The sequence below is a fragment of the Lutra lutra genome, chromosome 15, assembly GCF_902655055.1.
Source record: "Lutra lutra chromosome 15, mLutLut1.2, whole genome shotgun sequence".
In the NCBI taxonomy this organism is placed as follows: Eukaryota; Metazoa; Chordata; class Mammalia; order Carnivora; family Mustelidae; genus Lutra; species Lutra lutra.
Window position 1 is genome coordinate 3,234,874 of NC_062292.1, and position 107,945 is coordinate 3,342,818.

The 107,945-nt window shown below is 44.3% G+C and overlaps 3 protein-coding genes, 1 non-coding gene and 1 pseudogene across 8 annotated transcripts; 3 read left to right on the plus strand and 2 right to left on the minus strand.

The window, feature by feature from the left end:
- Nucleotides 1–5,254: 5,254 nt before the first annotated feature.
- On the plus strand, nt 5,255–34,669 carry FMO1 (flavin containing dimethylaniline monoxygenase 1). Its single transcript, XM_047704358.1, has 10 exons — nt 5,255–5,375; nt 5,459–5,614; nt 11,927–12,064; nt 21,373–21,561; nt 24,237–24,399; nt 26,744–26,886; nt 29,373–29,572; nt 31,596–31,951; nt 32,481–32,553; nt 34,325–34,669. The coding sequence occupies exons 3-10, from the start codon at nt 11,933–11,935 to the stop codon at nt 34,665–34,667; spliced, it is 1,599 nt and encodes a 532-aa protein (XP_047560314.1). The 5' UTR covers nt 5,255–5,375; nt 5,459–5,614; nt 11,927–11,932; the 3' UTR covers nt 34,668–34,669.
- Nucleotides 34,670–40,450: 5,781 nt separating this feature from the next.
- On the plus strand, nt 40,451–40,887 carry LOC125085726 (60S ribosomal protein L37a-like). Its single transcript, XM_047704383.1, has one exon. It carries the CDS (start codon nt 40,489–40,491, stop codon nt 40,753–40,755), a length of 267 nt encoding a protein of 88 aa, XP_047560339.1. The 5' UTR covers nt 40,451–40,488; the 3' UTR covers nt 40,756–40,887.
- A 1,796-nt stretch (nt 40,888–42,683) lies between these two features.
- Nucleotides 42,684–68,220, plus strand: FMO4 (flavin containing dimethylaniline monoxygenase 4). 5 transcript variants are annotated; one of them, XM_047704355.1, is made up of 10 exons: nt 42,684–42,949; nt 44,334–44,528; nt 45,820–45,960; nt 47,671–47,859; nt 48,737–48,899; nt 57,097–57,239; nt 58,368–58,567; nt 60,085–60,437; nt 62,298–62,367; nt 67,035–68,220. In XM_047704355.1, exons 3-10 carry the CDS (start codon nt 45,829–45,831, stop codon nt 67,051–67,053), a joined length of 1,269 nt encoding a protein of 422 aa, XP_047560311.1. In that variant the 5' UTR covers nt 42,684–42,949; nt 44,334–44,528; nt 45,820–45,828; the 3' UTR covers nt 67,054–68,220. The 5 variants fall into 5 exon arrangements, with proteins under 5 accessions (XP_047560311.1, XP_047560310.1, XP_047560309.1 ...); XM_047704353.1 differs by having other exon boundaries at nt 42,685–42,949; nt 44,334–44,543; nt 45,823–45,960; nt 64,554–68,220; XM_047704350.1 differs by having other exon boundaries at nt 42,685–42,949; nt 64,554–68,220.
- Nucleotides 68,221–107,283: 39,063 nt separating this feature from the next.
- On the minus strand, nt 107,284–107,786 carry LOC125086254 (60S ribosomal protein L10-like; annotated as a pseudogene).
- Nucleotides 107,663–107,795, minus strand: LOC125086471 (small nucleolar RNA SNORA70). Its single transcript, XR_007123209.1, has one exon. It is a non-coding gene; the product is annotated as a small nucleolar RNA SNORA70 (small nucleolar RNA).
- Between the last annotated feature and the right edge of the window lie 150 nt (nt 107,796–107,945).

The window sequence follows — 107,945 nt, forward strand, 5'->3', positions numbered from 1 at the left end:
ACTCACCCGGATTTATTCTTCTGCCTCTATACAGCCTGAAACAGGAAACTCTCCCGGACAAACCACCTAAGATAGTTTGCTGTTCCAAACTATGACCCACAGACTAACTGCATCAAAACATCTCAGGGAGCTTATAGAAGTGCAGATTTTTTAAATACAAATGCAGTAATAATTCAGACCTGCTGAATGACAGTCTCCGCTAGAATGCCCAGTCTTGTCAAGTTCCCTAGAACATTCCTGCGCACATTCAGTTTAAAAACCATCAGTTTGTGGTATCTCCAAAACAGCTGCTTTTGGAGATCAGTCTTTCCCCCACCTCGGGGCCAAATTCCCCTTCAGTTCAGCCCCGGTGCTTCTGCCCTTCACAATGTTCTCCTACAGAGGATGTTAACCAGTTATCACCCTCCCCCCAAGTCTCTCCCTGTGATGATCCCTTTACTAACCCGTCCTTTTAACCACCCTTCTCTCTGTGATAACTGCTCCATTTTTCTTATCAAAAGCCAAATATGTCCCATCTGCTCTTTCCAGAAAAATTAAGATATTTCAAAAAATAAAACTCTTGGGGCGCCTGGGTGGCTCAGTGGGTTAAGCCACTGCCTTGGGCTCAGGTCATGATCTCAGGGTCCTGGGTTCAAGTCCCTCATCAGGCTCTCCACTCAGCAGGGAGCTTGCTTCCCTCTCTCTCTCTGCCTGCCTCTCTGTCTACTTGTGATCTCTCTCTGTCAAATAAATAAACAAAATCTTTAAAAAAAAAAAAAAAAGAAAAAGTCTTAAAAAAATATAATAAAACTCTTGGACTGTGACATGTAACAAAATTTCTAATAATGAAGATTTCAAAAGCGTAACACAGAAAGAACCCAGTGTTCATACTACAGTAAGGATGGCAAAGGAAGATTTTCCCTTGTAACCGGTCCTTCACCCTGGAAGATGCTGCTGCTGGCATGCAGCCCCCAGTGCAGAGCTGTTGGCCATTTCCTGGAGGCAGAAGCGTTTACACAGAACGTAACTCACTTTCTTGTCCCGTCTGCCTTATGACAAGATTATAGATCAGTGAGGCTTAAAAGAAAAAAAAAAATCTCCTGGGATTAGATTCTTGTAATCCAGGACAGATGCCAAAATGAGATTGAACATGGAAAACTTTATTAAGGAAAATGCCTGTGTGAGAAGAAAATAGGGAAAGTGCAGGAAAAGGCTGGAAGAGTCATCAGAGAACAAGGCAAGTCTGCCTCTGAGTGAGGGAGAGACAAAACAGGGTTGGGGTGGAAATGTCCTTGACTGCTGTGCCGTCCAAGGAAGATACAGCAGAGCCATGGGGAATTCACAAGCCATCAAAGAAAATTAAAATTAGCTACTCAGGAAATGCCAGGTGTTGGCGAGGATGTAGAGAAAGGGGAACCCTCCTACACTGTTGGTGGGAATGCAAGCTGGTGCAGCCACCCTGGAAAACAGCATGGAGGTTCCTCAAAGAGTTGAAAATAGAGCTACCCTAAGATCCAGCAATTGCACTACTGGGTATTTACCCTAAAGATACAAACGCAGTAATCCAAAAAGGCACGTGCACCCGAATGTTTATAGCAGCAATGTCCACAATAGCCAAACTATGGAAAGAACCTAGATGTTCATCCACAGACGAATGGATAAAGAAGATGTGGTATATATATACAATGGAATACTATGCAGCCTCCAAAAGAAATGAAATCTTGCCATTTGCAAGGGCATAGATGGAACTAGAGGGTATTATGCTAAGTGAAGGAAGTCAATCAGAGAAAGACAATTATCATATGATCTCACTCATATGTGTAATTTAAGAAACAAAACAGAGGATCATAGGGGAAGAGAGAAAAAAATAAAACAAGATGAAATTAGAGAGGGAGACGAACCTTAAGAGACTCTTAATCATAGGAAACAAACTGAGGGTGAAGGGATGGGATAACTGGGTGATGGTCAATAAGGAGGACATATGATGTAATGAGCCCTGGGTTTTATATAAGACCGATTAATCACTGACCTCTACCTCTGAAACTCATAATACACTATATGTCAACTGAATTCAAATAAAAATTCAAAAAATAAAAAAAATAAATAAAGTAGCTTGTAGGCTCGTAGTCCAACTATAATTCCACTCCCATCAATATACATTATTTTAATCTTACTAATAAGAATATGTTTTATATAGTTTAAACTTTTTTGTGTGTTTTTAAATATTCCACAAAAATTTTACCAATATACTATTGATAAAATCACTATAATTTTTCATAAAACAAAGCCATTAACTAAAAAAATCTACTACTGGGGTACCTGGGTGGCTAGGTGGGTTAAAGCCTCTGCCTTCAGCTCAGGTCATGATCCCAGGGTCCTGGGATTGAGCCCCACATCGGGCCCTCTGCTCAGTAGGGACCTGCTTCCTCCTCTCTCTCTCTGCCTGCTTCTCTGACTACTTCTGATCTCTCTCTCTATCAAATAAATAAATAAAATCTTTTTTTAAAAAAATCTACTATTGCTTCCTTAAAAATATACTTCTGAAATAAGGAAAATTGGTTTTAGTCAAAATTTGTAAGTGACTGGCCCTTAAATTGAAACAAACATGAGTTTCTGCCCTTTCTCAAAAAAAAAAAAAAAGGAACATTAATCAATCAATCAGTCTATCACCACTGAAAAAGACACCTGTGGAGAAGCCTTGTCTAGGTAGGGAGCCTCTTGATACCTTTTTTTAGCAGGTGGGGGGTGATGGGTAGGGACTTGTGGTTGTTTTCACTTTTTTAGAGAGAGAAAGAAAAAAATTGCACTAGGTAGGTCTAATTTCAACTGGGACTAAAACTAAATAAATTTTCACTTTCCCCTCTCAGATTCTCTAGCTCTAGCTCTGCATCAGAGCAGGGTAGGGGAAGGGAGAGAGGAGAGACTTCAGAAGATGATTTAGAAATACAATGAAGGAGCCAGAAAGACCCGTCTAGTGCACCCATCGATAGAAGCGAGGTAAGGCACACTAACCACCAACCCCCAAATCTCAAAACCTTGCAATAAGACAAAGATTCTTTCTTTCTCATGTTATAGACCCACTGGGGGCCAGGCTTAGCTCACCAGAGTCACTCAGGCGTCCGGGCTAATGAAGCAGCCCTGCTGAAGGCAGCTGTGACACAATGAGGACAAACAAAATGCTCTGGGGTCTCCTTCTGTCCATTAACCACTCTGAACCCAGAAAGGACGCAGATTACCTTCGCTCACAGTTCACGGACCACATTCCCAGCCAAACACTCACAGACAAGAAGTTCAATCCTACCACGCTCCTAGAAGCCAGAAAGTCCAAAATCGTTCCTAAAGACCGTTACTGTCTACCGATCTGACTTCCGAGGGTGTAGGTCCACTTCAAAAAGGGGCCTGGATAGCTTTCCCCATCCCATGGCCTCAAGGACAGCTGATTTCCAGTAAGCACTAAAAATGGCAGAAAAAGGTGCCACTGAAATAATTACTACAAGTCTCTTGCTAATTATGGAAAATGAGACAATCTGATAAATAATCGTGTTTATGCTCAACCAGTATTTTAAGTCCTTTGTTTCTACTGATGGGAGCAACTTGCCTGATCAGGCCCTGTGACCTGAAATGCATGTACCAAAGATGTGCACCAAAAATGCATGTACGTATCAAGGTCAGTGCCTGAGTACTGAGGTTCCAGACACTGATTGTGGCCCCACTCTCACAGGGTCCCCAACTCAATGTAATAGATATTTTGGTTTTTTAAAAACATGCTTAAACTAATAATACTTTTGAAGGCTTACTTTCTGGGTAAAAAGTAAGCTTTGAAACCATCCAAATATCATCATCTTCATAGCTGCAGGAAGGCACCTGAACTCAGCACAGCAAACTATGCTGTCCCCACACCATCTTTAATTAGCCAGAAATAAGGTAAAGCGTATGCCTCATGAGCAAGCCACAGACTCAGAAGTACACAAGGCCTTCTGGATACAGACTTAAGGGTTATACTATAATGAAATCAGGAAAAAGATGTTTATTCTTCCAGAACCTTCCCCTGCTTCAGTCTGACCAATCTATCCCAGAGTTCCCTCTCTGTGCCTGTGGAAGTTATTTCAATATTATGATTCAATGATCAAGACACCTCATCTGGCCTGGCAATGAGGTCATCGTTGCCACCATCACAGCCACTCACAGTGTGCTTGTACAAGACTCTGCGTGGCTTCTCTCCTCTAATCCCCACCACAGCTGTCTGAGTGGGGTATTACCATATTTATTTTAATTGAGGAAACTGAAACTTCAAAAAGTTATATAATTTTCCCAAGATTTCTCCAGTAACAACTGCTAAAGACAATACGCCAGCCCAGGACTTGTGACACCGAACGTCATGACCTGCCCACGTATTTGTTACATTTCCTAAATGTCTGAGCAATCATCTGCACTTTAAAAAAGGCTTTTACAGATGAATTGGACAATGTGGGTGATGTACAGTTTAAAAACAACAATTGTCTCTAAATGTGAAATGGACGAAACCCTCAAAAAGTGAGTCTTCAGTGCAGCAGCTGCTGACATGACTGTCTCACTGTATTTGCTCGCGTTGCAGACTGAAACTGACGAACAATGAAGATGCTGCTGTGGCTCCTTGAACTCAAGGGGGATGTGTGGGTCTGGAGGTCATGTCATGCGATGTGAAATGTTAGAGTCCAGGAGTGAACAGTGAAGAAAGAATTCTTGCAACATCTGTTCAGAAAGTGGTTTTATTACAGCATGGGGACAGAGCCCATGGGCAGAAAGAGGATGATTGCTAACATATATCTGGGGGAGTAGAAAGAAAGGAAGTTTCCAAAGGGATTTTTTTTTTTTTTTAGTAGACTCCATACCCAGCGCAGAGCCCAACGTGGGGCTTGAATTCATGACCTAAACTGAGATTGACAGGACATTTAACAGACTGAGCCACCCAGGGCCCCCAGAGGGATTTTTTTATACGTTAAAGAAGACTTATAGGATCCATTCTAATGTCAAGCTAAGGTGCCTTTTGCCTCCAGCAAATATTAAGGTGAAGCAGTTGAGTGCCTGGAGGAAGGTCACTCTGCCCGTCTCAAACACTTGTCAGTGGGCTATAAGTTGCAAGGAAATTTAATTTTCTTACATTTACCTTTGTTCTCCACATCATCACCCACCAGGCAACATTTCTCTTAGTATTTCACTATTACCATTAATAAGGTTAAAATGTAAACGATGACTAACCTTAGGTCCCAAATTCTGCATAACATTCCTTATCTCTTAGACCCAGCGCATCTGGCGTGCTGGGGACTCCCAGGCCGATGCGGGCTCATCCACTTCAATCTCCACAAGCTCCAGAGTCCGACTTGTGACGGCAGCTGTCAGAATTCCAAGCACATAAAGTAAGTGACCAGATGCAAGCTCTGATTTCTGTGAGTCAGGGAGGTGGGGCCCACACTCTTCCTGTTTTGTTATTGTGCTTCAGGACAGAAGCACCCCAGCAGAAAGGCCCCCGCTCAGTCTGTGACCCGGGAGGAACTATAAAACCATTCCCTGCTCCCAAGTACAGAGAGTGTTAGGAGCCGGAGAATTTGCAAAGGGACCGTACAGTCAGATATCATCAAGTCTTCTGCACACATTGGTAAGTACACTGCCGGTAGATTAGTAAGTGTGAATCAAAAGGGAAAACTTGGATTGCTAATACAAAGAAAAATCCGTAATTTTTCCTAAGTGCTTCCATTGATATAATCCCTCCTAACACAGTGTCAGACATGGCTTGGGGAGTTGTCTTTGGTAAAGTTGGGAGAGAGAGGTAACCCGCCTTTAGAATCTAATTTATATCGGTGTGCTGTCCTTCTTCCTATGGTTAAAAATGCTCCACTCTGGGGCACCTGGGTGGCTCAGTGGGTTAAAGCCTCTGCCTTCGGCTCAGGTCATGATCCCAGGGTCATGGGATCGAGCCCCACATCGGGCTCCCTGCTCAGCGGGGAGCCTGCTTCCCTTCCTCTCTCTCTGCCTGCCTCTCTGCCTACTTGTGATCTCTGTCAAATAAATAAAATAAAAATCTTTAAATTAAAAAAAAAAATTCTCCAACCTATGCACTATGACAAAGCTTCTTGAATATCTATTGTCAGATCTCTTGTGTTAACCCTACTCCCGGCTGAATTCAGTACACATTTCAACTATTAACTACCTCTGCTTTTGCTCCTCACTTAAAAAACATGGGCTTTGGGACACCTGGCTGGCTCAGATGGTTAAACGTCTGCCTTTGGCTCAGGTCATGATCTCCAGGTCCTGGGATCAAGTCCCACCTCTGGCTCCCAGCTCAGTGGGGAGTCTGCTTCTCCCTCTCCCTCTGCTTGTGCTTTGTCTCTCTCAAATAAATAAATCATTTTTTAAAATGTGCTTTTCTTGCTATTTTAAAATAATTTGGAGAACCTCTGCACACCATTTGGGGAATGGCAGCTAGCCTCATAGGCTGACCCCCACATTGTCCTAGGAAACCCAACTGGACACTCCATCTGACCTCGGTACCTCACATATTTGCATTTCACTTTTTTGAAGTAGAGGAAGCAGTATAGATAATGCCCAGGAAGAAAACAAGTTTCTAACCCCTGAGGTTAAAAATTGGGAACTTTGGGGACACCTGGGTGGCTCAGTTGGTTGGGTGGCTGCCTTCGGCTCAGGTCATGATCCCGGCGTCCTGGGATTGAGTCCCTCATCAGGCTCCTTGCTTGGCAGCGAGCCTGCTTCTCCCTCTGCCTCTGCCTGCCACTCTGTCTGCCTGTGCTTGCTCTCACTTCTCTCTCTATGACAAATAAACAAATAAAATCTTAAAAAAAAAAAAAATTGGGAACTTTGATGCACAGGCAGGGATTCCCAACTCACTTAGCAATTTCTTGTTGCTTAGTTTATTTTACTTGTTATTTACTTGTTGAACTTACTTCATAAAAAATAAATTCTCTTTCCACCAGTGACTAGACCTACCTTATCAATTCAGTTATATATTTTTTTCTTTTTTAAAGATTTTACTTATTTATTTGACAGACAGAGATCACAAGTAGGCAGAGAGACAGGCAGAGAGGCAGGCAGAGAGAAGGTGGGGGGAGCAGGTTCCCTGCTGAGCAGAGAGCCCAATGTGGGGCTCAATCCCAGGACCCTGGGATCATGACCTGAGCCGAAGGCAGAGGCTTTAACTCACTGAGCCACCCAGGTGCCCCCAGTTAGATTTTCTTAATTTTGATTGCTTATTTACTTTAGATTCAGTCAGCTTTGAGGGGGCTTTCTTCATTAAAATAATGTTTCTTTAGAACCCTCCACAAAGGAATGGCCCAGTTTTTTACCAAATATTCACATAAGGAGCAACAACGTTTTAAATGTTATTTTTGCATTAGCATGTGAAACCAACCCCCAGTAATCAGTGGCCTGAGTGTCCTTTCCACCCTAGTAAAACTGCCTACAGTGTCATTGATCACTCTGTCTGGAATAAAAGAGGGCAATTATTTTTTATTTTTTTAAAGATGTTATTTATTTCTTTGATAGAAAGAGAGAGAGCACAAGTGGGGGGGGAGAGGGAGAAGCAGACTCCCTGCTGAGCAGGAAGCCCCACGTGGGGCTCAGTCCCAGGACCCCGAGATCCTGAGCTGAGCCAAAGGCACACACTTAACCCACTGAGCCATGCAGACGCCCCTACTTAAATTGTTTTGATCACACTTTGGTTTCATGTAATCACCCATAACTGCACCAAGAGGCGGGAAGCCCTCCCTGTTCCCAACACGGAAAGGAAGCAACTACCTTGTGCACTGCTGTGTTCACGTAGTCTTGCAAGTTTGCCTTCACAAACACGGGAACAACTCCACTGACACCCTGGGAAGACAGCAAGCAGACGTGAATCAGACTAACACTGCAAGAAAGGAGAAGGGGGACGCCTGGGTGGCTCAGTTGGTTGAGCAACTAGCTGCCTTCAGCTCAGGTCATGATCCCAGCGTCCTGGGATCAAGTCCCGCATCAGGCTCCTTGCTTGGCAGGGAGCCTGCTTCTCCCTCTGCCTCTGCCTCCCACTCTGTCTGCCTGTGCTCGCTCTGACAAATAAATAAATAAAATCTTTAAAAAAAAAAAAAAAAAAAAAAAAGGAGAAGGTGATGGGCGCCTGAGTGGCTCAGCTGGTTAAGCCTCTGCCTTCAGCTCAGGTCATGATCCCAGGGTCCTGGGATCGAGCCCCACATCCAGCTCCCTGCTCAGCTGGGAGCCTGCTTCTCCCTCTGCCTCTTTCTCTCTCTGTCTCTCATGAAAAAATAAAATCTTAAGAAAGAAAAAAAAAGAAAGGAAGGAAAGAAGATGGTGACCTGAAGCCCATTTTGTGCTCTTCTTTTTCTCTTTCTCTATTTCCTTACTCATTTCCTTCTCTTGCTTCAGATACACATTTCTATTTTATGCTAACAGCTCTGATTCCAAATATTCTGCAACTTTGTCTCTGTCAATAAACCCCAAATTGTCAGGGTAGATATCTACAAAAGTGTCAGTTTAAGGAGAAATCTCCTAGAGCTGTAAAAATAGCATAGTAAGGGGCACCTGGGTGGCTCAGAGGGTTAAGCCTCTGCCTTCGGCTCAGGTCATGATCTCAGGGTCCTGGGATGGAGCCCCGCATTGGGCTCTCTGCTCAGTGGGGAGCCTGCTTCCTCCTCTCTCTCTGCCTGCCTCTCTGCCTACTTGTGATCTCTGTCAAATAAATAAATAAAATCTTTAAAAAAAAATAATAACATAGTAACATCCATGTCCTACATGCTCAGCTAAGTGCTGTTAATACGTTAGCAGATACATTCTTAGAACAGGTTCTACCTCTAGCTTCACTGTAGAGAAAAGGAAACTGAGATACTGGAACAGATTAGTTGCCTAAACTCATATGCTGGTAATTGACCAGCACTGAACTTCACACCCAGGTCTGACTCCCAGCTCCTGGGTGGTCCTGTGAGGAGATTCACTGCTCGGAGAAGGCTGGCTGCCTCTGGCCTGCGCTGAGTTACAGTGATGGCCAGAGAGAGGATTTCTATTTATTGTGCATTTGCTAGAAAGTCCTTTGGAAAAAGGAAGCTCTGACCCATGATATTAGCTCCCAGTAAATATTTTCTCAATTCTTTTTTTTTTTTTCATTGCAAAGTGTACACGGTGATGAATTCATTCATTTACCCATCAGGGAATCAACTCATTGCCAAGAATTTATGAAACTATGAGTACAGTCCAAGTGTGCTCTATAGAAAATATGAAAAGGGGAAAATAGGAGATGAGTCAAAGAAAATGTCCTGTTTTGGGGAAATGTATAGCCTTAAGCAGAGAGAGTAACTGATATGGTGTAGTGAACCGACACCATCGTAGTCTTCTCTTGTGGGAAACATGCTACCTCGTGTAGGTATCAAGAGGATGTCAAGCTCATTGTGGACCTGAGTGGTGACAGATGCTTCTATCGACCATCTCTAGCCCCTATTCCTACTGCTGTCCCTGGAGCTCGTATCCCCATCTTCTCCCCACTGGTGTTCTTTTCACGCTTAAAACCCTGAAGCAACTAGAATTCCTCAGTATTGCTTTCCCACCATCCCAAACTCACAATATAAGCCTCTTCCCTTCATGCTTTTATTGCAATGTGTACGCAATACACGTCTCTGTCTTAGCACAGGACACAGAATATTGTAATGATTTATCTGTCTGTCTGACTTCTCCACTAGAGTGATAGCGACTCTAAAGAAAGCATCACACTTCATTCATCTTTTGCAGCTCTAATACCTTGCCTAGGACTTAGGATCACAGAAGCACCTCACTGAGTGTCTGATAGCTGAACTAATTAGAATGAATCATGGAATCGGAGTTGAGAGAACCCTATACAGCACTTGATTCCACTCCACCTAATCTCCTATTTAGAATAATTCCCCCCAAAATCATCCTACATTCTCTGTCTGAACAAATATCAGAGCCTGAGATACTAGAAAGTACTTATATTAAGCTAAAATTTGCCTTCATCTAATGTCTTCAGTTGCACCACTGGCCTTAAATCTAATCCTACTGTTTGCAATGATGCTTCAAATGTTTATGGGTAAATGTCTACAGAACTGTGTCAGGCCCCTGGAATAAGAGCTCTCACAGTAGCCTCTTCTGCAGAGTGAACCTAGTACAGTTGATTTGCTTGCCCAAGGCCTCCACGGTTAGTTCACAGGGAGCCAGGTCCCTGGCTAGCCCTCCTTCTGACTCAGCTAACTGTTGGAATGGATGCATTTCTCCTCCTCTTTCTTTCCTCTCCCTCTCTCTAAATTAATTCCTGAAGTGTCATTGACATACTATGTTACGGGTGTCTTTCTTCCTATAGAATCAGCTTGGTGCTTTCATTCCGAGTATGTCCCTAAAGCTATAACACCCTAGTCAATGAAATGCAGCACACTGGTTCTTGCTTGGGATTTGAAACAGATGTGTTTGGTCCCAACACCCACGTTCACTCCTTTACATCAGCTGCCTCTCTAAATGTGGGGGTCACTTTACTTCTCTAGGACCCCAGGAGGAGACAATCGTATAAGGTGGTGATTCTAGGGTGTGCATCAGCACCTAGAGCATGACTTCCCCTATAGGGAATCTACAGGCTCTTCCCCAGGCAATCAGAGCGAGTTGCTACTGGGAAGCAACCAGCCCTGCAAACCTTTTATTTAACACCTGGAGGAAAAGGGTCTTACCGTTTCATTCAAGAGCTATTTCTCGAGCACTTGTTGTATTACATTCCTGGTGCTTCCCTGGCCACATGAACCTAGCACAGAGCAAGCAGGTGACCTCCCGAGAGTTGAGCTACCCCACTCAGGTTCCCAGTCCTAAAAAGCAAAAATATATCTCCAGTTCCATGGCAAGAGCTCATCTGCAGAACAAGAATATAGCATCTACTGGGTGACCCACATGCTTTCAACACTCACTCATTTGAGGAGATAAAACTGTCCCAAAAACACACTAGAGCAACATCTAAAACCACGTGGTTTAGTGCTACACGTGCATGTACTGACCAGAATGTATGGGAATTAAAAGCACAGAGGCCCACCGATGCCAGAGGCAGCAGAGGACACTGGTTTTTGAAAATGTTTTCACAGCAGCCACACAACAGCTCACAGTTACTGGGCACCTGCGGTGTGCCAGGTAAGGCTCTATGCCAACTGAAACATGTCCACGCGCTCTATTCTCACCAAACACCACAAGGAAACTACCACCGTTTTGTCCATTTTTATGGTCCGTGGAGGGGTTAACTAACTTGCCCAAGATCACATGGCAGAGCTGGGGAAGCTGGGCTTGAGCCCGGGCAACCTGCCAGAGCCTGGTTGCTTAAGCAATGTACCATGTTGCCTCTCGGCATTCTGTCATGTCCTGGGGACAGAAGATGCACCACCTGGGCCAGGAGGGGACAGGGCCACCTTCCCTGGGGTGGATCCACATCTGACAGGGAGGGAAGGGAGGAGTGTCGCACACCGCCTCGCTGGCCCTGGCCTCTCTTCCGTGGGTGGCTATCCACCAGCCGCAGGCGAGAGGAAGGTGGCAGCAGGGCTGGGGCCCCGGGGTACGCCGGGGCTGGCTCTCACCCCAGGGAAGCATTTGCTGGAGCAACACCTGCTGTGGCCACTGGGGCTTGGCTGCTAGTCCCAGGTCCTCTCTGCCACGGCCGTGGGGCCCTGTGTCTTGTCACCACACCAACCTGAGCTCTGCTTTCGAGTTTATTTAAAAAAGGTGTTTGACAAGGTGATCCCTTCCGGCCCTCGACTCTGCGGCAGCTCCGGAGCTCGCCCAGCGCAGGGTTAAAGCAGTGGCCCGCGGTCCCCACGCGCACACCAGGGACAGCTCCGGCCAACTGAGGGGAGCCAACCTGGCTGTAGCAGCCAAGGTCGGGGCAGGGCTTTCGCTTGGGACTGAGCAGCCGAGCTGTGCTTTCCCCACACAGGGCACCATGGCCAAGCGCGTTGCGATCGTGGGAGCTGGGGTCAGCGGCCTGGCCTCCATCAGGTGCTGCCTGCAGGAAGGGCTGGAGCCCACCTGCTTCGAGAGGAGTGACGACCTCGGGGGGCTGTGGAGATTCACCGTAAGTAGGGGCCCTGCGGCTCTGCCAAGTGTCTACTGGAAAAGGCTCCATGGGTGGGAAAAGAGGTTGAGTTTCTCTCGTAGCGCTGCCTGCCCCCCCCAGGGGAAAGGGTTACAAGCACCCGCGGACCAGGAGCCAGGAGGGCTAAAGACATTGATAAGAGGAGGGAGCTGCGCATAGCCTGAGCTGGGGATGGGGCGGGTACGAGCCACCTGACAAACTTTATGTGGGGCCCAGAGCAAGAGAGGTGGCCCCAAAGGGTGACACCAAAGGGTGACAGAGAATGGAGTGGCTGGGACAGGCCAAGCAAGCCCAGAACAAGGGAGCAGGAGCAGACCCAGGGGGTCTGAAGCAAGGCCAGGCACCACGGGGTCCGAGGCAAAGGCAGGAACCCAGCAGCGCAGGAAGTGGGCCTCCGTCTGGGACTGAGCTCCTGCCCACGTCCTGCCCCGTCTGAGGTGAAACAGCATCAGGCCCGCGCGGGACGAGTTCGAACCCCATCCTAAATCCAAGCGATCCCGACGTCGGCCAAGAACAATCCAAGTGAAGAATGTGAGTTTGGAGCCTTTTTTTTCCCTGAGCAGAAGAAAGCAGCATCCCCTCGGTCGGACTACAGTCCAACCGGGAGAGGAGAATGGGCGGGAGAAGAGGGGACGAGAAAGCCCAGGCTTCACCAGCCTGCGCTGAAGGGGGTCACAGGGGCGCTGCTGGGGCCACTGAAACCCTAAGTTCCAGGCTGCCCAGGGAAGCTTTCACATCAGAGCTCCCAAGCCCCTCCTTGCCCTCCTTCTCAAGAAAGCAAGAACACTTTCCATGAGACACGTGAGGAAAAGAAAGCTGGCAGGAATAGGGAAAAGGAGCAAGGCAGACATCCAGGCCTCAGAGCCCACAGGGGCTTAGAGAAAGACACGGTGGAAGTTGCAACTGAATAAAATAGTTTCTAACTCAGTGAGCAAAGCTCTAGGAAGCGACTAACTAACTAGATAGGTACGGTTGTCCCAGCATAGGCCAGCGTGGCTCACAGAAAGATCTGTGTATTTTGAAATGTGTCTAACCACCAAATGTGACCATAAATACGCAGAAACCTCCCCAAGGGCACTGGGTGAGAGGGCACATCTGTTCCCATGTTTCAAAGAACATACATTCCATTGGGACAGCAGAAACCGAACACCCATGCTGTCGCTCTCCCCGTCGGTGACCACTGAAGATGCTGCGCACCCGGCACGATACACCTGCCCTGAGGAGCCTCAGAGTCCCTCTTAACCCGTACTTAAGACAAATAGAACTAATCTGCCAGAGTTGGGATTTGGCTTGCAAGATGAAACTTCCCAGTTAGCAGGGTAATTAGCAGACTTATTTGGCTGAACAGTCAAAGCAAAAGGGAGTCCAGCAACCTGGGGATACTGGACAAAAATGCACCTGCTACAGGTCACGGACACGCAGTTATTAACATGTAAAATCACTGATCTAAGAAGCAAGAGGAACGTGGTCCAGATCCAGCTGTGCCCGCCTCAGGCAGGTCAAATGCCTATGCACAAGCGCCTTGGGGGGCACGAGAAAGAGAGGGAGGCATCCTACGCTTTCTAGAGACATCCCATCCTCCTGCTCCTACCACACACACACACACACACACACACACACACACACACAGGCTCGGTTAGCATTATCTCTGTACTCAAAGCAGATGGCCAAGCTCAAAACCACAGATTCAAGCGTCTGCTCTAGCAAGGGCTGTACTCACCAGAAAGCTCACGGGTGGGTCCACAGTGCCTGTTCTGGGCAGGAGGGGCCATCATGCAAAACCAGACAAGCGATCTGCAGAAACCCAAGAAAACACATATGGAGACCACTTCCGTTTCCAAACAGGAAGGCGCCCCAAAGATTACAGAGATTATAAACCACCACACTCAGTTCAGCTCTGTCTCTTGCAGCTGCCACAGCCTGAAGCAAAAAGGAAACGGACAAAGGTTGCAAAAAAAAAAAAAAAAAAAAAAAAAAAAAAAAAGGCCATCATTCATGGGGGTGGGAGGGGGCGACAATCTTTAAAAGGAAAAGGGGTATGTTGGTAAAGACCCGACTTCTGTCCACTAACTCAAGTGGGGGCTGGAGGTATGTACGGAAAGTCTAGTTTACAACCGACTTTCTTAGGCTCTTGAAGAGTAACCTTAGTGTCATCACACACTGATTACCTCAATTATAAAATAATATTGAAGAAATAAAATGTGAGGAATTGCCCCATCACTCAAAATAAATAATACTCTTGAGATTCTTAGTATAGGAAGGGATCTTGGGGGATGATTTTCCTGTAGAACCCCACTGAGGTCATCTAGAGGGAATTATATGCCACTGGTAGGAACACATTCAGCGTCTCCTCACAACCTTGAAACATAGTCTAGGACCTGATCACCCTCCTTGGAATGACGTTCCTCCTTGATGTGCATCTAGGTCTTTTCCTCTGCATATGCATCCTTTCATTTATTCAACAAACATATATTGAGCCCCAACTGTGTGCCTTATGTACCACATATTTTTTTTAAAGATTTTATTTATTTATTTGACAGAGAGAAATCACAAGTAAGCAGAGAGGCAGGCAGAGAGAGAGGAGGAAGCAGGCTCCCTGCTGAGCAGAAAGCCCGATGTGGGGCTCGAACCCAGGAACTGGGATCATGACCTGAGCCGAAGGCAGCGGCTTTAACCCACTGAGCCACCCAGGCGCCCCTGTACCACATATTTTTACATTCAATGAGGGTAACGAAGGTGTGTAAACTTCACCCCTTAAATCACTGAAGAAGTGTCTCGGTTAATTCTTCTTTAGGCTTAGTAAACCTAATTCTTCCAGTCTTTCTTTAAAAGGCTATTTCTAAGACCTCAATTGTCTTGGTAGGCCTCCTTTCATTCATATATTCAAGAAACATTTATTGAACGGCTATTATGTTTCAAGGGGGGTGCACCTGAGAGGCCCCCATCCTCTTGGGGGTTCCTCACATCACCTCTGAGTATCCACAGCTCGCATGGGCTGTAGATCCAAGAACGGGGCACTGTCCTCCAGCGAGACTCTCTCTGCCTCTCACTGGGGGGAGAAGGAGACAAAGAAAATGGATTCTGGCTGCTCAAAGGAGGGGAAAAGAAGGAAATAATTGTTCTTGGAGAACAAGAGGTGGGAACATCTTGTATGGAGAGAATGTCTCTATTTAGGAGTGACTTTTATTATCATTTTACATTTATCAGTAAATGAGGACGGGGACGGGCACCTGTCGAAGTTGGTTAAACGTCTGACTCTTGATCTCAGTTCAGGTCGGGTCCTGAGATCGAGTTCCACATCAGGCTCTGAGCTGAGCGTGGGGCCAGCTTGAGATTCTTTGTCTCTCTGCCTCTGCCCCTCCCCTCATTCATGCTCTCTTTCTATCTCAGGGAAAAAAAAAAAAACAATTAATTAATTAGTTAATAAATTAATAATTTTTTAAATGAGGAATGGGAGACCTCCGACCTGACAAAGCTTTCTTCCCATCGCCTAGAATCCTCTCTGAAGGACCCAAAGCTTGAGAAAGTGAATCTCCGTAATAATCGTGGAAGAATGATACGAATGACCATTAAGACTTACTGAGAGTCTACCAGACACTGCTGAAAACACGTCACAGCTACCGTTTCAGTTTCTCCTATGGGATATTATTATTCCTATTTATACCTGAAGAAACTGAGACACAGATAGATTAAGAAAATCCCCAAGTTTACCCAACTACAAATGGAGAGCTTGAAGATGAATCCAGGCAGTCTGAATCTGGGCTGTGTTCTCTCAAGAACTATAGGCATTTCCAGAGTCTGGCTCAATGAGGGCAGGCAAGTTCTAGACTGTTCATGGAATCCCACCAGGTGTCCTAGTGAATGATGGTAACCTTCCCAGTATATTCCAGGACCAAAATGGACCAGGCAGCCAGAACCCCTCTGTTCATGCTCTTAGCCTCGCCCTCTGCCCACAGACCATCCCTCCTCCACTCCCACTTTGTTTTCCCCCAGTGGCCCCATCAATTCAGGAGGCATGTGTTTGCATCCTTGGAGTACCAGGGCAATTGTCAGACCCACACAGGGACGATGCAGCCAGAGATCCCAGCAAGGCCTGAGAATCACTGGGGCCACAGGCACACACAGGAGGGGAGGGCCCAGGAGCTGCAAACCATTCAGAAGGGGCACGGACCCATACCCTCTGTATATAAACTGAACACTCCAGACCATGTATTTTTCCAGGAGGAAGAATCGGTGGGAAGAAAGAGAGACGAGAGCAAAGAGGTGGTCTTGGACTCCAGCCCCAGGGCCAAGTTTCCACTCTGCACTATGGTTCTTCCTCAGCTAACATCTGTGATACATTATTCCAAGATAGGCTTCAGTTTTGCCTGGAAGGTTTTCCTTCCTCTTGCCTTTACATCTCCCAGTTTTACAAAACAGAGTTGTTATTGGGTTGTGGGTTTTTTTTTCCCTTTCTATTTATGTTTCTTTGTTCATCTGTTTTAAGTTCCCATAAATACATGGTTACTGGCCTATCCAACCCCACAAGCCCCATTACTCTTTGCTATTTAAACATGCCATTACAACATACTTGAAAGTTTTTGACCCATTTTTATGGAAATCTTTACAATATGTATTATGCACATCTCTACTCCTCTTAGTCTATATTCCAAATTTAGACTTTTATTATCGTTAACTAGACACTGATTGTATTAACTGAGCATGAGTCACTACGTCATGCTCCCAGATGCCAGAGAACAGTAAGGGAGCTGTGGCCTAACTGGCCCAGAATGTTCATGGCTGTTGTTTCTCCTTTAGACTATAGGTTCTTCCCCTCCTGCTTCCTCTTGATTCTCCATTTTACAGCTGTTTCTCTCTCTCTTTTAAAATATTTTATTTATTTATTTGACACAGAGAGAGGGAACACAAGCAGGGGCAGTGGGAGAGGCAGAAGCAGGTTTCCCTCTGAGCAAGGAGCTGGATGTGGGGCTCGATCCTAGGACTCTGGGATCATGACCTGAGCCGAAGGCAGAGGCTTAATGACCAGGCACCCAGGCACCCTTTTACAGCTGTTTCTATTCCCTTTCTTCCTATAACCCAGAAGGAACTTCACTTTCAACTAAATCAAACCAACCACGAAATTGAGTTCTAATACCCAGCTTCAAGTTTAAAGCTCTGCTATTCACTAAGGCAGCCACTGGCCACATGGAACTATGGAATTGGTTGACATGGCTAAAAATTGAATTTTTTATTTCATTTGATTTTAATTTAATTTTTTTAAGATTTTATTTACTTGACAGAGAGAAACACAGCAAGAGAGGGAACACAAGCAGAGGGAATGGGAGAAGGAGAAGCAGGCCTCCCGCCAAGCAGGCAGCCTGATTCGGGGCTTGAACCCAGGACCCTGGGATCATGACCTGAGCCAAAGGCAGATGCTTAACAACTGAGCCACCCAGGCACCCCAATTAATTTTAATTTTAAAACCAATCCTCAGTTCAGTTACTAGAGCGCTTTTAAGTATATTCGTTGACAATTTGGGTATATGAATACCCTTTTTCAATTCACATTTAACATTTGAATTGAGAAGTAAAATATATACACTGGTATTTGAAAAACTTGCTATGCATAAAAGAATAAAATGTACTTCATTAGTAAATGTTTATAGTGATTACATGTTGAAAGTATAAAATTTAGATAGAGTGAATTAAACACAGTATAGGGTTAAAATTAATTTCACCTGGTTCTTTTTTTAATTTTTTAAATTTAAATTTAATTTTTAAATATGACTACCAGAAAATTTTAAAGTGTGTATGTTCCACCACATTCCTGTTGGTAGGACTGTTCTAAAGCCTTGTTACTCAGAGTATGGCCCCCGGCCCAACAGCATCTGCAGGGGAATTTGTTAGAAACACAGAATCTCAGTGCTGTGAATTGTGTAAGCCCTAAGAATCCCAAACCTGTACCCCTGAAACAAATAATACATTATATGTTAATAATAAAAATTATTTTTAAAAATATAAAATATTAATATATATAATATTTTTTAAATATAAAATTAAAAAAAAAAAAAAAGAAATACAGCATCTCAGACCTGGGGCACCTGGGTGGCTCAGTCCCGGTTGAACATCCAACTTCTGGTTTCAGCTCAAGTAAAGATCTCAGAGTGAGGGGTCCGTGCTCAGCACGGAGTCTGCTTCTCCCTCTCCCTCCTCCTCCCACTCTGCACCACCCTCCTCCTGCTCTCACCAGTACACTTGTGCTCTCCCTCTCGCTCTCGCTCTCTCTCTAATAAATAAATCTTAAGGGAAAAAATCTTAAGCCCTCAGGCTCACACAGACCTACTAAATCAGCATCTACATGTTAATAAGATTCCCCAGGTGATTCTTAACAAGGTTAAGGAGCACTAATTAGAGAGCTGTGCTTCTCAAACTGTGGAGAAGAATCAAGTTCATGTTTTGTTTAATTTCCAATCAAGTATATACAATTACATTTGTAAGAAAAGTAAAAAGGAACTATGAAAACAGTGAAAATGAAATGAAGAAAAAGGTCAAAATGTAAATTCAAAAGTCGTATAGAGTCAAGAGACATAAAATAAAATTCAGCAAATGTCATTAAATGTACAAATTTTTAAAAATTCCAAAAGGTGGGCCCATTTTTCTTTGGAAGTGTATATGTATGCAATTAATATAGAAAGTCACTATTACACGTGAGGCTTGTAGCCAAATAAAACATTGTGTGTGGAGTAATCTCCATATGAAACACCTGGAGGCACACTCTCACTATGCGTTGGACATATTAACATTTGAAGTTTTTTTTAATTATTTTTATTAATGTATAAGATATCATTAGCCCCAGGGTACAGGTCTGTGACTCATCAGGCTTACACATTTCACAGCGCTCACCATAGCAGAGACCCTCCAATATTTAAAGTCTTTAATGTGACCATTAAACTAGCTTCTTGTGTCTAACCTGGACTGGAGGCCAAACCATGCTCTTCTCAAGGGCTACTGTGTGTCTAAACTGTTTCTAAGTTTTGCCTAAGAGCACACATAAGGAGAGAAACACAGTTCACAAAGGTACATTGATTGGAAAGGAAGAAGAAACTTTAAAGCAATCTCAGGACTTTTTTTTTTTTTTTTTTTTTTTTTTTTTTGGAGAGAGAGAGAGAGAGAGAGAGAGGGCGAGCACGGGCTAGGCGAGGGGCAGAGGCAGAGAGAATCTCAAGCCTCCACACTGAGCCCAGACCCCGACACGGGGCTCAATCCCACGACCCTGAGATCATGACCTGAGCTGAAATCAAGAGTCAGCCGCTTAACCGACCGAGCCCCCCAGGTGCCCCCAGGACCTTCTTGTAACTGCCATCCAAAACGAAGCAAGTAGGGCTGTATTTTCAAAAATTATCCTCAACCTTTTATCAGTGGCCAGTTTATTCTCTAAGGTTATAACTAAACAGCAGTTGTCTTTCTTTTTTTTTAAGATTTTATTTGAGACAGAGTGCACACGTGGGAAACAGGCAGAGGCAGGGGGACAAGCAGACCCCCTGTTGAGCAGCGAGCCCACCCTTGGTCTGGATCCCGGAACCCTGAGATCATGACCTGAGCCCCAGTCAGACACTTAACTGGCGGAGCCACCCAGACGCTCCAATATCAGTTATCCTCCGAAGAAAGAAAATGACAAGTTGTATGGGTTTTTGGATAACAGTTTTCAAACTAACCTTAAAACTTCACTAATATAGTCCCACTGCCCCTGACTAGGACACAACTCGACCATCAGAGCCCTCCTCACAGGGCTCAGACAAAACTGAGACTGACCTGAGTCTCATTCAACACATAGGAGTCCACATGCTTGGATACTGAACAGTGGCGAATTATCGCAGTGGAAGTTTCCAGATGCTTACTGTCAATTTCTGTCCTTCTCTTGAAACAGAGTGCTAATGAACAAGTCAGCTCTGTCTTGCGGGGCCAACTACGTCCTTGAGTCACACTGCTTTAGATCTTCCGGCAGAGTAACTGAGCAGGATTTAAATACTCGCCCTGCCCAGAAGCCTTTAGATTCCAGTTTTCTAGATTTATTCTGGACAAAGAGACTGTCAGAGGGGGAGCCCCAGACAAGCAAGATACAGTGAGCTCCTTACTGATGAGCTGACGAGATCGGCAACATTAACCAAAACCACAACGATGTAAAACAAACAAACAAAAAAAAAAACCCACAACAATGTGTTTACAATTTTATGGTAATCTGTAACCACTGTAATCACCACACATTTCATGCAGATCTAGATTCACATCCTTTGAGAGAACAAGGTGAGCCCTCCTCCACGTGTGATGTTTGTTTGCCTTAGGAAAAAAAAACAACTATTTGCAACCAAAATGGTAAATAATATTAAAATACTGAGGACCGCCTCATCATTAAACTCAGAATACCCTTCATAATACATCCCAAAGACAGAGGCCATGTATATTAGCGACCGCATGTACCAAAACTGCTTATTATTCAACCTGGTGCGAGTTCTCTAAGATCCTGATATTTGCCATTTATTCAGGTCGAAACTGGGGGAGGGAAATTAGTCTTTCACCACCTACACAGTAGCCAGTCTGGACAACTTTGACCTGCTTCTTCTCCCAAGACCTGAATCCAAACAGCTCCCCCATCCTGTGCCTTCTGTCTTTCTGCTGCCTCAGTTTCCACTTCCCTGTTTCAACACCACTGCCTCTGCTTAGGCTGACTTCAGCCGTGGCTCGAGTGGGTTTCTGGCTTAGGCTCTTCACCACCCTCCTTCCTTCCTTTCCAGACTTCTGTCATTCATCTTTTGTAGAACAGGAATTATCTTTTCAAAATATAACAGGAATCACTTCCTCATTAAAAATTCAGAAGACTGCCATCACCTTCCAATAAAATCCAAATTCCTTAACTTTAGATGTAAACTCCTTCATGATCTGAACCCCCTTCTGCATAGTCCTTTCAACAACGCCCATGGAAACCAAACTACCTAGCAACTGTCCATCATGCAGACACAACTTTCTGGCCTATTTCCATATTTTCCGGTATTTTGCAGTAATGCTGTGTGAATCTGGACAGGTGAGTTCCTCCTGGGTTTGTTAACATGTAACGAATGAAATTACAACTCTCGTCATAAAATTCAGTGTTCCGTGTTCACCCTACCTCAAGGGCAGGACAACAAATCCCATTAGAAAGGGTAACCTTAATCTCTGTCAATGTTTAAAATGCCTAAAAATTAACATCCACTTCACATGTGTGCACACATGCACAAATCCATACACACTCATGTGTGTACACTGTCTTTGCAGGAACATGTTGAAGAAGGCAGAGCCAGCCTCTATAAGTCTGTGGTTTCCAACAGCTGCAAGGAGATGTCTTGTTACTCAGACTTTCCATTCCCAGAAGATTATCCAAACTATGTGCCAAATTCTCTATTCCTGGAATACCTCAAAATGTATGCAAACCAGTTCAACCTCCTGGAACGCATTCAGTTCAAGGTAAGACACGAAACATCAGTCAGTAGTCAGAAAGTATTGCCTACCTGTTTCCTGTTTCTCTCAATTGCCTCGCCCTTGGCTCTGTAGATGAGATCATGAACTGGCAAGATTGAGGACATGGGGCTGGATTCCTCCCCTTGTACTCACACCCACCCTAAGTAAATCAGAGAATGGAGGTGGGCACTCTCTGTAAGAATTCACATGTATACATTTTTAGTTTGTATTACTTTCATCCGAGAACCCAAAGGGACCTGAAAATATCAAACCACATTCGCTGCTTGGGACAAAAGCACATAGGGACATTGATGACTTCTACCAGTCCCTAGGTCCTCTCTTCTTGAGTATCCCTTTATAGGAAAAAAAACATGTGCAGTGGCCCATACACAGAAGAACCTCACTGTCTGAAGGAAACCTTCTCTAGACATCCTGGGGAATAGAAAAATCTTTGAATATGGCGCTTTTCACAGGACTTACCCACCTCCCTCCCCATTTCCAAGAACAGAAACAGGAAGAAGACAGGACAGAGGCAAATTAGTGTACTCTCTTTTTTCCCCATTCTTTCCTCCCCAAGAAACAGGACAATCCATGTGCTTTCCTTCTCCCATCTTCCCCTCTCCCTGCTACAGATGGGGATGCTAAGGAATTTCTAGGGAATTGAAAGCAACATGAATGACCAAAATTAGTAGTAAGACTCGTATTCACAACCTTAAAGGTACTGACCAACACGTAACCAGTACCTTGAAGAGATGCCTGCAACCGCATGTTCACTGCAGTATTATTTATAATAGTCAAGACAGGGAAACAGCCCTAGTGTCCATCGATGGGTACATGGATAAAGAAAATGTCCCCCACACATACACACACACTGGAATGTTGTTTAGTCATAAAAGAAGGAGGAAATCCTGCCATTTGCAACAACATGGATGGGGCCTTTAGAGTATTGTACTAAGTGAAATGTCAGAAAAAATTTTTAAAAAATCACCAAACTCATAGAAACAGAGCAGATTGGTGGTTGCCAGAGGTGAAGAGTGGGGGTTGGGGGACATGGGCCAAGATGGTCAAAAGGTTCTGACTCCCAGTTATGAGATAAATCAGTTCTGGGGATGTAATGTACAGCACGCTCAATACAGTTCATGGTATTATATAATTGAAAGTTGCTAAGAGAGTAAATCTTAAAAGTTCTTTTCACAAGAAAAGGAATTATAACTATGCAAAGTGATGGGTGTGAAATAGACTTATTATTTGTTGCAATTATTTTGCAGTTTATATATTATACATTTATACATTACACATACTATACATTTATCAGATCATTACATCATATACTTTAAACTTACACATGTTGTATGCCAACTATATTTCAATCAAATTGGGTAAAATGAAAGTATTCCAGTTTTCCAAAGAGTATTTTACTCCACTTCCTTATTTTGCAAGGGATACAGTAAAAATGAAACACTACCATAGTGAATGGATATGATCCTCAGAAATATTTTTAATGCATCAGAGTTCCTGAATCTGATGAATTTCCTTTACTACATGCTGCCCCAAGTCTATTTTAAAATAACTGGAAAAGAAAGGATTAAAACTAGATGTTCACCAAAGTTTTAAGAGGATATACACATAAGGGATTTCTTTCCTGTGCATTCCAAATATTTAATTACAAATAGTTATTTTTTTAAAAGATTTTATTTATTTATTTGACAGACAGAGACCACAAGTAGGCAGAAAGGCAGGAAGAGAGAGAGGAGGAAGCAGGCTCCCCGCTGAGCAGAGAGCCCGAGGCGGGGCTTGATCCCAGGACCCTGGAATCATCACCTGAGCCCAAGGCAGAGGCTTAGCCCACTGAGCCACCCAGGCGCCCCTAGTTCTTATTTTTAAGACAAAAGTAAACTCTATTTTGAAATCAATTAATTTTTAATTAACTGAAAACTTAAATTTTAAAAAGGAAGAGTTCCTAATACAAATGTTGGAGTCCAACAAGTGCTTCAAATATTATAAACCAAACAGTGACCCCATTAGGAAAGACGTGAGATGCCTGTCTTCTCTGAAAACTGAAAAAAGACAGGCAGCAAAGTCTCTCGGTCAGTAGAGTATATATGCTCTTAGATCGGACTTGTACGTTTATTTTACATATTTTCTGAATCAGAACCCCGCACCCATAAACATATATATATACTCGAGTAAAACAACAAAAAAAATAGACTGACATTTGGACTCCTGCAGAACATTCAGGCCATAAAGTTAGCATTTTCCAATCATTCTCTGGATCTGGGAAAACTTCAGCAACATATTCTATAGGACCTTTCATAAGGTCCAAATTTATGCTTTCAATTTATATTACCCACATCTCTATTAAAGCACAGCTCTGGAGAGATATACGTAACAGAAAGAAGACCACAGATCTTGGTTCTATCATTTACTGTGAGAATTTGAGCAAAATCATTCAAACTTTTTGGATCTCATCACTTCTCTTAAATACCCCATCACAACTCTAAGCTTAGAATACTTTCATCCAGAAAACTATGGTTAGTCTGATAACTCGATTCAATTTCTAAGTTTATGCTTATTAATTATGGTTAGTCTGTGCTCTAGAACATTTCAAATGTCAACTGTGGCCAGCAAGCCCTTACCAGAAACTTGACAACAATTAATTGTGACTATGATTCTTTTTTCAGACTAAAGTCTGCAAAGTAACAAAATGCCCAGATTTTATTGTCACTGGCCAATGGGAGGTGGTCACTCAGCATGAAGGAAAACAGCAGTCTGCCATCTTCGATGCTGTCATGGTCTGCACTGGTTTCCTTACTAACCCGTATTTGCCACTGGACTCTTTTCCAGGTACAGCATTTTCTGAAACTGACCCTAATTTGTCTCTTGGGAGCCATCCTGATACTGGCTTAATCTGGGAACACATTTCTATGCTTCCTCCCTTAAACAGTTAAAGTTGTGAGGTAATAAGGATTTTTTCCTAACCAGCACTTTCTGGCCAGCTTTTGGCTTTCATTTGCTCCAAACAACCAATATGTGCCCCAAAAAGAGAATAAATAACTAGCCAGCAGTTTTGTGCCTCACTGAGGTTCAGCGTCTCTCTGTAAGTGATGCGCAACACTCAGAAAGTCTCGTAAGACATGGGATGCCCACACAGATGGTCACAGCCTCAGCAGCAGCAAATAGCCAAAGCTGAGTTAGAGGCCTGGACCACCTCACCCAACAGCATACCTCACGGATGAAGCAAACAGAGCTCTACTGGACTGGCAGACCTTCCAACACTGGTCTTTTATTTTTATATTTTTTTTAGATTTTACTTACTTATTTGAGAGAGAGAGCATACGACTGGGGGCGTGGGAGGAGCTGCAGGCAGAGGGAGAAGCAGACTCCTCACAGAGTAGGGAGCCCAGTGTAGGACTCAATCCCCGGACCCTGGGATCATGACCTGAGCCAAAGGCAGACGCTTCACCGACTGAGCACCCAGGCGCTCTCTCAATACCAATCTTACCAGCCATTACCAACTGGTCGTTTGAAATCCCTGGCGAGTTCATCGTTAAGGAGCCTTTGAGCTCTAAAGTTCTGTGACTTTAGATTTGAAAAGGAGTCCTCCAGATCTCACCACCTTCCTCTCTGCCTCACAACAGACTTGCGTAGTACAGAGTACATACACCCTAGGGTCATTGTTGACTGTTAACGAAAATTCAGGTTCATTGAAGACTTTCAAAAACTTGTGTCTGGAAGCACGTTGATCTGGAGGAAATTCCAGAGATGTTCCAAAAAGTCTTAGTAAAAATAACAGATATCATAGAATAAATGAACAACTTCCCAAGATAACCACTTAATTCGTTCAGATATATACGTTCTAGTGTGTTCACTAACACAAACACGTTCACCTAATAAAATGCTTATGCTGCCTTACTGTGACAAAAGAGGGAAAAATGTTGGTCTGATAGGAGACTCAGCCACAGGGTCTCATTTTTGCTTATTTGTGATCCAAAGGATCTTGGTCTAGAGAGAATCTAAGATAATTTAACATCCCGGGGTAGAATTATTATCTATGGATATTATGGAAAATAATAAGGATAATAATTCTAGATTCTCCTCAAACTTGTCTAGCTCTCCCTCCTCAGCCATTCCCAGGTCCGTAATGGGTCCTGTCTGAGTTAATATTTGAATTCAGTTGCATCATTGCTAAATTCTAACGGTTCCGGATTATGGTGAGTTTTAACTGAGACTCATGTAGGATTTCTAATGATTCAAGGTGAGCTAAAGAGTGACCAGATCTTAATGAGGCTACTTGCCACAAGCATCCATATTTATCCCCTGATGTCTTATCACTTTTTCTGGAAAAAATAGGTTCTTTGTATAGAATGTATTACTTTTGATTGATTGTGTTAATGCAACCTTGAGAGTGTTTTCCAAAACTATGCATTCACATTTAATGTTTCAGTGAGAAATTTGGCCTCAGCTGCCTGAGATACCCTTTCTTTCTTTTTTTTTTTTTTAAGATTTTATTTATTTATTTGTCATAGAGAGAGAAGCGAGAGTGAGCACAGGCAGACAGAGTGGCAGGCAGAGGCAGAGGGAGAAGCAGGCTCCCTGCCAAGCAAGGAGCCCGATGTGGGACTCGATCCCAGGACGCTGGGATCATGACCTGAGCCGAAGGCAGCTGCTTAACCAACTGAGCCACCCAGGCGTCCCCTGAGATACCCTTTCTAGTTAGAACAGTAGATCTGACCCCAGTATAACGAACACAATCCCTTTTTCTAAGAGCTAGCTCTTGCTGACTCAGCACACTCAGCCTGAGTTCCAGTCAGTCGCCAAGGTAAACTATCTGTGAACCTCCCCAACCCACAGGGACCTTTTCAAATAAGAACCACATTTTAGGGGCACCTGGGTGGCTCAGTTGGTTAAGTGACTGCCTTTGGCTCAGGTCATGATCCCAGGGTCCTGGGATCGAGCCTAGCATCAGGCTCCCTGCTCAGTGGAGAGCCTGCTTCTCCCTCCCTACTCCCCCTGCTTGTGTTCCCTCTCTCACTCTGTCTCTCTCTGTCAAATAAATAAAGTATTTTAAAAAAATAAATAAATAATAAAAATAACCAAAATAATCCATTAAGAAGATATTAATGGAACAACATTTATGTTTCATTCGCTGATCCTATAAAATTATTTATTTGACTTTCTTTTTCTATAGGTATAAATACCTTTAAAGGCCAGTACTTTCATAGCCGACAGTATAAACATCCAGATATATTTAAGGACAAGAGGGTCCTTGTGATTGGAATGGGGAATTCAGGCACAGACATTGCTGTGGAGGCCAGCCACCTGGCTAAAAAGGTACCTTTCTTCATGTGACTTAATGAATTTTATCTTAAGATGCATGCCTCGGGATGCATGAATGTGAAAAATGATGAAAGAAATAAATATGCCTAAAGCACACACACATTTAAAAAAAACAGATTTTTTTTCTTTTTTTCTTTTAAGATTTTATTTATTTATTTATCAGAGAGAGAGAGAGAGGGAGCACAAGCAGGGGAAGCAGCAGGCAGAGGGAGAAGCAGCTCCCTGCTGAGCAGGGAGCCCCATGCAGGACTCGGTCCCAGGACCCCAGGATCATGACCTGAGCTGAAGGCAGATGTTTAACTGACTGAACCACCCAGCCATCCCCAAAAAACAGATTTTTAAACCATTTTTTCTTATGTGTTTATAAATATTTTACTGCAAATTCCAAGAGTCACTTTTCCTCCAAGACCAACTTCTCTGACTTCCTGTTTTAATCATTTTCCCAGTCATCCAACAAGAGCTACAGGAGACATCTGGGTCTTACCTAGTCCCATCGGTGAGAAAATCCTGTCCTTTTTCCTTTGAAGATTTCCCACCACTGTTTTCTTCCTTTCTTTGTTAACCTCCACTACCCTCAACAGGTCCATACCATAAGGTCTGTACAATGAGTCCATACAATAATCCTCCTAATAATAATTGTAGAAGTGACTCATATTTATTGGGGCTTCCTCTGTGCCAAGCACTTCACAATTTAGTGACCTCAACCAGTTGAGGTTGAGGTCACTAAATAAAGGTCATACCTTACTGTATGACCTCAACCAGTCATCAAAAGAAGCCATGGGAGTGGGTCCCGTCAGTACGCTTGACTGTAGGTGAAGAAATTGAGGCTTACAGAAGCTGAGGAGGCTGCCTGACATTGTACCACTAGCAGATGGCTGGGCCAGCCTTCAAGTTCAAGTCCCTCCGACCCAACGCACCTGTTCCTAATTCTCCCCATATCCCTGCATACCCACTCCCTCCCCCCACATGCAGCGATCCATCCTTACAGACACCCTAACACCCACAAACAAATCCTCTGAAAAGCCAGCTCTCATTATGACACTCTCATGTTTAAAAACTTCTAATAACTCGCTAAAAAAGAAATGTCAATTATACTCAAGTAAAAACAAAAAAGTGGGAAAGAGAAGCAGAGCAGACAGATCTGAGAAAGCATGGGCCACTTTTTGATCACTTTGCCAAACCAAGGAAGCTAGGAAAGCTCTGCAGGCTCTGTGCTCCTGCCAAAATGTACAGGAAACTCCTACTGAAATAGAACGGAATGGAATGGAATGGATAAAATAAAATAAGCAACACAAAAGAAAATATTAATAAGAAATTGCAGGTGAATTAGCCTTGCATTATAGGGTTCTCCTTAATTCGATTCAAATCTGCAATTTCAGCTTTATCCCCCACTACTCTGAGCCCTTTCTGATTCTGCATCTCTTTTCCCCTTTCCTCGTACCCGACCCCTCTCCTCCTGCAGTGCCTTTTCTCCTTTTTTCACAACCCACAAGAACATGCCCAGCTATCTCACCCCAACACAGTGATCTCTCCCTACTATGAATTTAGGTAATAATTGTGAAGAACATTCCTCAGTTGGCAGGCAGGAACAACAAATAAAGATGAGTTGTTGGCTTCTGATGTGCCAAATGTTGTACCAGGTACTGGGAATCACTGAAGAACACAACAGAAACAAGATTTCTGCCATCATGGAGCACAGGGTCGTGGGGGACACAGATGCCAACGAAATAAGTATAGATAATTAGATCACTGATTGTAAGAGTTACAATAGCCATGAAGTAAAAGGACTGGGAGTGTGTGACTATAATATTCCTTTTGGGGACTTTCAAAAAAGGAACTGATTGATTGATCAACTTGGGGAGACTAACAGTTTGGAGGAGTTATCCTGAAAGAAGAAAAAGGAGGTCCTGAAATCAAAAAGAACACAGTCTCGCCCACTATGACCACCACATGTGGGCAGCATATTATTTTTTCTATTTCTGTAATGATCAGAAATTTCAAATTCAGTCAGCTGGTAAGCTCAAATAGCAACTCTGCAAAGAAAAAAAAGAGAGCGAGAACTCGTCAGAACTAATTGGGTTACTGAACTCTGTCAATTCCAACAATGGTTTCTATTGAAACTCTCTGTAGACAACTTTCAAGTGTTGGCATACCTACAAAATTGTAACCACCTGCTCGTTGTTTTTTCACATGAAACTTTCAGCTCCCCTCGCTTGTCACAGTATCTCACTCACTGCGGTGGCAGGCAGATAGTAAGCTCGTTACATGTTCTAAGGCATTTTAATACTCTAGATGCTCAAACCATGATCTCAAAAGAATAACTTGAAGATGGGAGCTGGAGGAGCCAGAAATATGTGGTTGAGGATGTATTTTGAGGGTGGTATTTCTGGTGCCATTCTAATCGTGAAACTTCCTGAATTTCTGGCAAAGCCAACCCTGTTCCCTGGCTCAGACTGAGTGGTTTCTTTGATTGTTTCTAGGTGTTCCTCAGCACCACGGGAGGGGCCTGGGTGATGAGCCGAGTCTTTGACTCAGGGTACCCGTGGGACATGGTGTTTATGACTCGATTTCAGAACATGCTCAGAAATTCTCTCCCAACTCCAATTGTGACTTGGTTGATGGCAAGAAAGATGAACAGCTGGTTCAATCATGCAAATTACGGCTTAATACCAGAAGACAGGTAAATATAGTGCATCTGCTGAGGGCTGTTGGGCAGAAGGAACCTTGATTCTCCCACTGGCATATCCAAACCAGGTAATTACACACCATGTGACCGAACACAAAAGAAGACATCATACACTTGTACTTCATGAGCCCTAACTGTGTTTTAGTTCTTGGTAAGCGAAACTATAAATTTCAACTTGTCAATAACCTTTTAAAGTATTATTATAGTCTCCTGTTTATCCTGGGTAAACTGAGGCTTCACAAAGTTCAACTACTTGCCCAAGCTCATTTAGTAATAAGCGAACTCTGTGAGCTAGGCAAGTTACATAAGCCTCAGCTACAGCGATCAAAAGAGAGTGACTTGTCTATGACTACTTTGACATAAGCAACACGCTTGCCTTGTTTCACTGTGTGGGAAAAATTAAATGCTCTAGTTGCCCCTTGCCATCTCTCCAACAGCAATGCCTTCTTGCCCTTCTCAAGATGACCTGGATCTCAGTCTGTCCTAAATTCAGTCTATAATTGAGTTACCACCTACGACTTACCTCATTAGCAAGAACTGAAGGCTCTACTTTCTTGTTCATTAGTTTGTACAACGACATTCTATTACCAGGATGGCACCTTAGCCTGGAGATCCTGTCTGATCTTCCTCCAGACTTCACTCTGGGCCAGCATGGATCACAGGGCACCCAAGCCACCACTGATGGCACACAGTCCCCTTGTGTGCAAACACACACTGTTTCCTCTGGCTCTCTTCTTCCTTCTCTCACATATCTTCCTCTCACCCCACTCTCCTCTTGCCTCTACTGTCACCATCTTTTCCTTCTGTATTTCCTACCTACCCTCTTCCATGTCCTACCTTGAAGCCCCTTGGGGGTTTTCACTCTTGGCACCAGAACTTTGTCTACCATAAGCTTTGTTTAACCTGGATGGCAGCTGGGGGACTATAAACCATAAACCTTAAAAGATGTGAAATGAGCCTAAGGAACTATCATCCCTTCACTCTTGGATTTAGTCATTTATCATTTCCAAACTTCTGACTTACATACTATTTCATGCTGCCATGTTATTTGGCTTGCCATATTGTTTGGGATATTGGAAATTTTGAGACCAACCCCAACTTCAATCTATTTCATATGCTCTTCATCCTACCCAATGAACTACGGATGGAAGCATCAGTATCCCTATTTTACAGATGAATAAAACCCAATTGGGACCAAATGACTTCCTCAAGCTCTGTTAAGTATAAACATTAGGTTAAGAAGCCACCCTTCCTCCTTCCTATTCCAGTGCTCTTTCCATTTTATCCCACTGTCTCTTTCTGTGCCTTCACCATAACCTCAAAATGGCTCAGATCATTTAAAATCATCTCACAAAGTATTTGCTTAGTGAGCCCAAAGACATAGCAGAAAAAGATCATTCTGCCCTTGTTCCTTTTTTTTTTTAAAGATTTTTATTTATTTATTTGACAGACAGAGATCAAAGTACGCAGAGGCAGGTAGAGAGAGAGAGGAGGAAGCAGGCTTCCCGTGGAGCAGAGAGCCCGATGTGGGGCTCGATCCCAGGACCCTGGGATCATGACCTGAGCCAAAGGCAGAGGCTTTACCCCACTGAGCCACCCAGGCGCCCCCCTTGTTCCTTTTAAACACATGCCTGCTTTCCTTGTCCCATTGTTCCCGAGGAGGAGAGAGCTCCCAGCAGTTCTCAGCAGATGTAGAAGCTTCCCTTGGAGTCCTTCAGCACTGGGTTATCTCTAAAGACACTGATAACTGAGATCTGAAAGTCAGCAAGGGAAACGGGAGCCAGGGAAAGCTCTGACCCCCTTCTCCATAGGCTCCCAAACACTAGTAAATGGTAAACACATTTCATCACTCTTGGACATTCATGAGTCCTTCCCACAGAAGGGGCTTGTCCCATGGCTGGCACCTCCTGCCTGGCCAAGGGGAGAATCCCAGAATGAAGAAAGGAAGGGAAGGAAGAGGGAGGGCTGGCCACACTGGCCCCTGGCAGATCTCGTCCCTGCCCACGTTTCTGTTTAGGACGCAGCTGAGAGAGCCTGTGCTAAATGACGAGCTTCCGGGCCGGATCATCACTGGGAAAGTGCTCATCAAGCCAAGCATAAAGGAGGTGAAGGAAAACTCTGTCATATTCAACAACACCCCCAAGGAAGAGCCTATTGATATCATCGTCTTTGCCACGGGCTACACCTTTGCTTTCCCTTTCCTGGATGAGACCGTAGTCAAAGTTGAAAATGGCCAGGCATCGTTGTACAAGTACATTTTCCCTGCGCACCTGCCACAGCCAACTCTGGCTGTCATTGGCCTCATCAAACCCTTGGGCTCCATGATACCCACAGGAGAAACGCAAGCGCGATGGGCTGTCCGAGTCCTGAAAGGTATGTTCACGAGAAACTGCAGGGCACATATGGTTTTGGTTTGCCATGTTATTTGGGATATTGGAAATTTTGAGACCATCTCCCACTCCTCAAAACAACACAGTCTTTAAAAGCAGGATCCATTCTATTCTTCATGGAATTACACTATTATAACGAATTTGAGCCATTACCAGCACAAAAGATAAATCAGGGGTCAAAAAATACAAGTTGTATCTACCTATTATTTTTGCAGAATCAACAGGTTCAATTCGAATGGAAAGTTTCAGTCAGTGGAGGGGCAGAACTCAGTTGTGAGGTTTTGTTTTATCAGTTAACTAGGGAGATGACCCAGATGATACAACTTCTCGGCTGGTAACATTATTACCAGGGACATACTTCCAATCCGTGTAGGCTGCTACCATTTTTTTGCCAGAAGAACAGATAAGTTGCTGGGTACTAAGAGTGAAACGTGAGCAGTGGTAAAGCATCTTTACCCACTAGGCAAGCAGGCCTAAAGTTAAATTGCCTTTTTTGTTCGTACATTTCACAGGTATAAATAAGCTACCACCACGAAATGTCATGATAGAGGAAGTTAATGAAAGAAAAGAAAACAAACACAGCGGGTAAGTTAACTAAGTTAAGCACTTATGCATCTTTTTTGAATCATCACTCATATGGGTAAAAACAATGGCAGACAGAGATGAGTTAAAGGAAACAGACTCAGTGGGAAAAAAATCTAGGCTAGCCTGTTTAAGGTGAGGGCAGGAAGGAACTGAGAAGTTGAAGTATCCCCAAATTGTCACTTCAGACGATGGTCACCTAATGCCACCTGGAGTCTGGATTCTTTTTTGTTGTTGTTCTTGTTATGTTACGTTAGTCACCATACAGTATGTCATTAGTTTTTGATGTAGCGTTCCAAGATTCATTGTTTCATATCACACCCAGGGGTGGAGTCTGGATTCTAAACCAAATGTAATTCAGTCTCATCTCCCGGATATGTTATTCATGCCTTATTTATAATCAGGCAGAGCTATGCACATCACTCTGACACCAGAAGAGACTGCTCATTCATTCATTCGACAAATCTTTATCCAGCTCTATTATTTATTCAGACAGTTTCTCTAGAGTAGGACTCTGCTAACTATGGCCTGCAGGCCAAATGGACCGACCACCTGAATTTTTCTTCTATGAATTTTTTCTTAATAATTTTTGAGAGATTTTATTTATTTATTGAAGAGAGAGAGAAAGAATGAACAGGGAGAGAGGCAGAGGAGGAGGGAGAAGCAGACTCCTCACTGAGCAGGGAGCCCGAAGCAGGACTCGATCCCGGGACCCTGGGATCATGACCTGAGCTGAAGGCAGGCCCTTAACTGACAGAGCGACCCAGGTGCCCCTCTTTTACATTTTTAGATGGATGGACAGAAAGAAGAATATTCTGTGATATGTGAAAATTATAGGAAATCTAAATCACAGTGGCCATAAACTTTTATGAGAACATAGCCACACTCATGGTTGCTTTTGAGTTACAATAGCAGAGCTGAGTAGTTGAGACAGAGACCATAATATGGCCATCAAAGCCTAACGCACTTAACATCTGGCCTTTTGCCAGAATAAGTTTGTTGACTCTGTTCCCTGGAGAAGAGGCTTCCTCTTATGCTCTGCTGTCTGGCTGGTACAACATCAAAAACTAATGACATACTGTATGGTGGACTAACATAACATAACCAAAAAAAAAAGTTTTAAAATGATTGCATTTAAGAATTGTTAGCACTTTTCTAATTTATACATGTTTGCAAACTTCATGCTGATCTATCCTAGACAAAGCGTTAAATCCCAAAATAATAAACACATTTTAGATATCTCTTTTTCACCCTCAACCTGGAGTAAAAATTGATCTCCATTATAGAATTCTGCTGCAACACAGATAATTAATTAGAGCTGCACAGTGGAAAGGCTTCTTGTCATAGGTCAATCAGTGATTTCAGGGACTAGACCAGCAGTACAGGGGATTCCACCCTATTGATTTTTGTGGACTTTTCCATTTTACAAATCTAACAATAATTGAGTTTTAGAAAAATTTAGGAATAGTGAAGTTATGTAAAAACCTTTTTTCTAGAAATTACTAATTATTTGACAGAAGAACTAAAGAATACCAGCCGCCTTCCTGAGCATCTGGAGCACCGCGCACATACAGTGTCTTGTCAAGGGGCTCATCTAGCTGTTAAATATATATACATAATGAGACCATTACACAGCTGTGGGCTTGGAGGGAAGGACACACAAACCGTTTCAAATTTTCTGGTGTCGCTGTTTACTTTTGGCACTTTTACTTATTCTGGATTATCATTATTTTACCTTTTTGTCTTATTTATCCCCAATTTTCCTTTCCTAAAGGTTTGGCTTGTGTTACTGCAAAGCTTTACAGTCAGATTATATCACATACATAGATGAACTCCTGACCAGTATCAATGCAAAACCCAACCTATTCTCTCTGCTCCTGACGGACCCACGCCTGGCTTTGACCATCTTCTTTGGCCCATGCACACCGTACCAGTTCCGCCTGACTGGCCCAGGGAAATGGAAAGGAGCCAGAAATGCCATCTTGACCCAATGGGATCGAACATTCAAAGTCACCAAAACTCGAATCGTACAAGAATCCCCATCTCCCTTTGCAAGCTTACTTAAACTCTTAAGCCTTCTGGCTTTGCTTCTGGCCATTTTCCTAATTTTCCTGTAAAACAAAAAATATCACCCAGGTTGTTTGTCAGATGCACCTCGTAGATTTACAGAGCTCTGGTCCTTCCACTACCACGTCATTCTCTTCACCTGAGCCCTGAGCCTTACCGGAGTGGTGATGGCCATGGCCTGTCCTTCCCTGGCTGCCACTGGTACTGCTGGGCTTCTCCTGCTGCCCCGGCTTCCAGTGCTAGAGGAAGATAAGCAGTCATGATGTCTGTGCACTTGAAGGCTGCTGGGAAGTTCCATGCTCCCTTTACGAGAGAGCTGTTTAAGACAGCACTCAGCATTCCTATCTCTCTCTCATATAAACCATTTTCTTAGGCCTCAACTAAGCCCCCTGCTTCACAAAAGATTTGGTTGTACTAAAATGATTCTGTTATGGTATCAGCCTCAGACATAAAAAGAAAGGAAAAAAACTAGAAATTCAATGTTTCAAGTGGTCTTTTATGCTCTTTTTCCAAGTTGGGGAAAAGATGTGGGGAAAGAGAGAAGGGGACGAGGTGTCCACTCCTAAAAGCCATCAAAGAATTGAGGGTTCAATAAATTCCCTGGAACCTGTCTAAAGGAATGTAGGGACCACAGAGAAAGACAAAGACCATATGATTCACTTATACCTAGAACCTAAAAAACAAAATAACAAACAAAACACCAACAAAGAAGCAAAATCCAGAAATAGGCTCATAAATACAGGGAACTAGTGGTTACCAGACAGGGAGGGCGGAAGAATGGGCAAAATGGGAGAAAGGATTACGAGGTTCAGAGTTCTGGCTACAAAATAAGTAGGTCACAGGGACAAAAAGTACAGGGTGGGGAATAGAGTCAATAATTTTATAACTTTGTATGCTGAAAGATGTAACTACGCCTATGGTAAGCATTTTGCTATATATATATATATATATATATATAATCATCATTGAATCACTATATTGAAAAAAATTATCTTAATAAAAATAAAGGGATGATCCTGCCTGGGAGTGCTCATTACCCTAGAATGCAGTCTACAACAAAATGGGGTGCTCCAGCAGGTATAACAACAACCCAAATCAGATCTACCCCACAGAAAATCAACCATCACCACTAGTTCATTGAGCCGGGCTCCACAAGATGAAATTTCCATAAAAACCCAAAAGCAAGGGGTTCAGAAAGCTTCCAGATTGGTGAACACATAGAAGTTCAGGGAGACTCATGCCCCTAGAGAAGACATGGAGGCTCTTCCCCCCCCACCCCCGTTCCCATGTATCTTGCCCTATGCGTGTCTTCCACCTTGTTTTTCCTGGGTTATATCCTTTCGTAATCCTTTCCTGGGTTACATCCAGCAAATAAAATGTTTCTCCAAGTTCTGTGACCCACTCTAGCAAATTAATCAAACCCGAGGAGGGGTCATTGGAATCTCCAATCTATAGCCGGTCCTCGGAAGCACAGATGACAATCTGGGCTGAAGTGAGAGCGGAGGCCATCCTGAAGGACTGAGCCCTTCACCTGTGGAGACTTTATGAGGATTGTAAGAGAATATTATGAACAACTTTATGCCAATAAATTCAACCTGACCAAATAGACACAAAGAACCAAATCTCCCTCCAGAAGAGAGAGAACTTCAGTTGCCCTATATTTGCAGTTAAAATTCTCTTTGAGCACCTCTCTCAAGGAATAACAATTCCATTCATCCACAGTTTTGCTATGAAACACAAAAGAGCTCACCTTGATCCTTTGACATCTCCTCCCCCTCTGTCATCTACCAGTCCTCAATCCATCTGTCCTGTCAGTGTGTCTCTCTTGCAGAGCAGGGATCTGCTGGAACTGTCTGTGAAAGCCCAGGCCCCAGAGTCAGCCTGCCAGGCTTGAATTCCACTTCACGGTTTTTAGTTCGATGAAATCCCACTTGTCTATTTTTGTTTTTGTTGTCTGTGACTTTGGTGTTCTATCCAAGAGATCATGGACAAGACCAAAAATATCTAAAAGTCTCCAGTGAATCTCTCCTTGTGTCTCAAATCCTCACGGCCTGAATTGCATCAGAGGCAATCATTTCCAGGGGGATGGGATTCCCCTTTGACTAAAGACCCACACCTGGAGCAGGGGGGGAACATAGCCTTCCCAGGCTCAGAGCTGCAGGGAGGAATGGAGGAATGAAGGGATCTCTGACCAACATCTCTCCTTTCACCATTATTTTTCTCATAATACTCAGTGATCTCACAATCAAGTATACAATCCTTCCCCATCATGTCCTCTCAGTTCCTTAACCCAGTTACCTCTAACGACCTTACCTTTCAGCCGTCTCAACCACTCACCACTATGTTCACCCTCTAGACCAATGATGTCCAAGAGAACTTCCCACCACCACAGAAATGTTTCATCTTTACTCTCCGACGAGATAGCCACCAACCTCGTGTGGCTACTAAGCACTTGAAATGTGGCTAGTACCAATGGAGAAATGCATTTTTAACTTTATTTAATGTTAACTAATTTAAACCTCAACTTAAATAGCTCCATATGTCTAGTGGCTATTGTATTAGCCAGTGCAGGTCTTGACCTTGTCGCTCTCGGCAAGAGCAGCTCTCCACAGGCTGATTCGCAAACATTCCTTTCTCCACCAACTATGCCATTGTCCTCCAGCTAAGTTCTTCTCATTCAACATTCTAACATTCTCTTCTAACTGCTGGGACTTCCAACCCAAACACTCGGCCATCTTCTACTTCGCACCTCCCCTCAGTTTCTCATTTCCCTCGTTAGCCAGCTTAGACTTCATGATTCGGTAATATCACACTTGCATGGGTGCTCAACTCATTGCCCCCTCTTGTCCATTCATAGTTGCACGGCAGAACTCTGGCTCTGGTCAAAAGCCAACTCTCTACCTACTTCAAACCTCCTTCTGAGCACTTGACTTTGAGCAGAGGAAAAACACTCAGCCCTCTAACTGATCACTCTCCAATTCATGGCAAAACTACTACCCCCAGATTCTGCTAGACTGCCCTAATCCCATCCCTCCCCAGTCTGATCGCCTAGGTGAGACCATTTTGTATCATCGCCTCTTCCCACATCCTCTGCCACTTCCTTCTCAGCTCACTCTCAGATGAGAAATAGTGACAATGAGCAGAGAACATCACCAGGTTCCCACCACTGCACTTCCCAGTCCACCTGGGGCTGTGCCCATATGCCCTTTCCTATTACTAAGGGTGACTACCTATGCTCTGCAGGGCGATTCCTGCTAGCGTTCTGGATTCCAACTCTTCACACTTACCCAAGAACCTCTCTCCTACAATTTGTCCAATTACTCTCCCAAGTTGTTGACCATTCCCTTTCTCCTGGACCATTCCCCACCATTATATGGCATAATATTCCTGTTTTCTGAAAAACCCTCCCTGACCACACATTCCCTTCAGCAAATGCTTTTATGTATCAGAGTAGCATGATCTAATTGATGATTTTAAAAGATCATTCTGGAAAGCAGATTATAGGGGAGCAAATGAAAGTAAGGAAGCTAATTAAAAGGCTATTTCAGAAGAACAGTTCCAGCAGCAGCAAACTAGATAATAAGGACCCATCCTAAACTGGGCCCTTGGAGGCTGGAAGACTGTGACAGCATTAGCCAAACTAAAAAGACTTTGCAGCTAAATGCAATTTGTAAATTTGGATTGGCTACTTAATCAGGAAAAATATAACTATAAAGAGGGGTGTGTGGTTCAAAATATACAAATCAATTAATGACCCACCACATTAACGAAACGAAAGATAAATGTCATATAATCATCTCAATAGATGCAGAAAAAGCATTTGACAAAATTCAACACACTTTCATGATTAAACTCTCAGCAAAGTAAGTACAAAAGCTATTTGTCTTAACATAATGAAGGTCATAGATGACAAGCCTATAGCTGATATCTTACCCAATGGTGAAAAACTGAAAACTTTTCCTTTAAGAATGGGAACAAGGCAAGGATGTTCCCTCTTGCCCCTTACAGTCAACAGTACTAGAAGTCCTAGCCAGAGCAATTAGGCAACAAAAAGAAATAAGAAGCACCCAAACTGAAAAGTAAGAAGTAAAATTACCTGTTCCCAAATGACATGATCTTACAGAGAGAAAACCCTAAAGACTCCAAAAAACAAACAAACAAACAAAAACCTGCTAGAACTAATAAACAAAACCACAGTGATTAAAACAAATAGCACTGGCATTAAGAAAGACGGAGACTGGGGCGCCTGGGTGGCTCAGTGGGTTAAGCCTCTGCGTTCAGCTCAGGTTATGATCTCAGGGTCCTGGGATCGAGCCCCGCATTGGGGCTTGTGACCTCTCTCTTGTGACCTCTCTCTCTAAAAAAAAAAAAAAAAAAAAAAGGAAAAAGAAAGATGTAGACCAACAGAACAGAATTCTGAGCCCAGAAATTAATGTTCAACAAGCCTTCCAAGAACACATAATGAGGAAAGGGCAGTCTCTTCAACAAATGATGCTGGGAAAACTGGATATCCACTTGCAAAAGAATAAATCAGAACCTTATATCACACCACATACATACAAAATCAACTTAAAATGGGTTAAAGACTTAAACATAAGACCAAAAATATAACACTCCTAAAAGATAAACTAGGGGAAAAAAACCTCTTGACAGTGGTCTTGGCAATGATCTCTTGGATATAACACCAAGGGCACAGATAGCAAAACCAAAACAGACAGGTGGGACTTCATCAAACTAAAAACCTTCTTCACAGCAAACAAAACAATTAACAGAATGAAAAGACAGCCTACAGAATGGGAAAAATATTTGAAAACCATACATCCAATAAGGGGTTAATATCTAATATCCAAAATATGTAAGAGACTTCTACAACTTAATAGCCAAAAACAAAAAATACAACCAAAAAAGAACCTGATTAAAAAATGAGCAAAGTTCTTGAACGGATATTTCTCTTAAAAAGACATGCAAATGGCCAACAGTTATATAAAAAGGTGCTCAACATCACTGATCATCAGGGAAATGCAAATCAAGACCATAGTGAAATATGACTGTCAGGATGGCTATTATTAAAAACACAATAAAAGTAGCAAGAAATGCTGAGGATGTGGAGAAATTAGACCACTTGTACACTGTTGGTGGAAATGTAACATGGGGCAGCTGCTAGAGAAAGTGGTATGGAGGTTCCTCAAAAAGTTCAAATTAGAGCTACCCAGGGATCCGGCATGGATCCACCCAGTAGCCCTGAAATCAGGATTTGACAGATAAGGAGATGAAGAGAGCATGCTACACAATACACTATACAATACAACAGAGTATCATTCAGCATTGAAAAGAGAAACAGAAACAGAAACAAAGACAGTCCTGCAATACATGACAACCACTGATGATGCACCTGGAGGCGACATCATGCTCAGTGACATAAGCCAGTCACAAAAAGACAAAGCCTGGGTGGCTTAGTGGGTTAAGTGTCCAACTCTTTACCTCAGCTCAGGTCTTGATCTCAGAATCATGAGTTCAAGCCCAGCTTTGGGCCCCATGCTGGACGTGGAGCCTACTTGGGGGAAAAAAAAAAAAGACAATCTGTACTATTCTTCTCTAAAATAGTTAAACTCAAAGACAAAGAGAGTACAGTGGTGGTTGCTGACTGGAGGCAGAAGGAAATAGACAGTTGTTCAACTTATATGAAGTTTCAGTTCAGGGCACCTAGGTGCCTCAGTTGTTTAAGCATCTGCCTTCGGCCCAGGTCATGATCCCAGTGTCCTGTCCCTCTGCCTCTCTCCCTGCTCATTCTCTATCTCTCAAATAAATATATAATCTTTAAAAATAAATAAAGTTTTGTCCTCTCTGGGCTCAGACCTAGTTTGCGGCAACATGGCTAAACGCACCAAGAAGGTCGGAATCGGGGGCAAATACGGGACCCGTTATGGTGCCTCCCTCAGGAAGATGGTGAAGAAGATTGAGATAAGCCAGCACGCCAAGTACGCTTGCTCCTTCTGTGGCAAAACCAAGATGAAAAGACGAGCTGTGGGGATCTGGCATTGTGGCTCCTGCATGAAAACCGTCGCTCGTGGCGCCTGGACCTACAACACCACTTCTGCCGTCACAGTAGAGTCTGCCATCAGAAGACTGAAGGAGTAGAAAGACCAGTGGAAGCGCCACCGTTTAAAACATTGCTAGCCTATAATAAATGGGTTAATTTATGTAACAAAAATAGATAAATAAATAAATAAATTTTCAGTTATGCAAGATGAGTAAGTTCTGGCAATCTGCTGTCCAACACAGTACATATAGTTAAAACACATATCGTGCACATAAAGATTTGTTAAAAGGGTAGATCTCACCTCAAGTATTCTTACCAAAAACAAACAAAAGGGCATGAGGAAACTTACTGAAGGTGATGGGTATGTTTATTATCTTGATTGTGGTAATGGCTTCACAAGTGTATGGAATGCATTCAAACTCCAAACTCATCAAATTACATTCATTAAATATACACAGGGTTTTTCTGTGTATCAGTTATAGCTCAGAAAAAGAGTCATGTGCCAGTAAACTAGCCATGGGGTGGGGAGGACCCCAGACTTACTGCAGTTGCCAGTTTCCATGGTATGAAGAGTCCCACCCTGACCAATGCCAAGCTACTGTGGTTTCACTGAACTTGGCGGTGGAAGGGACGCACACCTTCTCACGGCACAAGCCAGCTCTGGCATGCCACTGGGTAAGAATGCTTTGGAGACAACTGAAGAAATGTGAAAGTAGCCTGGGTATGTTGGATGATATTATCGAATTTGTATCAGTTTTCTTAGATGTGGTAATAGTAATGTGAATGTGTGGAAGAATGTCCCTGCGGCACCTGGTGTTTAAAGACTACACTCAGGGCGCCTGGGTGGCTCAGTCAGCTAAGCGTCTGCCTTCAGCTCAGGTCAAGACCCCAGGGTCCTGAGATCAAGGTCCTGCGTCAAGCTTCCTGCTCCAGAGGGAGTCTGCTTCTCCCACTGCCCCTCCTCCGTTCCCTCAATTTCTGTCTCTCTCTCTCTCTCAAATAAATAAAATCCTCATAAAAATAAAGACTATACTCAGATGCATGCGTGTATGTGCACACGTGTGTGTGTGTATAAAGAGAAGAAGAAAATGTTCCAAGAGGTTGATGCCTGAAGATATGGGTGAGGGAGACACTGTTGCTCGTTAACAAAACTGTTTTTCTTTCAACTTCTATGTGAGCTTAATATTTTTCAAAAGAAAAAATTAATTTGTTCCAAAAGAGGATTGCATATACAAATCTGTATTTTCATTTTCTTTTGAAGAGTCTAAAATTGCAATTTGGGACTTATGCTCTCAAATAGCACCATTACCTAAAGCTAATAGACTGGAGATGTGCTTTCCAGTCGATCTTAACCTGGCCCTCTCCTCCTTTGAGTTACACTCTTGACTCTCGTGGACATTTGCATTTGTGCTGCTAGTCCAGAAACCATTCAATGAACTTAAGATGGCTAGCTTCCAAGCACTCAATGGAGAAGGGGGAAAAAAAAAAAAAGGAAGGAAGGGAAAAAAAAAAAAAAGATGGTGCCTATTTAGTATTCTATTGTTGCTTCTGGAATTATTCTTTTTTATGGTGCCCTAGGCTAATATTTAAAACTAATTTTATACTTTCTCGATCTCATTTTACCAGTTCCCTCTGCTCACCCTTTCCAAAAGGATGACGCTGCTTAAATCCCTTATAAGCTCTGGATTTTAAAATCCTATTTCTGGGGTTAGAGAGCTCTAGGCATGAAAGAATTGATGAGGTGACAGTCACCTAAATTATGATCTCCTTTGCACCGCTCCTATGATGGCTCAAGGGACTAACCATGCAAAAGAGCTGGGCAGGCAGAACTGCTCTGGACGGACTGGGACGTTGGTGGTGACTCTGGCACCCTCTAAAGGCCACCACGAGAAGAGCAGCCACTTAACAAGCTTTCCGGGAGGTTTGGGCTTTGCCGGAACTGTGACGTTCAGGAGGGTGGGGAAAAGGGGCAAAAGTAGTTTATGTTCTTCGAATCCAAAGCCGGGATTCCGACGCGTCATTTAGCCCTCCCCTGCGATTACGGAAGTATCCCGCTCCTGCCCCACATAACTTTGTGTCTTCAGTGCGGGGGACACCTTCTGCGGTCGCCAGGATGACTGAGAAGGCAAATCATTTTCCACACTGAGACCACTTGATCAAAGTCTGCTTTCCTTTGTTTTCCTCTCAGAACGAAGAGTTTGAGTTTCAAAAAAAAAAATTTTAAGGCAAACACTGTCTTTGTCTATTGCTTTGAGAAGTAATTTGTCAGAGTGGCTGCTCTGTCCCAACAAGGTAAGTGTCCTGGGTTATTCTTCTTTGCTGTTGCCTTTTTTTTTTTTTTTTTTTTTTTTAATGGGGCGATGTTTCCAGAAACTGCTTTTGCAGAGGATAAATATTCTCCTTGGTGAGTGCATTCCTTCAGAATGAATGTGATTCTCTTCTTCAGGAGCCTCTCAATTAGGGTTCAAGTAACAGAATTAAGGAGAAAGTCAGAAGGCAAAGGAGTATCGTAAGGAGACAAAGTTAGGTTGTAGGGAGAACCCATCTGAAAGAAAGGTGTCGGTGGGAATAACAGAATCACAAGACTTTCTCTAATTCTCTTCTCACCTCTGGTTTCCTCTGACAGATGAGATGGTAGTGCCAGGCATTGGGAAACATCAAATTTTCCACAGTTTGGTAATAGGAAATACTATGACAAAATAACTGGGTGCTGATAAGAAGTATCAACAGATGAGATTCCAAATTTAAATAAATCATCATCATAACCATCGCATGATTTGCAAATCACCCAAGTCTCTCCACGTCTCAAGAACAATTCCTACGTTTTCTGGTCTGACAGGAATGGGATGGGGTTTTCATGTCAGTCAAAGTGCAACTCAGTAGTTCAGGGCTCATCTCTATCACAGGACTCGTCATAAGCAAGCTTTGAGCCACAGCTAGCACATTGCTAGCACCTTTCTAGTGTACGAAGAGCTTACACACACCTTATGTCCCCACTCCCCACCCCCAGCCCTTCAGGCCTGCAGTATCTCTCCTACCTTTCAAATTTGGTACCAAATACTTGGCATTCAGGCATAAAAACAATTCTCTTGGGCCGGAAGGGAAAACTACTAGAAACCTCTGTTTTACACACGTGGGAACAACCACACAGGGAACAAAAGAATCTTGTTTACATATATACACTGGTTAGAGGCAGAGGGAGCACTAGAACCCACATCTTCCAGTTTCCAATTCACTCACAACCTCCCTCAGTGGTTTTTTAAATGGTTGCCCTCACTCAGAAATTCATGATCTGCAAGTGTTGTGTAGTTTTAGGAGGCATAAGTTCCCAGTTTGCTTTTGCTGCCTGTACCATCTCTTAAGTTGGTGTGTAAAGAGCAAGGTGTTTTCACCCCAGACAAACACAGCCCCTTCTGGGTCTCTAAGCCTCCCGGCAGAGCTACGCAGCCCAACAGCCTACCCAGAGCGCACCGCTGTTGCAGGGACACCCCACGTGATACCGCAAGTGTCCACCTCTCTCCATATGGTGGCATCTCCTTGTGGACAGTTTTTTTTTTATTATTATTACTATTATTTAGTTACTGGCTTTTCATCTGTGGGTCCCCCACACTTGGCTCAGTAACTGCACTTAGAGGTGCCCAGGGCACGCCTGCTTAATGAATTACTTTGCTTCCAGTCTGTCTACAGTGGCCTGTTTTGCACTTGACCAGTTCCGTGAGCCACCATCTTCGGCGTTATTATTGCAAAGAAAGCACAGCTGAGAGCCACCAACTTTGGGTTTCTGCCTAGTGGCCTGAAAATTCCAGTGTTATTATTGGTGGAGGCCACTTATTTCCGATTAAAAACTGTCTAGAAATCCGACTCCTCAACCCAAAGGAAACCACAGGTATGTATGCCTACTGGTTAGAGGCAAACTTGCTGGTTAATTTTATCTTTGGGAGCTGTCTTTTCTAGGGGAAAGAGGAAAAGAGGGAGACAATTAGGGAGGTAGGGAATTAACACTGATATTTGGTGCTAGGCATTTTTGTATAAGTAATTTACAAACAAGCAATTTAATAAGTTTAAATAATTTAAATTAAATAAGTAATTTAATTAATTAAATAATTTGACAAATAAATAAGTAAATAAGTAATTTAATTAAATAAGTAACTTAAAACTCGGACAATTCCTCAACATAGGGGTTTCGTTGGAATTAACTAAGTGGTTAGTCCATACGTCATTATGAAAGCTGTGATGATATTTGCAGAAGTCCGAATTAAAATACCAAGAAAAACTGGTTATAAATCCCTGTGACACATACTACCCGCAGTCTCTACTTTCCAGAAGACCTCGCCTAGAATGTCCCATAGAACTCTCCTTGAGGACTTTGTTCTATATCATGGTCCATCTTTCTTGCCTCTGTGCAAAATTAAGACCTGCCCTTAATTCGTGGAACATCTTTGATATATGGCAGGAGATGACCCTTGACTAGCTATTCTTCAGGACTCTAGATGTTTTGAAGAAAAACTAACATTTTTGCTACCCACAGGTCCTAGGGTCTAGAACGACGAGGTGATAGCAAAGGCCCTTTCACTACGGAGAGGATCTAACATCCAGAGGAGCACCTGGCTGTCTCAGTGGAAGAGGCAACTCTTAATCTCGGGGTCACGAGTTCAAGCCCCATGTTAAGCATGGAGCCTACTTAAATAAAAATAAAAATAATAATAATAGTAAAATAAAAAATGTTTAAAAATTAAACAAAAATAAATAAAGTCTCAACAGGATCAAGGTCCTGACTATAGTAGTTAATACCAAGAACTGAATTTAAGTGAGCACTTACTGTGTAGGAGTATACTTCCTACACTTCCACAGTCCTTCCAACATATCAATCATTTAACTTCATAACAAATATTTAAGATATTATTATTATTATTTCCATTCCATTTCGTACTAAACAGAAAACTGAGACCTAGAGAAGATTAATAGCTAGCCCAAGCTCATGCTATATTAGTGAGTGACACTAAGATTTAAGCCAAACACTCTGATTTCCAGAGTCTGATTTCATTTTCAACCAAAATGTGAATCTGCCTCAGCTCAGAGAGGGTGTGTAGACCGCTCCAAGAGTCGAGTTCTATGACAGGAGGTTCCTTCCAGTCTTGTCGCTCAGCCCGGCCTTCCTCCAACAGAGTACCATGGCCAAGCGAGTGGCAGTGATTGGAGCTGGTGTGAGTGGCCTGTCCTCCATCAAGTGCTGCTTGGATGAGGACCTGGAACCCACCTGCTTTGAGAGAACTAACGACATCGGGGGACTATGGAAGTTTACTGTGCGTACTTGTACCCTCCCACGTCCATCAATCATAAACTGCCTATTGGCTTTGTCCCTGCTCTGGCATGGTGGCCTCAGCCTACCTTGGTGATCACGTAAGAAAGCAGCTCACTACAACACCACAGCTCATGTGCAGCTGACACCAGACCGCCTCCTGCAGTCTGACAGGTGATGAACCTGCGGACTCCACAGGGCAAGGTCAAGGCCAGTTGGAAGAGGGAGGAAGGAAGAGTTCCGTCTGATACACCAAACATAGTGGTGGAAGTTACAGTGATTTCTAGACCATGGACCCTCTGAGACAAAGTAACAGTGTCACCTAGGTTAGGCTGAGTGGCATTGGTGAATACAGAGCAGATGACGCTTTTGGAAGGATGGAAGCTGGCCTCAGGGAGTGAGCTCCGGCCCACAGGATTATTCAGGTCTTTGGGAAGAGAACTGGCAGGAGTAGGGCAAGAATCCAGACCCTGAAAGGTCGGGGTGGGAGGTCTGGGAGCTTATACCTTATCACAATATAAAGAGCCAAGGCACTGATTAGTTCTTCTAAGGAGTGGAATGTGCACCCTAGGGGGTTACACCTAGGGCTAGTCCAGCTGGTAGGTGACTCGAGCAACAGAAGTAGGGGCTGGAAGTGGCTTTAATACCAGCTGCCTCAGCAGGGACCTAGGCATCCCTCCCACTGGTGGGGCATAAAGTGTCGGGAGACAGAAGGTCTGAGAACTGGATGCTCCAGGGGTAAGAGAAAAGCAACATTCCGTGGGAACTCGTGGTGGAGGAGAGTACTTCGAACTCTATGAGTGAGGGAAGTCTTCATGGAGAAGGTGGCCTTTGCCAGTCTTTGACAGACGGTGAAGGAAAGGGAATAAGCAAATGTATGTAAGCAGGTGTGGTCACAACCCTAGGATTACAGTGTGCTGGGGGGAAGGTTTTCCCGATGGACTGTGATGCTGATCGAGCCACCACATGTCGGTGTGGAAAGAAAAGACTGGGTCTGGTTTGTGTACTTTCTGCTACTTGACCCCACAGTTGGTTTGGTTTTCTTCCCCAACTCTAAAATAATAGAGAAAATATTTAGAAAATAATATTGAGTTAAAAAAAAAAAAAAAGAAGGAAGGAAGGAAAGAAAGAAAATAAGAGTGCCTGGATGGCTCAGTCAGTTAAGCATTTGACTCCCGATTCGGCTCCGGTCATGATCCCAGGGTCCTGGGATTGAGCCCATATTGGGCTCCACCCCCAGCACAAAGATTCTCTCTCCCTTTCCCTCTGCCCCTCCCCCCACGTGCACGTGCACGCTCTCTCTCTCTAAACTAAATAAAGATATCTAAAAACAAGAAAAAGGAAATATACCTAGACAATAAATACAAAAATCAATGAGGCGTTCTGTGAGCAAAGGCAAGAGGACGAGGTCCTCATGAGTGGGAGATTGAGGATGGCAAAAAAAGAAGAAAAAAATAAGCCAGGCAGACTGTAGGCCCTGTGTTTATGGAATCACTGAAAGGCAGTGTTAGTCTTGGAGGCCTACTAAATTTTGTTAACTTCTTTGTAGTGTGAGAAAGATATTGTGTTTAATAATTCCAGTCCCACCAATGATTTCTGACAACTATAGCATGGAGTTCTAATGCTGTTTTCCTGAAACTCTTTGGAATTACAAGTGGAATCTCTTTTCTTCCTGCCTCCCCCACCCCATCTAGCTAACTATGTTTCACCACAGGAAACTTCTAAAGATGGGATGACCAGGGTCTACAGGTCATTAGTGACAAATGTCTGCAAAGAAATGTCATGTTATAGCAACTTCCCCTTCCAAGAAGATTATCCCAATTTCATGAACCAAGGAAAATTTTGGGACTATCTCCAAGAATTTGCTGAGCACTTTGACCTTCTGAAATACATTCGGTTTAGGGTAAGACAACTTGGGTTACAGAAAGGTTAATAATGGGGGCTGCCCATTCAGCAAGCTAATGGAAAGGGCATCCTAAGTAAACTTATTCCTGATTTTTATTTTTTCTCTCTGTATGAATAAGGCAGATGATAAAGACTCCTCACTTCTCCGATTTCTCATTTTTGCTCAAATAAATCACTAAGATATACACTTTCCTGATTCCTCTTCTGAATCCAAATTCTTATTCAGGATGAAATTTAGAGATTTTTTCCTTTGAGAGGAAAGAAGAAACAAATTTAGTTCATGAAATGTGCTGGGAAGAAATGACTAGGAATCTGAACTGCAGAAACTATAATGAGCCAAAACTGTTCCCACATTTTCCAGATGCATTTGGTATTGTAACTCATCTCCTTCCCACTGGAAATAAGAACTAAATGTTTCCTCCTTCCAGGGAAGAAATGCAAATGTTTTGGGGCCTACCATGTAGGACTGCTTTTTAGACTTTGTACAAGTTACTTAATTTCTTTATTGGGGAGATAAACTAATATTGACAAACCTCTTACCCTGAGATGGGCTTGGCCCATGAACATGGTTACCATACCAGCCATTACATGAGGTCCCAAGGTGACTGACAGAAAGTGAGTGGGGACACCTGGGTGGCTCAGTGGGTTAAAGCCTCTCCCTTCGGTTCAGGTCATGATCCCAGGGTCTTGGGATGGAGTCCCGCATCTGATTCTCTGCTCAGTGGGGAGCCTGCTTCCCCCTCCCTCTCTGCCTGCGTCTCTGCCTACTTGTGATCTCTCTCTCTCTCTCTCTGTGTCAAATAAATAAATGTTTAAAAAAAATAAAAAATATTTTTAAAAAAAGAAAGAAAGTGAGTATTGTCTGCTACTTTCAGACCACAGTGCGCAGTATAACAAAGCGTCCAGACTTCTCCGAAACTGGCCAGTGGGATGTTGTCACAGAGACAGAGGGGAAGCAGGAACGAGATGTCTTTGATGCTGTCATGGTTTGCACCGGACATTACCTAAATCCCCGTTTACCCTTGGAGTCCTTTCCTGGTGAGTCATTTCTACCTGAGACCATGTCTACTCTTCTGGGCTCTCCTAGAAAAAGTCATTTATTTGTAACTGAAAATAATTCCTAATGACTAGAGACAACTCTATGTTCACCCACAGAAATGCAATGTACAAAATAACTTTGAAAGGTGTAAAGAACTATGGAGGTGTCTTCTTATTTACTTATTAATATAAATGCTGCTATTACTGAAGCTTTAACATGCCTGTCTGATTCAAGTTCAATGATCACATAAGGCTTGTGGGTCATAAAAAAAAAATACAAGCTTTTGAATTTTGTTGTTGAATTACAGGTCATTTGAATCAGGAGTGATCTGTAATTCAATAACCTAAAGGAAGTGACAGTATAAAAAAACCTAACAGATTTGTTTTTAAAGAACAGAGCAGCAAGTATACATCTCAGGAAATATTTTCACCCTTCAAAATGGTCCCCACAATAATAATCCATACATCTCTTATGCCAAAGCTATTGCCACAATGGAGTTTTAGAAATTCCTTTGGAAATGCTTTTGACTCTAACAGCTCATTTTTTTTTAAATGTACAATCGACCTTTGAGCATCTCGGGTGTTAGGGACGCTGACCCCCTACATAGTCAAAAATCCCCATATAACTTTTGACTCACCCCAAAAAACTTTACTAATGGCCTGCTGTTGGCTAGAAGCCTTATTAATAGTATGAACAGTTCATACATATTCTATATGTGTATTATATACTATATTCTTACAATAAAGTAAGTTAGAGAAAAGAAAGCGTGATTAAGGAGACCTCAAGGAAGAGAAAATACATTTGCAGTGCTGTGTGGTATTTATTGAGAAAAATCCATGTGTAAGTGGATCCGCATAGTTCAAAGCCATGGTCGTCATGATTGGCAGATCACCATGTTTTGAGATCAAATGAGGATGATTAAAATGTAGTGCAGCTACTCTTCGTCACTTAGAAGTGGCTTTAAAGACAATGGAGGAAGTGAAGTTTTGAAACTTCATTAAGGAATTGAAAGAACGTTTAAGGACGAGGGTGAAGAAGAAAGCTTGCAAACCTGAGCCAATAAAAAAAAAAAAAAAAAAACCCGAAATGTAAATCTTACAAATGTATCTCAAATTAACAAAATATCCTACTTTAAACAAATGTTTTAGGGATCGAGCGAGGCTCTGCATAATTTTGCAGAAAAGCAATGGTGTGAATAGTGGTTGGGCTTCAGACTTGCCTAAATGAACAACGACACAGCACTGAAGAAATATAGAACCAGCTCTCGTAACAAAGTTTCCGAGATGTGTTACGAGTGCCAGAGCACTGGTGTTTTTGGAAGGGAGTGTCTTGTCAGGTTTGGCTCGGTTTACCCTTAGTTCCACTTGGACTCTGACTAAAAGTTGCTACTGCAAAAGATCAGCCAAGAACTGAGACGTGGGGAATTCCTGTGGCAGTTTAAAGCACGTCATCCAGAAGAGCCGGTTCCGAGGGAAGAGACTGGGCAAACATAAAACAGAATCACACGGTAGTCTGAGGTCATTTCAAGAGCAAACATCTCTATATACGTTAATGACCTCTGGGGAAGAAATGATTGCATCAGATGTATTGGTGTGCCCTTCTCTTTTGCCCCAAACCCAGATTATGGAAAAGGAATTCACACATACCGATTTCAGAGACTCTTCCTGAGAAGGTCTATGTTTATGACTAGACTCTAGAAGGATTTGTGACAGGAGGACACCAGGACAGATACCCCAGTTTTCTTTGTGTTCCCAGAATGCAGAATGTGGCTGAGGGACACAGTGGAAGGTTTCCAAGGAGTCCTGATCTGCTACAGTTCCCTCGGGGCAATGGCCCTGGAGACGTGACCTTTAACTTACTACTTAGGAACAAAGTTCTGAAGTCAGCTGCCCAGACCACATCCCAGCACTAGTTGCATAACCTTGGGTAAACTTCGCCCAGTGACTCTGTCTCATAGAGCGGTCCTGAGAATTCAGTGAAATCATCCATGTAAAATACTCAGCAGAGGACAGACCACTTAGTGAGCTCTCCACCAACAGTAGCTCCTGCTGCTGTGACTCGTGACCTCCTAGGAACTAGTACCAACCTCTGAGAGCTGTTCAGAAGAAGCGGCTTCCTAAGAGACGTGTGATTCCCCCAGACTAAGAACTACTCAGCCCTCTGTTTCAACTCCTGTCTCGGCACCCATCGCACCTCAGAGTTCGAGGTCCTCCTATGTCCCAGGTGGGAGCCCCAGCGTGGGTAACACGGACCCGAGTTGCACATTCCTCTCTCCATGCAGAAGTTGTGTAAGACTGACTCTCCAACCGCGTATCAGTTGTGATCGTTAGTTATAGATGAGGGATGTGAATGCCTAATTGTGTGTGATCAGTTACTCATAAATGTCTTTAGCTTTGTGAGCATTGTAAATGGAATTCAAGGGCCTGGTCGTCCTTCCCCTAATACAGTTGCTGTGATTTCCTAAACCATAACATTAGGGCAGTAAGTATGAGATGAAGAAAGAGACATTTAGTGACAAGGCAAACTAAGTCCCGTGCCCCTCGGAAGACCCTGAGGGTGTCACTGAATAAGAGGACGATGCAATAATTGAAGGTTATAAGGATGACTTTGAACTATCTACCTTTAGGACGTAAAATAGATAATTACCTTCAGAAAGACTTCTGTTAAAAAAAAAAAAAAAAGGTTTTGATGTTTCTATGTTAAATTGCCCAGTTGTCTGAAAACTTCTCTCCCCTGAATGTTGCATTTCCTTGGCATCGAATGATGCATTTATCATCTGGCATTAAATGCCCCCAAGTGAGGGGACAGCAATCCACAAGGGCTCAGTCGTCCCCAGTTCTCCACTCCCTGGCGCCGCCCCCCCCATACATGGGCATGAGATCGAGAAAGCAAAATACAGTTAAAATGAAAGCTGAACCTTGAAGTCATTTTCCATGACAAGAGTGTATGTTTAATATGAGCTTATTGAATGAAATCAGTTACCGAACAGCCTTATGAAAACAGCCTGAAAGAAAAGAATTAGTGTGATGATAGCTGTGGGCTATGACCACGGCTCAGGGTTTCCTAACCACTGCCAAGACCTGAGATGCTTATTTTAAAAGCAAGTTCGTGTGGCATTTACAGAGTAAGAACCTCTAAAAGTGGGCCCCTGGAATCCCAATGTTTAACAAACTCCCCCCACAATGTGATTCTCATGGAAACTAAAGCCTTAGAGTCATTCCCATTGTCCAAGTAGAAGCACCCTTGCCCCCTGATTACCATGGGCAACCTAGGTTCAAGCTGTGCCTCTGACTTCTTTGGCACCTGGGCAAACCGTGTGTCCTAAGTCCCTATTTCTCCCCCTGTAAAATGAAATACTCAGCACTTTCTTCCTAGGGTTGCTTGAGGATGAAATCAGCTGCTGGCCGTGGAGTGCCCAGCATAGGACCCTGAACAGAGGGCTCAGGGGGACTTAGCTCGGGGTGTTGGTATGAAAGAATTCTGCCTGCTCTTTTGCAGAAAAAGAAATGGGGGGGGTGAATTACTGGTACCAAATTAAATATAATTACTTGCTATTTCCGGAGCAAACTCAATCCCTTAAGTCATGTGAGGGAGAAAAACAGCTTGAAAGGTAGCACAAATGGGAGTCATAAAACCAGAATTTAAATCCTATCTCTGGCACTTACTAATTATATGGCCTTAAGCAAATCACTTAGCCTTTCTAAGCTGAGTGGATTTACCTATAAAGACAAGGATGAGTAACTCCCATCTCCAGGAGGATTATTACAAATCTGACTTGAGAGAATAACTCTAGAGGTCCCTGGCTGACCACAGTTCATTAAGATTTTTTTTGTAAAGGGTTTAATTTCCTGCTAAACCGTAGCGTGAATTCATTCCTTGAGTAACAGCGATGCAATTTACCATGCACAAAGCGATGACAGAGTGATACTGGAAGAGAGACAGGGGGAGGTAGTGGGGCATAACCTGGACATTAAAAGTCCAGGATCTTGCATCAGAATACTTGCAGTTATATTCCCAGCTCTCAGGCACCTGGCTGGCTCAGTCTGTGGAGTGTGCAGCCCTTGATCTCAAGGTCGTGAGTTCAAGACCCACGTTGCATGTGGAGCCTACTTAAAAATTAATAAATAGGGTGCCTGGATGGCTCAGTTATTAAGCATCATCTGCCCTTGGCTCAGGTCATGATCTCAGGGCCCTGGGATAGAGCCCCACATCAGACTTCCTGTCAACGGGGAGCCTGCTTCTCCCTCTGCTCCTCACCCTGCTCTCATGCTCTCTCTCTCTCTCACTCACTCTCTCTCAAATAAATAAATAAAATCTTTTTAAAAAAACTGTGGGTGAATTGTCAAAAAAAAAAAAAAAAAAAAAGACGCCTGAGTGGCTCAGTGGGTTAAAGCCTCTGCCTTCGGCTCAGGTCATGGTCCCAGGGTCCTGGGATCGAGGCCCGCCTCGGGCTCTCTGCTCAGCGGGGAGCCTGCTTCCTCCTCTCTCTCTCTGACTGCCTCTCTGCCTACTTGTGATCTCTCTCTCTGTCAAATAAATAAATAAAATCTTTAAAAAAAAAAAAAAGACCCCCATTTTGCATATATGTATGGTGAAATGCGCAGTTCTGTTTTGTAAGGAAAAAAAGACTTTCCTTCTACCCTCCTCAGCTTGATAGGCAGATTAACAGGGAGAAAGGTATACAGATTTATTAATTTTTTTAATTTTATTTATTTATTTGACAGACAGAGATCACAAGCAGGCAGAGGCAGAGAGAGGGAAGCAGGCTCACTGCCGAGCAAAGAGCCCGATGCAGGGCTCGATTCCAGAACTCCGGGATCATGACCCGAGCCAAAGGCAGATGCTTCAACCCACTGAGCCACCCAGGTGCCCCCAGATTTATTAATTTTTAATACTAATCCGGGGGCATCACAGAAAATAATGAATACCCAAAAAAGCCATGAGATTTGAGAGTTTACATACCATCTTAATAGGGAAAGGGGAGGGGCTGTAGGCAATCGGGGGGGGGGGGGGGGACAGGAAATGTTTCTAGAAAGACGAACAACAGGCTCTTAGAAGAGTCGATGGGAGATGCGATCGTCTGCGACAAAGTCTGTCTGCATGGACTTGTGCTGTCCGATCCTGTGAGTCCAGAGCCAATCTTCCCTGGTTGTTAAAACGCCAGGGAACAGTTTTATGACCACAAGAGTCCTTTTGGAGGAGCTGCCTTTAGGCAGATGAGGCGGGTCCAGAGAAGGCCTCTCCCTGCCTTTGCTGTATTTCAAGGCCCTTCACCTAAAAATGATCAGTCTATCAAAGCGGCCCATTTGGGGTGGCATGTCCTCTGCTCCTTCAGTGGTAAAGTATTTCAAACATGATAGCAATGCAAAAAAATAACCTCAAATAGTCATAGTTTCCTCAAGGAAATGACGAGGCACTGCAAGACAAAGCCCTAGCCAAAATGTGAACAGTTGGGGAATAAATGCAATCATTTCTATCAATTTTTACTTAGTCCAAAGTGCAAGAGAGCTACAACGGTTTGGGTAATGATTTCAAATGCTGTCGAAGCCCCTGTGACATCTATCTAAGGTTTACTCTTTTTTTTTTTTTTAAGAAGAAAACCTTTTTTTAATATATATTTTTATTTATTTATTTGACAGACAGAGATCACAGCAGGCAGAGAGGCAGGCAGAGAGAGAGGAGGAAGCAGGCTCCCGCTGAGCAGAGAGCCCAATGCGGGGCTTGATCCCAGGATCCCGGGATCGTGACCTGAGCTGAAGGCAGAGGCTTAACCCACTGAGCCACCCAGGCGCCCCAAGGTTTACTCTTTTTAAGATGGCTTTTCTGGTGGGTCGCCTGGGTGGCTCAGTTGGTTAATCATCTGCCTTCAGTTCAGGTCGTGATCTTGGAGTCCTGGGACCGAGCCCCGCATCAGGCTCTCCACCAAGCAGGGAGCCTGCTCCTCCTCTGGCTTGTGCTCTCTCTCTTTCTGACAAATAAAAAAAAAAAAATTCTTTAATAAAATATTGGTGGGGCACCTGAGTGGCTCAGTTGTTAAGCCACTGCCTTTGGCTCAGGTCATGATCTCAGGGTCCTGGGATCGAGCCCTGCATTGGCTCCCTGTTCAGCAGGGAGCCTGCTTCTCCCTCTCCCACTCCCCTTGCTTATGTTCCCTCTCTTGCTGTGTCTCTCTCTGTCAAATGGATAAAATCTTTAAAAAAAAAAATTAAATCTTCAAAAGAGTCTCAAAAAAAAAAAAAAAGCCTTTTCTGCTTTTCACTAATCACCACAGATCTTTCACAAGTAGTTTTAAGACTAATGTTGAACTGGGGAGGAAGAACTTGCTACCAGGACAGCCAGCCCCACCTGCAGGCAAGCGCAGCCACAGCCTGTCAAGTTTGGGTCAAACACCAGGCCCCGAGCTTCATAGACTCCAAGGGTCAAGGTCTCACAATGGTCTCCTTGCAGCCCTCCACCCTGCCTTCATGTCCCAGGGACAGAAAACGTCACAGCACTTTACGTCCTTTCCTGAAATTCTCCAACTCAATTCTCAAATTCTCAATTTCCAACTCCTAGCTACTTCGACTCCAATCCCCAAAAGTGAGTGAGGGGCCAGGGGTCCCAAAACAGATCTGCATACACATTCTTTGCGAATGCTGCACAGTGGGCTTAACGTGTCCCTGGGAATATGGCCAGGATTGTATTCAGTTTCCAGCTTTGGGGGCCTTAGGAGGCAAAGAATCCAATTAAAATACTGTGTTACACATATTACCAATGCAATAAATGTTATTAAGTACATGAATCAATCAATCATTGTATGATAGGAGAATGATATATTCTGGGAGACAGTTTCATTTTTTTATTTTTAGATTTATTTCTACTTATTTTATTTCTTTAAGATTTTATTTATTTATCTGTCAGAGAGAGAGGAAGAGCAGCCAGCAGAGGGAGAGGCAGGCTCCCGGCTGAGCAAGGAGCCCGACACAGGCCTTGATCCCAGGACCCTGCAATCATGACCTGAGCCGAAGTCAGTCACTTAACTGACTGAGCCACTCAAGCTTCCCTATTTCTATTTATTTTAGAGCGAGAGTGGGGGGAGGGGCAGAGGGGTAGAGAGAGAAAGAGTCTTAGCCTCCCTACCAAGCGTGGAGCCAGATGCAGGGCTCCATCTCACAACCCTAAGAAAATGACCTGCACTGAAACCAAGAGTCAGACACTGAACCAACTGTACCCCCCAGACACCCCTAGTTTCATCTTTTTATTTTAAAATTTCAGAAGTACTTGAAAGCTTCCCTTTCAGGTTCCTTGTCAGACCTTCATCTCACCCACCTGTGGGTCCGACGGTCACTGACCCCATCCCTCTTGTTCCTTCTGCCACCTCGTAATGTAATTCCCATGGCTGCAGCCGCCACTGCAAACACCTCTACTTCCTCTGTTACTCCCAGTCTTCATTTACACAAATCCATGCTTTATGTCTTTTTTCTAGATGCCAAGGAGATAGTTACCAAAAATGAATCAAGAGAAGAAATATTCTGAGATCCCTTCTCATGTTCACAAATACCATAATCATGGTCCTGCTATTAACAGAGTGTTAGGAACTGGAAAGATCGGTAGTAACCCAAATATAAATAATATAAGAATGGAGTATAAATAAGCATAGGGTATAATAAAGCATTAAGCATATAATAAAGAATAAAGCAAAATAAGCATTAAGTATAAGTAGCAAGCCTAAACCACAAAAAGAATTACTTTATGTATAAGAGAACTTGCCACAAAATTTCTTCTGTGGAAAACTGTAAATAAATTAAAATTCAGTTTGTAAATATGTTATATACACAAGCCATATTCTTATAGACTATATCTGTTGGGTAAAATACAGTCTAATTCTTGCTTACCATGTTCAGGATCATGCGTGAGAGGTTTATCTGCAGTGAGCTCGAGTCCCCCCAAGTAACTGCTTTCACAGGGAGCACTCGCGTAGCATACAAATTCTCCCACATTTGTCAGTCTCCTGCAGGCTGTGCTCAGTCTATATCTGGGCTCCCAGAATCCAGTGGAGAGGGAGATGGTGTGCTGCTTCTACTTCCTTCAATTAGCAGCAGGAGCAAAAGGCTGACATATTTCTGGAACTTTCCTTTTCCTCCAGACCCTATGCCTGCATCCTAGGGAATTACAACTTTAGATTCTTCTGATTTTCTGATCCCTCCTTCCCCTCAGGTATTCATAAATTTAAAGGCCAGATCCTGCACAGTCAGGAGTATAAGAGCCCAGAAGGCTTTCAAGGCAAACGCGTGTTAGTGATCGGTCTTGGGAACACTGCAGGAGACGTAGCCGTGGAGCTGAGTCGGGTGGCAGCGCAGGTACCTGGTTGAATCCACACCCTCACCCCATCATCCTTTCTGGTGTCTGGAAAGAGACAGACATGATGACAAAACACATTGGCCAGTTGCTAAATCATCTGGACATAGCATGAGTGAAAAAATCCACCAGTTACAGGAGTGAACCATGTCCAAGAGGGGGCTAGGAAACTGCATGGATGTCAGACCACTAGGGACTTTTCAGAGGTAACAGTTTCAGAAACAAGACCAAATGGGCCATTCGTTCCACCCAGACCAATTATCTTTCTTTTACACTCTCCCTCTGCGATTCTGGCAAAACTCCCATATAAAGTTAGAAAAGGGAAGGTTTTTTCTGACCACATTTGTTTTAAAAGAAAAGCAACCTTTATTCTGCCCACGAAGTATATTTAATGATTTTAGAAAGTCCAAGCACAGATTCACAAATTAGAAATCTGTTCCACTTTAACATAAATTATAGGACAGTGATTCAATTTGGAAAGAAGAGATTTTGATTTAACCCAATTAAAATAGCTCTCCCAAAACATCACTTTAAATTTGATATTACTTAGATGGGAAAAAAACTGCCTGATGAATAGTGCATAACCTCAATGGCAGTGACAGAAAGTCATTTATAGATCTGTGTACAAATTTACCAGTTAGGAACAGATCTTAGGAATGAAATCTTGCCATTTGCAGCAACATGTATGGAGCTAGAGAGTATAAGACTAAGCAAAATGAGTCAGTCAGGAAAAGCCAAATACCATATGATTTCACCCACATGTGGAATTTAAGAAACAAACAAACAATGGGGGGGAAAAATAAGAGTGGGAAAGAGAGATAAATCAAGAAACAGACTCCTAACTATAAAGAACAAACTGGTGGTTCCCAGAGGGAAGTGGATGGGGGGATGGGTGAAACAGGTAATGGGGATGAAGGCGTGCACCCATTGTGATGAGCACTGGGTACTGTATGGAAATGCTGCATCACTATATTGTACATCTGAAACTAACAGAACACTGTATGTTAACTAACTGGAATTAAAATTAAAAACTTAAAAAAAAAGGTCCGGTGTTATGAGAACATTTGAAGCACACCAAGGAAAAATACTACAAGATGATGTCCCTCTATTTATCCTGCCTTACTTTTTAGGTACTTCTCAGTACCAGGACTGGTGCCTGGGTTCTCCACCGCTCTTCAGAAGGGGGCTACCCACTTAATATGGTGATTACAAGAAGATGCCTTAATTTTATCACACAAGTTCTGCCCTCACGTGTACTAAACTGGATTCAACAGAGGCAACTGAATAAAAGATTTAACCATGAGAATTATGGATTAAGTATTACAAAGGGGTACTTAAATTTTTTTATTTGATGGGAAAATTATTTTTCATTCTATTTTATTCAGAACTCAAAATCTTCAATAATTATAATGCTGCCTTTGTTTATTCTGTTCTGACCTTAGTTCCTTAATTGTTTTTTAGATGTTATTTACTTATTTGACAGAGAGATCACAAGTAGGCAGAGAGGCAGGCTCCCTGCTGAGCAAAGAACCCAAAGCAGGACTTGATCCCAGGACCCTGAGATCATGACCTGAGCCGAAGACAGAGGCTTAACCCACTGAGCCACGCAGGCACCCCCTTAGCTCCTTAATTAAGACAATGTCCATCAGGTACCACAGCAGTCCTTGAGATGGGGATATTCTCTGTCTGGTAACAAAAGTAGGAATTCATTAGGCTAGAAGAAAATGAAGATAAAAACTTTTCATTTCGAGCTTGAAAATCAAGAAATTAAAATTGGCTTTGAGGAATCTTGGAATGGCTACCATCTACACATGGAATATTTGCAGCATCAAAAGTACAGATAACTTTTCATCAATGTTGTCTCTGGCTAGATGATTAGAGGATGCATTTCCAACAGGAATTCCTAGAATTACATGTTTTAATATACATCTGTATAAAGTTGCACATGGCAAGAGAAAGAAAACCTTTGAAATGAATAGAATATATATATATATATAATATATATATAATATATAATGAATATAAGGTCATTAAAGATGACTTTTATTTTATGCTTGACTCAAATACTTTTCTTTGGTAAGACAGCTCTTATAAGGAAAATTAATGGCAATGGATGATTTGTTTTTTGGTTTTGTTTTTTTTTTTTGAGAGGGAGAGTGAGAAAGTGTGTGTGGACATGTGTAAGCAGGGGAGGGAGAAAGGGGCAGAAGGAGAGGGAGAGACTCCCCAGCAGGCTCGACACCCAGCGCAGACCCCCCTTTGAATTGACCATATGACCCTGAGAACATGATGTGAACCCAAATCAAGAATCAGTCACTTAACTGACTGAGCCACCCAGGTGCCCCAAAATGTCTATTTTACAAAGACATTATGTCTGCTGTGATTAGACAGAATGATGTTCATAATGAAAATATTTGTCAGCATAAATGGATTCAGATCTTTTTTTTATTTTTATCCAAAAACTTCTTGGTAACTTCCTCTTTGCCTGTTGTCAATCCTTTGAGGCCTGGGTGAGGTGAGACCCAAAACTGATTATTAAATGGATTGTTGCCTACTCAATCCTGATGCTTCAAGGAAAGCATTGCTCCAGAAATTAATATCAAGATAATTTTAAACCCCAAGCAGGAAAGAATAGGTTTAAACATTGTCGACATGCCTTCTACCGGAAGTAGGAGGACAAAACGTGTTATTACAACAGAAAGTTGGAGAGACAACTTTGAACTAGACATTGGTCAATTCACTCCCTATGCTTGACAGACAGTCTTCCTTAAATTGACCAAATGAAGAGTTCACTCCGGTATCTCATAGACATAAGTACAATGAATAATTTTCTCTTCTGTGTCAAAGGAAAATATCAAAATTCATTGTGAATGACGAACTGCCAACCTGTATCCTTTGTGGGACAGTCACCATGAAAACCGGCGTGAAGGAGTTTACAGAAACCTCCGCTCTCTTTGAAGATGGAACGGTGGAAGAAAACATCGATACTTTGATCTTCGCGACAGGATACACATTTTCTTTTCCCTTTCTCGAAGAACCTCTTAAGAGCCTCAGTACAAAGAAGATATTCCTATATAAGTGGGTCTTTCCTTCAAACCTAGAGAGAGCAACGCTAGCTCTCATTGGCTTCATCAGCCTTAAAGGATCCGTCTTGGCGGGCACGGAGCTCCAAGCACGCTGGGCCACGAGAGTATTCAAAGGTACTTGACTCTTTTTAAAGCCCTATGTGACCATCTGAGTCTTCAAATGAGTGCCTTGTGATTTAGCCCAAGTGGCACAGATGTAAGCTAAAGTAATATAAAATATCAAGAGTTTAACAGATACTTAACTTCATCTGTGGGTGATATTATCAGGTGGGTGTGCTCGTATCGCTAACATGACAGAGTGGAAAAACGGTTTTTGATTCTCTAGATGGAGTAAATTTGGACAACAACATATAATCCCATCTCTCAGATTCACTGAATTACTGAAGCTTCGGGATCCCCTATTCTGTTCTACTCTAGTCTAGTCTGGTTTATTTACTTCTAAATCTTATTTATTTCTAGAAGTAGAATTTTGTACCACTTCCGAAGAAAGTTATTGGACTAATGCACACTGTGAATAAAGTTGAGTTCTAAGGAGATGGTAACCTTTGAGAAATGCCTATAAAAATTTTTTTAGGTACTGGACACTAAACTGTCCACTTTCACTGTAAGAGCACCAATGATGGGAGTCAGGGCTACTGGGGTCCGACCCCAACTCAAACTCATCGGCTTTGTGAGGACCTCTCTGAAGCGCAGAGCCTTCATCAGAACAGAACAACAGGAATAATAAAACCTCTTTCCCAAGAATGTCATAGGACGGATGTCTGCCGAGCGCTTAGCACCATGCTTGGCACACAGTGAAGGCTATTAATTGACAGCTGTCATTCTTCTCTGGCTGTTATTTTCATAACTCTCTAAAGCAGGGCAAGTTTTAGATGAGTAAGCATTTTAAAGAACTGCACTTGCGTGATTTTTTAAATAAAAACAGGAATCACTACCAAGCCAATCAGCTGTCCTTTAGCAGAAGTGTGTCCTTCGTGAATAAAAACAATCGCCAATAATTTACAAATAGCACAGAATGCAGTCTTAAGGCGTGTCGACTTTTATCACACTGTACAAATGTAATAGACATCCAATGCCACACGTTTCCATGAAATGATCACAAATTTTTGTTTCTTTAAGGCCAATTAAAGTGCTTTGACAGCATTATCCGATTATAGTAAAAGCACAGAAGGCTCTTAAGTACCCGATGGTACTTTGTTTGGCTTTTTTAGTGTTTGATAATGAGCTCAAAAGCGCTTATCAGAATGACAGCACTGACAAAATGAAACGCGATTAGCTCACAGCCCCAGGGTACTCACAGGCTTCTCCAGAGAGTCTCCGGGCGATCCGGGAACTGCCAAGGAAGGTCCTGCCCACTCTTCACGGGATAAAGTGATGCGGGCGACAAGCATCACGGAGTGAAGGCAGAGCTAGCTCAAGTTCACGGGGACCCCACGCTCTGGGTCAGCACTCGGCTCCCAGCCAGGAGAGCAGAGCGCACGCCCTGAGACCGTGTAGGTGGGAGGCTGAGACACCACTTCTCACCACTGGAGCAGTCAGAGCCTCCGTGAGGCCTAGACACCGGCAGGCAGGCTTATAAAAACGAGGTCATTGCTAGTATTTCCGCTGAACCGGCGACTGGGTCTCACAAACGCACGGACACAAACAGGTGTACACAAACCGCATAATACAGACAACTTCGTATATGAATATATACGGTACACGGGCAGAGAACGCAGCTGGAGTGGGTGCTGATGACCGGGGCCCGTGCTGCTGAGGGTGGGGCCATGGCGTGTCCATCCTCGTCGTCCTGGCAGGAGAGGACCCTAGTGAATGGGTCTGGAGGAGGACTTTGCCTCCGGAGATGACCTCTAATTGCAGGCTGAGCTTACATGTCCTAAGGATAGAGCAATGGTGGGACAGAAATGGTGGGGGGAGGAGAGCCTGAAGGAAAAGGTACAGGTGACATTAATGTGTTTCCGATTGTTCTCACAGGACTCTGTCAGATACCTCCATCCCAGAAATTGATGGCCGAGGCTACTAAAAAGGAGCAGCTCATAGAAAGGTAGGACATGACATGCAGCTCGTTCCAGGAAAACCTACCAGGGTATTTCCTTACACACACACACACACACACACACACACATGCAACCCATTCCTAGAGAAGCACTACAGCAGCTGGAGGTCACCGCGCTAGAGTCAGAAGAATATGTTTTCAACCTTAACTCTTCTAACAACTAGATCTGTGGCCTGAGATGTGTCCGTGGGGGCACCTGCCCTGTAACCTCAGTAGAACTCAGAGCCCGGCCCCCAGCAGATGGCAATCGTGGGTGCCCCGGCCCCCGGAACTCCACTGTGTCTTAGTTCTCCTCCTACTTCTCGGGCTTCTCTTTCTCTGAATTTACTGATGGACCTCCTCCTTCCTCTTAAAAACTGGTGTAGCCCGGCCTTACTCCTCAGACCTCTTCTCACTGCCGCTAACACTCACTCCTCGGGGGCCTCGTCCCGGCCTGTGGCTTTAAATGCCATCGTACAGTGTGGCTTCCATCTCTCTCCCCAGAATTCCCACTCCTAATCCAAGTCCCTCCACATATGTCCACTTGGGCACCACTGAGGTCTCTCAAATTGAGAGAGTATGTCTACAAACACACCCTCGACCCCATCACCAGCCCACCCATCTCGCATGTGGGCTGCTCTGAGACTTCTCCCCTTCTTTGTCACTGGCTGCTCATCCCAGTCAGTCCACCAAGAACCCTAGAGTCATCCTTTTCTCCTCTTTTTCTCTCGGACCCCACATCAGCAAATACCGTCAGCACCTACCTTCAAACAAATCCAGAATCCAGACCCTTCCATCTATCCCCATAGCCACCCCAGACCAGGCCACCATCATGTCTCACCAGGACACCTGCTGTCGCCCCTGCTCTGGTCTCCCAGCTTCCACTCTGTCCTACAGTCAGATCTTGATACCGCAGCAGGAGTGAGCAACACCGACTGCTCTTCTATTCGGAGCCCTCTGTTTCCCATTTCACTCCCAGAAACTTCCCTGCAACTCTGTGGCCCTCCAGAGCTTCCAGCTGGCTCTGGGCCTCCACTGCCTTCCGTCCTCCCACCTCACCCACACTCCTCCAGTCACCCCAGCCTCCTCGTTGGTCCGCAAACATGCCAGGCACAGCCCCTCAGAACCTCTGCGCTTACTATTTCCTCTGCCCGGGATGTTCTCCCCACCAGAGAGCTACAGGCTGTCAAACCTCACCTCGTAAGAGAGAAGCCTTCTCTGACAACACTGTATAAACGTGGCAGCCCAGCCAGTCCCTTCAGTGCCTTGTCCCCCTCCCTGCCTTTATATTACTTGATAATACCTATGACCACCTGATTTATTACATATCTATTTGGCTGAGGGGGGTTAATATTTTTTAAAATTTTATTTATTTATTTGAGGGAGAGAATGTGAGCAAGTGAGAGCAGAAGAGCACAAGGGGGTGGGGGGGGAGCAGCGGGAGAGGGAGAAACAGACACCCCACTGAGCAGGGAGCCGGATGCGGGACTCGATCCCAGGACCCTGGGATCCTGACCTGAGCTGAAGGCAGACGCTTAACCGACTGAGCCACCCAGGCGTCCTGGCTGGGCGTTTTAATAATCTGTTAATTTCCTCACTAGAATGTAAGTTCGTTGATGACAAGGCCTTTGTTTTATTCGCTGCTGGCCCCCTAGCACCTAGGATGGTGCCTGTCACATGATGGACGCTTAATATTTATTTATCGAAAGAATAAATGAATGAATGAATGACATAGGGACATTATGAAGGTTTACTAACAGCAGCAATAGGTAGGAATAAACTTTCATATACAATATTCAGGTCTGCATCATGTTCAGTGCTGTTACACCACAGATGACCGTCTCGACTCAAAATTAACATTAAAAAAGTAAGCGGCCACATCAATGCTTTCTGATCATGTTCATTCATTCAACTGTTGTATTTGGACTGACCAGATTTTTACCTTATATCAAATTCAACAACCCAAACCATTATCTGGAGCCCCTCTCCAATGGCCTCCTTTTACCATTCCCTTTAACAAAATGGATTATCCTCACCAACACCCTTTGTAGATAAACTCCTCTCACTTTTTTCCTTTGCAACATAGAAAAACATTCCCAAACATGGTTTGACCCTGATAAGAAGAAACAAAATGGTGGGAGGAGGGGTGACTTATAACTTGAAAATGGAAAATGATCCATCTTTTTTCCTCTCAGGGGTGTGATGAAAGACACCAGTGAAGACAAACTTGAGTTCATTCAGTACCTGGATGACCTTGCTGCATCCATAGGCGCCAAGCCCAGTGTCCCTCTTCTGTTCCTCAAGGATCCCAGACTAGCCTGGGAAGTTTTCTTTGGACCGTGCACTCCTTACCAATACCGCCTCGTGGGCCCTGGAAAATGGGATGGAGCCAGAAATGCCATCCTGACCCAGTGGGACAGGACACTGAAACCCTTAAAAACTCGAATTGTTCCTGATTCCACCAAGCCTGCCTCCATGTCACATTATTTAAAAGTTTGGGGGGCACCTATCCTCCTTGCCTCTCTTGTACTGATCTGTAAACCATTTTTTTTGAAATCAGTACGAGATAATCTACAGGATAGAATTTCCCCTTATCTAATACGTATTTGGTGAGGACGAATCTCATTAATCACCGGAGTTGTGCCCAGCCACATTAATTCTATCTCCAAATACTCTGTGCCTCCCTCCTCTCCTCTCCTCTCCATCTTAACTGCTATCATCCAAGCTCAGGTCCAGTCAGTTCTTATCTGAATTATTGTACTATCTTTCTCTGTAGTCTCAGTGCCTCCTTTCTTGCCTCCTTTTCCTATCCATACTCTACTCTGCTACCTAAGCAACTATGCTAAAATAAAATTAGCATCACTATTGCCATCAAGATCTCGATAGGAATAAGACGACACTCAAATTAGGTAATTTGTGGACATTTTGACACAGAGATTATTACAAAAGGTTTGGGCAGAGTGTAGGGAAATCATAGGGATAATAAAATACTCCCAGCTAGTAACTGAGATATTTTTACCATTCCTAGGCCTAATAAGGCAAGAGGAGAAAACAATCATGAATGAGAAAGAGAGAGACTTCTTTGTGGAGAGGGCCACCTCTCAAGGGTTACGATCTTCAGCTGACAGATGAAGGCAGTTTGTGGTGACCCCAAAAGTACAGAGCTTAGGAATAAATTCTCTAACTTTATTTCCTTCTGTCCCTCTCATCCCCTGCCCATGCTTCCCAATGGCCTAACCCAACCAAAAGTGAAAGGGCAAGGTTGCCGACTGTTGTAGATTGAATTGTGTCCCTCAAAAAGATATATTCAAGTCCTAACCCGTGGTACCTGACCTTATTCGGAAATAGGATCTTTGCAAATGTCATCGATTTAAGATGAGCTCATGCCGCAGCAGGGCGAGCTAGATCCCATCTGACTGGTGTCTTATAAAAGGAGAAGAAGACACACAGACAGAGACATGGTAGAAAATGCCAGGTGAAGACAGGCAGAGGTTGGAGCGATGCACCCGCAAGGCTCGCCCAGACGGCAGCTAGGGGAGCGGCATGAACGGATTCTCCCGCAGAAACTCCAGAGGGAACCAACCCTGCCGACACCTGGATTCCAGACTTCTAGCCTCCGAAACTGGGAGCGAATAACCCACTTGGTTTGTGACACTTTCTCACGGCAATCCTAGGGAACTGACAGACGGACCGATGCCGTCCATGGTGGTCAGCCTCCAACAGTGCAGACAGACAGCAAAGACCATGGCAGGGCAGACAAAAAGGATCCAGTGCAGACACGTGGCTTTCCAGTTTAAAATCCTTGAAAGTGTCTCCTTCATCAGATAATGGTCCAAATTCCTTAGCCTGGAAAAGGAGACCCTTCGTGATCTGCGCCCATTTGCCTAATGGCCAGAATCCCAGCCCGCAGCTTCCCAGCCCCACTCCACCCCTACCCGCCAATACCACCAGCCTCTGAACCGCACCGCACCTCCTCACTTCAGCGCAAGACATTGCCTCCGCTGGGAATGAAACTCCCGCTGTTTTTCGAGAGAGGGCTCAGTGATCTCCTTCGGTGAAGCCTTCCCTGAATCCTCAGAGCAGGGCTGACCCCCACTTTGTAATGACTTCACCCCATGCCCTGCTTTGTCATTGCCCTTTCCTCACTGTCGCCTACACAGCTGACCCTCGAACGTCACAGGTTTGAAGGGAATAGGTCTGCTCATGCATGGATTTCTTTCCTCGATAAATACAGTAGAGCCCATAAATGTATTTTCTCTTCCTTATGACTTCCATAGTAACACTTTCTTTCCTCTAGCTGATTTTATTGTAGGAATACAGTCTATCATACAAATAACACACAATACACATGTTAATTGGCTGTGTTAGCAGCGAGGCTTCCGGCCGGCAGTAAGTTACTAGTACAACAGTACTGTTGAGTTTGGGGGGTGGGGGTTGTCAGAGGTTACACAGATTTTTTGACTGTGCAGGGGTGCACTGATTATGGGGTCAACTGTAACGTTCTTTTTGAATCTGTCTCCTAACGGCGACTTACTGAGAGGAACCGAATCTTGTTCAGCTAAAACACTGCCTGACATCAAGTGCTGCTAAATAAAGGACTGTTGATTAAACACGGCCTCACCCACTGACACTTCTTGTCTGTCCTCTTCTACCCACATTCTTCCTCCTGCCAACAGGAGACATTTCCTCAGATGACCTCAGGCATGTAAATGAACAAGGACAGTCCACCAACAGCAAGCAATCCAAATGGCAACTGGAGTAAACTACAGTAACGGGGACCCCTGGGTAGTGGTTGAAAGCACGAAGTCTAGAATTGGATCTGGATTATAGCCCCAGTTCTACACTAGCGGGGAGGGCTTGGCCAAGTGACTCTCTGACCCTCAGTATCCTCATCCGGAAGATGAGGAAAAAGTGCACAGCAGACAATATAGGGTTTTAGATACACAGTTATTTGACCATTAATAGCTGAAGAGTCTGAAGACAGAAAGAATTTGAAACCAACACTAGCTTTTTTCCCTTTTGCCTCATCAGAAAACATGGCCTGGGGTCTCCATGAATTCTCTGGTAGCACTTTCCAGCTAGGATCACTCTTTTGTCCTTGTGACCCCCACCAAATCCCTGAGGCCCACTGCCACCACCACAACTGCCACCACCACCACAGCCATCCATGTCCTCCCAGATGGACCTTCCAGAATGCAACAGGTAAACATCAGCCAAGGAGGAATTGTTCTCAGTCATTAGGAGTGGAGCTTCTGACATGACTTGTTGATGAGTCTAGCTTTTTATTAACATCACCCAGTAGAAGAGACACCTAACTCCAGATCTTCAAATCCAACTAAAAGTGACCCACTGAAGCAATGTCACGTTTAGTCATCTGTGCCCAAGCTCTTGAGGAAGAAAGCAGAGCTGCGATGTGTTTATTAGCTCATTACATGATACAATGTGGTGAATTTTTCCACATATTAATTTTTAGATGAGAAATCACACTCAGAGAAGTTAAGTACTTTTCTCTGGGTCACAGAACAGAGATTTGAAGCCAAACATATGCAACCCTAATGCCCAGCCCTGCTCACCAGTGGCCTTGAGAGCGAACACCTCCATTCACTGCTTACCACCTTGATTTGCTTTATGGAAGAAGCTCCAAGCCAGACACCTCCTTCCTACACCGTGAATAGACTTCTAAATTCCGAGCTCATCACATGCCATGACCCCAGTTCTTGAAAAACAAGATGCGTCATGAAAAAGTCACCGCAAGTAAACCATTTTAAATGGGAATCGAAATTTCATAGTAAATAGTCCGGGCAACCTATTTGGGTTTTATGATGATGGGAACTTGAGAAATAAAGCCAGAAATTATAAAAATAAATTATCTTAGCCTTTTATTTAACCAATTTTTTATTATAATTGTAGACCCGGACATCCTTGCTTAACCTCTATCTATAGTGAAATGAGTGTTTTAGACTCAGTCTTCACTCTTTATTTTATTAATTGTCCAGAACCAGGTGAAGAAATTAGCTACTTAGGGGTGGGGACTCCAAGACCCCAACACTGTACCCTAGCAAGCTGCTATTTAACTGCATCCCTATGTCACACTGTTGGCTTTTCTTTTGGCGTTCTATATTTTGCTAATGCATCATCAACATGCCAATAAAAACCCTCTACTCTCACAGTCCTCCCCTTTTGTTTCTCAGCTTGCCGTTTCATCAGCTTCCCACCTCAAAGGGTCGTCAACATGCTTTAGCTCACCGGCTGACTCTTCCTTGGAAACAAAAAAGAGCTGTGGGTAAAGGCCAGCAGGAGAAGCCTGGACGGGTCCACCGTAATCCAAGCCGCCATCACCTCTTAATCCTCTCAGCAACCTACGAGGAAGGTACAGTTCTTATTACCCTCATTATACAGATGAGGGAACTGAGGAACAGAGGTTACTTAATTTGCCCAAAGCCAAACAGCAACTAAGAGACTGAACCAGGGCAGATCTTAGTTCTGGAGTCCCCACCGTTAAGCACATATCCCTACAGAAAAGGAAAATTTTCCTCACCCCCTTCAAGGTTCCTGGCAGAGGCTGAAAATTAACCTGACAAAGCCAGATTAATAGGAGAAAAGTGTGCAAATTTTGTTGCATTTTTACACACACACAGGAGCCTTTACAAGAGAATGGAGGCCTGAAGAAGGGACAGGAGTAGGAAGCTTTATACATTTTGGACAAAGAAAAAACACATATGTAAAGAATTGACGAGACAGAGAGGTTTGGACTAGGGGTTGTAAATGGTGAAGAAGGAGCTAGGAAGGTAAGGGTTAGTTTAACAAGGCTGGTTTGTACAGACTTCCCAACCTCACATTCCCTGTCTTTGGTGATGATGCTGTCTTCCTTTCTCCCGGTGCAGAGAGGGCATCCTTCACATGGGAGATTCATCACCTGTTTCAGGGAAGGGTCAGGGGGTTGGGGGAGATCAGAGTGACCTTCCTACATCGGCCATTTTCCCAGATTCTTCCAGGTTAAGGTATTCAATGTGCCAGAGTGCCATGTTTTGGGATAGTGTGTCCTGTGTCATCCTAAAGTTAGACATACTGGTGAGAATGAGAGTTACCTGCTCACACTTAAGAAAAATTACACAAAACATAGAAATAAAGCCAAAAGAATACAAGCATACCCTTTCAATGTCCCACAGAAGCATTGTTTAACAATCCCCTCAAGGATCATTTCATTTTCTGGGAGAATTTACCATTTTCTGACTTCTCTATTTACTTTTAATTAAAGGCTCATAACTGCGAAGTTAACTTGGAGATTTATGTCCAATAAAGATGCAAATGATTTCTCTCTAGTAGAAGAGATAATCCCAAAGGTTGTGGTCTATTGCCCTGTAAAACATTAATAAGTTTTGCTTCTAACCTAGATCATCTATTCAAAGATTTCTTTATTTAACTGCCTATGAATACCCAGTTCCATAAATGCTCTTTGAACTGCCCTGATCATTGTACTGGTTCCCTCACTGATTAATGAGATGATTAAATCTTTTGACAGGTATCCATTCTGCATTTGCAAAAAAAAGTTGTTTTTTAACTTCTGAAAATTACACACTCCAAAAGTGGATGAACCATTTATAAGGGTTCCTCTAAATAAGTCTTTTTTGCTTTTTTAAAGCCTAACAGACTTGGCTTCGAATATGACCTGGTCCACTAGCTAGCTCAACAGTATGGGAAATTCACTCTCTTAAAGTCCCGCTCTATGTCCAAGGTAAATATTTCTACTACACAGAGTTCGTGTGAGCATCAAGTGACATAATATATCCAGTACCTAATACAGCACCTGAGTTCTAGGGAGTGATTAGTACACACATCACTTGCAATCCACCTCCTCCCAAGGGGATGCCAGCAAATGTCTCACAACTGGCCTTCCAAAAGAAAGTCCTGTTTGCAGTGCTTGCAAATTTCCATAGTGCAAATACTCCCATGGTGGCTGATTTCACCCCACCCACCAACCTGAATGCAGAATTTGGAAGAAATACCTACAATTGGTCATTGTACAAGCTGACCCATTGTCCTCCCATTCTTCACCTGGTAATGTCTTCTCCTCTTTCAGATCTCAGCTCAAACACCTCTTCATCAGGGGAGCTGCCCTGATCCTCAGATGAGGTCGTGTTCTATTATTTTTTTCACCGTACTGTGTGTCTTTGCTTCAGAGCCATCTAGTACTTTGTAATCATGCATTTATGATTATTAATTACCTCTATCGCACCCATTAGACTGTAAGTGCCAGGAAGACAGAGACCCTATCTGTTTTGCTCTCAATTTTATCCTCAGCACCTAAGTCAATATGTGGTGCGAAAAGGGGGCTCAATAAATATGTGTTGAATTAATCAAGCAAATAAGCAATTAAAGATGGACAGGTGGGTGGATGGATAAATGGAATCATGGATGGATGGATGGATGGGAATGAGTTTTGTCCCTCTTCCAAATTTTGCAGTTTCTCCCCTTCTAACTGGTGCTCAACCTGCCTCTGAATGCTTTTGCATGAAGTTGCTCAAATCAGTCTTCTTTAGAAGCAAAACATTCTCTGATGGCTAGAGAACCACAGTACAGTGGCATGCTTCCCGAATGCCTAGAATGTCCTGAACAGTAGACATACTTCATCTGCCTACTTGACGCCCAAGGACTAAGTGTCACTTGATTTCTTCAGGGTTGAGTTCCATCAGTGAAATAGATAGTCCAGTGCCAGCCATGCCTCCACTGACTGTGAGCTTGCCGCCCACCTGCTGTGACTCCAGAGTCAGCCTCTGTCACCGAGGCAGTTCTCCCGAGTCCCCTTGGAACTTTGGTCCACATCCGATTTCCTTTCCTTCTGCCTGTGTTCCTTGCCACTGCTCATACATAATGCCATCTATCCAAGCTACAGATTAAGATCAACATTTGCTCAGCTTGACTCCTCCAGAGAAATAATTTTTATTTGTAATCAGAAATATTTTCCCATAGTCAGACATTACCATCTCCACTATCTACAGATATATTTTTTTGAAGATGGATTTTTTCTTTTTTGCGGGGGCGGGGGGCGCCTGGGTAGCTCAGTGGGTTAAGCCTCTGCCTTCGGCTCAGGTCATGATCTCAGGGTCCTGGGATCCAGTCCCACATAGGGCTCTCTGCTCAGCAGGGGAGCCTGCTTCGGCCTCTCTCTGCCTACTTGTGATTTCTCTCTCCTGTCAAATAAATAAATAAAAATCTCTTAAAAAAAAAAAAAGCGAGAGTGAGAGAGAGAGAGCAGGGGTGAGGGGCAGAGGGAGGCGGGGAGAAAGAATCGCAAGCAGGCTCTGGCCCACCCAGCACGGAGCCTGAAACGGAGCTGAATCTTACAACCCCGAAATCACAACCCAAGCCAAAATCGAAAGTCAGTTGTGTAACCAACTGAGCTACCCAGGTGTCCCTGAAAATGGATTTTTAAAAATGCACTTAATTCAAATATATGAAAAATGATGAAGAAAATAATTTAGGTGACACAGACTTAAATACATGAAGCAGACATTCCCCATTGGGAAAAGTGCAAAGCAAGGCAGAAGGCAGCAAGCTTTTACAGGATAAGGAATAAGAGGAGAAAATTAGAAAACATCTGATCGGCTGGGTCACAGAGTCACACCTCGTTAGGATGAGAAGGAGCAAGGAAATAAGTGCGGAGCCCAGAGCTGGCTTAGCAGCTGGGGACGGTTGACTGGCACATCGTGTGCCCACTCAAGTGGAACATTTACAAAAACACGAATTTTTTCTAAAACAGTTTGCTAACATGGCACCCCAGGCAGGAGTGGCCTAGAAATTTATTTCAATGAGTATAAGGAGTTCTTACTGTCAGTGAAGGACCTAAGCACGCTACACATTTAGATCTTCTTACACAGGCTTTAGCATATACAAATCTAGAAAAAAAAATAACAAAGTTTAAACAAAAATAATTTGTACGAGGGGTCAGTTAGTTTGTGTGATATCATATTATGATTTACAATAAGAAACATCCTTTTGGTCTTGTCCTTATTTCTGGCACAGTTTCTAAAACCCTTGGAATTTCCTAAGTGATAGAGTGAAAAAGATGTCTTTTGGACCCAAAACAAGCCCTGTTCCACCACACCTGAGTTTATGTTAGTGCAGTGACTTTGGAAAGGCCCTAAGAATGGGGGCTGGTTGCCAGGGGAACCAACCAAATAATTAGTGGGTTGCAGCTTTCAGCTGGAGGTTGAGTTAATAATAACTAATGACTAATGCTCTAACCAATTTGCTGTAGTGGAACCTTAAAAACAGGAAAAAAAAAATAAAAGGACAAGGTTCGGGGGCCTTCTGGGTTGGTGACCACATGGAGATGCTGGGAGAGGGCCACTCCCACAGAGGGCACGAGAGCTTTGCACCCTTTCCCTTTTAGGGGAGGAAAAACTTCTCCTCCTTCCCTCAAGGTCTTCCAGGTGGCTTAAAAATTTAATTGACATGGGGACGCCTAGGTGGCTTGTTGGTTAGGCATCTGCCTTTGTCTCGGGTCATGATTCTGGGGTCCTGGGATGGAGACCCTAGTGGGGTGCCCTGCTCAGCAGGGAGTCTGCTTCTCCCTCTGCCCCTCCGCCCTGCTCATGGGCATGCGCTCTCGCTCTCAAACAAATAAAATCTTTAAAAAAAATTTAAATTGACATGAGTCTTATTAGCAAGAGACAAAATCAAAGTTCTATTACATGTGCACAGAGGCCCAATAATGAAATTGAGACCCAAAGAAATGAAAAAGGCAGGCAGGTTTTATACATCTTAGACAAAGAGAAATCTGTAAGGAATTGACAGGACAGAGAAAAACTTAACTTCGAGAGCTCCATTTAGTAAGGAATTCTAAACAGAAGTTTTAGAGGGTGTTAAATTCTGTAAAAAAACAACCAGGTTTGTTTACCCAGCTTTTTGGCTCTAAATTTCCTATCTCTGGTGCTAAGGAGGCCTCTTTACCTCCTGGTAGAGGGAGGGTACCTTTCACATGGGAGCTTTATTTCTTGCTTGCTGGTGCCAAAGGGGAGTGGAAAGGTCAGACTATTTTTTTGCCTTAGCTACTTCTTAAGTCATTTTTATTTAAAATAATCAATATGCCAGAGTGGCACGTTCTGGGCTGGCCTGTCATTGCCCAATACGACCCATACCTTACCCTATGCATCTGGTTGTTCCTGAGTTAGAGCCTTTTCTAATAAATCAGTAACCTAGCAAGGAAATTTTTCTTGAGTTGTGTGAGCCATTCTAGTAAATGAAGAGAACCTGAGGAGGGCATGGGAGACCCTCCAATCTATAGCTGGTGGGTCAGAAACACAGTTGACAACCTAGACTGGAGATCGGCCCCCTATGTTGGGGGTTGGGGTGGAGAGAGTCTTGTGTTCCAGAACTGCTTGATATGAGGAGAACCCGCACACCTGGTGTTAGAAGTGAGGGAGTGTTTGTAGCAGAGCATAAAGAACAAAGGAGACACGTGGGGCACCTGGGTGGCTCAGTTGATTAAAGCTCTGTTAGGCTCAGGTCATGATCCCTGGGTCCTGGGATCGAGCTCCATCCACATAGGGCACGCCGCTCAGTGGGGAGCTTGCTTCTCCCTCTGTGCTCTCCCTCTCTCTCTCTCTTTCAAATAAATAAATAAAATCTTAAGGAAAGAAAAAAGAACAAAGGAGACCCAGAGGAGCGTTTTTACTTTATAGGACACATGCAAGTCACCTAAGTCAATAGATTGGGGTGAATCATTAGCTTCATGAGACTTTGTAAATATTTCATGAGGCATTGCGAAATTCTTTCTGACAGATTTTTGCAATCTTGACCATTTAGCACCCTTATGTACAAAGTGTGACCTGCAGGCCGTATGCCGCCAACTGAAGCTTACGGTACAGCTTGGGATCTAATCTGAGGAACCCCGAATCCTAGTAATGGACAACAGATCTCCTTAGAGAAACTCAGCCTGGGGGTGCCTGGGTGGCTCAGCTGGCTAAGTGTCTGACTCTTTATCTCAACTCAGGTCTTGATCTCAGACTGTGAGTTCAAGCCAGTGCAGGGCACCCCGTGGGAGCCTACTTGAAAAGAGAAAGAAAGAAAGTCAGCCCAGCCCTAGCCTGACCCTTGCTGATCAGGTATTTCTGATCAGAGTTCACCAATGGGGAAGGACTAGTAAGGTGTCCAACCTGCTGTGTGTGCAACTCCCTGGGAGAGGCAAGTGAAAAATCCAGTCTGGTCGTCGACTCGAGCCTTTCTGAGGGGTCATGGTTCAAGCAGGCGCTGAAGCAGTTTTCCCCAGAGCAACAGGCTATGTGGCTTTCCACTTCCTTGGCTGGGAACGAAATGGGGTTCCAGGGATAATCCATAATTCCACATTTCTAAAATATGACTAGAGTCGCTTTATCTTCTATCACTTATCATATGATTTATATTTTTTAAAGTATAATTTAAGCGAATGAGTGCAATTTTAAGAAGCATTACAAAGCAAATCACATTTTGCAAGGTCAATCAAGGAAATTAAAAATAAACCTGCTGTAAAAGTCTCTTGCTGACTAATAAAATGTGTTTCAAAGCTTGGTATTACCATTAGATACTTCTGCCATGCAACTTCTGGATATTTATCTCTCCAAAAGGAAATCCTTCAAGTGAGGGAGAAATCATTTAAAAAGGAAAAATAAAAGGACGAAACTTCAGAGATTGCATTTCCTAGTTCAAAAGCAGTACCTGTAGAAACTTTAGAAGGAAAAAAGTAAGGCATTCGTTTTCTCGGGCGACCCTTACCCACGAGTTCTTACACCTTGATCCTCTCCAAGCTGAGCTCACTAGAGCTCTTCAGGCAGGCTCTGGAGTCCCCTCGGGCACAGCAATCGGTGCGGCCACGCGTCCTGCAGGACAGAATCTCAGGTCGCGACCTCAGCGGCGGGAGCCCGAGCCCTGCATCAGGCTCTGCGCCGGGCATGGGGCCTGCTCGGGATTCTCTCTCTCCTCCTCCCTCTACCCCGCCGCCGACTCGCAATCTCGCCTTCTGTAAAAAAGTTGAAAATAACAAAATATAAATAAGGAACCTGGTTTTTGCTTTTGTGACTCAAGCGAGGTGCTCGGAACACGCAGCGAGGGCCGCTCGGCGGACCTGAGGCGACTTCCGGCCGGTTCCTCGTCTCGAGGTACTTTTTAGGGCATCGGATAGAAGTCGGTCTTACTGAAGCGTCTGCTTAGACGCGGCGCCGAGAAAACACGTTCCTGTGCTTATTTCCGGTCTTTAAACCGCCCCGACCCCCAGGACCAGCGGCCGGCCCAGTGCGCGACGCGGCGGGCGGCGAGGGCGGCGGAGCGGCCACTCGGCCGACGGGGGGCGCTCACGGCCGAACCTACCACGGCGTCGACTCCGAGCAGAGCAATTTTGCTCAAGTTAAGAAAAAAGAGTCCCTCGAGGATAACAGGAGTCACGGCCGAGGCGCCGCGGCGAGTCTGAAGAGGCGAGGGCGAGGCCCGCTCGCACGCGCCGCGGGAGGCGCGCGGACGGCGTCTGGGGCGAGAGTCCGCGGCGGAGCGACGCGCGGAGGCTGAGGCGTCGGTGCCGGGCGGCCCCGCGCGCGCGCTGCTCGCCGGGAGGGGAGCGCTCGGCTTCCTCCCCCGACGCGCGGGAGACGAACTCCTGACTGAGCAGAGCCCGCCGCTGCGGAGACGGCCCTCGCCTCCGTCTCCCGCCGGTGAGCTCCCGGTCGCGGCACCGGACTCCATCTTAAATGAGGTTTTCTTTATTTTTGCAACAAATGGTACAAGAAGCCACACAACCTGTGAAAGTCTCGGGACCCAGAGGCACGCGGCGCCGCAGGAGGCAAAGCCTTCGGCGAGGGCAGGGGAGACGCGGGCGGGGGGGAGACTAGGGAGGGCAGACGCGGGCTCAGGGCCGCCCCGCAGGGGAGGCGGGTGACGGCCGGCGAGACGCGACACCTCCGGGGACCGGACGAGACAGTGTTTCGCGCGGTACCTGTGACGGCCGCGACGGGGCCGGACGGGAGGGCGGACGAGGGCCTCGCTGCGCGGGCGGGTCGGGGACGACCACGCGTCCTGCCCCCGCAGAACTTTCCGCGGAGATTGGAGCCGTTCCTTCGGCGGCACATCAGTGTAAGCGGCAAATAGTACGAAGCACTGATGTGCCGCCGAAGGAGCTGTGACCGACTCGCGGCACAAAGTACCGTGTTCGCGCCGACTTCTGAGGTAAGTCGGGAGACGTCGAGGGACCCGGGCCACGTGGGATTCCCGCTCCTCCGCCTCTTCCCGCCCTCCTCCCTCGCGGAGCCCCGGGCCTCGGCGACCGCGACGCGCAGACGGCGGGGGCGTCGCGGTCGGAGAAGCGGCGCCTGCGGCTCGGAGACGCTGCGGAGGAGCGTCCCCTGCCCACGCCGCCGGGGACGCTCGCCGAAGTCGGGCTCCGGGAGGCGGCGTTGGAGGACGCGAGGTGAAGACTCCTGCGGCGCCGCGGCCCCGCCCCCTGCGGTGCTCCCCTCAGGCCGCCTCCGCCGCCGTCAGGGCACCTGGCGCTGCCCGCGGTGTGAGGAGACGCCCTCCCGCGCCCTCCCGCGCCCTCCCGTCGGGCCCTTTCCAGCATCCGTGTTCTAGTAACTGAACCGCCTGCCTCTGCGTTTCCAGGGCGGGGGGCGGCCCACAATCCCGAATGGGTGGATTGGGCTAGATCAGTGGATTTTTTTTTTTTAAGATTTTATTTATTCATTTGACAGACAGAGATCACAAGTAGGCAGAGAGGCAGGCAGAGAGGGAGACGGGGAAGCAGGCTCCCCGCGGGGCAGAGAGCCTGACGCGGGGCTCGATCCCAGGACCTGAGGACCCAGGATCATGACCTGAGCCCAAGGCAGAGGCTTAACCCACTGAGCCACCCAGGCGCCCCTAGATCAGTGGATTTTAACTCCCCTGTCGTCTGCTTCAGGGGACAAAGAACCTTGAGTGGGAGGAAAAACTAAAGCCTGACTTAGCCACAACCCCACGCACACCCCTGCTCTTTTGTTTTAGGTACTGGGATCCCCAGTAATATTTTATTGGGGAAAATGACGCCCTGCTAAAAATTTGGAAGAGAGCTAATGGAAAAGAACTCTCGGTACAAATGCTAACCCCGGTGGTCTGGCTCACTCTCATCCCTGGCTCCGCATCCAGGCTGCGATGCCTCGTGGGAAGCTGGGTCCTCCCATCTAGGGCTCCTGGAAGACAGCAGGTTCTCATGAAGACAGCCTGGCAACAAGGAACACTGCATTTCTGCACTGAACTCAGCAGGAGTCTTTCTTGTAATGTTGTTCTGTGCATTGACTGACGGTACAAGTCACTAAAAGCGATTCTAGGAGGGACCAAAATAGCCCAGTACAAGTAAGCAGGTGCGGGTGTTCTGCAAAGACCACACGTACTCCGTAGAAATCTTTCCTGAATGTGATTCCTCTCAAATGAGCTTCTGGCAAAAGTTCAGCTCCCGGCAGAGATGTGGTCAGCTAACGGGATGTCTGCACTTCGGCAATCAGCTCTGCCAACAGCTATAGAAACAGTCGACGACATGAGAACCCAAACTTCTCACCCGTAGAGCTTGCTTATAACAACTTTAGCCTGAAAAATTAGAGCTCACGTTGCCAACTGCCCAAGTGGTAAAAAGAAAGGATCATAATAACAGTAAGACTTCAGTGAAAGGTTTTTATTTTCATTCTAGCAGTGGACTTTATGGTGGGCCCTTGGAGATATTCCAATCACAATAGGTAATCCTGGGTGGTTATATTAATTGACCCGCTTGTTTATTTTATCTGAATCAATTAAATGTTGGAGGATACCTGCTGAAAATGAGTACATGAAACAGGTGTGGCCCCTGCCCTCTCGGCACTTACGTTCAGGTGGAAAGATAGCAATCAAATAAGTCATCATCAAATAAATGCATAAGCACAGATTGTGAAAAATGCTTTGAAGGAACAGTCCAGGTAGAAAGAACTAGAGAGGGACCTACTTTAAGCCACAAAGGGAGGTGTTAAGGAAGCTCCTTCGGAGAATGTGACATTTAAACTGAGATGTAAAAAGTACTAAGACTTCTCCAGCTAGAGAGTGAGGGATTAAAGGTATTTCAGGCAGAGGACAGGGGTAGGAAGTCCCTGAGGCAAAATACTACACAGCACAAGGCTGAGAGTAAGTCACATTGGCTGGAAATCAGTGAGCAAGATTTGGAAGAATCAAAGGCAATTAAGCCAAAGAAATTAGGACCTTATAGGTCATGGGAAAGAGGTCTGCTTTTACTTAAGTGTTGTAAACCAAAAGTACTAGACAGATCTTTGTCAACAGCTTTGTTAAGGTATTACCGACCTATAGTTTATCCACTATAAGCCTACAGTTTGATGAGTTTTCATCAATGTATAAACTTGTGCAACCATCATTACAATTACCCAGAAATTTCTTTGTGCCCATTTTGCACCTATTTACTCCAACCCTGACACGAGGCAACCACTAACTTGATGTCTGTCTCCATAGTTTTTGTTTTTTCTAGAAATTTCACATAAAAAGAATCAGACACTATGTAGACTTTTCTGTCTGGTTTGCTTCATCAAGAACAACATTTCTGAGGCTCGTCAATGTCACGGTGGGTCCTGGTACTTTGTTCTTTCTGATTGCTGAGCAGTATTCCAAGATGTGCAGGAAACACGTTTATCCATTCACGTTGATGGACATTTGGATTTTTACCAGGGGGTGTCTGTTCCAAATAAGGTCACTGTGAACATTCATCTACAAGTCCTCCTATGGACACATGTTTTATTTCTTTTGGGCAGAGTCCTAGAAGTGGAATTGTTAGGTTCTGCGGTAAGTTCCTATTTAACTTTAAAAGAAGCTACCAAACTCCTTTCCCGAGTGGCTGTGTGATTCCACATTCTGACTGAAAGTGTACAAGGCTCCCTGTTTCTCTACATCCTTATCAACACTTTTTATTGTCTAGCTTTTTTATGTTAGTCATTCTTATTTTTTAATTAACATGTAATGTATAATTGGTTTCAGGGGTACAGGCATCTTAGTCATTCTAATGGGTGTGGAGTGGTATCTCTTTGTGGTTTTAATGTGCATTTCCCTGGCAAATAACAGTGTTGAACATCTTTTCTGATGCTCATCTTCCATGTGTCTATATTGTTTAGTGAAGTATTTATTCAAATCTTTTGCCCATTTTTTAACTGGGGTTGTCTTTTTTTTTTTTTTTTTTTTTTTTTTTTAGATTTTATTTACTTATTTGCCAGAGAGAGAACACGTGCACACAAACAGGGGGAGTAACAGGCAGAGGGAGAGGGAGAAGCAGTCCCCCTGATGAGCAGGGAGCCCCATACAGGACTTGATCCCAGGGCCATGGGATCATGACCTAAGCCAAAGGCAGATGCTTAACTGACTGAGCCACCCAGGGCCCCTGTTTGTCTTGTTATTGAGTTGTAAGAGCTCTTTATATATTCTGGATATAAGCTTATCGGATATATGATTGTAAGTATATCCTCCCAGTCTGTGGCTTATCTTTTCCTTCTATTATATAGGGATTCAAATAAATGGGGATGACAGTATGCGAGTTATGAGGCTATTGCTCTAATACAGGCAAAAGATGTTAGTCTTAATGGGGACCATGAATGCAGAGGAGAACTGACAGATTTCAGATACATTTGAAAGAGAGAATCCAGATAGACTAGATGTTTGATATGAAGGAAACAGTATCAAAGATGCTCGTGATTTTTTGGTATGAAAATAGATTGGACAGAGGCACTATTTTCTGATATGGGGGAGTTGATATGCAAGTCCTGTTTAAGAATGGGAGCATCATGAGTTCAGTGTAGTAAGATGGGACTTGTGGTTTTGAGATGTTTTTGAGACATCCAAACGGAGCTCTCCAGTGACCAGTTAGAAATGAAAATGGGCATCTAGAGCTCAGAGAACATGAATAATAGTGAACATTATGAATAATAATTTTATGGGCTAGATTCTTAGAAATAAGATCGTTGGTCCAATAGATAAAATGATAGATACTACTATTAAAAGAACAAACTGCAACTGAGAAAAATGTTAAAGATCTTATTGGCTTTGTTCAGTGATTCGTGAATTGGTCAGCATCCGATCTAGCAGAAAGGAGCTCTGAAGCGCTGTACCAAATGAAAGACTTTGACAGGCAAAAGGGAGCAGAACAGGCGAGTCATACTAGACAAAAAGGCTGGTTGGTTACTGCAAGGTCACTCTCCTTTAGGGAATGGCAGGGGTCTATCAGACAGATTCCCTAACTCGTGCTCATCAGGTGATTCCTGACGGACTGGTTTAAGATTCCATTTCTGGGAGAGCCGAAACTGTTAAGTCTCGGTTTAGTGACATGGGTTTAGCTTTCCTGACTTCATTTTGGCCTGCTGTCCTGTTTTTAACACTATCAAACGCTGCTCCACATCCTTTCTCCTTCACACCCTTGCAAATCTAGATAGTATCAGTCTTTTTCTCTCTCTCTCTCTTCTCTCTCTCTCTCTCTCTCTCTCTCTTCAATTATAACGAAAATACACAGCAAGATGGAACTGGCAGGTGGCTGGAGTGGAAGATCTGGAAAAACTTAATCACCAACCACACTGACCAAACATGGCTTCCTGCTGCAGACGGAAGTGATTTGTCCCTTATCCTACCAGGAGAGAAACCTGCTCCTAGCAGGGCTGGGCCCAGGGAGTGCCATTTTCCAAATCTGTTCTCTTCCTGGGAGTCTGGGACGGGCTGTACCGTTCTCTGGCTTCCAAGAACGAGAAGTCGGTATAGAGAAAGGAAGGATGTTGCAGTCCTTTCTGCCAGCTTCATGCCCGGCCCTGGCCCTCAGTATGTGTTGATGCCAAAGAGATGAAGCCCCTGGACTTGGGGCAACATAGGCAGTAGGACACTGAGCAATGAGGCTGGGATGGTGAGGAAGTGAGCAGCATCACAGCTGGTAGAAGCTGGCCAGGAGGTAGCTGGCACTCAGAGCATCTCCCCTATCTCCCTCCAGACTCACAGTACAGTTGGGGAGATGCAGAGGAATCTGTGGGAAGAGGTCAGTTGGAGCCCATAGTTCACCTGTTGCCAGTGTGTCCGTACCCAAGACTTTTTTGCTTAAGTAAGAAAAGATACACAGCCTGCCAGCTTCAGAACCCTGTCCAGATTGAGGCATGGCACTCACTTCTTCCAGTATCTTTATTTCAAATGGCTCTTTATACAATTTCCATCTCTTGTATTTTAATTTATAAATAGATTTGAAAAATCAAATCTCATTTTGATTTTATAGCTACCTTATTCTTGGTCAAGCAACTGTGATATTGTGATTTATAAGAAATATATATATGGTCATTCAGATTACCAAAATATATTTCTCATCTATATCTGGTCTTTGAACACAGTTCCTGGCTCACAGTTCCCAAAACCCTTGGAATTTTCTGAGCAATAAACAGTGGAAACGTCTTTGGTCATAATATTTCGTCTCCTGTACTCAGGACTTGCTATAGAGCCGTAAAAGTGAAATGGGTGTCTTACTATTTGCAAGTTTCTTTCCACCACAACTGGGCATGTTAATGATGTTAAATGATAAAATTGGGATTTTCAGTTCTATTCCTTGATCTCCAGAGAGCAGGGAGGGGTAGATGTTGAATCAATTGTGCCTATGTAATGAAGCCTCCCTAAATACTCAAAAGAGGGCACCTGGGTGGCTCAGTTGGTTGAGCGACTGCCTTCAGCTCAGGTCATGATCCCAGAGTCACGGGATCAAGTCCTGCATCCGGCTCCCAGCTCAGCAGGAAGTCTGCTCCTCTCTCTGACCTCTTCTGCTCTCTCTCCCTCTCAAATAAAATTTTTTTAAAAACTCAAAAGAAAGGTTTTGGAAAGCCTCTCGGTTGGTAAGCACATGGAGATTTGGGGAGAATGATATGTTCTAATAGGATATGGAAGCTTCATGCCCTTCCTACATACCTTGCCCTATGAATCTCTTCCCTCTGGCTCTTCCTGAATTATATCCTTTTATAACAAACAAGTGATCTAGTAGTGAAATGTTTCTCTGAGTTCTGCAAGCCACTCTAGCAAATTAATCAAACCAAAGGTGGGGGTTGTGTAAACCTCTCATTTATAACCAGTGTGTCAGAAGCCCAGGGAACAAGCTAGGACTTGGGACTGGCATCTGAAGCCAGGGAGCTGTCCTGTGGGGCTGAGCCCTTAACCTGTGTGATCTGATGTTATCTCTGGGTAGTGTCAGCACTGAGTTGAACTGTAAGACACCCAGCTGGGGTCGGAGAATTGCTTTGCTTGATGGTGGTTGTGGGAAACCCCCTCTCCACACATAGTAGAACTGGTCCCACACTTTGGAATTAGATGCAGAAATTTTAGCAACTTTTTAAGTAAAAGGGAAAAGGGCCATTTGTCTTTCTTCCTTTCTGATTCCACAATTACTACTGTTTGTTCGTTTGCTTTTCATTGATGATTTTAAGAGTTCTTTCTGTTATAGAAACATGAACCCTCTGCTTATGATATATGTTGCAGCACAGATTTTTCTCCCAGTCTGCCTCTTGTTTTTTTATTTTTGTTTATGGTAACTTCAGTCATGAAAACACTTTGAATTTTATAAGCGTCCTTCCGTTTGTCTATTTCTTTGTGGCTACTAAGTTGGGCGCCTTGCTTGTACCTCCCCCCCGAAAGATTACTAAGGCAATCTTTGTTTTATCTTGACACATTATAGTATATTTTCTTATGCTTAAGCCTCTAAACAATTTGGAATTTATTTTATGGCACACTGTGAGATAAGAATAAACTTTTTCTTCTAAATTATACCTGCTTTTCTCAAAATCATTTATTAAATATTCTATCCTTCATCTTGGTTTTGAAATGCTGCCTGAATATACTAAATTCCCATAAGTACACAATTGTTACCGGATTCTCTAAAGAAGATCTAGACGATCTTCTATACAGTAAGAGATTACAGTAAGTCCTGATAATAAAATCAAGGTATCATATAGGAGGGCTTACCTCCTTCGCAAGGGGTCATCGCCCAGCTCAGGGGGAGATGACGTCAAGCCATTACAGAAGAGCTACTTTAAAAGGAAGGTGTAGTCTGCATTACGTTACATTTTACTTCCAACTGAATTAAATTTATCTATTGACCCGGATTTTCATGATGCTATTAAAGTACACATTCTACATTAGCTTCAATAGCTCTGGGGATTCTATGAAGCTGAACGGTAATGTTCAGAATAGACTCCTGACCACAGAGGCAAAGGCCAAGGAAAGATCAATAAAAACTGCAAATAACTGTGTGCTTAGAAAAGAGATTTTTAGCACAAGGGGGTGAATAAGATGTTGGTCAATAATGGAAGAGCAGTGCCTAATTATGCCTTGTCCTGTAAACCATTTACCTGAGAGACCCCAACTTGGAATTTATCCAGGAGAAGACTCACTGGCCAGCATTTTAGATTTAACAACGGGTGAGTCCAAGGTCTATAATCTGTGGGAAATGGGGAATTGGCCTTTAAGAAATGGAATAGACTGAAGTTTAAATCCAGCCGGATGGGACCATTCTAATGGGGTTAAAACACAAACAGGTGCTGTGAATTAAAACCACTGCTCCCCAAGTCTTGAAAATCCTGGAAGCAGGGAGAGTCCCACCTGACACTTTATTTGGGGCCCTGCTCTGTTGATGTAGTTTTGGAACACAGTGAGGTTTGGTGGGTGAGGTCTGGAGCCCACAACCAAGAAAGAATTCTTGAGACGTCTTTGGTGCAAAATGGCCATTTTATTAAAGCATGGGGACACCACCTGTGGGCAGAAAGAGCTGCTACCCTGGGGTGTTGAGAAGTGGCTGAGTATATACCCCTAAGTTGGAAGAAAGTAAGGAAAAGGGAGGTTTCAAAAGGATTTTCATATGTTAAAGAAGACCCTCAGGATGCTGGAGGCCTGGCTATTATCAAGCTAAGATTGTTTTTCCCTCTAGAAAGGCATTAACATTAAGATAGTTGGGAGATTCCTGGAAGAACATCACACTTGTTCCACCCAGGAGTGGGGGTGGGGGAGGCTGCTGGGTGACTGCTTTTGTTTTGTCCTCCCCGGCCTTCTGCTTCCTCACCACTATGAGGGTGTTCTCAGACAGAAAAAGGTTGAGAGTTGATTTCCTTATTTGAAGTTCTTCTATTATTCTATTCCTAAGAATGTAAGAATGAAGATTTTGAGTTGAATCAGTTTTTCCAATGTTTTTATTCAGAAGCAGAGCAATTTACCTAAATCCTTTCTTCTCAAAATCCATGATATCAAAATAGCTCTGATAAGTATCATTGTCTCCCTTTTGCAGATGAGGAAAACTGAGGCTCAGGGTGCTTGGCTGTCTCAGTTGGAAGAGACTGCAACTCTTGATCTCTGGGCTGTGAGTTCAAGCTCCACATGGGGCATAGAGCTTACATAAGAAAGAAAAGGAAAGAAAAGAAAGGGAAGGAAGGAAAAACAGAAAAGGGAAAAGGAGTGAAGGAAGGAAGGAAGAAGAAAGAAAGAAAAAGAAAGAAAGAAAGTAAGTAGGTAGGTAGGAAGGTAAGAAGGAAGAAAACGGGGGCGCCTGGGTGACTCAGTGGGTTAAGCCTCTGCCTTCGGCTCAGGTCATGATCTCAGGGTCTTGGGATTGAGCCCTGCATCAGGCTCTCTGCTCAGCAGGGAGCCTGCTTCCTCCTCTCTCTCTGCCTGCCTCTCTGCCTACTTGTGATCTCTGTCCGTCAAATAAATAAATAAAATCTTTAAAAAAAAAAAAAGGAAGGAAGAAAACTGAGGCTCAAAGAAGTTAAATAACATAAAATTAGGGTATGGCATGACCATGGCTGAAATCTTGGTTCAGCTGATTCCACACCAGCTAAAGCAGGGAATGGATGGAAGGGCTAGGACAATAGATGTTCACTAAGTAGGATGTTGTCCTTATGTGGCAAAGAAACTATTAAAACACTGATTTTAGTGGTGCTTGGCTGGCTCAGTCAGTGGAGTGTACAACTCTTGATCTTGGGGTTGTTGAGTTCAAGTCCCTGCATTGGGTGTAGAAATTATTTAAAATTAAAATCTTTTTAATTTTATTTTTAATTTTTTTTTAAAGATTTTATTTATTTATTTGACAGAGATCTCAGGTAGGCAGAGAGGCAGAGAGAGGGGAAAGCAGGCTCCCCGCTGAGCAGAGAGCCTGATGCAGGGCTCAATCCCACGACCCTGGGATCATCACCTGAGCCGAAGGCAGAGGCTTTAACCCACTGAGCCACCCAGGCGTCCCTAAAAATAAAAAGCAGTGTTTGTTTTCAATAAACCCAGGTACATAAATCATCCTACAACTATAGTTCCTTATTTAAGAAGTTGATACTTAGTAATTTAGATGACTTTCAATTTATTGTTGTCTTTTTTGTTCTTGGGCAATAAAAGGCAGGCTCACTAACCCAGCCTAAGATGCCAATGATTTTCTCAAAATTAATGTTGTTATTTAATGTTGGCAGACCTATTAAGTTCATTTTAAGCACATTTTCTTATATGTTATTAAAGGTAGGTGAATCTATAGTACCGGGACTTGCTTTTGTGATCATACAAGCAACAGTTATGGGCAGTAAAGCCTTAACCAATGTGTGGAATAGGCCAGGTCAGGCTATGTTGGTCAGAGGAGGGATCAGGGCATATGCTCAGGGCATCTGATAAAAACTAAAAGTCATATTAGGTGGAAAAAGAAGTACCGAATGGGTACTTCGCTGCGTGGGACAATTTTTAAAAGATAGAACAAAATCAAGGACTAACTGTTAACTTGCAAATAAAAATGCTAAGAGGATGGAAGAAATAAATAAATCAAAATACCAAGGCAGGTCACCTTCTGTGAAGTGGGGGGACCAGCCGCCCGGATTCCAAGTTAGGCACCTGAGTCAAGGCTGTCAGTACGTCCCAATGTGCAAAGGCAAACCCCCCTACCACCAGGAAAATGTCCCTTTGCCCTAAAGAATAGCTCCAATTCATCCGAGAGGAAAAGGTTTAGAGTCACAGTCCTAAAATGAGGCAGTTGCAAGCAATTTCATTAATCCTTTGTTTTCCTAAGCCAGCCAAGTATTTGATTCAGAATTTCAAATCATAGTCTTCACTTACTCTAAGCAGAAGTCTGTTTCCCATCCATAAAATGTGTTAGCGGCGCACGTGGGTGCCTCAGTCAGTTAAGCATCTGCCTCTGGCTCGGTTCCTCGGTTCAGGACCTGGGGGTCCTGGGATCCAGCCCCTCATCAAGCTCCCTGCTCAACAGGGGGTCCGCTTCTCCCTCTCCTTCTGCCCCTCCCCCTGCTCGTACTCCCTCTCTCTCTCTCTCTCATCTCTCTCAAAAAGTAGATAAAATCTTTTTTTTTAATGGGTTGACTTGAACAGTGTCTTGAACCCATCTGGCTCAAGAACGTCGTGATTCTCTAAGTGTGGGATCGTAGGAAGAACTGACAGGACAGCACTTCTAACAGGATAAGGGGGGCCTTTCCCAGAAGGACTGCTCACCGCGCAGAGAAACATGAACAGGTTGATGAGTATAAGAACAGCACCTGAAACAGAAGAGGCGACACATTAGGGCCACTTTGTACTTCCCCATCCACATTCAGAATCCCATATTCTGTTCAAGGAAACACATGCTCAGAACGGTACTGATAACGTGGAAGGTAATCAGAAGAGGGCAGTCAGGACAGTGAGGCATGAGGATCCTTCGGCTGTCAAGAACATCAGAAGGCTGGGGGTTGGGAAATACTTGGAGCTCCAGACAAGAGGGGTCCTCCCACAGGCTGACCATCCAAACTACCTAGGAGTGCAAACCAGAGAAAGAAGCTGTACACGGACTGACCGCCCAGCCTCTCCGAAGATCGCCGGGACCAGTGTCAGTCTGCCTCACCTCTACGTTTACCTTAGTGACCCATGACAGTCCAAGTTTCTGGAGATCATCTACCGTAACCAGACTCTTCTCCCCATACAGCCCTGTACTACCTGACTGGCCCAATCTTCCTGAAGCACCCAGACTTTTCTACTACGTCCTGTGGAACTCACTGAGGTCATTGGCAAACGTCTCCTTTTTTCCAATACTTCTCTGAGCATTCCCTACTGTGTGATCCCCAATAGTATCTGAGGGTACACGGCTCCTCCTGGAGATTTCTCATGCAGGTGAGATTCTTTTCTTCCACATTCAACAGACCACAATGCCAGGATTTGGTTCCCCTCCCCACTCCCACAAAAATTCAGCTCTCTAAAGAACATGCCATTGGAATCTAGACTCCACTACCTCTTGGTTTCGCAACCATCCGTCAACCTCCCATTGCTCACCCTCATTCTTGGAGGCTTTAAAGCTCCTGGTCTTCTATGTCCCTCATTGGCATCAACTGCTGTCACCTGTCCTGGTGACCCCACAGCCAAGTCTGAGCCAACCAACAACTTGGCCTCTCAGGTCCTTGACTCCTTCATCTCCAATGAGTACTTCCTGTCTTTGAAATCCTACTCCGGCCCTCCCATTCTCAGACCACCATTTTCCAGGTCTCCAGATTGCCTGCTCCTCTCAGGAAGCCTTCAGCCTCCCCAGAAATCCAGCACTTCCACTGTCCAGTTTTACCCTCCTTCTTACCCATTTATCCAGCTTGAACCTCTTACGGTTCATCATTATAATCACCCCCTTGATCGCACCATGAAGTGCCCCGCCCCTCTCTTTATTTTTCTTAGTTGGAAGCAAAACTTGCTCTGGTGATAACCCAGTCTCTACCTACCCAGCACCTGCACCCAGACACCCAAAGTTCAATTAATGAACATACAGCAGTGCTGACTGGTTCTAACTTTAAAATCATGGTCACGGGGGCACCTGGATGGCTCAGCCGGTTAAAGCCTCTGCCTTCCGCTCGGGTCATGATCCCAGGGACCTGGGATTGAGCCCCACATCGGGCTCTCTGCTCAGCAGGAAGCCTGCTTCCCTTCCTCTCTCTCTCTCTGCCTGCCTCTCTGCCTACTTGTGATCTGTCTGTCAAATAAAGAAATAATTTTTAAAAACCTTAAAAAGTAATAATAATATAAAATAAAATCATGGTCATGGGTCTCAGTGGGGTTCTTGACACGGTGGAACAATCTCACTTTGTACCCTAGTAAATTCACCTTTCCTCTCACCCAAATGTCTGTTTCATCCATCCTTCTTTCTCTTCAAAGTTCTCCAAAGCCCATTTTCCCAGCCCCTCTTGGCTGTGTCTTTCTTCCCTCAAATGGGGTTCAATTCTCAGCTCTCTTCTCTTTGTACCTACACTCTCCCCAAAATTTATCCAGGCCATGTATTTAATTACCAAGTGTACAGTGAACACCAAGATTTATTTCTCCTTGAGGCCCGAGATGTGGACATCCAGCCAACAGCTAGCTCCCCTTGAATATCCAACAGGCACCTCAAATTTACCTTAGCCAAAATCCCTGTTTCCCACACCAAAACTCTGCCTCTCCTCCAATTATTTCCATTTCATTTCCTGAGCTGCTCAAGCCAAAAACATAGGAGTTACCCCTGGTTCCTTTCTTTCACTCACTCCCTCCACCCAACCTGCCAGCAGGCTCTGGGAACTTCCTAACTGAGGAACGGAAACCGGAAACCGACTCATTAAACCCTTCACAGCTGCCGTGTGAGCCCAAGCCCTGCCCCTTGCTTTCTCATCAGGACAAAACCAATACTCTCCCGGCTTCTACCCTCGGCTTCTACCCTCGACCTCTGAATCCCATTCTCCCTTTGGCTGTCGTAAAATATACACTTCCCTGGGCGCCTGGGTGGCTCAGTTGGTTAAGCGACTGCCTTCAACTCAGGTCATGATCCCAGGGTCCTGGGATCAAGCCCTGCCTTGGGCTCCCTGCTCAGCAGGAAGCCTGCTTCTCCCTCCCCACTCCCCCTGCCTGTGTTCCCTCTCTCGCTGTGTGCGTCTCTCTCTGCCGAATAAGTAAATAAAAATCTTTAAAACACACACACTTCCCTACTTGAAAACCTTCAATAGCTTCTGTACCCACTTATAATGGATTCTAGACTCCACAGAAAACCTTCTATGCTCTAGCGACCAGCATAATGCCTGGCCTCCTCGCCTACCCCTCTCTTGCTCTATCACCAGCTCTGGCCTCGCAGTTCTTCTCACAGTGATCTAAACATGCGTACGGGAGGAAAATCACTCTTCCCTCCACTCTCTTAGGTGTAGTGCCTGGGGTCCCACAAGCTGACAAAGGACAGATCAACCAGAGAAAGTATATTACGTATTCATACAGAAGCCTTTATAGTAAGGGGGGGGTGGAAAATGGGTAGAACCAGGGGCTGTATACCATGTTAACACAGAGCAATGAACTGGAGAAGTGATGAGACAAAGAAAATGGCTTAGGCTTCAAGGACTGGTAAGTTACGAGAAGTTAAATGTATGATAGAAGCAAATGGAAGATAAGGGTTATTTTAGTAAGATTTGTTATACAGACTCAATCTCACACAGCCTCTGGCAGTGGCAATGAGAGTGTTTCTAGTGATTAGAGTCCTCTTCTTTCTGGTTTGGAAGGGGAGGGGTAGACTTTCACTGAGAGAAGTGTATCCCCTGTCTTAGACACAAAGCGGGTGGATACATAGCTTTCCCTGTGTCTGCTGTTTCTTAAATGCCTTCATCTCAAAGTAATCCCTTAAGCCAAAGTAGCACATTTCAGGGGGGCATAATCTGATTTCCTTCATATGCCAAGCTTTTCCTGCTCCTCAATATTGTACTTACTGTTTTCACGCATTGGAACGTTCCCCAAGTTTTGCTTGCCATGATCTTTTATATCATTAAATTCTCCCCTGAAATGTCACCTCCACTGAGGTCCTTTCTGATCACTACCTCTAAAATATCCCCGTTGCTTTCATCCTGATTTATTATTTGAAATTATCATGTGGGTCTAGTTATTTTTTGTGAAGTCACCCACTAGAATGTAGTCTCCAGGACCGCAGCATTGGCCTCCCATGAGCTACTGTCACCGCACCTACAACTGTGCCTGATAGCTGCACTGTTCAATAGATACATGATACTTAGATAAATGGGTCATTATCAGGCAAAGAATATGTGGACACCTTTTTATTAGGAAAAAGTTACTTTCCCTTCTAGAAAAATTTTCATAACTGCATGAATCAAGCATATGCTGAGCATTTTGACTATCTGGAAAAATTTTGCTTAAGGGCACATTATTTTCACAGAGACAATTGTCAAAAATGTTGGTTGCCCAGCATATTTTCCCTCTTCCTGGCAAAAACTCATTTCTTATAGAGAAAGGATGCTCCCTATCGTGTATAATCTTGAGGGGACTGGAAATTAAGCTTCCCTTGTCACTCTGCCCTACCATACTATCCTCTATCCCTCTCCTCTGACCTCTCTCCCAATCTCTCTCTCTCTCTCTCTCTCACAGACACACACACACACACACACACACCAAGCTAACAGGTGGATTTATGACACAAGTTAGAATAACGAGATTTTTTTTTTACCCTCCAGGACTTTGTACATGGAGATTTGTGACTGAAAGGGCTGAAAATGTATTTGGAGGACATTTATTACAGCAGCAACACGGAGACAACAGATGTTCCTAAGCCTGATTTTCTAGCTTCCCATCAAATCTACAGACTATACAGTATCCCTCCCCCTCAGGGAATTGCCTTATGTCTTAAGTTAGTCAAATTTATTTATGTTGCTTAGAACCAAAGAACCGCATTACAAAATTGCCCGAATTTCTCTATAGAAGGATATGGTTTAAACAGACATTCTCCTTGGGGTGCCTGGCTGGCTCAGTGGGGAAAGCATCTGACTTTTGATCTTAGGGTAGGGAGTTCAAGCCCCATGCTGAGTGTAGAGATCGCTTAAAAAAAAAAAAAAAAAAAAGACATTCTCCTCCCCAGTTCCAAATATATAACTTATTCTTACATTAATACTTGGACTTCCTGATCTCTTTTTCAGAACCTGTATTTTTTTAGTGTCCAGACTGCTCAGAATTTAAATAAATTTAAGTGGGTATTTAGCCATGCTGGTTTGTCCTTTATATTTAGCTGCATTTAATTATATGTAATAAATGCCAGAGAATTCTCATTAAAAATGAATTTTAAAATTTAAAGGCAATTTGCATAATACATTTGGAAATAAGTTACCCCTAAAATCATACTGTACATTTCCATAAGTTTGTTTTGGTGAACATGCACGTACGTGCTAGATGAACACCCAAAAGCTACACGCAAACTAAAAACACTAATTATGTAGAAGGAACCCTCTTGGGAGTCAAAGATGACTGTAGTTTATCATGTCCACTATGTGTACTTAAAAATAAAAAGCATAATTTTAAGGAAAATTAATTTTAAGCCAACTCAAGGGCACAAAGTTTGTCTTCGAACTCTTACATATATGGAAGCACAAATACAGAAGCCCCTGGGACGGTGAGAAAATTAGGAAGGTATGTGCTATATCATGATGACAGGACGACCAACAATAGTGGCTTGTCCGGGAAGACAGTCACCCTACATGGTAGTGACCCTCGTAAAAAAACTGTTTTAGCCGAACTTTCACAGAATAACTGCTGATCTAAGCAGTAAATAAAACTTTGTAGGGCTCAGGTAGTCACACAATGCTAGACGTTGAAGATACAACCAGCCTTTATAATATTCATTCATGTAACAAATATTGATTGGTCAGCTGCTGTGTACCAGTGACGGAGGAGAGTTGGAAGAAAGGCAGGCAGGGACAGGGTCCCTTGCCCTAAGAAGAAACCACCCTCAAAATGATTTTACACCACCCTGGAAGGAGCCCTCCACCTTTTCCCACGATAGATCACCTGACTGGGTGACAGGCACCTGAAAGGTTAATCGGATTAAAACAGCTCCCGCCAACAAGCCCATAAAGACCCCTAGAATCAGAAGACCCCTCTTGGGTCCCCTCCTTCTTTGCGAGCTTTGTACTATCACTCAATGAACGTTACGCTCACTCAATCAGCTTTGCATTGCTGCCCACCACTGTTCTTCTGGTCTACCTCTTCATTCCTCAAAGTGGCATGACCAAGAACCACGGGCACTAGAGGACTCCCGTAACACTAACATTATAAAGATCCTATACTAAAGGAGGCACAATTCTTGCCCTCAAGTACCTTAGCACGTTAAAAGCAGAGACAAGAGGCCACCAGAGTAGTGTTAAGTGAAAGAAGTTGAGTCCGTGGGTGGAGTACCTAACCCAGCCGTCAGAGGGCAGGGTAGTTTTCCTAGGGGGAAGGACAAAAGAAAAAGCTAAACTTGATAAGGCACGGAGAGCATTCTGTCATTACCTGACTGGAAGCGTTTCTTTCCCAGAGGCATGTAAGATAATGATGCGTTTCAACTTGGTAGCATCTCAGATTCAATTAAATGCAGTGTTTTTTGAAGGACTGATCGGGGTGCTCTGCTGAGCCAAGCTGGTAAAGCGGTGGGGCGGGTGAGGTCAGCACCAGATGAAGCGGAGAGGTGAGTTGCGATACTATTTCGGAAGAATGATGATGGCAACTAGGATCAAAGCCCCAGCAGAGTAGGGGCAAGAGATGGTCTGATTCCGGATCTACTTTGAAAGCAGCTGATGATGGACCGTAAGATGTGGGTGTAGAAGTAAGAGAAGAATGAAGGGTGAAGACAATATGTCTAACCAAGATAACTGGAAAAACGGAATTTCCATTTCCTAAGCGGGCAGGTGCACGGCCACAAGTTTGCTGCTAACATGATGAATGACTTTGACAGGCTGAGGCTCTTCCCTTAGCCTCAACCCTCTCATTTGTACGGTGAGAGATTTAAAATAGATCGAAGGTCCTCTTACTGTGTCTGGTGTGTGTGCCTCTGCAGGCCATGCAGGAGAAGGAAAGGCAGGCAAATTAAATTGTGAGCTCTGTATATTAGGAGTTCATGTAAAGTCTTATTCAAAAACAGGATCCAAGGGTGCCTGGGTGGCTCAGTCGGCTGCCTTCGGCGCAGGGCGTGATCCAGCCCCACATCAGGGTCCCTGCTCAGAGTGGAGTCCGCTGGCCTTTCTCCTTCTGCCCTTCCCCCCACTCATGCTCTCCCTCTAACTCTCAAATAAATAAAATCCTTAAAAAAAATTAAAAGATTTTTTAAAATAATAAATAAATAAATAAATAAATAATTTTAAAAAACAACAACAAAACAGGACTCCACTTCTCAAATTTAAAAAAATAAACCTACCATCACTGACGTGGACCGAATGTTCCCGTCCCCCCAACCCCCCCAAATTCCCATGTTGACGTTCTAATCTCCAAAATGATGCTATTTGGAGATGGAGCCTTTGGGAGGCAAGCAGGTCATTAAGTCACCACAAAAGGGCCATCGGCAAACCAGGAAGAGGGTCCTCACCAGATCACTGCCCAGCACCTTGGACTAGCCGGCATCCAGCTCTGTGAGAAATAAATGTTTCCTGCCCACACCACCCCAACTCGGGTAATTTGTTACAGCCGCCCCAGGTGACAGAAGCGATCTTTTTACCTAGGTGACCCGGGAGACCCCGTTCACTCCAGCTTTGACGTTCTGGCAACAAGTTCAAATTGTTGGTACGGACAAGTAGCATCAGTCCGGCTCTCAGCTCACACCACTGCGACAGCGAGCAGAAAGTCTGAGTGGGCTGCAGAGACCTGTCACTGCAGGATCAGCACGGCCCTGCCCACTGTGCCTCCCCAACTCCGGCGTGCCCTGGCTGGGAGAGGATCCAGAACTGGGGGGAGTGCTGGGGCAGTGTAGCCCCGGGTTATTCTCAGAGGATTTCATTACTGACTTCTGGAATCGAAGTTTCAAGTGCCAGAGGCAGGTCTCCTTTTAAGTCTCTCTCAGGGTTCGGTCCCCTCCTTCCTGACTCGAGCCTTCGGGCAGTAATGGGAAACGTCTGAGTTATCAGGGCGACGCACTTCAGGTGAGTGAGAGCAAAGTGAAACAGGAAATCATTATGATAATAAGGGCCAGGGACACACCCACAGGTGATAAGACTGTGTCTGGAAACCAGCCAGGGTCTTTCCGGAACAGTAATTTCTCCTAAAACATCCACATGACTTTCAGGTTCCTCCAGTATTTTAACACAATGTTTTACTTCGGTGTGGTCCATCTGTATGTTGGGACTCGGGAATTTCGGAGTCGGCGGCCGCGTTCATGCGGTCTTCCATGAGAGGGGCGTGGGGTGAGCAGAGCAGAAAGAACCACGCAGGTGGTCAAAGCACTACAGAGGGGGACGACGTGACACTGACCGGAAAATGCCTTCTGGAACAAACTCACACCATTGTGGCTGCTGGGCCATGTGGCAGTCCTATTTCTAATTTTTGAAGATCTTCCACGCTTTTTTCCACACTGGCTGCACATTTTGCATTCGCTCCGGGAACATACAGGGTTCCCTTGGGCCCACAGGCTGGCCGGCACTGGTCTTTGGAGGTTCTCCGATAATAGCTGTCCTAAGGGGTGGGACATGATTTCACTGTGGCTCTACTGTATTGTGGTTGTGATCTGCATTTCTCTGAGAGTGGTGATGTTCTCAGGAGCGGTGATGTTGAGCACTTTTTCATGCACTTCTTCTCTCGAAGAGCTCTCAACCCCCTTGTGTTTACTCCAGCATTGTTTACAATTGCCAAACTAAAAACAATTTAAATGTCCATCAGTGGATAAGTAGGCTTTTTTTTTTTTTTTAAGATTTATTTACTGGAGCACCTGGGTAGCTCAGTCCGTTAAGCACCTACTGTTGGCTCAGAGTGGGTCCTGGGATCAAGCTCCGTCCGGCTCCCTACTCAGCTGGGAGTATGTTTCTCCCTCTCCCTCTGCCTCCTCCTCCCCTCATGCTCTCCCACTTACTCTCCAATCTCAAATAAATAAATAAAATATTTTTTTAAAAAGAGATTTTATTGGACACCTGGGTGGCTCAGTGCGTTAAAGCCTCTGCCTTCGGCTCAGGTCATGATCCCAGAGTCCTGGGATCGAGTCCCACATCCGGCTCTCTGCTCAGCGGGGAGCCTGCTTCCTCCTCTCTCTCTGTGCCAGCCTGTCTGCCTACTTGTGATCTCTGTGTTTCAAATAAATAAATAAAATCTTAAAAAAAAAAGATTTTATTTATTTATTTTGAGAGTGGGGAGGAGCAAGGGCATAAGGAGAGAGGGGAGGGAATCTTAAGCAGACTTGGTGCTGAGTGCAAAGCCCTCAGGGCCAATCTCTCAACCTTGCCTGAGTTCAGGACCAGAGCTGAAACCAAGCATCAGTCACTCAACCGACTGTGCCATCGAGGAACCCCAATAAGTGGATTTTAAAATGTGGCACATACATACAATGAAATCCTATTCAGCCTTAAAAAGGAAGGGAATCCTACAATATGCAGCAACACAAATGAACTTTGAGGGCATTATGCTAAGTGAAAGAAGCCAGCCACAGCAGGAAAAATACTGCATCATTTCACTTAGAAGAAGGGATTTCAAATAGTCAAACTAATGGAAGCCAACAAAAGAATTGTGGCTTTCAGGATGAGATGGGGAAATGGGAAGTTGCTAGTCAACCGTATCAATTTCAATTATGCAGGATGAATATGTTCTAAAGATCTGCTCTACAACATTATGCCTGTAGCCAACAATACTGTATTGTACACCACAGATCTGTTAAGAAGGAGAGCATATGTTATGTGGTTTTACCACTGTATTTAAATATACATAATATAGTATTTTATATATTAAAATGTATTTATATTATACTAAGTAATATCATTCATATATATATATCTATATATTCATATAGATATATATATATATATATCTTGACATTGCACATTCTTCACATAACATAGTGGTCAAGAGTATTTATTATCCAAGGATCTTATTTAACTTAGACTCTGTGCCTCTGTTTCTTTACCTGTGAAATGGGGCAGTGATAGCACCTGCTTCAGAAGGATGCAATGAGGAATAAATGATTCAGGTGCATGGAATAGTGAAAGGCATGAGATAAAGAGTTCACGTGGGCATTAGCTTCTATTCTTGCTATGTTTATCCTGAGGAGTCATCAATAAGATTAGGAAACATCTCAGAAAAAAAAAAAATTCTTCTCCCAACAGCCCATGGGCAAAATTCCCTTTTTGTCTCCACAGAAGCACTATGCACCAAGATGCTTCTACCGATCAGGATATTCAAACCACCAATTATTAAAATTTTATTAAAACCATTTATCTGATGATACATCCATACAAGCGAATGGCTTACTGTTGCACTGAGCCTTTTCTTAAGTTCCTAAGGGCCATAGGACAGGTGCAAAGTACAGCTTAAGTCAGCTGAGAACCCAGAATGAGACGGGCAAAGTGATGAAATGAGCAAAGAGAGAAGCATTCTGGGAAATCTTAGAACTTGAACAAAGGGACAGTAGAAGCAAGGAGGTACTGAACCTGTTCTTCCTCTCTCACCTTACCCTGGATCACAGAGAATGGGAAAGGAGTTGGTCATAAGAAATCTTGAGCTGCTTTTCTCTCAGTCTGAGAGAGTGACTTTTTTTCAGAGTGAATATTTTAAAACATAAAAATGTAAACTCTCCTGCTTAAAACCCTTCCATACCTTCCCATTTCACACAATGCCATCCATCAGTATTTTGGAATGAGTGTGGAGGGGTTAGTTTGACACGATGAAGACAGGGGGCTTCCCTAGAGGTAGATGGGTTATGGGAACAACACTTACAAGAAGAACAGTTACAGCTGAGAGGAACATTGTTTCCTCTCAAAACCCTCCCCATTTTTTTCTCCCTGCCCACTTCCCATCCCCAGAGGTATGGGATCCCCTCAGGACAATGCGAGTCAGAACTCTGCGGACTGCATCCCAGGCCTTCCCCTTCAAGAAGCCAGCGGAAACCTGTGTCCCAAGTCAGAGCACCTTGCACACAGCAAAGCTCACCCAGAGCAGGACAGGCCACTCCTGACTCTGCGAGCATGAAGGGCACAGCAGAGCCCAGCGTTAGAAGCCATGTTCAGACACCCACAGTTCAAGGTCGAAGTCTTGATTTAACCACTTCCAAGCTGTTAATAAATCTTTCTGAACCTCAGTTTCGATCTGTAAAAGGATGTATCTACCTGAAAGTTGTGGCGATAATTATGTGTGACCCCGGCACACAGTAACAGCTCAATAAATGTTGGCTATTGTTAGTATTAAAACCTCCATTCTAGAAGCTAGAAGTAAACCTCAGCTCTCCCGCACAGGAGAGTGAGCCCAAGCTTCCTGCTATGCTATCAGCCAGGATGAAATTCTGGATACAAGTTAGGTACAAATATAACAATAACCGTAATTCCCTTCTGTTCTTCTAGTTCCTGACTGTGTCACAGTGTAATTGCCCCTAGGCCACAGGAACCCACGGATAAAGTGAAGATGCGGTTTCTGCTGCTTCTACCAGCCCTACGCCGCACACACCCCCACTCCACCCTGTATCCTTTCCTCCCATACCTGCGAACTTCCTACCTCCTCCAAGCCCTTTGCTCTCTCCTGAAATCTTTAGCAGATGGTGACATTCCAGCCCAGTGTCCCCCCACCCCCGAGCCTGTCCTGCTGTTTCCCAATCACTACACATGGCTTCACTCCTTTTTTAAAAGATTTTATTCATTCAATTTTCAGAGAGAAAGAGAGAGAGCTCATAAGTAGGGGAAGCAGCAGGCAGCGGGAGGAAAAGCAGGCTCCCCACTGAGTAGAGAGCCTGCAGGGTTCCATCCTATGACCTGAGCTGAAGGCAGATGCTTAACAACCTGAGTCACCCAGGTGCCCCCAAATGGCCTCAATCTTTAGATTTCTGTGCATACCGTGCGCCCCTCCCTGCCATCACCACTTCATGGGAGCCTGGCTGTGAGCCAGCAGCCCTGCCCAAGTAGATCTTCCCTTACCTTCCCTTCTCTCGCCCTCAAATCATCCGTTGTTTCCATGGCTGCTGCTGCCTGTCAGGGTGCTCACCTTGCCTCCATTTTTCAGGCAGAGGCTAAGCCTTGTCTCAGAGTTATTCTCGGGAGTCCTAGCAGACGAGCCCCAGAGAACCCACCTTCTTCCCTCTTCCCGAGGTCCCAGGGAACCCACAAGCCCCTGTGGTCCCCCAAGCAAAATGGATGCCTTCATTACATTCTCTCCCGGTGCCTGATGGACAAAAGCGTAGACCCCATCCATCTTGGGATTTCCAAAGTAGTCCCAATTTTATCGAATTTCCTTTTGAGAAGGCAATAATATATACTAAATGTAATTTACTTTTTGCACACGTTTTATATACATAAATTCAAAATTAAAGAAAAACATCTTTGCCAAATTATCTAACTTGATTTTGGGTCCCCCTATCTAGAACAGGCCACATTGGTTTCTGAGTGTGGGGCATAAATGAGGACAGGGGAAGAAGGAAACAAGGATTAAAATATGAAAGATAATTGTCTACAAGAGAGTATATTTATCTTCACATAAACACTCACTGAGAACCTAGTAGATCCAAGGACATGCTAAGTGATGGGAAGGAATATTATGCCTTCGAATAAAATAGGCTCCTTGGCAGTGGGGAGCTCATAAAATAGTAGAGAAGACAGGTTTTACAAATATCTTAATACCAAGCAGGTCATAGGAGCTGCTATGATTATAGTGCCAATTACCATGAGTAATTAGAAAGTTCCAATCCATGCTCCATGCCACCACCAAATGAACTTTTTGAAATGATGATTTCCTCGTGTCATTCCCTGACTTAAAAATCCTCAGTGACACCAGAACCCTCACGGAAAGACCAGACTTGGGTTACAGGGCGCCTGAATCATCAGCAAATTCTTCCTCCAGCATCAGCCATTCCACCCCAAAATTCTCAGCCCCTTACACACAGGCCCCTTCTTCTAAGCCTCTTGGCCTGTGTGTTTTTGTTTTGCTTACTGTCCCCGATTTCTTCTTCCTCCACTCTGCCCAGTTTGGCCTAAATCCAAATCATCTCTTGAGTCTCAATGAAGACCTCCATCAGGAAGCTTTCCTGATCTTCTCAAACGGCATGTGTGCCCCTCCGTGCGTTCCCACGCAACCCTCCACAATACGCTACTGTGTCCACTCATCACACTCTTACACAAGCTTTTCACAGATACAAAGATAATGAATCTTTCTTATTTGTCTCTGTGCCCTAAGTATCTCATATTGCCTGGAACATATTTTTTCGTTTGTCAAATGGATGAGGGAGGAAATTCTTCCCTCTGAAATCCATTTTCCACGCTTCGGCCCGCATGAGCCTAACATTTTTGAGAGATAATGTGCACAACTTACCATCTAAGGCTTTAAATGTACCAGACTCAGCATCCAGGCCTCATCTCTGTGCTTGAGACTCAGGGACCACACAAAACAGAGTTGCACGGACCAGCTCTAGAGCTGTTCAGTCATGCTAGGCATCCCGTGCTGACTAAATGGGCCAGCAACCAACATAGATTGTCCCCAGCACCCTCATTCCCATACAGCCCCACTGTTTCTTTCCCTCCCATACCTGTAGCTTCCTTGCATCCCTAACTCACAGAACGTTATTTCAGTTCCTTAGTCATAGTGAAGGCCTGCTTCTGGCAAGACCACTGCAGCCTGGTGGGGGTTAGCCATTTCTGCAGCTGATGACCTAAAGGTGGGTGGCCAAGGTGAAGCTCTTCCTCATTCCCAAGAGCACTTCCAGACCTTTCCTGTCCTTGAAGTATCGCTCTGCTTTTGAGAGTTACTCTATCTCTGACATCTGCTTCCCTGGCATGCTCACATTCTTGGACAACTTGGTAAATGGCATCATCTTGGGAGTCTTCAACATCCATAGCGGATAACCCTTCTCACACTGGGGTGTCCTAATGTCTTGATAACTCAGCGATGGCTACTTCCACTTTATCCAGTTACCGTCCTTGTGCTCACACCTGGACGCGGTTACCATCTGGAATTATTCCACTGATTCAATGAACTAAGTAACTCATCCTCTGACTGTGGATGCCCATCTTTCAAGCACCATTACTTCTGATCCCAGAGGACAGCCTGCTACTTCTTGGACCTTTCATTTCTCTCAGTCAGCCTTTTCCTGACCTTTCTCTCCTTCTGAACCCAGGACATTCATGTCGTTGATCATATGCACAGTTCTGTCGTGAATACCGTCATTCCCAAGGCACACCTATCTTCACATTCTAAAGATTTTTATTCATTTATTTGACAGATCACAAGTAGACAGAGAGGCAGGCAGAGAGAGACAGAGAGAGAGAGAGGAGGAAGCAGGCTCCCCGCTGAGCAGAGAGTCGGATGCGGGGCTTGATCCCAGGACCCTGAAATCATGACCTGAGCCGAAGGCAAAGGCTTTTTTTTTTTTTTTTAAGATTTTATTTATTTATTTGACAGAGAGAGATCACAAATAGGCAGAGAGGCAGGCAGAGAGAGGGGAAAGCAGGCTCCCTGCCAAGCAGAGAGCCTGATGTGGGACTTGATCCCAGAACCCTGAGATCATCACCTGAGCCGAAGGCAGGGGCTTAACCCCCTGAGCCACTCAGGCGCCCCCTATCTTCACGTTCTAGATCAAGACTATGATTATCCTCTCACCTCCTACATTGGGACAATAAGCAAACTCGGATAGAACGATAGACATCATGTATAAGGAACCACAAAAGTTATCAGTCTTCAGCCTCAGCTGAGCTTTTATGATATCTTTTATTTCTCCTCATGTATTTTGCATTTAACAAATTTTATCAATTCCCTTCCCCCCTTCTAGTAATTGATCTTTATCAAATTCTAACCAATTGGCGTATCTTCTATTTTATCTAGGTTTACCCTAATTCTCACCAACTTCCTTCCAATTTCAGAGGATAAGAAATCCTTCTTTCCTGTGTTCCCTCCTGCCTCATGACAGACACTACCCGGTCAATCAGCTACCCCTCTCCCATGTTGCTAACCTCTCCGTCACAACTAGCTCCTTGCTGGGGGGAGAGGGGTACACAGCAAACTTCATCTGTAAAGGACCTTTGTGGGCCATACAGCCTCTGCCACAACTACTCAACTCTGCTGTTGTAGCGTTAAAGCAGCCTTGGACGATACAAAATGAAAAAGCATGGCTGTATCCCAACAAAACTGTATTTATGGGCAATGAAATTTGAGTTTCTTATTTCACATGCAATAAAATATTATTCTCTTTTGTATTTTTTTCAACCATTTAAAAATGTAGAAACCTTTCTTAGCTCATGCGTAATTAAAAAAAAAAAAAAAACACAGGCCATGGGCCATGTGTTGCCAATCCCTGCCTTAGCTTATGCGGGGGTGGGGGGGGGGGTTTTCTCAGAGTATGGGCCATATCAGCACCACGTGGGAACTTGTTAAAAATACCAGTTTCCCTGCCCCACCCCAGACTTTCTAATTCAGAAACTTTGGGCGTGCAACCCGCAGTCTGTGTCCTAACAAGCCTTCCAGGCAATTCGGATACTCGAGGTTGAGAACTACTGGCCTACAAACAAAGCCCTCCTTGTTTATGTTATAAGCAAGTTCTGCTTTCAAAAAATGAAAGCGTATGGGGCGCCTGGGTGGCTCAGTGGGTTAAGCCGCTGCCTTCAGCTCAGGTCATGATCTCGGGGTCCTGGGATTGAGCCCCGCATCGGGCTCTCTGCTCAGCGGGAGCCTGCTTCCCTCTCTCTCTCTCTGCCTGCCTCTCTGTCTACTTGTGATCTCTCTCTGTCAAATAAACAAATAAAATCTTTAAAAAAAAAAAAATGAAAGCGTATGACTTCGCACATCAAAATCTTTCCTTCTCTTTCCTCCAAAACTTCCAAGTGACCTGTGAGCCCTGTGCTGTCTCCATTTGCTCACCGCACATCTGTAAAATGAGAGTAAGAACATCCCGGAGGAGTTGTAAGAACCACACGAGACGGTTGGTGCGGGGGCATGCCACGCTTCCACGGTGGGGACGGCGCTGCGGGGAGGATTTCAGCTCCACACCCCTCGAGGGAGACACGTGGAAGGAGCAGTGTCTTCGGCCCCACACTCACTCCTCCCCACAGAAGAGGAGAATGAGCTGCTGGGGAGTCTGGGAGAAGGAACAGAGCCTGCCCTGCTCACGTGGCCAGCTGGGCCTCTAGTTCCTTTCCTCCAAGTCAAGGGAGAAATGTCCCCAGGGAAACACAGCTCCAGAGAGCAAAGCTCAGTTCTTGGAAGGTGCCCTCTGGGAATCAGAACGAGACACACCTTCTGCAAACGGATCGAGCCCAGGGCAGGGCCCACAGGGACACTGCTGAGCCCTGTTTCTTCAGCTACTAATGGAACCACTCTTTTTTGGTCTCTGAATTGTCAAGGTCTGTCAATTCCCTAATTAATAAACATCCCCTTTGATTCAGTGAAATCTATCAGATGACCTCTGATTAAAACTTCCAGTCACTAGTGAACTGTCACCCACGGGATCCTGTACTCACCCAAGGCTTCTGGGACAGCACTCCCTAATCTCCCTATCTGTCTGCTAACACTACCACAAGGGAAAAGTGTTGTGGGGTGTGTTGTTCTAAAACATACGTGCTGGATTTCCATTTTTTCCTGTCGCTACAACTGAAAAATGCAGCATCTAATGCAGGTAACAATCATGCCTCCAACTTCGCTTTTGGAAAAAGTACTAAAAAGACAAGAATGTGCAAAAAAAATATGCCAAGTGTGAGCCATGTGAGAAGTGCTGGCGGAACGTCGGAGAAAGTGGAAGAGTCAGAGAGGTCGTCACAGAGGTGCAAGGTCACATTTTTTAGGTGGACAAGGAAGGAGAGAAATTCCAAATGAGGGATCCGCATGAGGAAAGTGAAAAAAGTCTGGAACGCGTGGAATGGAGAAGACTTGAGAGTTTGCACAGAGGCAGGTCTGACAGCCAGACAGCCCTTGGGGTCTGAATATGCCACGCTGAGCCCCTTCAGGACTGAGTTTTTTTTAATTTGACCCTTTGTCTTCAACAGCTCTAATCGAGTGCTTTGCACACAGCAGCAGATTATGAAATATTTGTTACATGAAAAAGCCAGTGTGTGAAATTACATTTATTCATGCTTAGCTCAGTGAGTCAGGGAGCCTAACAAACTGTGAGGAGTGCCAGGAGACAGGGTGGGCAGGCAGTCAAACTAGGAAATTTTCATACGTGTTATCGTTCCTTGCCGGATGAGCTCATCAGATGAGTCAGAAACCATTTTTCCCCAACGTTTCTGAATAGTCAGACGGCAAATGTAAACCTTATTTGCCTGCACCAACTTTTTACTTTTTTAAAAAGGATTTTATTTGACACACCAAGAGAGGGAACACAAGCAGGGGAAGTGGGAGAAGGAGAAGCAGGATTCCCTCTGATCAAGGAGCCCGACGTGGGGCTTGGTCCTAGGACCCTGGGATCATGACCTGAGTCGAAGGCGGACGCTTCACAACTGAGCCACCCAGGCACCCCTCCACCAACGTTTTAAAAGAAAAACACAGTGATCACAAAAATCAACATGTTCATTTTAGAGAACTTGGAACATACCCAAAAATACAATAAAGAGAACTGAAGTCTGTGTAATCTCTTTAATTAATGTTGCAATATTGTAGCAAGAATATTTTCTCACATCATTAAAGATTCTTTGAAAGTACAGGGTTTTTTGTTTTGGGTTTTTTTAAACATTTTATTTTATTTATTTGTGGGGGGAGCACAAGCGGTGGTGTTGGGTAGAGGGAGAAGGAAAAGCAGGCTCCCTGCTGAACAGGGAGCCCAATGCAAGGCTCGATCCCAGGACCCCAGGATCATGATCTCAGCTGAAGTCAGATGCTTAACTGACTGAGCCACCCAGGCACCCCAAAAGTATGGGGTTTTTTGATGCAATATTCTGTTAATGCATACATCAAACTATTTGCAAAATTTTAGCCATTCCTTTATTATTGAACACACAGCTCCTAAATATTCATGAAACTCTTGTAAATGTATCTTTAAATATATCCGTCATGATTTCCATACTCGAGTCCTAAAAACCATCTAATAAAGCATAAAAGAGAGCCAGAAAACATAGAATACTGTGTTCATATGAAATCTATAGGGGCACCTGGTGGCTCAATGGGTTAAAGCCTCTGCCTTTGGCTCAGGTCATGATCTCAGGGTCCTGGGATCGAGCCCCGCATCGGGCTCTCTGCTCAGCAGGGAGCCTGCTTCCCTCTCTCTCTCTCTCTCTGCCTGCCTCTCCGTCTACTTGTGATCTCTCTCTGTCAAATAAATAAATAAATAAATAATAAAAAAAAAGAAATATATAGGCTCTTCTTTTTTTTTCCTATTCAAGATTTACTTATTATTTATTTTAGAGAGAGAGAGAGTGCAGCACAGGAGTGGGGTAGGGACAGTGGGAGAGAATCTTCAAGCTGGCTCTCCATTGAGTGCAGAGCCCCACATGGGGCTTGAACCCACAACTCACGAGCTCAGGACCAGACGCTTAACTCACTGAGCCACCCAGCACCCCTACAGGTTCTTCTAAAAATAACACATTCCTATCATACATTTTCAGTCAAATTCCAGCACAATTTTGAGAGGAATGTGACAAATTGATTCTAAAAAATACAAAGAATAACAACGACACAAGTAGCTAAGGCAGTTTTGAAAAAGAAGAGCCAAGACGGAGGACTTCTCTTATCAGATATCAAGACACACCACAAAGCCAGCAGTGAAAATAACTGAATACTGGTACAGGAATAAACAGATCAATGGGATAAACAGGGATCCAGAAACACACCCACATGTACATGGAAACTTCAGATACAACAGAGGGGCATCTCCAACAACAAAGAGAAGATAGATTAGTCAGGAATTGAAGCAGGGAGGCTGTCTTGCTTCCTGGAGAAAAAGCCAATTGAGTCTTACCTCATACCATGCAGGAATGTTAACTGTAATAATCAGATACTCTAATCTGAAATGGAAACCAATAAAGACGAGGAAAGTGTAGAAGAATACCTTTGTGACCTTGAATGGAGGAGTTAGTAAGGAAAGTCTCAAAACCACAAACCATCAGTGAAGAAATGGGTAGATTTCAGTATATAAAAATTGGGTTTCTTTTCAAAGAAGGATACCATAGACAAAGTTAACAGACAAGTGACAGCCTAGAAGAACATATCTGCCACCTCCAAAACTCAAGAAATTCATATGTAGAATAGAGAGGGGTGCCTGGGTGGCTCAGTGGGTTAAGTGTCTAACTCTTGGCTTCAGCTCATGTCATGATCTCGCAGTTGTGGGATCAAGCCCCACATCAGGTTCTGTGCTCAGTGAAGAGTCTGTTTCAGATACTCTCTCTCTCTTTCAAATAAATAAATAAAATATTTTTAAAAATAATTTAAAATATAGACTATAGAGAGAACTTCTATACATCACCGAGACGCAGGAAATCCAACAGAAAGAAAACTGGCAAAGAATTAGAATAGGCAAATTACAGGAGGAGGAATAGGAATGTCCAATAAAATCCATGAAAACATGCTCAAACTCTCCAGTAATCAAATGATGCAGTTAAAATAACAATGAGATACTATATTATAAACATTTTAAAGTTTAATATCAAGAATTGGTAAGAATATGGGGACTCCCGGGTGGTGCTGTCAATTAAGCATCTGTCTCCTGGTTTTGGCTCAGGTCATGATCTTAGGGTGGTGAGGTCGAGCCCTGCTGCGGGGTCCAAGCTCAGTGCAGGGTCTGCTGGAGTTTTTCTCTCTTTCTCTCCCTCTGCCCCTCCCTGTGCTCCCGCTCTCCAGTTCTCTCGCTCTGTCTCTAAAATAAATAAATAAATCTTTTTAAAAAAGAAAGAAAGAAAAGAACTGGTAAGAATATGAAGGAAAGGTGGGGCGCCTGGGTGGCTCAGTCATTAGGCGTCTGCCTTTGGCTCTGGTCATGATCCCAGAGTTCTGGGATCAAGCCCCGCATCGGGCTCCCTGCTCTGCAGGAAGCCTGCTTCTCCCTCTCCCACTCCCCCTGTTTGTGTTCCCTCTCTCGCTGTGTCTCTCTGTCAAATAAATAAATAAAATCTTAAAAAATAAAGAAAGGATATGAAGGAAAGGTACCCTCAAAGGCTATTGATCTGCAATGGTAAACCGATGAAACCAGTTGTTAGGCAACTAAGCATGTCCCAGGAATCACACTGCTGGGAATTTACTCCAGAGAAACTGGCACACAGGTCGTTCCTGGAGTCTGTCTGAGGGCTTGCGTCTCAGCACTGTTTGCACAGGCAGGGAGTGAGAAGCAACCTGGGGGCAGGGGTCAAGGATATAACTCTCTTAGGCGTGGTGCAGGCATTCAGGGGAACTGAGCAGCAGCCAGCAATAACGAGGAGATACACACATTCAGCCACGTGGTGAGCTCTTAAGACAGTGTCAAGTGGGAAAAGCGTGAGAAACAAAATAAAAGCGATCGCGCAAGCCAGTGCCCATTTAAAACGCTCTAAATCCACGTAAATCTGAAGCAATGAGAGTGGGCTCAGGAAGAAAGGAAAAAGAGGGCCTTGTGCCAACCCAGGACGACATCATTGTTCGTGGAGGAATCAGTGCTGTCCGTGGAGAGGAAACGCAGAACTCTCAGAGTAATCAAACAGGAGGGTCCCTGGGGAGAGAGTGGCCTAAGGCCTCGGCAGCCTCTGCAAGCAGAGTGAAACCAAAGCCAGAGTCAATTCTGCAAATGCCTCAAGGTCAAGAGGAACAACCAATCACAAACAGCCAACTAGGCTTTCCCAAATATCGCATCCCTGAGTAACAGCCAATGAAATAACGTCCTTGCTCTGCTTCTCTGTGAAAACCCTGCCCTTTGTTCCTGCCCATAGACTGCTCCTAACTGCTGCTAGTTTGGCACTGCCTGATTCAAATCAGTGTTTGCTCAGATAAACAAACTCCTAAAATTTTAATACACCTCAGTTTATCTTTGCTACTGCTGACAGGAAGTAGGCTTCACCAGTGGGCATGAATGAGGAGGAGGCAGCAAGGAGGTTCTCATGAATGCAGGGCCTGCCGTTTGTCCAGGGCGCCATGATTAGGGGTGCATTTGAACCCGCAGCCCTCTGGGATGGGCCGCTTTTCAGCTACCATGTTTTCAAATTCGTCCCCATTAAACTTAGTAAAGCCCCACTTCTTGGAGATGTGGATCTTCTGGCAGTCAGGGAACTTGAACCTGGCCCTGTCTAGGGCCTCAGTTACATGCTCCCTTTTCTGCAGCTCGGCACAGATGGACATGATGACTTGGCCAATGCTGACCTTGGCCACTGTGCCCAAAGGCACAGAGACTAGACTGGGGATAGCATGAGGTCAGATATGAATGTCCAGAGACTAGACTGGGGATAGCATGAGGTCAGATATGAATGTCCACTGGAAGATCTGTCTCCAAGGTCCCTTAGGGCAAGCCCTATAAGCAACAGACTTCATACACTGCCAAGGAGGTTACGGTTGGCAGCCATGGCACACCAGCTCCCATGGGGAAAGAGCACAAATGGCTTCATTGGCTGCAGAGTGTTTACCTTTGAAGAGACTATGCGCAGTTTCTTTCTTTCTCTCACACCCCCACATCCAGTCCATTAGTAAATTCCTCATCTTCCAAATACCTGCAGAATTCAATCACTTCTCATCCTTTGTATCAATACCACCACGGGCTTGATCAC

What these genes read in the sequence shown, in the direction of transcription:
- FMO1 (XM_047704358.1), top strand. Translation starts at nt 11,933, where the DNA reads ATGGCCAAGCGCGTTGCGATCGTGGGAGCTGGGGTCAGCGGCCTGGCC. An exon ending in TGGAACGCATTCAGTTCAAG is followed by an intron (nt 21,562 to 24,236) that starts GTAAGACACGAA and finishes TTCTTTTTTCAG; the next exon opens with ACTAAAGTCTGCAAAGTAAC. An exon ending in GGCTGTCCGAGTCCTGAAAG is followed by an intron (nt 31,952 to 32,480) that starts GTATGTTCACGA and finishes TACATTTCACAG; the next exon opens with GTATAAATAAGCTACCACCA.
- LOC125085726 (XM_047704383.1), top strand. Translation starts at nt 40,489, where the DNA reads ATGGCTAAACGCACCAAGAAGGTCGGAATCGGGGGCAAATACGGGACC.
- FMO4 (XM_047704353.1), top strand. Translation starts at nt 45,829, where the DNA reads ATGGCCAAGCGAGTGGCAGTGATTGGAGCTGGTGTGAGTGGCCTGTCC. An exon ending in TGAAATACATTCGGTTTAGG is followed by an intron (nt 47,860 to 48,736) that starts GTAAGACAACTT and finishes TGCTACTTTCAG; the next exon opens with ACCACAGTGCGCAGTATAAC. An exon ending in AAGGAGCAGCTCATAGAAAG is followed by an intron (nt 62,368 to 64,553) that starts GTAGGACATGAC and finishes TTTTCCTCTCAG; the next exon opens with GGGTGTGATGAAAGACACCA.